The sequence below is a fragment of the Erinaceus europaeus genome, chromosome 7 (genome assembly GCF_950295315.1).
Source record: "Erinaceus europaeus chromosome 7, mEriEur2.1, whole genome shotgun sequence".
Taxonomy (NCBI): Eukaryota; Metazoa; Chordata; class Mammalia; order Eulipotyphla; family Erinaceidae; genus Erinaceus; species Erinaceus europaeus.
In genome coordinates, this window is record NC_080168.1 from 71,461,245 (window position 1) to 71,605,423 (window position 144,179).

Here is a 144,179-nt window from a genome sequence, read left to right on the forward strand (position 1 = left end):
GTTCAGGGAGGGGGTGCACCTGGCTATGTGCACTTACCACCAAGCACAAGGGCAGGGGTACAAGCCCAATGCCCCCCAACTGCAGAGGGTCCACTTCACGAGCAGTGAAGCAGGTCTGCAGCTATCTTTCTCTCCCTCTATCTCTCCGTCCTCTCTCTATTTCTCTGTCCTATCAATAAAAGCAAAATATGACTGCCAGGAATGGTGGATTTGTAGTGCTGGCACCAAGCTCCAGCAATAACCCCAGCGGCAACAAAATAATAAATAAGTTCTTGGTCCTGAGTTATAAGACCTCATATTTTGGGTACTGCTTTTCTGAAATATGATATACAAATACTGTCTCCTTAGGAAGTCTGCTGTCCTTTCACATTCTATGTTAGTACCCTTTGAAGTGTAAGTTTTCAGCTTAGGTGATGTGTAACTTACTCATTTTTCCTTTACATGCTTTGGACTTTTGGTGTCATGTACGCTTAACCCACTGCGCTACCCCGGACCCCTATTCTCATTTTTCTTTGTCTTTATTAAAGAAAGCAGAAGCAGCAGCAGCCACAGTCTAATGCAAGAGCAGGGAGAGTGAGACCCATATTTGTCCCTGAGATTTACGGTTTAGCCCTTACAGTTTGGTCTGAGTTAATTTCTCTTTCCCTTTTGAAGATGAAAGGTAGTACGATGAGAGCCAATGCCAGTCAAAAAACAAGCCCGGGAGTAGGGTGGTAGCGCAGCGGGTTAAGCGCACATGGTGAAAAGCACAAGGATCGGCTTAAGGATCCGGGTTCAAACCCTCGGTTTCCCACCTGTAAAGGAGTCGCTTCACAAACAGTGAAGCAGGTCTGCAGGTGTCTATCTTTCTCTCCCCCTCTGTCTTCCCCTCCTCTCTCCATCTCTCTCCTATCCAACAACGACGACATCAATAACAACAATGATAACTACAACAATAAAACAACAAAGGCAACAAAAGGGAATAAATAAATAAAGCTTTTTTAAAAAAAATAAAAACACCCCCAAGAGGTGTTAAAAGTCATCGGTAGGGGGTTGGGTGTTAGGGCAGCGGGTTGAGCGCACGTGGCGCAGAGCACAAGGACCAGCGTAAGGATCCCGGTTCGAGCCTCCGGCTCCCCACGTGCAGGGCAGTTGCTTCACGGGTGGTGAAGCAGGTCTGCAGGTGTCTATCTTTCTCTCCTCCTCTCTGTTCTATCCAACACGAACGACATCATCAACAACAATAGTAACAACAAGGGCAAGAAAAGGGGAAAAAAATGGCTTCCAGGAGCAGTGGATTCATCGAACCCCCCAATAACCCTGGAGGCAAAAAAAAAAGTCATCTGTATAAAGAGGTTGGGCAGTAGCGCAGCCGGTTAAGCGCACGTGGCACAAAGCGCACGTGGCGCAAAGCGCACGTGGCGCAAAGCGCACGGATCCCGGTTCTAGCCCCAGACTCCCAACCCGCAGGGCGTCCCTTCACAGGCGGTGAAGCAAGTATGTAGGTGTCTTTCTCTCCCCCTCTCCATTTCTCTCTGTCCTATCTAATAAAGACATCAATAACCACAACAAAACAACAACAATAACGATAAAGCAACAAGGGCAACAAAAGGGAAAAAAATATAGCCCCCCAAAGCGGTGGATTCGTGGTGCAGGCATTGAACCCCAGTAATAACTTTGGAGGGAAAAGTCATCGGTACAAAATGTACAAGATGGGGTCCCGTGGTGGCACACTCGGTGCAACACACACATTACCATGTGCAAGGACCCGGGTTCAAGCCTCTGGTCCCCACCTGCAGAGGGGGGAAGCTTCATGACCAGCGAAGCGTCTCTCTTCTATCTCCCATGACCGTCTCAACTTCTCTTTCAAAAATATTTCGAAGGGGAAAAAAATTGGGAGAGTCGTCACCACACTCCCAAGTGTGCACCTCCAGCAAGTCCCCAAGTTCACGGGGTCCTGCTGGTCTGGGGACGACACTCAGAAATACACGACCCCGCTAAACAAGAACTTCCAGCTTACAAACCTTAGTTAAATGTGTTTATATTCACGACCGACACGAGAGCGACTTGGAAAGTTTAGAGACTCTTCCTGTTGGCTTGCAAGCCTGTGGCATGGAAAACCTCGGGGGGACACCGCCTCCGTACAAAGGTGGAAAAGCGCTTCCAACGACGTGCACGTCTCGAGGCTCCCAGGCAGAGGCTCCTCCCCAGGAGAGAACACTGGAGGCGCCGGCTGGCCGGGGTCGGGGCCGGGCCGCAGGGCGGGAAGTCCGGGCTGCTCGTCTGCGGAGGGTGCCAGAAACTTACTTTAGCTCCAACAAAGGACCCGCGGCCTAGCTCCCAGGCGCAGCGCAAAGCGACGCCAATGCGTCACCATGGAAACCGTGCGCCACGCCCAGATAGGGAGGGCCGGCGGACCGAGGCCTAGCAGAGCGCGGCGTGGCCCAGCCTGGGGGGGGTAGTCTCGGCCAGGGCGCTGGTCCTACCTCGGTGCGACAGGAGCGGGGCGAGCGCGAGTCCAGCCCGTATCCGCAACCGGGAAGCGGTCCACCGCAGCCAGCAGCCCGCAATCCGCAGCGAGCCGCGTTGTAGCCACACGCGGGACCCAAGGGAACCGCTTCCACAGATCCCCGCGTCGGGGACTGGGCCTGCGCGGGGCGGGGCCTGTGCAGGACGTACTTGTACGAGGCGGGGCTTGCGTGGGGCGGGGCCTGAGTGGGGCGGGGCGTGCGGACGAGGGGAGGGGAGGGGCGCTGTGTTTGGAGGATGGAACCTGGTCGGCTGCCTGAGGGGCGGAGCCAGACGCACTGGGAAGAGCGTGTGGCGGCCGGAGCCTAGGGTGCATGTGTATGGCCTCCCGGGGCAGGGAGTACTGGGCGGGGCCTGATTGGGCCGGGCTTTCGGGGGAGAGAGGGATTGGTTCGTGAACTCCAGGTGGAGAGCGGCGGACTTATTCCAGAGCGCCGTTAAGAGGGGTGGAGCAGGATGCAGTGAGCGTGGAGGGACCTGAAACGCTTGCATGAGGTGCGGGGGTGGGGCAAGTCACTTCAGACTGGTCCTGGAGAGCCGGCCGGGGGAGGGACTAGCTGTTGTGGGCGTGGCGTGGCTTGTAGGGCTCTGGGGCGGGGCTAGTGTCCGGGGGCGGGGCGTGCACTCAGGGCACAGGGGCGGCCTGCGGCTGGCAGGTGGAGCAATCAGGGCGGGGCTCCTGGGGGCCACCCCTGCCTGGAGAGAGAGGGACTAAACCAGGCTCTGGTAAGGCCGACGGAGTCAGCGGAAGCTGAGATGCTAGGTGACAGGAGGTGTCAGTGTTGCTCAGAGGTCTGCACCGCCCCTGACCCCCGCAGTTGGGGCCTCCCCCATGTCCCCTCCGGTCCAGTCGGAGGTCCAGTGCACAGAGGCCTCGGTGTCTGCTGGACCAGAGAGGCCAAGAAGCAGACTGTCCCCAGCTCATTGTAAGCCTCGTAAATGAGCAAATATTAAGTGCATGGTCACTTGGCATTACTATAATCTGTTTTAATTCCAAAGACACCTGGGGCAAAGGGGAGGCAGTCCAAAGACTGTGATGGGGAAGGTTGGACTTCCAACTAGGAGTTCCATCCCCGGGACTGCATATGCCAGAGTGATACTTTGGTTCTCTCTGTCTCGTTAGTAAATAAAACCTTTCTTTTAAGTCAACAATGACTATTGAGTTTTAAACTTTAGTAGCATATTGGGAGCCAGTGCTCTAAGAACCTCTTCTTTCTTGTATTTTTTTCCCATTAATGGGGATTGCATTAAATTTGTATATGGTTCTGGGTAGTATATTCATTTTAATGATGTTAATTCTTCCAATCCATGAACATGGAATATCTTTCCACTTCTTTGTGTCTTCTTCTATTTCATTGAATAGTGAGTCATAATTTTCAGTATACAAGTATTTTGCTAGGTTTCTTCCTAGATATTTTATTGTTTTTGTTGCTATAGTAAAAGGAACTGATTTCTTGATTTCTTCTTCTGCTACCTTACTGTTTGCATAAAGGAATACCATTGACTTTTGTATGTTAATTGTGTAGCCTAACACCTTACTGTACTGCCTGATAATTTGCAAGAGCTTCCTGCTGGATTCTTTATGTTTTTCAACATAGGCTATCATATTGACTTCTTCCCTTCCAATCTGTATCCCTTTAATTCTTTGCTCCTGCCTGATTACTACGGCAAGAACTTCCAACACTGTTGAATAGTAATGGTGATAGTGGGCAGTCCTGTCTAGTACCTGATCTGAGGAGGAATGCTTCCAGTTTTTCACTATTGAGTATGATGTTGGCTATAAGTTTGTTATATATGGACTACACTATCTTGAGAAATTTTCCATTTCTTCCCATTCTTTGTAGTGTTTTGATCACAAAGGGATGTTGGATTTTGTCAAAGGCTTTCTCTGCATCTATTGATATGACCATGTGATTTTTGGTCTTGCTTTTTTTTTTTAATATTTATTTTATTTATTTTTTCCCTTTTGTTGCCCTTGTTGTTTTATTGTTGTAGTTATTATTGTTGTTGTCGTTGTTGGATAGGACAGAGAGAAATGGAGAGAGGAGGGGAAGACAGAGAAGGGGAGAGAAAGATAGACACCTGCAGACCTGCTTCACCGCCTGTGAAGCGACTCCCCTGCAGGTGGGGAGCCGGGGTTCGAACCGGGATCCTTATGCCGGTCCTTGTGCTTTGCGCCACCTGCGCTTAACCCGCTGCGCTACAGCCCGACTCCCCTCTTGCTTTTTTTTTTTAACATTGCTTCTTTTTTAAAAAAAATTATTTCTTTATTGGGGAATTAATGTTTTACATTCAACAGTAAATACAATAGTTTGTACATGCATAACATTCCCCAGTTTCCCATTTAACAATACAACCCCCACTATGTCATTTATCATCCTTCATGGACCTGTATTCTCCCCACCCACCCACCCCAGAGTCTTTTACTTTGGTGCGATATGCCAATTACATTTCAGGTTCTACTTGTTGGTCTTGCTTTTATTGATATGGTGGATTGACCCTTTTCTTTCATACTTAATATTGTGATGGTTGACATGCTCTCTGGGTCAGTCTATGGTGCTACTGTTAAATCATTTACATTGAGACCCCTGCCTCCAAATTGCGATGTTAACTTCATGCCACAATGATGTGCCATTCTTAGAATGTGGCATTCCCAGAACTGCAGCGGATGCAACCAGGCAAGCAGGAGTGGCATTAGCAGCAGCACTAGTTAGGTCATCTACTTGAAGGCCCTGTCACTACCAACCTGCCTAGTATAACTTCTCCCTTCCTGCCCCGCTATATCTGTGCTTCCATTTGTATGGCTGCATGCAGTTCTCACTTGTACCTGCAGGTGGTGGTGCCATGGCCTTAACTGGCTGAATAGTCAAGATCTTTCCAATTAAATTGCAGACCCAGGCCTCGGGTCTGCTGGTCCACTCTGCAGATTTTCAGATTAAATCCCCCACTTCCACGTCAGCGCTGTGAACTAATTCTTCAAAATAAATTTCCTATTTCTTTTTTATTTTAAAAATATTTTATTTTGGGAGTTGGGCGGTAGCACAGCAGGTTAAGTGCACATGGTGCAAAGCGCAAGGACGGGGTAAGGATCCCGGTTGGAGCCCGGGGCTCCCCACCTGCAGGGGAGTCGCTTCACAAGCGGTGAAGCAGGTCTGCAGGTGTCTATCTTTCTCTCCTCCTCTCTGTCTTCCCCTCCTCTCTCCATTTCTCTCTGTCCTAGCCAACAACATCAATAATAACTACAACAATAAAACAACAAGGACAACAAAAAGGAATAAATATAAATTTTTAAAAATTTTAATATTTTATTTTATTTTAATAACACACACATACACGAACACTGCTCAGCTGTGCCTTATGGTGTTACTGGGGATTGAACTTGGGACTTTGGATCCTTAGGCATGAGAGGTTTCTTTTTTGGGGGGGTTGAGGGAAGAAACCACAAACCAAAGTTTCTTTCAGTTTTTGAATATGAACCCTTTTGGGTCTTGTTTCTAGATAGAACATGACTATTTTTCAAGGATGTTTATATAGGAGACAGCTTTGTGTATATACATATATATATGTATATGTATGTGTATATATTATACATGTGTATATAATATATATATGTGTGTGTGTGTGTGTGTATACTGTGTTTTAACAGTATTTTACAGAATTCTAGACTGACAAAGCAGTTCACTTGGCTGGTATACTGCTTTGCTATGTGCATGGCCCAAGTTTGAGCCTGGCCTTCACTGCATTTGAGGAAGCTTTGTGCTGTGGTGTCTTGCACTCTCTTTGCTTCTTTCAAAAAAAAAGGAGGAAAGAAAGAAAGAAAAATGCACATATTTCAATGTGCAAAAAAGAAAGAAAGAAAAGAAAAAATGTCTAAGATTTCTAGGGTAGAATTCCTCACCCACACATGCTATGTATAAGTCCCATACCCCCTACCAAAGTTCTGTGTGCCTCCCTTCCCCCTCCACCCCCCACCGTGACCACCAGAATTCTCACCAAGCCCAAGAGGAAGTTTGGTTACCACTTTTTTTCTTTGTAAGTTCATTTGTTTGTTTTTTATTACACATCTGAGGAACACCATCTAGTCATTGTTTTCCACCTCTTATTTCCTTTAGCACCATTCCCATCCCTTTATCTCATCTTTTTTGATTGCAGAATAGTATTCCATAGAGTGTATATCCTATAATTTCTTTATCCAGTCACTTTTCACTGGACATTTAGGCTGTTCCCCCTCTTTGGTGATTGTGAATAATGCAGCCATGAACACAGGGATGCATAGATTCTACTGAATGAATGTTTCTGTGTCCTTTGGATAGATGCCTGGTAGTGGGGTATACATTTGTTTAAGGGCTTCCCATACTGTTTTACTTCAGGGCTTTCTGCATATGTGGCTTAATATTATTTTTAATTTTTTTTTTTTTACCAGACCACTGCTCAGTTCTGACTTATGGTGGTGCGGGCGATTGAACCTGGGACTTTGGAGCCTCAGGCATGAGAGTGTATTTGCATAACCATTATGCTATATACCCTCCGAAAGTTATTTTTTTTTTTTTAAATATCACTTATCCCCTTTTGTTGCCTTTATTGTTTTCTGAAAGTTATTTCTGTAACACAGCGGTTATCTAGACTCTCAGGTTATCCCAGGGTCACACCTTGTGCAAGAAAAAGAGTGAGTAGACGTGACTTTGTGTGTGTGTGTGTGTGTGTGTATATATATATATATATATATATATATATATACTTTTTTTTTGCCTCCAGGGTTTTTGCTGGAGCTTGGTTCCTGCACCACGAATCCACTGCTCCTGGAGGCCTTTCCCCCCCTTTTGTTGCCCTTATTTTTAAAAAAAATTTTATATTTTATTTATTCCCTTTTGTTGCCCTTGTTTTATTGTTGTAGTTATTATTGTTGTTATGGATGTTGTCATTGTTGGATAGGGCCGAGAGAAATGGAGAGAGGAGGGGAAGACAGAGGGGGAGAGAAAGATAGACACCTGCAGACCTGCTTCACCACCCGTGAAGCAACTCCCCAGCAGGTGGGGAGTGGGGGGCTTGAACCGTGATCCTTAGGCAGATCCTTGTGCTTTGCGCAATCTGCGCTTAACCCGCTGTGCTGCTGCCCAACTCCCGCTTGTTTTTTTAAATCATTGTGTGGTTATTAGCATTGTTGTCATTGCTGTTGTTGTTGGATAGGACACAGAGAAATGGAGAGAGGAGGGGACAACAGAAATGGGGGAGAGAAAGATAGACACCTGCAGATCTTCACTGCTTGTGAAGCTACCCCCCCTGCAGGTAGGGAGTCCGGGGCTCAACCTGGATCCTCATACCAGTTCTTGTGCTTGGCGTCACGTGTGCTTAACCCTCTGCACTACCGCCCGACCCCCAGCTTAGTATATTCTACAACAGAGCCATCTAAATGACACTCATACTCAGTAATATGGATCTTTCACCCACAGACTTGTCTGGAACACCAAGAAAACCTGTGGAGGCTCTCTGGGACTCTGCAGGACATGCAGGTTAATCAGAGTAGCACCTTCTGTGCTCAGCCTTACAAAGTTCCATGCCTTCCAGTTACACATTAATTCAAGCCTGCACAGATGGGTATTGGACTATGAAAAGTCATAAGCAAAGGGTTCCATGTCCATTCGCACTCCAATGTCCTCAGTCCCTAAGGGTGTGAAATTAATGTGTAATGTTCAAGGTGTTTCAAGGTCCCCACACTGGCATGTGAAAGGTGGCATACCCAGCACACGAAGCAATTTTTTTCATCCAAGGAATTCTAATCTATAACTAAGGAACACTTACTAAAGTCCAAAGATTCAGTTAGTTATTGTTTGACCAAAAGAAATTAATCAGGATAATGACTAAGTATACTTATGACTATTTTTCAAAAGATTTATTTCTTTAAAAAGAGAGATAAAGAGGACTTTGCCCTCAACTTGGATCAACAACAGTAGAGAATGTTCCATCCTCCTTTCGGAGGATGGACAACATACTCTATGCTACACCTGAGGAAGATGGGTCCTGAGATTGGGACAGCTTGGAATGTTCCTACTCATGACCACAGAATGTGAGCTCAGATCTATAGAGATGCAGAGGTCACATAGGCTCCTAAGCTGAATATGGGCCCCAGACCAAGTCAAATCGATAGGGTTTACAGTCAACAATACTTATAGCCCTTCCCCATATTAGGGAGCTACTCTCTTCCCTGATCCAGCTTTCTGGTCTTTCTGCCAGCCATGACATCACCTCCCCAGGAAATAACTTGTCCACCGGCATATCAGATTTCAGGCTCAGGATAAAAAAAAAAAAAAAAAAAAAAAAAAAAAACCAAAAACTAGTATAGCTACTGGCCCTTTGAAATATAACTAAAATATGCCTACTAGCTATCTACAAAATGGAGGGCCCCCCAACACTTCATCTGCACTATTCCAGTGTTTAGGTCCATGATTGTTCAACAATCTGTTTGGCTTTGTATGTTAACTCTCTTTTCAGCCAGGTTCCAGCTGCTAGCAGGATGCCGACCAGACTTCCCTGGACAGACAACCCCATCAGTGTGTCCTGTAGTTTGTCTTCCTCAGAGTCCCACCCTACAGAAGAAAGAGAGAGACAGGCTGGGAGTGTGGATCGACCTGTCAATGCTCATGTTCAGCAGGGAAGCAATTACAGAAGCCAGACCTTCCACCTTCTGCTCCCCACAATGACCTTGGGTCCATACTCCTACAGAGATAAAGAATAGGAAAGCTATCAGGGGAGGGGAGGGGAGGGGATATGAAAATCTGGTGGTGGAGATTGTGTGGAGTTGTACCCCTCTTATCCTATGGTTTTGTTAATGTCTCCTTTTTTAAATAAATAAAAAAGTAAAAAAAGAGAGATTAAAGAGAAGCAGAACATTGCTCTAACACACGGGATGCTGAGGAGCAAACTCAGAACCACATTAGACTAGTGCCTTATCCATTGTGCCACCTCCTAGGCTACTCTCATGACTTTTAAAGGCTGAAAAAAGCCAGTTGTTGGTCTCCTAATGGTAACATAACCCAACTCCAATGTGCATACAACATTAATGTGATGAAGAACTTTCCAGAAAAACCACAAAGGAAGTCTTCGCCACTAAATCAGCCCTATGATGATAAAAGGATTTATAGACAAGCAACACGTGGAATGATTCTGTTCAGGGAAAAAAAGCAGGGGACAACAGATAAAGACAGACAAAGACAAACCTTTGGAAGACAGATCAGGAGGGTCTGGGGAGTTGATAGGCCTTGGGAAGGAGAGGCCAGTAGACTTGGGTAGAGTGTATCTGGTGGGTATATGTGCTCATGTCTTTTGCACTTGGAATATTTATAATCTTATAAGCCAGGTCCACCTTAAAAGTGATCACATGGGGAATAGGTGGTAGCACATTGAGTTAATTGCACATGGCATGAAGCACAAAGACTAGCATTAAGGATCCCTGTTCAAGCCAAGTTCATTTGTTTGTTTTTTATTACAGATCTGAGGAACACCATCTAGTCATTGTCTTCCGCCTCCTTATTTATTTCCTTTAGCACCATTCTCATCCCTTTATCCTAACTGATACAATCTCATCTTTTTGATTGCAGAGTAGTATTCCATGGAGTGCGTATGTTTTACAGAGCCAGATATTTCTTTTGTGGTAGTCCAACCCACACTTAAATCTTACTTGATATAAATAATACATCTCTAATATTGTGCTACATTGAAGAGGTATCATGTTTTCTTCCCACGACTTCCAAAAGACTGTTATTTAGGCTGAGGAGACAACATAGTGATTAGGCAGAAAGCTTGTCATACCCAAGGCACCAAAACCACGTTCAGTCTCCAGCACCATCAGAAGTCAGAGCAGTGCAGGTCAGGCTCAGGGTCCATGAAGTTGACTGCTTTATAGTAGAGCAGTACATTTGCATTCATGGTTCATGAGGCCCAGGGAAGCTTGAGTTGCAATATTAACAATTCACATTAGTGTCCAGGAGGGTCAAAGAGGCAAATCCCAGCACGTTCTCTTATTAACCTTTTTCAATACATATTGCACCATTTCTGCTTGTCTTTCAGTGTTTCTGAATCATTATTGTCTGGTAGAACTTTCTAGCATGGTACAAATGTTTTTATCTGTACTATTTGACATACTGGTCACTGGTTGGTCACATGTGGCCATAACACATGAAATATGACTAATTGTGGCCTAGGAAGTGGCGCAGTGGATAAAGCATTGGGCTCTTTAAGCATGACATCTTGAGTTTGATCTCTGGCATCACATCAGCTGGAGTAATGCTCTGCTTCTCTCTTCTCTCCCCCCTCCCTCTCTCTCCCCCTCTCTCTATATATGCATATATATGCATATACATATATTTAAGTTATTATTGGAGAAGGAGAGAGCAAAGGGAACCAGAGCATCACTCTGTCACATGTGATGCCAGAGACAGAACTTGGGACCTGGGGGCCAGGCAGTGGCACACCTAGTTAAGTGCACACATAGCATGCAAGGACCTGAGTTCAAGCCCCTAGTCCCCACCTGCAGGGGGAAAGCTTCACAAGTGGTGAAGAGATTCTGCAGGCATCTCTCTCTTTCCCTTTCTCTGTCTCCCTCCCTTATCAATTTCTCTCTGTCTCAAATAAGTAAATAAATAAATAAAAGTTTCAAAAAGATTTAACAAAATAAAATAAAAATTCCTTAAAAAAAAACAACTGGGGTGGTCCGGGAGGTGGCGCAGTGGATAAAGCATTGGACTCTGAAGCAGCAGGTCCTAGTTCAATCCCCGGTGGCACATGTACCAGAGTGACGTCTGGTTCTCTCTCTCTCTCTCTCTCTCTCTCTCTCTCTCCTGTCTTTCTCAGTAATGAATAAATAAAATCTTTAAAAAAAAAAAAAAACTGGGGACCTCATGCTTGAGAGTCCCAGACCTTTAAAAAAAAGAAACAGGGCTGATGTAGCCTGAGGAAGTCTATTTTTATTTTATTTTTAGCCAATTCTAATGTGCATTAAATGGCTCAGTTCTAGATGGTGGAGACAGCAATGAACAAAGTGAAGAAAGACTGTTGGCCTCGAGGGCTTAGTGTCCCAGAAGGACAAAGTGAACCAAGCAAACAGATGAGAAATAAATGTCACAACAGGGGAAGAGTCTATGTAGGAAACTAAGCAGGTTAAGGCTGAGCATGAAAGGGCCAGCAAGATAGCTCACTTGGCTAGCACACTGCTTTGCCATGTGGGTGACCCAGGTTCAAGTCGGCCCCAACTGCATTGGAGGAAGCTTTAATGCTATGGTCTCTTTCACTCTTTCTTTCTTTACCTCTTTATTTCACTTTCTGTCACAAAAAAATGAGAATGAAAGGGTTAAGAGGATAATTTTTTTTTTTTTTAATCAGCAGAAAGGAAAAGACTCTGGGAAGAGAAGATTTTGAAGTTTAAATAACCATGCGGATCATTACAGAATTCTAGATCTTATATCCTCTTCACCAAAAACCATGAGAATTTCCTCTCCTTAATGGCCACAAAATATATCCACAAAAACAGGAAATGACCGATGTTTGTGAGATTGTGGAGAAAAAAAGGACTGTGCTACACTGCTGGTGGGAACGCAAACTGGTGCAGCCAGCTTTGGGAAACTGTATGGAGAATTCCTAAGAAAGTAAAAAATGCAATTACTTTATATTCCAACAATACCACCCCTAGACTTTTATCCAAAGGACACTCAAATTAGTAATTCCAAGGGAAATATGCAGCCCTATGTTCATAGCTGCATTATTCACAATAGCCAAAGAGTGGGATCAGCCTAAATACCTATCAACAGATTACTGGCTAAAGAAATTATGGGATAGGTACTCCATGGAATAAAATGGCTTGGGAAAAATAATAATAAAGGGCCCCTTTCTCTGTCATCCCTCTCTGTTTGTCCCTGACTGCGTTTGGGGAAGACAAGGGGTGCCAGGCCTGGGATATTTAGCTGGGGCATGTCTCTGAGCCGAGCAGCTGTGCCTTGTGGGAGGTTTATCAGCCCTGAGCCTGGAGCGGGCTTGCAGTGTAAACTAGGCCAGAGCTGGTGTGGACGGAAGCAGAACCGAGCTGCCCGGGGCCGGGGTCGGTGCGACCTTCACTTGCACGTGTGATTTTGGGGTGCACGAGTGGATCTCACAGGATTTGAGCTCAGGGTCCCTGCCCTTTGGCTGTCCCGCGAGCCACTGGCGCCAGGGTGTCCGGGGGGTGGGGTGGGGTGGCGGGGCGGGGGCTCCGCCACTGGCGCCGCCCAATGTGGGTGCAGCTACTGCCCCGCCCCGGCCTCGGGCGCGCGCGGGCACAGTGGGCCATGGCGGCGGCGGGCGCTGTGTTGATCGTGGGCAGGTAAGCCGCCTCCGCGCAGGCTCCGGGATTGCACCCACCGTGCACTGAGCACTGCCAGGCGGGGTCAGGGGACCCCGGGAGTCTGGGCCCCCTCCACCCCCTACCTTAAAACTCTGGTATTTTTTTAAAGGATGACGATCACAGGAGTTTTAAGGTAGGGGGTGGAGGGGGCCCTTAAAACTCCTGTGATCGTCATCCTTTAAAAAATACCAGTGCCACGGCGCCCTGCCGCGCACGACATCCCCGCCCAGTGACTGTCCCCAGGCCAGCTTTCCTCCTTTTTCTTGAGAGAAACAGAGAGATGGGAGACACCCCATCACGGCTGCACCATCCATGGAGCTGCCTCTGGCAGCGCGGGGCTCCAACCTTGGGCAAAGCTTGCTGTGGACACTTAGATGCAAGATTGCGGGTTGGGGGGTGGTGCTGGTGGCTCTGTGTCCTCCACATCCAGTTTAAAAAATGGAGCTAGGGAAGATCAGATATAATAATTTTTTTCATACCAGAGTTATCTCGGGCTCAGGGCCTGCACAGCTCCCTGAAGCTGTTTTTGGTATTTGCCTAAACAAAGGGAGAAGGGAAGACACCACAGCACTTCTCCCCTGCCTTTCACTTGCTTATATGTGGGGCCTGGGGCCTGAACCCAGGTCCTTGCACAGGGTAGCCAGTGGGCTCTACTGGGCGATTCACTACTGGCCCCTTGGGGGGTGTGAATTGGTTTGTTAAAATCTGGCTGAGGTCTTGAGTTTCAGCAAAGCAGAGACCATCTGTATCCATTTCAGGAACTCATAGGAGGAGGGAGAAGGAAAGGCAGAGAGGAGAGAGAGAGAGAGAGAGAGTATAAATCTGTCTGAGAGGGAGAGGGAGAGGGAGAGGGAGAGGGAGAGGGAGAGAGTGAGAGTGTGTGTGTTAAAATCTGGCTGAGGGGGTCGCGCTTAGCACAGCGGGTTAAACGACATGGCGCAAAGTGCAAGCACCAGGGTAAGGATCCGGTTGGAGCCTCTGCAGCAGGGGAGCCCCTGCAGCAGGGGAGCCCCTGCAGCAGGGGAGCCGCTTCACAGGCAGTGAAGCAGGTTTGTAGGTATCTTATCTTTCTCTCCACCTCTCTGTCTTCCCCTCCTCTCTTCATTTCTCTCTGTCCTATCCAACAATGACGACATCAATAACACTAATAATGACAACAACGACAAAACAACAAGGGCAACAAAAGGAAAAAATAAAAAATAAATAAAAAAAATATGGCTGAGGTCTTGAGTTTCAGCAAAGCACAGTCCACCTGTATCCATTTTAGGAACTTAAGGGAGGTGTGTGTGTGTGTGTGTGTGTGTGTGTGTGTGTGTGTGTGTGTGTGTGCAGTGTGTGTATTACCAGAGCCCTGTTCAGCTGTGGCTGATGGTGGTGCTAGGGATTGAACCTCTGGCCTCAGAGCCTCAGATATGAAAGTCTTTTGTATCACCATTATGCTGTCTCCCCAGCCTTATTTTTTCTTTATAAATATTTTTATTTATTCATATATTGCATAGAAACAAAGAAATTGAGGGGGAGAGAGAAGAGAGACACCTGCAGCCCTGCTTCACCAGTCGTGAAGCTTTCCCCCTGCAGGTGGGGACCAGGGGCTTGAACCTGAGTCCTTGTGCACTGTAATGTGTGCACTTAGCCAGTGCACCACTACCTGGCCCCCCTATTTTTTCATTTTTTATAGACTACATGAAGCTGCTCCTTCCTTCCTTCCTTCCTTCCTTCCTTCCTTCCTTCCTTCCTTTGTTTTTTGTCATTGCTGGGGCTTCACTGCTCTAGACTGATATTTTCCAGATAGAAACACAGACATGTTTGGATATAAGTGAATGAATGGCATTATGCTGAAAAACAAATAAATAAAGCTTTTGCAGATTGTTTTTTAAAAAGAAAGAGATAAGGAGAGATACCACAAACTACCTCCACTGCCATAACATCTCCCATGTGGTGTTGGGGTTTGAATCAGAGCTGTGTGCATGGCAAAGCAGATGTGAGCTATGTGTCTTTGGCCCTATTTACCCAATTGTTAGGCCTTGGACTGGTTCTATAATGGGCATCTGGGTGGGGGACTTCTCTGCTGTTGTCACAACCATGGTGCCTCTGTTGCTTCTTTGTCTTGTTCCCCTTTTTTCTGGACACACCCCCTTATGACTGAGCTCAGGGATAGTCTTCTACTGCCCCTCTCCCCAAGCTTCTGCTTCTGGGGCCTTCTGGTAGAAACTATATTATACCCCCACTGGCCCTATAGCCACCACATATATCCTACCAGGCTGAATGTTGAGCGCTTCTAGTGGAGACTGCATTTCTTGGTAAGCTCTGTTACACTGTGAAGCTCTTAGCAAACATCTGGGCAGAGATGTTATTTTTCAATGAATGAATGCACCCAGGACGTCTTGCATGGTAAGGGGTGTGCTCTGCCAGGTGAGCCATCTCCCTGCTCTGTGAATGTTTATTGGTGAACACCAAACGATGCCTCCTGAGAACTAACTGAAGCTAGATGTGGCCACAGAAAGCCACACACTGTTGCCTTAGCTTTTACACATAAATACTTAACTTTTAATTTTTATTAGTGATTTATAAGATTATAAAATAATAGGGGCATATGGTCCAGGAGGTGGTGCAGTGGATAAAGCATCAGACTCTCAAGCATGAGGTTCTGAGTTCAATCCCCGGCAGCACATGTACCAGAGTGCTGTCTGGCTCTTTCTCTCTCCTCCTATGTTTCTCATTAATAAATAAATAAAATCTTTAAAAAAGTAATAGGGGTATAATTCCACACCACTCGCACCACCAAAGTTCTATGTCTCTCTAGTCCCCCCCCCCAGTAGTAACCACTTTGTTCTCCCAAGATCTTAGTTATAGGTTGGTTATATATATTTTTTCCCTTCTTCATATCATGTGTTTCAATTCTTTGTATTCCACTAGTGAATGAAACTATTCCATAGTTGTCCTTCCTTTTCCCTCTTCCCTCTCAGATAAGCAAAACAGAATGTGACTTCCTGAGGTGTTTTTCATATTCTCTTCCTGCTCAGTGATGTGGCAAAAACAAAAGTTTGTATAGTAAAAATAAAATCTTCTGTGGGCTTTTGGGATTTATGAAAACACGGCAAATTTACTAGGTACATAAAATACACTATAGGAAAATAGTCAAGAGAAAAAGGCTAGCTAGATATGTGGCAAGAGCATGAGTCCTTAAAGTTAGTTCACCAGTGTCCAACTACAACACTTTTGGGCCCCAGGAGTTTGTTGTATGCTCTTGACGTCAGCTATATGCTAATTACACATATACTTCATAATTCCTTTTGCTTACAGTCAATAAAATAGTGTATTCCCAACATCTCTCCACTTCTAGTATAAATATGTGTGAAGCCAGAGATCAAACTCAGAGCCTCATTCTTCAGAGTCCAACACTTTATCCATTGTGCCACCTCCCAGGTTGCATATGCAGTAGCCTTTTGAAGTGGCATTTTAGATTTATGAATTAAGAAACATTGAAGGCTGGTGAAATAACTTACCTGGATAGTGTGGTTCTTTGCCATGTGTGTGACCCAGGTTTAAGCCCAGCCCTTACCACATAGGAGTCTGTGGTGCTGTGGTTTTTTTTCCTGCCCTACTTACTATCTATCACCAGCCTGGAGTGGTGAAGCACAAGCAACAACATAGAAACATTAAGGGGAGGAGACATTAAGGTGGCAAAAGAAAGAAGGACCTAGAAGTCCACTCGACACTACAACAAAAATGGAAAAGATGTATGGAAAAACCATCATTAAAATGAATGTAGAGCTCAGATATACTAACAGGAAAGGCAAAAAGCCCAGGATCTAAATGGGGAAGACGGATATTCAAATCAAAGGTAAATCTGCTCCCTGCTTGCTCCCACACCCCTGACCAGGCCCCACAGCTGCAGCCATCCACCTTCTTGGACTCTTTGAGTTCTGTTGTCTCCTTGGCCCAGCCCAGCCCAGCCCAGCCCGGCTGCTGTCATTTTCCTAGCCAAGTTTGCTTTGCTGCCTTCCACTTGCAGGGAACCTCCAGATTTTTTGTACTTGACTAGTACAGAGGAACTTGTACAATTGGATTTAGGACTGTAGAAGTGGTTCCAGTTGCACATGAATGCTGGCTACCTTATCTGCCGATGCTACACTTGGCAATGACCTTTCTTAAATTACTGGATAGTGACCTTAACCCAGGAGATGATGAAGTTAAAGAGGGATCAGGATGCTTAAGGACAAACAGGCTGGACCATCAAGATGGAGTCCTGCAAGACTGGGTCATTGGTAACTAAGAGAGACCAAATTTTTGAGCCTTCTCAGTATCCATACATTCTTATACATGTTGCAAAACCTAAAGAACTCAAGAAGTTGTTTTGGGTTCAACTTCAAGAGAAAACCACATTTGCAGTCCCTAAAAGTGACTAGCTGGCAGCTGCAACATTGTTCAAATTGTATGATAGTGTACCAAGATAAGGATCTAGCTCTTCTAATCTCCCTTCACTTTTGAGCAGGTTCAATTTTAGATACAACTGAATTCCTGAGCAGTGGAGAAGTACAAGAAGTCATCTCTGAGCACAGAGATATACTGTGTAGAAGAAACATGGTAAGAGTGTTTTGGGTCTTACCTCTTTTTTGCTTGCAGCTGGCTTTCATTGTTTGAGTGGTAAAGCTAATATACAAGGCAAGAAGGTGTTGTAAATAAATGTTTAGTTTACTTTCGGTTCTACGCATACTTTTTTTTTTTTTTTTGGTACACCATTAAAGTGAAGCTCTAAAAGGAGAAAGAAATCAGTGATTGTGGAACTCAGTCTTCATAGCAAGGGGACCCTGAGGGTGGAGTCTTGGAGAAGCACTCCTTGGAGAAGCCCAGTGATTCTGAGTCCCTTTTCCCATCAGTTTATGTATATCTACAACATCAGACTTCTAGTTTGGTGGCAACTTAGCAATATAACTTCAGTAGATACTTGTGATTGAAGATCCTTATCATTGCCCATGTCTGTTCAAACACAGACTGCTGGCGGTACTCCACACAGCTAATCAAACATAATGGGGAGACAGAGGAAATCATCTGCAATGAAGGGTCAAGATAGCTTTAAGAAAACCCCAAATTCAATAGGCATATATAAACCACCTGATTAAGACTTCAAAGCTATAGTCCTAAGTGTGTCACCAAAAGGAAATCTATGGGAGAAAACATCAACAAAGATAGAGAAATGATGAGAGAAATTGTGAAACTATGAGAAATCAGAAATATATATATATGTATAACAGCTAAAATGTATAACAGTATATATACATATATACATATACATATGTATATATGTATATATATGTATAACAGCTAAAATGCACAGCAGAGCAGGGCTCAGGAGATAGCATAATGGTTGTGCAAAAACATTTCCTGCCTGAGGCACCAGAGGTTCCAGGTTCAATCCCCAGCACTACCTTAACCAGAACTGAGCAATGCTCTGGTTAAAAAAAAAAAAATATATATATATATATATATATATACACACACACAGTAGAGGAAAACAATTGCACTTATGCCAAAAGTGAAGAGCAGGAAGATAAGATAAAGGAACCCTTACTCCAAAAACAAACAACAACAGAAAAAACAAACAAAAAAACCTAATCATGAAACAGGCCAGCAAAAAGAAAAAAGCAAATGAAGATAATATATGAGTCACAGGACATCATCAAGAACAATAACAGTTGCATGATAAGGATACAAAAAAGAGAACTCATATTTGAAGAAATTTTAGCTGAGAATTTTCTAAGTTAAAGGACCTCCAGATCCAGGAGGCATTAAGAGCTCCAAGAAAAATGAATCTGAGCCTAAGCTCGCCACAAGACACATCATAATTAAAATGTCAAAGATCAAAGACAGAGCATTCTGAAGGCTGCATAGAGTCATCTATAAAGGAATCCTATAAGACTTATTAGCTGATTCCACCACAGAAACTCTAAAGGCTAGAAGGACTGCCAGGATATATTCTATTTTGAATGTAAAAGACCTCCACTCAAGAATACTTTATCTTGGTTATCAGTCAGATTTGAAGAACTGATGAAAAGCTTTCTAGATAAGCAACAGTTAAAGGAATTCATTACCACTAAAAGAGACCTACAAGAAATACTAACAGGACATAAATATAATGAAAATATAGAGTGTCCTCAACCATAGAGGACAAACAAAGCAAGGAAAAGAGAAAAATCAATGAAGACTGTGGATTCACATGGCAGAAGTGGGCTTGTCAGAGGGTAGGTACTAAGGTAAGGGTGGGTGGTTGGGGGCTAACTGCAAGGGAAGAGGCTGTTCTGGTGGACTTTAGTGGAGGGATATTGGTGCCTGGGTGAGGGTGGTGGTATGGTGATGTAATTTCAGGAGGTGGGAGATTGTACTTCTAAAACATTTCTAGGCTTATAAATCAAAGTTGCCTCAAGAAGAAAACTATGATCACAGTAAAAAAGAAAAAGAAACATTGGGATATAGTCAGAATGGGAAAGGCTCATTCTATGTTCCTCAGTCAGCTGGGGGTGCAGGGAAACTTATGATACCATTTGCCCCAAGGACAGAAAGCTAATTGTATTTGGGTCCATTGTGAAGTAGTGCTGGGACCAGAAGATGCCTGAAACCAAAGCAGTCAGCTTCCATTGTGGGACTGCACAGTGGAATCTTTCCTGCTCCATACCAGTGTCTTCTGTCCCCCTGCCATCCTGGTGACTGGTAGGCTTGTGAGTTCACTTTGGGAGGAATAAGAAAACTCAGTCTGGAGCTATAGATCTGCAAACTCACATTTATCAGGAAGCTGGATTGGGAGGGACGAGATACAGTTAGTTGGTGGAACAGTCTTGGATCTGAGCCACATGGGCCTGTATCTAAGTCTAGAGGTCTCTGAACTGTAGCAGGTTCTTCCTTTTATTCCTGCTGTGAATCTTATCAGTTGTCCCTTGGGAACAGGAAACCACAGCTGGACCTCACTGGTTTCACAGTTTTTACAAGATTCTACAAATATTTTTGATGTCTCTTTGCTTTACTTTGTGCTTGGAGAAATCTTCAACACAGGGTGTTTGCTGGGAGGTCATGAACTCTTCATAGTCTGGCTTGCTACTCCCCCTCCCCAGCTCAGGGGGGTGACTAGAGAGGGGCATGGGTCAATGGAGGTGAGGGTAGCTAAGGACCACATTCTGCCTTTGCTACAGGGCTCCTCTGAATGAATGAGGTGCCCCTCTCCCACCTACATCTGCCTAGCTACCTGCCTCTTTACTCTCCCTGTCCCCCCCACCCCAATCAGCACACACTTCCGGTCCTGGGAACATGATAACATTGCCATGCCAGTGCCTGTAACCAAGTCCACACTTCCCTGTTGAGTGTTCAGGAGAGATAATCTGATTGGATCAGCTTCCCCAGCCTAGAAGTAAACCCAGTGGTGATTGGCCCATGCCCAGGCATTCACTTGTACACTCAGTAGGCCTGTTCCTATGCTTGCTCTCCAGTAGGGCAATAGCAATTAGAGGTGTGGGAAGGTGATATAGCAAGATGGTTTTGTTAAACTGAGGAATGTGCAGGCTGATATTGGGAAAACTGCTCATGCAGAAACTGAAAGTAAAAAACTATAGATAGATGAGACTGTGGTTACTTCTCCCATACTTCTCTGGGCCCATTTCTTCCTCTATATTCTTTCTTGTTAGCAAGGAACTTTGCTCTGTGTGTATGTGTGTGTGTATGTGACAATCAGTGTGACATGCCATGTACTTGCCATATATGTAATTTTGAAGAACTACAATTACTACATAATTTTTAAGAACTATAACATGTATAAAATGAGAACTCTACCTTTGGTCAGTGTCCAGAATTTCAGTGGCTGCCCTCTGGACCTGCAGTCATCAATAAGCCTACTTCTTGCTGACAGCCTCAGGTGTTCTGCCTCTCTTTTCCTGTTAACAGTGGTTCAGGGTTGTTTGGTATTCCCCAGCACCACTGGTAAAAATACTGTTTTGTTTTTTTTTTAACTAGGAAATCAATGAAAATCCGATTTATTTATTTATTTTTCTCCTTAGAGTTGTACAACTAACATCACTATCGAGTTTAGAGTTAGAGTATCTTCATCATCTCAGGATTTCCCCCCCTCCCTTGCCTCCCTTCTTTCTTTCCTTTCCCACAAGGCTTATAACTGGGGCTCAGTACCTGCATTAGTCCACAATTCCCAGATGCCATTTTTCTTTCTTTTTTGATAGAGGGTGCGAGACAGAGAGGTGGGGGGCGGGAGGAGACAAAGGAGGAGGAAAAACACTGCAGCATTGCTCCACCACTCCTGAAGCTTACTTCCTGCAGGTGCTTCCATGTGGTGGTGTGAGGCTTGAGCCTAGGTCCTTGTGCATAGCAACATGTGTGCTCTACTGGGTGAGTCACCTGCCAGCCCCTTGTACAAGGTTTTTTGAAAGTTTACTTAGTTTTAGTTTTTATTGCCTCCAGGATTATTGTTGGGGCTCAGTGCCTGCACAACAATTCCAGGGCTCCTGGTGACCTTTTTTTTTTCTTTTCTATTTTTTTATTTGACAGGACAGAGAAATTGAGGATGGGAAGAAATATAGATAGATGCAGACCTGCTTCACCAATCGTGAAGCATACCCCCTATAGGTGGGAAGAGGGGGGCTGAATCCGGGTCCTTGCACATAGTGATATGTGTGCTTAACTGTGTGCTCCACTACCTAGTTCCCTGTACAAGGATTTTTATTGGTCATATACTTTCATTTGTTGGATATGTGCATCTAGGAGTAAAATTGGTGTATATATACAATACATTCATTAAAAAAAAAGGCTTTAGGGGCCGGGTGGTGGCACACCTTGTTGAGTGCACATATAACAGTGCACAAGGCCCCGGGTTCAAGCCCCCAGTCCCCATCTGCAGGGAGAAAGCTTTGCGAGTGGTGAAGCAGGTTTGCAGGTGTCTCTCTGTCTCTCTCCTCTCTATCTCCCCTTCTCCTTTCAATTTCTGGCTCTCTATCCAATAAGTAAAGATAATAAAACAATTTATAAAGAGGCTTTAGTTTTCAGTCTGACTGTGAAACTAGGAAGTTCTCTCACACTCCGTCATCTGTTTTCTTCTAGTATTAGCATCTTTAGTTAGTCTGCTGTGTTTATTGCAATGTGTGAAAGCCACTGCCGTTTACTCACACCCACATTTTGCTTAGATTCCTTGAATTTTGACCTTATGTTCAGGATCTTATTCAGGATATCAAATTGCGTGCCATTCCTCTTCTAACTTCTCTTTAATAAAATCAATCAATCTTTCTTTCTTCCTTTCACCTAAGTGACTTTGCCTGGGCTTCCACCTACACATTTTTACTAGTCCTAGTGTACTTTTTCTTCTCCCCACTCCCCACCTCCATCTCTTCCTCCATAGAGACAGACACACATACATAGAGTGGGGAAGAGCTGAGTGGCCGGGGTGGGGGCCAGAATGAGAGACACCCCACAGCACTGCTGCACTGCTCCACTGCTCATGAAGCCTCTACCCATTGCATGGTACTCCCATGGAGAGGCTGGGGCTCAAACCTAGGTCCTTGTCTTGCTCATGATTAAATGCGCTCTCTACTGGGCGAGCCATCTCTTACTCAGTTTGATTGCACTTTTCTTAACTAGAGTCCCTCTCAGTTTTACTGCAAAAAAGAAAAGGCACAAATTAAAAAAAAAAGTTTGATTAGCAGCCTGGGAGGTGGTGTACTAAATGAGGTCCCAAGTTTGATCCACAGTATTTTTTAAAAAGGTTTTATAATTATTTATTTTTCCCTTTTGTTGCCCTTTTTAAAAAAAATTGTTGTAGTTATTATTGTTGTTGTTGTCGTTGTTGTTGGATAGGATAAGAGAAATGGAGAGAGGAGGGGAAGACAGAGGGGGGGGGAGAGAAAGATAGACACCTGCAGACCTACTTCACCTCCTGTGAAGCGACTCCCCTGCAGGTGGGGAGCCGGGGACTCGAACCGGGATCCCTATGCTGGTCCTTGCACTTCACACCCCATGCGCTTAACTTGCTGCTCTACCTCCCAACTCCCCACAGCATCTTTTTATTATTATTATTTTTTATGAGATAGGTACAGAAAGAAAGAGAGAGAAAATGAATCAGAAACAGATAAGAGCACCACTCAGCTCTGGTTTATAGTGATGTTGGGGACTGAACCTAGGACCTCAGAGTCTCAGGCATAAAAGTCTATGCGTAACCATTATACTCTTCCCCCCCCCCAACATCTTATGTACCAGAGTGATGCTCTGGATCTTATCCTCTTTCTCATAAATAAATAAATCTTCAAACAATGTTTGATCATTTGGTCACAACCCCCTGCCACCTTCCTGCTGTGATTTCTGTGTCAGTTTCTAAGTCCTGCTGATACTCTGTGCTGGGTAGTTATACTGGCCCTCGAGTTGTGGACTCAGGCTCCTGCATGGAAATAGTTCCCAGCCTGTGCACTTTTCAAAGTTTAAGCACTTCATCCTGGGGCAGGGATAACCTGAGGTTGAATTGCCATGTTAATTGGACACCTGTCTTCTTCACTTCCTGCAGCGGCCTCATCGGGCGAAGTTGGGCCATGCTGTTTGCCAGTGGTGGCTTCCAGGTGAAGCTCTATGATGTGGAGCCCCAGCAGATAGCCAACGCCCTGGAGAGCATCAGGTGAGTGGGCCGGCACATGTGGGAAGTGAGCGCTCTCTGCTCCCAGCAATGCTCACCTGTCATTTCCTTAGGCTACACGTCGTGTCTGGACTTCTTTCATTTTTTTCTTTATTGGTGGCACCAGTGCCTTATGCTGGCACAATTCTACTGTTCCTGGACAGACCTTTTTTTATTAATTTTTAAAATTCAGATTCACACACACACACACACACACACACACACACACACACACACACACACACGGACTCTGCTCCACCACTCCACTGTCCATGGGGTTTCCCACGGTGCCATCTGCCCATGGTGCTCTCATGTGGTGCTATGGCTCAAAATTGGTCCTTGCTTATAGTAAGATGTGTGTCACCCTAGGTAAATTCTCTCTTGCTCTTGTGACTTCATTCTTAAATTCTATTTTAAAATTATTTTTTATTGATTTAATAATGACTGACAAGACCATAGGATAATAGGGGTTCAATTCTACACAATTCCCACCACCAGAGCTCTGTATCCCATCCTCTCCCTTGAAACTTTCCTATTCTTTATCACTCTGGGAGAGTGGACCCAGGATCATTGTAGGGTACAGAAGGTGGAAGGTCTGGCTTCTGTAATTGCTTCCCTGATAAACATGGGCATTGGCAGGTGGATCCATACTCCCAGCTGTCTCTCTTTTTCCCTGGTGGGGCAGGGATCTGGAGGGGTGGGGACACATTGGTGGGATCATCTGCCCAGAGAAGTCAGGTTGACGTCATGGAAGCATCTGCAACTTGGTGGCTGAAAAAGCATTAAGATATAAAACAGAACAGATTGTTAAATAATCAGGAACCTAAGGGCAAGAATATAGCAGATGAGACTTGGGGTCTCCATTTTGGAAAAAGCTAGGAAGTCTATTTTAGGTATAGTCTAAGGGGCCATAAGTTTATTAATTTTTGCCTGAGCCTTACAGCCATGCAGGTGGACTAAATGTATTGTCTGGGGAAATGGTGTCAGAGTTGGAAATAGGACTAGAAAGCTGGATCAGGGAAGAGAGTAGCTCCCAATATGGGAAAAGTATATAAATATCATTAACTGTAAACCCCATGGATTTGATCTGGGGCCCATATTCATTGCAAGAGCTTGTGTAACCTCTGCATCCCTGTAGGTCTGAGCTTGCATTCTGTGGTCATGCCTAGGAACATTCTAGGCTGCACTAATTTCAGGACCCATCTTTCTTGAGTGGTAGAGTATGTTGGTCCAACCTCCCTTCAGAGAATGGGGCTGTCTCTGCCATTATTAATCCTCATAGGGGACAAGGTCCTGTAGGGGCCCCCAAAGGGGTCCACTATGTTGTTCCTGATGCAGATGACCAATGACAGTGGGGATAGGGATCTGTCTAGGCTCATCATGTCTTTGTGGGAATCCCAGGATTCCCTGACTAGGGCCCCAGGTGATGGGGTAGCCTGGTAGTAACCAAAAGAGCCATCATTAAAGTATGCCAGTCTCTTGCCCTTAGACAGCTTTTGCAGTCCGTACTTTGTCTGACAAGGTTATCCAAGGTTAGTGATTGAGGGAAATGAAATAGGAAGTAGGTGAGGAGGTTATCTAGGTCTAAGTAGAATTTTTTTGATTAGGTATTTTATGGCTATGTATTTTTTGGTCTTTCCACTTGCTTGCTGCATTTATTGACTCACTGCAAAATATTGTACACTTTTTGCTTTAAGGTATATATGTTCCCCTAACTTATGGATACATGTGCACATATGCCCTATCTCATGGGCCCTGGTATATATCTAGGTTCTGAGGCTTTGTTAGGAATTGCTCCATCCGAAAAGGAATTAAGGAGTCCTATGAACTAGGAAAGGTCTCACCAGAGTAATAAAGCTGGAGGGTTGACATTCCACACCTGGCATCTCTGGACACAAGCCGAAGTGAAACATGTCGAGGTGGTACTAGTTATATTGATTAGGTTGGGATCAGCAGATGTAGTATCAATTGGTATGTATCCAGAGAAGCATGCAGGAAAGTGAGCCTCACTCTAGAGCTTCCAGGACTGGGAGAAATGTGGGTTTTATAGAGAATGGGGTAGGATTCTGCTCTTAGGGTTTAAGAACACAATACATTGTTATTATTATAACCAAGATATTTGGAAATTTAATTTAATTTAATTTGAAAATCCCATTGTTAGGATTTGCTGTATTATATGAGACTTCACCATCATTTATGTCCTTTAATGCTATTTACATATAGCTTATATAGTGACATAACCAGTTGATTCTGTTCTCCCTGGTCTAAGATTATAGGTGATTAAATATTTCATAGAAAAAGTCATTATTAGAAATGAATTCACAATTTGAGCCCACTGTTAAAATTCAGTCAGTTTACCAATTTGAAGTCTTCAGTGCTTAGACTGAAGGAAAATATACTCAGAACTGTGATCTGTGCATCAAAAAGTTTGAGACATTCAATCCATTTTTTCCCTCTCATAAGTTAATAGAAGTGTATATTAGCACCATTCCCGCCACCCCCTCCCTGTCCCCACTCCTACAGTAAAGCTAAAATCTACCCTCACCCTCCACCCAGAGATTTTTACTTTGGTGCCTTACTCCAAACTCAGTCAGATTCTGCTTTGAGTTTTCCTTTCTCTTCTTCCTCAACTTCTGTTTATGAGTGAGATCATCCCATACTTGTCTTTGTCTTTCTGACTTAGCTCACTTAACATAATTCCTTCTAGCTCCATCCAAGATAGGTCAAAGAAGTTGGATTCATGCTTCTTAATAGCTGAGTAGTATTCCATTGTGTAAATATACCACAGCTTTCGTGGTCTGGGAGGTGGCGCAGTGGAGAAAGCATTGGATTCTCAAATGTGAGGTCCTGAGTTCAATCTCCAGCAGCACATGTACCAGACTGATGTCTGGTTCTTTCTTTCTCTCCTCCTACTTTCTAATTAATAAATAAAATATTAAAAAAAAACTTTAAATGTGGGGGTCAGGCGGTGGCTCAGTGGGTTAAGCACATGTGGCGCAAAGCGCAAGGACCAGCGTAAGGATCCCAGTTCGAGCCCCCAGCTCCCCACCTGCAGGGGGTCGCTTCACAGGCAGTGAAGCAGGTCTGCAGGTGTCTGTCTTTCTCTCCCCATCTCTGTCTTCCCCTCCTCTCTCCATTTCTGTCTGTCCTATCCAACAATGAACAACATCAGCAATGGTAATAATAATAATAACCACAACGAGGCTACAACAACAAGGGCAACAAAAGGGGGAAAAATGGCCTCCAGGAGCGGTGGATTCATGGTACAGGAACCGAGCCCAGCAATAACCCTGGAGGAAAAAAAAATCTTTAAATGCACCACAGCTTTCTTAGCCATTCATCTGTTGTTGGACACCTGGTTTGCTTCCAGGCTTTAGCTATTGTGAATTCTGTTGCTATGAATATAGGTGTACACATATCTTTTTGTCTGGGTGTTATGTAGTCCTTAGGATATATCCCTAGAAGAGAAATTACTGGGTCATATGGGAGGTCTGCTTCTAGCCTTCTGAGGGTTCTCCAGACTTCTCTCCACAGAGGTTGGACCAATTTACATTCTCATCGACAGTGTACAGGAGGGTTTCTTTGTCCCTACAACCTCTCCAGCATTTGTTGCTGCTGTCCTTTTTGATGTATGCCATTCTCACAGGGGTGAGGTGGTATTTCAATGTTGTCTTTATTTGCATTTCTCTGACAATTAGTGACCTGGAGCAATTTTTCATATGTTTGTTGGCCTTTCAGATCTCTTCTATGATGAACTCTGTTCATATCCTCTCCCCATTTTTGGATGGGATCATTTGTTTTTTTTTGTTGCTGAGCTCTTTATATATTTTGGTTATTAGCCTCTTGTCTGATGTAAAGATCTCTCATTCTGTGAGGGGTCTCTTTGTTTGGGTGATGGTTTCTTTTGCCGTGCAGAAGCTCTTCAATTTGATGTAGTTTCACTGATATATATATATATATATATATATATATATATATATATATTTTTTTTTTTTTTTGCCTCCAGGGTTATTGCTGGGACTTGGTACCTGCACTATGAATCCACTGCTCCTGGAGGCTATTTTTTTCCCCTTTTGTAGCCCTTGTTGATTGATTTGTTTTTGATTTAGTCTTCCTTGCAGCTGGGTTTGTATTATCAAAGATGACCTTAAGATTTAGATGAGAAAGTGTCCACTAATGTTTTCCTCTAAGTATTTGATAGTTCCTGGTCTAACATCCAGGTCCTTGATACATTTGGAGTTGCCTTCTGTTTCTGGTAAGATAAGGTCATTCAGTTTCATTTTTCTGCACGTTTCAACCCAGTTTTCCCAGCACCATTTATTGAAGAGAGTCTCCTTCATTCATTTAATAATTTAGGCCCCTTTATAAAAAAAATAGATATCCATAGGTATGTGTGTGTGTGATCTCTTACTTTTATTTTAAATTAATCAATTTTTATTAGTGATTTAATAATGATTAATAAGATTATAAGATAACAAGGGTATAATCCATACAGTTCCCACCACCAGAGTTCTGTGTCCCATCCTCTTCATTGGAAGCTTCCCTATTCTTTATCCCTCTGGCAGTATGAACCAAAATTCTTTGTGGGGTGCATAAGGTGGAAGGTCTGGTTTCTGTAATTGCTTCTCTGCTGGACAGGGGCATTGGCAGGTGGATCCATACCCCAGACTGTTTTTTAAAAATTTTTATTTATAAAATGGAAACACTGAGAAGACCATAGGATAGAGGGGTACAGTTCCACACAGGTCCCACCACCAGAGCTTCATATCCCATCCCCTCCCCTGATAGCTTTCCTATTCTTTAACCCTCTGGGAGTATGGACCCTGGATCATTATGGGGTGCAGAAGGTGGAAGCTGGACCTCTTACTTTTTAATCCGATGCTCTAGACACTTGACTGTCTCCCAGGATGCTCCAACACATTTTATTTATTTGTGTTTTACTTAACTTTTAAATTAATGATTTAATAGTGGTTCACAAGATTGCAAGATTACAGGGTAATCACCACATTTACCACGAAAGTTGGTGTCCCACTTCTCAACAATAACAATAATAGTTCTCCCAAAGTCTTAGAGACAGTTTGGCTACTGTGTGTGTGTGTGTGTGTGTGTGTGTGTGTGTGTGTGTGTGTATGTGTGTGTGTGTGTGTGTAAGTTAATGTGTATCAGTTCTCTAGATTGCATATATGAGTGAAACCATCCAGTAGTTGTCTGTCACCTCATCCATTTTGTTCCAAAGGACACAATATTGTAAGTTAGAGCCATTTCCCTCAAATGACCCATGCATGCCTGTACAAGTGTTTTCATTTTCCTAAATAAAGTATGTGATCATGACAAATCAGGCATTTTGGGTAGACACCTGTGTCTCATCATTGCCTTACAATAATACCATCCTTTTTTTTTTCTTTCAAATGCAGAGTAGTATTCCATGGAGTATAGATATCCCATAATGTCATTTTATTTATTTATTTCCTTTTTTTGCCCTTGTTGTTTTGTTGTTGTAGTTATTGATGTCATTGTTGTTGGATAGGACAGAGAGAAACGGAGAGAGGAGGGGAAGACAGAGAGGGGGAGAGAAAGATAGACACTTGCAGACCTGCTTCACCACTTGTGAAGCAACCCGCCTGCAGGTGGGGAGCCGGGGGCTCGAACCAGGATTCTTACACGCAGTCCTTGTGCTTTGCGCCACATGCACTTAACCTGCTATACTACTGCCTGGCTCCCTCCCATAATGTCTTTAGCTAGTCATCAGTTGATGTTCCATAACCTTTTAAAAAGACCTCAATGGTGGCCAGGTGGTGGCACACCTGGTTGAGCGCACATAGTACTAAGCGAAAGGACCCGGGTCCAAGCCCCAGTTTCCACCTGCAGGGGGAAGCTTCATGAGTGGTGGAGCAGGGCTGCAGGTGTCTCTCTGTCTTTCTCCCTCTCTTTCTCCCCCTTCCTCTCAATTTCTGGCTGTCTCTACCCAATAAATAAATAAATATAATGATTAAAAAATTAAAAGACCTCAATGTGTAGAATTAGGTAGCATAAGGAATTTAATGTTCAATTTAATGGTAAACGAAGTAGGGTGCAACAGGAAGTAACTTATTGATAATGAAAAGTCACGATGCATAATACAACTGTGAAGAAGTTTAAGGACCTTGTGGTATCCTAAAAAAATAAATTTGCCTTTTATCCCTGTACTAACTTCTACATTTAAGTAAGGATAGTGCAGGTCCCATCTTGTAAGTGACATTTGATAGCAGTTGCCCCCCCCCCATCCTCAGGTGATGAGTCTGTTTTTGCAGCAGGACTCAGATTTTTATTAATTTTCTCAAATTGCATTGGTGGTGGGCAGCTTGGAAATGAGAAACCAGTAGCGGAGAGGAAGAGCAGGGTCTGGTGAGGAGGAGACCCAGGGAAGCTCTCAAGAGTCAGCTGCCAGCCAGCTCTGCTTCAATGCAAACTTCTAGGGAAGGCCACATGGGAAATACTGTAGGCTTTTCAGGTCATTTGGTCTGTGGAAACCACTCAACAGCAATCTTCAGTAAACAAAAGGACATGACTGAGTGCCAGTAAAACAGCACAGATCAACATTGAACTTCAGAGTTCCTGAGGTTTTCACACATCACACAACACTATTCTTCTGACCCTCTCAAACATTTGAAAATTAAAAAAAAAAAATTATCCTCATCTCATGGGCTCTAGAAAAATGGGTGGAAAGGTAGATTTGGCTTTGCTTTTCTGACCTCTTCCCTGCAATTTTCTCTTTTTAATAAAAGTCGCCTTTTATTATGGAAGGTTAATTTCAACTCTGTTGTAAACAAGAGAAAACTTCAGACTCCCAGATGAAAAGCTCCTTGTTCTATTTCTTGCTATGTTGCAGCAGACTGGACTGCCCAGGTTACTCAGGACAAACAGTGAGACTAAGAGACACTTGGGAGAAGAATAAGGAGTTTATTTATGCTAGTGGGTCCAGATTGGGATCACTCCCTTAAAACCTGAACCCCAGACAAGGCTAGAAGCAGGCTTTTATCTGTGGTTAGCAGAGAGGGGCTGGCTGCTTATAGGGTATGGCTGGCAGGCAGGAGCTGCTTGTGGGTAGCTGCAGGTAGTTGTACAGAAGTAGAATTTAGTTGTTAGGAAGGACACTTTCAAGCTCTGCAGGTTGCTTACCTGTTACCCCCCACCCCTTAACCCCAGTTTATTGGCCCTGCACCGGCTGGGTTCTGACTTCTCTGTGCTTGCTGCCTCAGGTGTACCTGCATCTAAGTCCTTATCTTTCAGCCGTTTCATCAGGGTTTGAGAGAGACCTCTAAAGCAACAATGCCTTTATGTTTTATTCCTGGTAGGCCTTGGGGCCTTGTACCTGCAATGACAGGGTTATGCAGCCTCCCTGGGTCAATATTTCTCATTCTTTACTTTAGAGATAGGGGCAGGGGGTAGAAAGGAGAGATACCACAACAACTGGTCCATCATCCATGGGGTTCCCATGTGCATTATGGGGGTGAACTTTCTCTTCACTCCTCAGTATGGTGATATGTACCGTGTCTGATTTGCTTAAAGTTTTAGATATCAATTTATAAGATTTTTGAACTAGGAAGACCATAATAGTTTAGAACTACTAGCAGCAAAGGTACCAAATTTTTTTGTATCTAAGACTTGAGGAAACCTTCCCTTTGGCATCAGCTTTTACATTTTTATTTATTTATTTTTTATCATTTTATTGGTGGAATAATGATTTACAGAACAATTAAAATTACCATTTTTTTAAATAACTCACACACATTTAAGCTCAGTTAACACAAACCTGCCAAACTAGTTATCCTCCTCTAGCAGGAAGTGAGAGGTTTTAGGGTATCTTATGACTGACTACCTCTTTCTTCTCTAATTATTGTTTGCAAAAATCAGCTGAGTCTTACTATGTCGCCTTCCTGGGTTATAGTACATTGAGGGTCTTGTGACATAAGTCAAGCCACCACTTCCCTTTCTTAAGCTGTAAGATGCCCAAGTGTGGTATCCCTGGACAGAGAATCCATGTTAAGAAGACTAAGCCCAAAACTGGTTTTGTAATTTTTATTGATTGATTGATTGATTGATTGATTGATTGATTTTAGACAGAGACAGAAGGGAGGGAGGGAGAGGGGAGAGAGAGCAAGGGGGGAGGGGAGAGAGAAAGAGAGAGAGAGAGAGAGAGCAAGCACAGTCCTAAAGTGTCCTTCAATGAATTGGGAGTAGGGCCTGTACCTGGCTCACATACATGGAAAGGCAGCACACTATCCAAGTGAGCTATTTCACCAGCCTAGTTTTTTTTTTTTTTTTTTTTTTTTTTTTTGCCTCTAGGGTTATCGCTGGGGCTTGGTGCCTGCACTATGAATCCACTGCTCCTGGAGACCATTTTCCCCATTTTGTTGCCCTTATTGTTGCACTTGTTGTAGTTGTTATTGTTTTCATAGCTGTTGTTGTTGTTAGATAGGACAGAGTGAAATCTAGAGAGAAGGGCAAGACAGAGAGAGGGAGAGAAAGACAGACACCTGCAGACCTGCTTCACTTCTTACAAAGTGACTCCCAGCAGGTGGGGAGCTGGGGGCTCCAACCCGCATCCTTACGTTAGCCCTTAAGCTTTCCACCATGTGCGCTTAACCCGCTGTGCTACTGCCCAGCTCCCCACCAGCCCAGTTTTTGTCATTTATTTTTATTTGTGATTAATAGTGGGTCACAATATTGTAAGATTACAATGTCTAGTTCCACACTGTACCTACCACTAAGATTCTGTGTCCTTACCCTCCAACTTCCCAAAGATAACACATAGCCACCAGAGTTCTCACAGAGTATTAGAAACAGTTTCTTTCTTTTTCTCTCTTAAGTTCATGAGTATTAGTTACCTGGATTCGACATATGGGTGAAACCCTCCAGTAGTTATCTTACTTATTTCACTAAGTATAACCACCATCAGTTCCATTCTTTTGTCCTAAACGACACAGTATCTTCTTTTTGATTATAGGTAGTAGTCCATGGAGTATGTATCCCATAACTTCTTTAGCCAGTCATCTGTTGATGGGCCCCCACACTCTGGCTATTGTGAATAATGCAGCTCTGAACACAGGGATGCACATGTGCCTTAGAATTAGTGATTTTGTGTTTTTTGCATAGATGCTTAAGAGTCGTATTGTTGAATTATAAGGCAATCTCATTTCTGTTTGTTTAAGGACTGTCTTTACGGTCTTGTAACGGGGCTGAGCCAGCTTGCATTCCCACAAGCAGTGTAGCAGAGCCTCATTTTCTCCACAACCTCACCAACACCTGCCATTTCCTGATTTGATGTCATAGGATATTCTCACAGGTGTGAGATGGAATCTCCGTAAAGTTTTAATTTGCATTTCTCTAATGCTGAGTTGAGGTAGGACATTTCTTCTTATGTCTGTGGCCATTTGTATCTTTATAAAATGTCTATTTAGTTCCTTTACCTAATTTTTAAAATGTTTATTTTTTATATTTATTTATTTTCCCTTTTTGTTGTCCTTGTTGCTTTTTTATTGTTGTTGTAGTTACTATTGTTGTTGTTATTGATTCGTTGTTCTTGGATAAGACAGAGAGAAATGGAGAGAGGCGGGGAAGACAGAGGAGGAGAGAAAGATAGACACTTGCAGACCTGCTTCACCGCTTGAGAAACGACTCCCCTGCAGGTGGGGAGCCTGGGGCTCGAACCGGGATCCTTATGCCAGTCCTTGCGCTTTGCGCCACGTGTGCTTAACTCGCTGTGCTACCACCTGACTCCCTACTTTTTGTTATTTTTATTTTTATTATTTTATTATTATTATTTTTTACACCTGAAGATCTGCTTCACCACCTGTGAAGGACCCCCCTGCAGGTGGGGAGCCGGGGGCTCGAACTGGAATCCTTACGCAGGTCTTTGTGCTTTGTGCCAAACCCGCTGTGCCACTGTCTGGCTCCCCTATTTTTTTTTTAATAGTCTTTTTTTAAAAAAATAATTAAAAAAATATTAACAAACTAATTAATAGAGAACCAGACATCACTCTGGTGCAATTGCTGTTGGGCTTGAACTCAGGACCTCATGTTCGAAAGTCCAGTGCTTTATGCAGCAGGTTGCCTCTGGGACCACTACCTACTTTTTTTTTTTTTTTTAATAAAAAGGAAACATTGACAAAGCCATAGGATAAGAGGGGTACAGCTTCGCACAATTCCCACCACCAGACCTCCATATACCATCCCCTCCCCTGATAGCTTTCCTACTCTTTAACCCCCTGGGAGTATTGGACCCAAGATCATTGTGGGATGCAGAAGGTTGAAGGTTTGGCTTCTGTAATTGCTTTCCCGCTGAACATGGGCATTGACAAGTCGATCCATACTCCCAGCCTGTCTCGCTCTTTCCCTAGTGGGGAAGATCTCTGGGGAAGCGGAGCTCCAAGGCACATTGGTGGGGTTGTCTGTCCAGGGAAGTCTGGTCGGCATCCTGCTAGCAGCTGGAACCTGGTGGCTGAAAAGAGAGTTAATGCATAAAGCCAAACAAATTGTTGAACAGTCGTGAACCTAAACACTGGAATAGTGCAGATGAAGTGTTGGGGGTGGTTCTCCATTTTGTAGATAGCTAGTAGGCATATTTTAGTTATATTTCAAAGGGCCTGTAGCTATACTAGTTTTTTTTTTCCCCTCTGAGCCTGAAATCTGCTTTGCAGGTGAATCCTAATTATTGTCTGGGGAGATGATGTCATGGCTGGCAGAAGGACCAGAAAGCTGGATCAGGGAAGAGAGTAGCTCCCTAATATGGGGAAGGGCTACAAATATTATGGTAAACCCCATCAATTTGATGTGATCTGGGGCCCATAATTAGCTTAGGAGCCTGTGTGACCTCTACATCCCTCTAGATCTGAGCTAACATTCTGTGGTCATGAGTAGGAACATTCCATGCTGCCCCAGTATCAACCCATCTTCCTCAGGTGTAGCATAGAGTATATTGTCCATCCTCCCTTTGGAGGATGGAACATTCTCTACCATTGTTGATCCAGGTTGAGGACAGGGTCCTATGGGGGCCTACAAAAGGGGTCTATTTTGTTGTTCCTGATAGAAATGACCGGTAATAATGGAGAGAGGGATTTATTTGAGTTCTAGGCCCATCAAGTCTGTTTGGGAATATCAGAACTCCCTGATTAGGGCCCCAGCTGGTGGAATGGCCTGATAGTGACTCAAGAGTCATCACTGAAGTATGCCGGTCTCTTTCCTTTATTCAGCTTTTGCAGTCCTTGCTTTGATAAGGTTAGCTTTGGAGTGAGTGAGAGAACTGTAATAGGAAGTAGGTGAGGAGGGTATCTAAGTCAAAGTGGACACTATTTCATTATGAACTTGATACTGATTTACTACAGACTATTGTGTATTTTTGCTTTCAGGTATATATTTTGCCCTAATTTATGGATACATGTGAACATATGCTCTATCTTACGGGACCTGACCTATATCTAGGTTTTGAGACTTTGTTAGAAAGTGAACCTCCTGGAATGGAATTAGAGAATACCATGAAAGGAAAGGTCTCACCCAAGTGATGAGGGTGAAGGGTTGGCAATCCATGCCTGATGTCTCTGTACACAGTCTGAGGTGAAGCATGCTGAGATGGTACTCATTGCATTGATTAGGTTGGAATCGGCGGATGCAATATCATTTGGCCTGACTTGAGAGAAGCATGCAGGGAAGTGAGCCTCACCCCAGAGGTTCCAGGATTGGGAGAAACATATAGGCTCTATAGAGAAAGTGGGAGATTCCTGTTGTCTTAGGGTTTAAGAAGACAAAATATAGCTATTGCAATAAGTACATTGTTTGGCAATTGGGTTAACTTTGAAAAATCCCCTTGTTAGGATTTGCTGTATCATACACACCATCACCATATTTTATGTCCTTTGACGTTATTTGCATATAGCTATTCCACCGGTTGCTTTTGTTCTCCCTGGACTAAACTTTTAAGAGAGTCAACCTATCAATGACTCAACCTATGTATTAAAAAGACTCAGTCTGTGCTTTAAAAAGTTTGAGACATTCAATCAATTTTCCCCTCTAATATTAATTAAATAATGATTTAAATGACTACTAATTGATAGGAGTGTACATAAAAACCATTCCCACCACCTAAAGACTATGTCCCATCTCCCTGGCTCCCTTCTCCACCCCATGAAGTTGAACATCCACCCTCACCCTCCACCCAGGGTTTTTACTTTGGTGCCCTACTAACCTACTTTGTTTTATTTGGTTATTATTTATCTCTTTTGTTGAACTCTACCAATTCTTTATAGATGTTTGATATAAGTCATTTGTCAAATGTGTGATGTGGAAATATCTCCTTCCATTTACTGGGTTGCCTTGTGTTATTTGCTTTTGATGTGCAGAAGCTTTTTAGTTTGATGTAGTCCCATGTACTTTTGTTTTCATTTTCCATGCCCCATTTTTATTTGATTTTGGTGTATGGTGTTAAGTGTCAATCTGTATTCATTTTTCTACCTGTGGCTGTCCAACTTCCCCAGTACCATTTGTTGAAAAGAACTTCTTTATCCTATTGAATCATTTTGGCCTCTTTGTCATATATTAGGTGGTATATGTATGGGTTCATTTCTGGTCTCTTGACTTTTTAAAAAATATTTATTTATTTTCCTTTTTGTTGCCCATGTTGTCTTTATCATCGTTGTAATTATTATTGTTGTTATTGATGTTGTCATTGTTTGATAGGCCAGAGAGAAATGGAGAGGGGAGGGGAAGACAAGGAGGGGGAGAGAAAGATAGACACCTGCAGACCTGCTTCACCACTTGTAAAGCGAGTCCCCTGCAGGTGGGGAGCCGGGCACTCAAACCGGGATCCTTATGCAGGTCCTTGCACTTTGCACCACCTGCGCTTAACCTGCTCCACCACTGCCTGACCCCCGGGGCTCTTGACTTTTTTCCATTTGTCTGTTTTTATTCCAGTACCATGCTGTTTTAATCACTATTTCTTTGTAGTATAAAGGAAAGTTGGGGAGTGTGATACCTTAATATTCTTCTTTTTATTCTTAGACGTGCATTGGCTATTCATAGTTTTATTTTTTTTTTTTTTGATTTTTTGTGACTCCACATAAATTTTTGGACCAATTGTCCAATTTCCTTGAAAATGTCATTGGGATCTTGATAGGGACTACATTGAATCTGTAGATTGCTTTTGGTAGAATGGCCATTTTTTAACAATATATATTCTTCTGATCCAGGAACAAGGAATGCTCTTCCCTTTCTGTGTGTTATCTCTATTTTAGCAATGTCCTATAATTTTCATTGTCAAGGTTCTTTGCCTCCTTCATGAATTTCACCTCAAACTATTTTATCTTTTTGGGTTTGACTGTAAATGTGGCTGAGTCTTTTATTTCTCTTTCCTCTGACTCTTCATTTGTATACAGAAATGCCACGGATTTATGTGTATTGATTTTGTATCCTGCTACTTTGTTGAATTTATTGATTATTTCTAGAAGCTGTTGGTGTAGTCTTTGGGGTTCTCTAGGTATAATGTCATATCATCAGCAAATAGTGATCATTTGATGGCTTTCTTTACAGTATACAGTACACCTACCTTTAACACCTCTTTTTTTTTTTTTTTGGTCTGATTGCAGTGGTGGGGACTTAGAGAACTATGTTGAATAGCAGTGGAGATAGTGAACGTCCTTGTCTGGCTCCAGATTCCAGGGGAAAACTTTCAGTTTCTCCCCATCGAGCTGTGGGTTTTTCTGTGTGAGTAATCATCACCTGCCAAGAGACTTCAGGAGGTGCTGAGCCACCGCAGCAGCTAGCACGGCTGGTGAATGCCTTGCTATCAGGTGCCACATGAAAAAGTGACGTTTGAGCACAAGCTTTGTGGATAAGAGTCCCAGGTGAGGGGCTTGGGAGGGTGTCTGTTTGTGGGGGGGGGGGATGAAAGCAGCTGGGTTTCTATACCATGGCAGCACAGACAGCAAACATTAGTAATAGTTATGTTTCCCTCACCTGAGAATACAGGTAATTTAGATGTAATTGTCAGAAAAATGTTGAGGACATTCAGGGGGGATCTTTGCATTTTGTTAAAGGACAGTGACAAAGACTTCATTTAATGCAGAGCCGCTTACCCTATTCCAAGGAATCCCATCTCTTGGGTTGAATTGTAGTCCTTAAAAGTGAGGGCAGTTGGGGGTCAGGCAGGAGTGTAGTGGATTAATCACACATGTCATGAAGCACAAGGACTAGTGTAGGGACCCCGGTTTGAGCCCCCGGCTCCCCACCTGCAGGGGAGTCGCTTCATAGGCGGTGAAGCAGATCTGCAGGTGTCTGTCTTTCTCTCCCCCTCTCTGTCTTCCCCTCCTCTCTCCTTTTCTCTCTGTCCTGTCCAACAACAATGACATCTATAACAACAACAACAATAAAAATAATAACCATAACAACGATAAAACAACAAGGGCAACAATAGGGGGAGGAAATGGCTTCCAGGAGCAGTGGATTCATGGTGCAGGCACCGAGCCCCAGCAATAACCCTGGAAGGAAAAAAAAAGTGGGGACATCCTGGGAGGTTGTGCAATAGATAAGGTGTTGGACTCTCAAGCTTGAGGTCCTGAGTTCAATCCCTGTCACTACATGTGCCAGACTGATGCTCTGGTTTTCTTTCTTTCTCTTATACCCATTCACTTAGTAAATAAATACATCTTAGAGAAGAAAAAGCAAAAAGGAAAGGAAAGGAAAGGAAAGGAAAAAGGAGCAGTGCATAGGTGTTACTATGTGCAAGGATCTTGCCCCTGCCCCATCTCCACCTGTGGAGGGGGTGGGAGTTGGGGGGAAGAAGCTTCACAAGTGGTGAAGCAGTTGTCTGTCTTTCTGTCCCTTTGTGTCCCCCTTCCTTACCAATTTCTCTCAGTCCTATTAAATAAATAAAGTTTAAAAAAGGATTTGTTTAAAAATTAAAAAGATAAGGGCCTGGAGAGATTGCATAATGATTCTGTAAGTCTTTCCTGCCTGAGGCTTTGAGATCCCAGGTTCAATCCCCAGCACCATCAGAAGCCAGAGCTGAGCAGTGCTCTGTGCTCCTTCCTTCCTTCCTTCCTTCCTTCCTTCCTTCCTTCCTTCCTTCCTTCCTTCCTTCTTTCCTTCCTCCCTCCCTTTCTTTCTCTTTGTCTCTTTCTTTCTTTATCTCTCTATCAGGATGATCTCACTCATAGACAGAAGTTGAAAAACAAGATCAGAAGGGAAAACACTAAGCAGAACTTGGACTGGAGCTGTTGTATTGCACCAAAGTAAAAGACTCTGGGGTAGGGGGTAAGGTTCAAGTCTTGGAATATGATGGCAGAGGAGGGCTTAGTGGAGGTTGTATTGTTATGTGGAAATGTTATGCATGTGCAAACTATTGTATTATCTGTCAACTGTAAACCACTAACCTCCCAATAAAGAAATAAAAAAAAAAGAAGCTAGAAAAAAATTAATAAAAAAAAACAGAAAAGATAGGCAGTGGAGGGGTTGATGAGGAGACTCAACTGGCCTCATAAAGGCACAGTGTGGTGATACAGAAATCTACACCTGGGGCGCTGGGATCCACCAGCCCCTCATTCGTGAGTATTGATCTGTTCACAGGTCTGTCTGGTGCTGGCTGTCACCCTGACTATTCAACTGGTTGCTTCATCTTGCTAATCGATTTCCCTCTCCACACAGGGCTGAACTTGGCTTTGTCTGAGTTTGTTGGTTAGACATTTGAGAGGCCTGGAAGGCTGCCCCAGGTGTGAATTCAGTACAGGGGTGGGGGTGAGGGGCAACTGGCAGTCACCTTGCTAGGTTTCTGACAGCAACTGGCTGGAAACCAAATTGTCCTTTCCTGAACTACGTTCCTATCAGCTTAGGTGAAGGTAACAGTGCCGAAGCTGAATCAAACCCTCTGCTCTGGGCTGTGTCTCTGTCACTCTGAACCCCCAGTTATGGGCATTCTGGAGAGAAGACAGGGCAGTGATTGGCCCAAGCCCATCCTCAGTGACAAGTGGACAATCTTGCTTCTGTGGTGTATTTCAATGGTATATTTTTCCATCTGGGAAGTGGCACAGTGGATAAAGCATTAGACTCTCAAACATGGAGTCCCAGGTTTGATCCCCAAAAGTGTATGTGCCAGAGTGATGCTCTGATATTCTCCCCCTCCTTCTACTTCTCCTGTAAATAAATAAAATCTTGAAAAAATATATGAACCAAGCTGAGTGCACACATTACCATGTGGGAGGACCTGGGTTCCAGCCCTGTACCCTACCTGTAAGGGGGATGCTTCATGAGTGGTGAAGCAGGTCCGCAGGGGTCTTTCTTTCTCTTTCCCTCTCTATCTCTTCCTTTGCTCTCAATTTCTCTCTGTCCTATCAAATAAAACAGAAAAAACAAAGCCAAAAATGGCTGCTAGGAGTTCTGGATTAATAGTGCTGACACCGAGCCCTAGTGATAACCGTGGTTGGGGGGGGGGAAGAAAAAAATATATATGTATATTTCACTAGGAGGTGTTGACCTAAATAATTATTATTATTTCTTGTCACCTCGGTAAGTCACTGGACTTGCTGCTTGTGTGGCTCCACTGATCCTGGTGGCCATTTTTTTCTTTCTTTCTGTTAGAGGCTATGAGAGATAAATAGAGAGGGAGAGACAGAGATAGAGATAAATAGATAGATGATAGATAGAGTGAGAGGAACGATATCTGGAGCACTGCTTCACTGCTTGGGGGCTTAAACCCAGGGCCTAGTACATGGTAGTGTGTGTGCTCTACTGAGTGAACCAGGAACCTGTGCCCCGGTGACTACATTTTAAAAGATTTGTTTATTTTACATAAGATAAAGTTGCATATGAAAGAGTGAGAGAGGTAGTGCAGGAGGGAGGGAAGCCAGAGCCCCTCTCTGGGACATACGGTGCCGGCAATTGGACCAGAAGCTTGAGGCTTGCAAGTCCAGTGTTCTATCAGTTGAGCTTTCCCCTTGACCATTATATAATGGTTATTTTATCAGCATAGTGGTTTTACTTGGAGATAGCAAGATGGCAGCGTAGAACAAGTGACATATATGGTACAGCATGGCAGAAGCTAAAGGCAAGCTGTATATGTCAAGGAGAGGAAGACACTGCACAGAGAACTGCTATTTGGTGGAAGGAACACTGGCAGAAAGGGAGCCTTCAGACTGGCCAAAGGCTGCTATGGACTGAATTTCTGGGTCTATAATAGACACTGAGTAGAGGCTGGGGAGATAGCATAGTGATCGGCAAAAGACTTCCATGACGGAGGCTCCGAAGTCCTAGGCACAAGCCCTGGCACTACCATAAGTCAGAGCTGTGCGGTGTTCTGGTAAATAAATAAAATAAAATAAAATAAAGGTAAATAAATAGATAAAAGATGGACCCTGAGTGGTAAGGTCCAAGAGCTCCCCCTGCTGGCCCCCCAACGCTATTGTGAATGAGGTTGCTTTTATTAAGTTGTACAGGTATCCTTCCTTCCTTTCCTTTAAAAAAAATTATATTCTTACTTATTCATTTTTTATAGAGACAGAAACTGAGAGGGAGGGAGGGATATGGAAAAAGAGAAACACTGTAGGGCTGGATAGTGGTGCTGCTGCTTGAGTGCACACACAGCAGTTCCGAAGGACCTAGCTTCAAGCCCCTGGTCCTTACCTGCAGTAGGAAAGCTTCACAAGTGGTGAAGCAGCGGCACAGGTGATTCTCTTTCTCCCTCTCTGTCTCCCGTTCCTTCGCAATTTCTCTGAGAAACACTTGCAACACAGTGCAGACTGGGGCTTTGAACCCAGGCCCTTACACATGTGTTTGCTCTACTGGACGCACCCCCACCCGGCCCCCATTCTCTCCAGTCTTGAACTTTTATGTAAGTCCCTGGGTTCATTCCCCAACAAAACAAAACAAACAGCAACAAAACACCCCCTAAAGAAAGAAAAAGAATCAAGTTAAAACATTTAAATTCTAGTTAAAGTAAATGAAAACAGTGTCTTTTTCATTTTAACATTTTATTTATTTATTTATTTATTTTGGATACAGACAGAAGTTGAGGGAGAAAGAGGAAATAGGGAGGGAGGGAAAGAAGGAGAGAGTGTGTTGTAGCACTGTTTCACAATTCATGAAGCTCCCCCCCCCCCCGCAAGTGGGAACTGGGTTTTATTTTCCCTTTTGTTGCCCTTTTTTATTGTTGTAGTTATTATTATTGTTGTTACTGATTCATTGTTAGATAGGACAGAGAGAAATGGAGAGAGGAGGGGAAGACAGAGAGGGGGAGAGAAAGACACGGACAGACCTGCTTCACCGCCTGTGAAGCGACTCCCCTGCAGGTGGGGAGCCAGGGGCTTGAACCTTGTGCTTCATGCTACCTGCCCTTAACCAGCTGTGCTATCCTGAACTGGGGGTTTCAACCATTGAAATGCATTGTAATGTGTGCGCTCAATTGGGTCACCACTTGGCCCCTCCCCTCCCCTCCCCTCCCCTCCCCTCCCCTCCCCTCCCCTCCCCTCCCCTCCCCTCCCCTCCCCTCTCCTCTCCTCTCCTCTCTTTTCTTCTTTCTCCCTTTCAGGCTCTTACTGTTTATTTGGGGAAAAGGAGTTCTCCAGGAGCAGTGGATTCATGCAGATGTGAAGTCCAAGCGAACATTCTAGCAGAAAGAAAAAGCAAAGTAAAGAAAAACAAAAGTAAAGAAAAAGTCTTGTCCTCAGTGACTTGTCTCCTCTTTCCAGAAATGGAGATTTTGTCTGAAGGCAGATGATTGAGTGCTGGTGCTAGCCTGCCCTCTAGAGGTGGAGCTGGTGCAGTGCAGCTGTAACCCCTGTGCACCTTGAGACTGGTGTGGTGGGATGGGAGAGGGTGCTGCTGGGGCTTGGTGGGTGGCGGATGGGCGGACTTGTGAACTTGAGAACACCAGACACTCTCCTTAGACCTCTGGTCCTCCAGAATGGCTCCCCTTGGGGCTTCTGGACATGGCTGATAGACGGTGAGAGACAGAGATAGAGAAGGAGAAAGACACAACAGTGCCCCAAGGCATGTGAAGTTTCCGCTCTGCTGGCGCCCCCATGTAGTGGCCGGGGCCTCAAGCTCGCATCCGGGTGTCCCATGGTGTGTGTTCTACCAGGTGACTCACCTACCCGCCCCCTTTCTAGATTTTAAAATTGCTTAACAAGAATTAGTGTGAAAAGAAACTCATTCGAGACTAGAAACTGGGGTACTGTATTAGATTTTGTTTCCTATTCTTCTATGACAGTAAATAAATAGTATGTCTATATATTTGTTTATTTATTTATTTAATCCCCTCCAGAACCCTGCTCAGCTGACTTTGGGTGGTGCCAGAGATTGAATCTGGGACCTCTGGTGCCTCAGCCAGCAAATAGGTTTGAATGGAAGTGATATTTTGTTAGGTAGTATCACACAGTTCTTTTTAAATGTTTTTTATTTATATAAAAGTATTTTTTTGGGAGTTGGGCGGTAGCGCAGCGGGTTAAGCGCAGGTGGTGTGAAGTGCAAGGACCGGTGTAAGAATCCCGGTTCGAGCCGCTGGCTCCCACCTGCAGGGGAGTCACTTCACAAGTGGTGAAGCAGGTCTGCAGGTGTCTATCTTTCTCAACCCCTCTCTGTCTTCCCCTCTTCTCTCCATTTCTCTCTGTCCTATCAAACAACGATGACATCAATAATAACTACAACAATAAAACAAGGGCAACAAAAAGGGAATAAATAAATATTAACAAAACTTAAAAAGGTTTTTTTCTTATTTATTTTGAATAGAGATAGAAATTGAGAGGGAAGGGGAAGTTAGGGGGGAGAGAAAGAAGGAGGGAGAGAGGGAGTCGGGCTGTAGCTCAGCGGGTTAAGCGCAGATGGCACAAAGCACAAGGACTGGCTTAAGGATCCCGGTTCACACCCCCGGCTCCCCACCTGCAGGGGAGTCGCTTCACAGGCGGTGAAGCAGGTCCGCAGGTGTCTATCTTTCTCTCCCCTTCTCTGTCTCCCCCTCCTCTCTCCATTTCTCTCTCTGTCCTATCCAACATCGACGACATCGATAACTACAACAATAAAACAACAAGGGCAACAAAAGGGAATAAATAAATAAATATTTAAAAAAATTTAAAAAAAGGAGAGAAATTGTGTTGATTAGTCCTATAAATCAGTGCACTAAATGAGATTATTTTTCTTTTTATTGTCATTTCTTCTTTCCTTCATTCTTTGCTTTTCCTTCTTTCCTCTTTCTTTCCTTCTTTTGCCTCTCTCTCCCTCTTTTGCCTCCAGGGTTATTGCTGGGGCAAGTGCCTGCACTACTAATCCACTGTTCTGGTGGCCATTTTCCCCCATTGTTATTGTTGCTGTTATTGTTGTTGTTGGATAGGACAGAGAGAAATTGAGAAAGGAGGGGGAGACAGAGATGGGAGAGAAAGACACCTGCAGAGCTGCTTCACCTTCTGTGAAGTGACTACCCTGCAGGTGGGGAGCCAGGGGGCTGTAATCAGGATCCTTACGCCAGTCCTTGCGCTTCACACCACCTGTGCTTAACCCGCTCTGCTACCACCCGACTCCCAAAATCTTGATTAATTTATTTGATGAAAGTGGGGGAGAGAGACAGCACAGCTTTGTTCCATGCAGTGCTGGGAATTGAACCCAGGTCCTCATGTGTGCAAGCCCAGTCCTCCTCACTGAACCACCTTTCTGGACCCTGAGACCTTTTCTTCTTTGGTATCTCTGAGGTGAAGAGAGACTTTTAAAAAATTTCTTTATTTGGGAGTTAATGTTTTACGTTCAACAGTAAATACAATAGTTTGTACATGCATAACATTCCCCAGTTTCCCATATAACAATACAACCCCCACTAGGTCCTCTGTCATCCTTCTTGGACCTGTATTCTCCCCACCCACCCAGCCCAGAGTCTTTTACTGAGGAGAGACTTTGTTTCTGCCTGAGTGGTTGTGGACTTATTTTCTTTGTTAAAGATAATAGGGAAATCTGTTTGTAATGTAGCACCTCTTTGCATTAAAAAACTTTCTTTTTAGCAGTAGGAGCAGCCAGAAAATTTGCTCTTTGTTTGTAGCTAAGACAAAATATAAAGTTTTTTTTTTTCCTCCTCCAGGGTTATTGCTGGGCTCGGTGCCTGCACCATGAATCCACCGCTCCTGTAGGCCATTTTTTCCCCCTTTTGTTGCCCTTGTAGCTTCGTTGTGGTTATTATTATTGCCCTTGTTGACACAATTCGTTGTTGGATAGGGCAGAGAGAAATGGAGAGAGGAGGGGAAGACAGAGAAGGGGAGAGAAAGATAGACACCTGCAGACCTGCTTCACCACCTGTGAAGCGACTCCCCTGCAGGTGGGGAGCCGGGGCTCGAACCGGGATCCTTACGCCGGTCCCTGCGCTTTGCGCCACATGCGCTTAATCCACTGCGCCACTGACCGACCCCCAAAATGTAAAGTTTTAAGAGAGAGATAAATGAGCCTCACTCGGTAACATGGATGTGTTATCATGCACATGGATCTGGATTTAAGTCCCTGATCTTCATCTGCAGGAGGGAAACTTCATAAGCTATGGAGCAGGGCTGCAGGTGACTCCCGCCCCCCTTTCTCCTTTTATTTTCCTGTCTTTTACCCTCTTAACAAAAATAATGACAGCTGGAAGCAGTGAAACTGTGCAGGCACTGAACCCCAGCCATAATCCCAGTGGCCAAAACAGAAACAAAAAAGCAAATAAAACCCAAGCAGCTACAATTAGTATAGATAACAGCACAAAGCCCAGCCAGCCCTGTTTGTGACAGCCTTGTTTGTGACAGGCCTCCTTCCCCCTCCCCCCAAGGGCTGGCTGGGGGCAAGAGAGAAGAACCACTGCATTCCATGGCTTGGCTTTTCACTTCTGAATAATTTTCTGCTGTGTGTATGCATGTAGCATGTGATACAGTGACCATGGGGCTGCAGGCCCCTCCTGCAAGTGGGACTAACATGCTACAGTGACCATGGGGCTGCAGGCCTCTGGAGTCCCTGCTTCCTGTTTCGGGGGGAATCTGTATACCTAGTAGTGGAAGTCCTGGCTGGGGCGATAGTGCTGTTTTCCAGGCTGTGAGGAGCTGCCATACCTTTGGCTGCACCATTTGCCTTCCCCACTTCCCCACCCCCAACACACACATCTTCACGGGGTTCTGCCCTATGTGGAGGGCCTGCGGTGTGGTTTCCATGCCCAACTCTTGCATCAACGCCCACTTTTGTGTTTGAACTTGAGTGTGTGCTGATGGCCGCTCCCTTTTCCAGGAAGGAGTTGAAGCTGCTGGAGCAGGCGGGCTCTCTGAAGGGCTCCCTGGGCGCCCAGGAGCAGCTCGCCCTTATCCGCGGCTGCACGGACATTCGAGAAGCAGTAGAGGGCGCCATGCACATTCAGGTGAGTCCAGGCTGGGCCGGGCTGAGTAGATGCAACCCACAGGCTGGAATGGCCACTTCTCTCCTCTGTCTTCCCCTCCCCGTCTTCCCCCTCTTTTCTTTTCCTTTTGCCTTTCTTTTTTTTTGTCCTTTTCTCTTTCCTTTTCTTCCCTTACCTCTACTCCTTCTCCTCCCTTCCCTTTCTTTTCCTAAGTACTGCTCAGCTCTGGCTTATGTTGGTATCAAAGATAGAGCCTGGGGAACTTGGAAGCTCACATATGGAAGTCCGTTTGCAGGCTGGGGAGATAGTATAATGGTTATATAAATAATTTTTTAAAAAAGTTAATTTACTAATTTATTTATTGGATAGAGACAGAAAAGAATAAGAGGGGAGGGAGAAATAAAAGAAAGACACCTGCAGACCTGCTTCATCACTTGCAAGGCTTCCCCTCTGCAGGTAAGGACTGGAGGCTTGAACCCAGGTCCATATGTGTGGTAACATGAGTGTTCTACTAGTTGTACCACTGCCTGGCCAATGCAAATGATTTTGGTGCCTGAGACTCTAAGGTCCCAGGTCCAACCCCCAGCCCTGCTACTACCCAGAGCTGAGGAGCACTGTGGTGAGGAAGAAAAGCACAATAGCTGAGCTAGCTCCTATGTGTTCTGTGAAAGAAAATGCTCCTTACTTCTCCTTGAATGCCTGTGATCATATCATCTCCCAGAAGTGTTAGGCTTTTGAGATAGTTCCCCTGGTGGAGTGTCTACTTTGCTGTGTGTGAGGCCCTGGATTGGAGCCCCAGCACCCCCGTGGCAGCACCACGATGGCGCAGGGGAAGTTCTGTGGGTGATAGAGTGGCGCTGCTGGGGTCTCTCTCTCTCTCTTTCTCTCAAAAAATAAATAAATAGGGGGCTGTGTGGTGGCGCAGCAGGTTAAGCGCACATGGCACGAAGCATAAGGACCCGCTTAAGGATCCCGGTTCATGCCCCCAGCTCCCTACCTGCAGGGCCGTTGCTTCACGGGCAGTGAAGCAGGTCTGCAGGTGCCCATCTTTCTCTCCCCCCCCTTTGTCTTCCCCTCCTCTCTCCATTTCTCTCTGTCCTATCCAACAACAAAGACAGTAATAACAACAACAACAACAATGATAAATAACAAGGGCAACAAAAGGGAAAAAATAACTTCCAGGGGCAGTGGGTTCGTATTGCAGGCACTGAGGTCCAGTTATAACCCTGGAGGCAAAATAAAATAAAATTAAAAAATAAAAATTAAAAATAAATTAAAAATTAAAAATAAATTAAAATTAAAAATAAATTAAAATAAATTAAAAAATAAATAAAAGAGTTAAAATCTGGGCTAGGGAGAATTTGTTCCCTACTGTTGCCCCAACAGTTGTGAAGAGAAACAGCTGGTGTCTGTATCTCATCTTCCCACAGAAGGAGACATCTGGTCCTAGCTTCCATATGCAACTGAGGAAAAATGTAAAGGTATCATCTTTCAGGTCTGTGACACTTATGTCCCCGTAGTGTCACTTAAACAGAGACAGGGCTGCCTTCTCACTCAGCTACTACAGGTCACTCACTTGCCCTCCCTGTAGGTTTGGGGTCAAATTCCTGTTGGTCACCTGCGGCAGCTCTGAGATTCAGGTCAGAGACAGGAAATGTCGGTTCTCTGTCTTCCTGGCTTGGAAATTTCACTGGTTCTCTCATTCAGTGTGTGTTATAGGATTCCATGCCTATTCTCTCTCTCTCTCTCTCTCTTTTTCCTTCTCTTCATCCTTCTCTCTCTCTTTCCTCTCTCTCTGAAAGTCATATGAGACTGAAGTTTTAAAAGGAACCTGTTTCAGCTTTTTCTAGCATACTTGACACTGCTGTGAGAAGGAAAAATTTACATAAATATTTTGTTTAAATATTTTATTTATTTATGAGCAAGAGAGGGAGGGAGGGAGGGAGAGAGATGGGGAAATACAAAACATCATTCTGGCAACATGCAATGCCAGGGGATTGAACTCTGGACCTCATGCTAAGAGTTTGACCTATTATCTACTGCATTACTTCCTGGGCCACTGAAACCAATTTTTTTCCCAAAGATTTATTTGTTTATGAACATAAGACTTTCTTTCTCAGATACGGGAGGCAGAGAGAGTGAAATACCAGAGCACTGAAGCTTCCTCCAATAGGGTGGGGGCTGGGCTTGAACCTGGGTTGTGTATGTGGCAAAGCTGTGTACTCTCCCAAGTGAGCTATTTTGCTGGCCCTGAAGAAATGTTTTGGTGTTGTTGTTTTACCAGACCACTGCTAAGCTTTGCCTTCTGGTGGTGTTGGGTTTAAATCTTCAACTTTTGGTACCTCCGGCACAACCAGAATGTTACCTTTCCAGTCTTATTTCTTTCTTTAGAGAGAAAAAAAAAGAAAAGAAAAGGTGGGGGTGGGTGTTAGTTCACCAGTTAAGCATACATATTACCATGTGCAAGGGCCTGGGGTTCAAGCCCCTGGCTCCCACATGTAGGCGGAAAGCTTCACAGTCTATGGTATAGTGCTGTGGGTGTCTCTCTTTTTCCCTGTTTCCCCTTGCCCTCTCAAATTCTCCCTCTGTATCCAAAAATTAAATTAGAAAATTAAAAAAAGGAGGAAGAGAGAGAGAAATATGGACAGATAGGAGAGACATCACACACTGCTAAACCACGCATGGAGCTCCTATGTGGTGCTGGGGCTAGAACCCAGGACCTCGCACATAGCAGATGTATATTCTATTGGATGAGCTTTACCCAAGCTCAAAAATATAATATTGTAATATAATATAATATAATATAATATAATATAATATAATATAATATAATATAATATAATATAATAAGTAAAAAATGTCACGATGTATTTTTGCATAGAAAAATAGGTTATCTCCCCAGGTAGATGGCCTTTTTGCCAATATGTCCCAAAATCTCACCTCTTCAGAGCTCTACCCCACTAGTGGAAGACAGAAACAGGCTGGGGGTACGGATTGACTTACCAACTCCCGTGCTCAGTGGAGAAGCAATTACAGAAGTCAGGAATCCTACCTTCAGCACCCTATTTTGGTCCCAATGTTAGGGGAAGATGTCCAGAGGGCTCTGAACTCCAATTCCACCAGGACCCAAAGTGCTCGTCACCAGGAATCTTGTTTTTATATCATCACTGAAAGGGAAGTGAGTCTGGAAAACACCAGAGAAAGTCAGGCACTGTTTCACCAATCTGAGATAGAAGAGGAAAAAGTATATTTGAAAGTAGTAATAGGTATAGGTATGACTTACAAAGGAAGTGAATGTAGGACCACAGAAGTGAGTAAAAATGGATATGTGTGTGTGTGTGTGTGTGTGTGTGTGTGTGTGTAACTCTCTCCCTGGAAGATCTTTGTGCCACCCCAGCCATGGAGAGCGTGCATAGCATGGGGTTAGAGTCTCTTCATGCTCAGTGGGAAATGCAAATGCGTGCAAGAAGAGAACCTGAACTTCTAGAACTTGGTACAATTTGGAAATGTAATCCTGCCTGGCAAGAAAATCTGCTGTGCTGGGGAAAAATTGGTTTATTCTGAAAAGCTGCTCTCCAGTCTGACTCTTAAAGAGCATTAAGGCCTATTAGTGAGATTAGTAGAGTTTTTATCTCATTTCCGGTGCTGTACTCTGGTAGGAGCCATGAGCTTGTAAAGTTAGAAAGTTTGAATGGAGTTTCATTCCTCTGTTTTTAAAGATTTATTTATTTTTAGACAGTTTTCTGAAGAAGAGATATACATGTCCCACAGATACATGAAGAAATGGTCCACTTCACTTATCATTAGAGAAATGCAAATTAAAACTACATGGAGATACTATCTCATACCTGAGAGAATAGCTTTACGTCAACAAAACAGGAAATGAAAAGTGTTGGAGATGTTGTGGAGAGAATGGGACTCTGCTACACTGCTGGTGGGAATGTGAACTGGTACAGCTCCTTTAGAAGACGGTATGGAGGAAGTTGGGCGGTAGCACAGTGGGTTAAGCGCAGGTGGCACAAAGCGCAAGGGTCAGCTTAAGGATCCTGGTTTGAGCCCCTGGCTCCCCACCTTCAGGGGAGTTGCTTCGCAGGCGGTGAAGTAGGTCTGCAGGTGTCCGTCTTTCTCTCCCCCTCTCTGTCTTCCCCTCCTCTCTCCATTTCTCTCTGTCCTATCTAACAATGATGACATCAATAACAACAACAAGGGCAACAAAAGGGAAAATAAATAAATATAAAAAAAAGAAGACTGGAGATTCCTTAAATAAAAATGGAATAAAATTACGATCCAGCGATACCACTCTTAGGGATTTATCCAAAGAACATGAAACACTAATTTAAAGGAACATATGCAGCACTCTGTTCTTAGCCGCATTACTTATTTTTATTTATTTATGTATTTATTTATTTATTCTCTTTCATTGTTGTTTTATTGTTGTAGTTATTGACGCTGTTGTTATTGGATAGGATAAAGAGAAATATAGAGAGAAGGGAAGACAGGGAGGGGGAGAGAAAGACACCTGCAGACCTGCTTCACCACCTGTGAAGCGACTCCCCTACAGGTGCAAGGATCATGGTTCGAGCCCCCTGTCTCCCCACCTGTGGGAAGTGGGGTAAGGGGGTGGGGAGGGGTCAGCAAAGAAAGTCTGCACTATCTCCCCTCCTCTCTCAATTTGTCTCTGTCCTGTCAAATAAAATGGGAAAAATGGTTGCCAGGAGCAGTGGATTTGTAGTTCCAGCAGTGAGCACCCAGTAGAAACCCCAGAGGCAAAAAAAAGAGAATTAAAATAATATTTAGGGAGTCAGGTGGTAATGCAGCGGGTTAAACGCATGTGGCGCGAAGCACATGGACCAGCGTAAAGATCCCAGTTGAAGCCCCTGGCTCCCCACCTGCAAGGGAGTTGCTTCACAGGCGGTGAAACAGGTCTGCAGTTGTCTTTCTCTCCCCCCTCTCTCTTCCCCTCCTCTCTCCATTTCTCTCTGTCCTATCAAATGATGACAACATCAGTAACAACAACAATAAAACAACAAGGGCAACAAAAAATAAATATTTTTTAAAAATAATATTTATTAGTAGTCACTTAATCATTCAAAATGGGATTCCTTTATAGGTTTTTTAAATTATATTTATTTAATTAATACAGAGAGTCATAAAATGAGAGGGAAGGGGTTGATAGAGATGCAGAGAGACAGAGACATCTGCACATCTGCAGCACTGCTTAAACATTTGCAAAGATTTCCACCTGCAGATAGGAACCGTGGGCTTGAACCCAGGTCCTTGCACATTGTAACATGTGTGCTCAACCAAGTGTACCACTACCACCCAGCCCCCCAAATGGGATTCTTTTATAAGAGAAGTAGTGGGGAGCCAGTGGCTCGAACCGGGGTCCTTAGGCTGGTCCTTGCGCTTTGCGCCAACTGTGCTTAACCTGCTGCGCTACCGCCCGACTCGCAGCTGCATTACTTATAATAGTCAGAGTAGAAGCAGCCTAAATACCCACTGACAGATGATTGGTTAAAGGAGTTACGGGATAGTATACTCAATGGAATATTGCTCTGCAATAAAAAAGATGATATTGTGTTCTTTGGGACAAAATGAATGGAACTGGAGGTGATTACTGAAATAAGTAAAGAGATGAAAGACAACTACTGCATGGTTTTACTCTTATGTGGAATTTAGAGGACTAATATACATGGACTTGGAAAAGAAAGAAAGAAAGCCAGTCAGCCAGAGAGTGAGAGCGAGAGTGAGAGATTGAGAAACAGAAGCAAACAAACTGTGAGACCTATGGTAGATATCTCTGGGAGGTAAGAGGATGGAGATATAGAACTTTGGTGGTAGTTGTGGTGTGGAATTAAACACTGTAATCTTACAATCCTATAACCCACTATTAGTTACAAGTGAAAATTGAGAAAAGATTTATTAATAATTCTGTGTAATCATTAAGACACACAGAGAGAACCAGAGCATCACTCTGGTATATGAGATGCTGGGGATGAAACTCAGGACCTCATGCTTGAGAGGTTAGCACTGTGCCACCTCCTGGACTGCAAATGAGTCTTTCTTATAAACATTTAAAAAGATTAATTTAGGGAGTCGAGCAGTAGCGCAGTGGGTTAAGCACAGGTGGTGCAAAGTGCAAGGACCGGCACAAGGATCCCTGTTCGAGCCCCTGGCTCCCCACCTGCAGGGGAGTTGCTTTACAAGTGGTGAAGCAGGTGTGTAGGTGTCTATCTTTTTCTCCCCTCTCTGTCTTCCCCTCCTCTCTCCATTTCTCTCTGTCCTATCTAATAACGACAACATCAATAATGATAACTACAACAATAAAACAAGGGCAACAAAAATAAGTATTTTTTAAAAAGATTTATTTATATACTAGAGAGGGAGAGAGAAAAGCAGAGCATCGCTCTCGAACATGAGATGCCGGGGATGAAACTTAGGACCGCATGCTTGAGAGGACAGTGCTTTATCCACTGAATGGAGTTTTCACACACAAAAAAACCATGCCACTAGCTGACCTCCAGAAGTGAAAATGGTAGAATCCACACAGAAAACCAGAATCTGTTTTAATCAGTGTGAATACAGTGACTCCTCTTGTTGTTTTTGGGTCTTCTACTGGCTCAGAGGACCACTTTCTACTCCTTCACTTTAAGCCTCTGCCTGCCATTAGGACTTAAGTGAGTCTTATAAGCATGTACCCATGCTGTCTTTTTTTTTTTAATTTTATCTACGAAAAGGAAACACTGCAGGGGCCAGGTGGTGGCACACCTGGTTGAGCGTAGATGTTACAGTGCACAAGGGCCCAGGTTCGAGTCCTCGGTCCCCACCTGCAGGGGGAAAACTTCACAAGTGGTGAGGCAGTGCTGCAGGTGTCTCTCTGTCTCTCTTCCTGTCTATCATCGCCTTCCCTCTCAATTTCTGGCTGTGTATCCAATAAATAAATAAATAAATATTAAAAAAAAGTTTTTAAAAAAGTTTTTTTAAAAAAGGAAACACTGCAAAAAACCATAGGATAAGAGGGGTACAACTCCACACAATTCCCACCACGAGAACTCTGTATCTCATCCCCTCCCCTGATACCTTTCCCATTCTTTAACCCTCTGGGGTATCCCCAAGGCCATTGTGGGATGCAGAAGGTGGAAGGTCTGGCTTCTGTAATTGCTTCCCTGCTGAACATGGGCATTGACAGGTTGATCCATACTCCCAGCCTGTCTCTCTCTTTCCCTAGTGGGGTGGGGCTCTGGGGAAGCAGAGCTCCAGGACACACTGGTGGGGTTGTCTGTTCAGAGGTGTCTGTTCGGCATCATGCTAGCATCTGGAACCTGGTGGCTGAAAAGAGAGTTAACATACAAAGCCAAACAAATTGTTGACTAATCATGAACCTAAAGGCTGGAGTAGTACAGATGAAGAGTTGGCGGTGTGTGTGTGTGTGTGTGTGTGTGTGTTCATTTTATAGATAGCTAGCAGGCATATTTTAGTTATATTTCAAAGGGCCTGTGGCTATACTAGTTTTTTTTTTCCCCTGAGCATGAAATCTGATATGCAGGTGGATCCAAGTTATTGTCTGGGGAGATGATCTCATGGCTGGCAGAAGGACCAGAAAGCTGGATCAGGGAAGAGAGTAGCTCCCTCATATGGGAAAGGGGTATAAATATTACTATAAACACCATCAATTTTATGTGATCTGGGGCCCATGATTATCTTAGGAACCTGTGTGACCTCTACATCCCTCTAGAACTGAGCTCACATTCTGTGGTCATGAGTAGGAACATTCCAAGCTGCCCCATTATCGACCCATCCTCAGGTGTAGCATAGAGTATGTTGTCCATCCTCCTTTTGGAGGATGGAACATTCTCTACCGTTGTTGATTCAAGCTGAGGTCAAGGTCCTATGGGGGCCCACAAAGGGGTCTATTTTGTTGTTCCTGCTAGAGATGACCAGTAACAATATAGAGAAGGATTTATTCAAGGTCTAGGCCCATCATGTCATGTCTCAGGACTCCCAGACTAGGGCCCCAGTTGATAGGGTGGCCTGATAGTGACTAAAGAGTCATCGTTAAAGTATGCCTGTGGGAGTCAGGCGGTAGCGCAGCGGGTTAAGCGGCGCACCTGGCACAAAGCGCAAGGACCCACGTAGGGACACCTTGTTCGAGCCCCCGTCTCCCCACCTGCAGGGGAGTTGCTTCACAGGCAGTGAAGCAGGTCTGCAGGTGTTTATCTTTCTCTCCCCTTCTCTGTCTTCCCCTTCTTTCTTCATTTCTCTCTGTCCTATCTAACAATGACGACATCAAGAGCAACAACAATAATAATAACTACAACAGCAATAAAAACAACAAGGGCAAAAAAGGGAAAATAAATATAAAATTAAAAAAAAAGTATGCCTGTCTCTTGCCCTTATTCAACTTTTGTAGTCTTTGCTTTGATAAGCCTTGCTGTCTTTTTAAATAATTTCTTTTTCCACCTGGGTTATCACTGGGCTTGATGCATGCATGATTCCACTACTCCCAGCCTTTTTTTGTTGTTGTTGTTGAGGTGAGAGAGGGGGAGGTAAAGAGAGACAATATGGAGAGGCTCCTGCAGCATTCCTTCACTGCTCATTAAGCTCCCCCCAGCAGGTGGGGACTGGAAGCTTGAACCCTGATCCTTGCACATGGTGATGTGTGAGCTCTACCTTGTGAGCCACAGCCCAGCTCCAGTTTTGCTGTCTTAACACATATGGTTTCTCAGTGCCTTTTGATTATTGAGTCGAGTCCAGTTATATTAAGGGTGACTATTGGTATATGTGGATTTGCTACTGCCATTATATAAGTTTTTTTCTTTTTTTTTTTATTTAAGAAAGGAAACATTAACAAAACTATAGGATAGGAGGGGTACAACTCCACACAATTCCCACCACCTGATCTCTATATCCCATCCCCTCCCCAATAGCTTTCCCATTCTCTATCCCTCTGGGAGTATGGACCCAGGGTCATTGTGGGTTGCAGAAGGTGGAAGGTCTGACTTCTGTAATTGCTTCCCTGCTGAACATGGGCGTTGACAGGTCGATCCATACTCCCAGTCTGCCTCTCTCTTTTCCTAGTGGGGTGGGTCTCTGGGGAAGCGGGGCTCCAGGACACATTGGTGGGGTTGTCTGTCCAGGGAAGTCTGGTCGGCATCATGCTAGCATCTGGAACCTGGTGGCTGAAAAGAGAGTTAACATACAAAGCCAAACAAATTGTTGAACAATCATGGACCTGAAGGCTGGAATAGTGCAGATGAAGTCTGCAGATGAAGTCACTGCAGACTGTTGTGTACTTCTGCTTTCAGGTATATATCTTTCCCTGGTTTATGGACACATGTGAACATATGCTCTATCTCAGGTGGCCTGGTCTATATCTAGGTTTGGGGACTTTATTGGGGAGTGGACCACCTGGAATGGAATTAGAGAATACTATGAAAGGTCTCATCCGAGTGATGAAGCTGAAGGGTTGTTGTTCCACACCTGAAGTCTCTGGACACAGTCTGAAGTGAAGCATGCTGGGGTGGCACTCGTTGTGTTGATTAGGTTGTGATCCGCGGATGCAATATTATTTGATATGAATTGAGAAGCTTGCAGGAAAGTGGGCCCCACCCTAAGGTTCCAGGACTGGGGGAAATATAGGCTCATAGTGGAAATGTGAGGTTCTTGCTGTGTTGGTATGCTTCTAATTCTGCTTCTAAAACCCCTTCTGCTTCATTGGTTTAATCCCCCTGCTTAACACTATATTCTATTTACGTAACCACTGTTAACTAAGCACCACCCTGCCTGCAGGGCATTGGTTTAATCCCCACTGGTTTACGATGTCTTTTTGCTCCATCTCCTCTCGTAGTCACCCTGATTTCCACCAGTCTCTTTTCGGTCCACCCTCTCTACGTCACATCCTGTTTCCACCCTACTTGGCGAGTATATATATAAAGACAGGATTGTGATTAGAGATAGCTTAGATTGTGCTGCGTTCCACATGAATAAAGACTGAACTGCGTACCACTCAGCCATGAGTCTCTAGTCGTCTCTGTCTCCTGCCCGTGAAGCTCAGCCCAACACTGCTGTCTTAGGGTTCAAGAAGACAGTAGATATTGTTATTTGGTAATTGGGTTAACTTTGAAAAGTCCCTTTGTTAGGGTTTGCTGTATAGTACCCAGTATCTTGTATATAGCTGTGCCACCGGTTGCTTCTTTCTACTTGGTCTAGATTTTTGAGAGAGTCAACATATCAAGGACTCAGTCTATGTATTAAGAAGACTCAGTCTGTGTTTTAAAAAGTTCGAGACATAGGATCAATTTTTCCCCTCTCATATGAATTAAACAGTGGTTTATATGACTATACTTTAATAGGAGTGTACATAAACACCATTCCCACCACCATAAGATTGTGTCCCATTCCCCCCCCCCCCCGCCCTGCCCCTCGCTACCCTGGGAAGCCGAATGTCCACCCTCCCCCTTACCACAGGGTTTTTATTTTGGTGCCCTACTCTCACATTTTTTTTAATTTTAATTTTTCAATTTTTAAAAATTAATTAATTAATTTAAGAAAGGAGACATTAACAAGATCATAGGATGGGGAGGTACAACTCCACACAATTCCCACCACCCAATCTCCATATCCCATCCCCTCCACAATAGCTTTCCCATTCTCTGTCCCTCTGGGAGCATGGACCCAGGGTCATTGTGGGTTGCAGAAGGTGGGAGGTCTGGCTTCTGTAATTGCTTCCCTGCTGAACATGGGCATTGACTGGTCGGTCCATACTCCCAGTCTGCCTCTCTCTTTCCCTAGTAGGGTGAGTCTCTGGGGAAGTGGAGCTCCAGGACGCATTGGTGGGGTCTTCAGTCCAGGGAAGCCTGGCTGGCATCCTGATGGCATCTGGAACCTGGTGGTTGAAAAGAGAGTTAACATACAAAGCCAAACAAATTGTTGAAGAATCATGGACTCAAAAGTTGGAATAGTAGAGATGAAGTGTTGGGGGGTACTCACTGCAAACTCTAGTGTACTACTGCTTTGCCCTAGTTTATGGATACGTGTGAACATATGCTCTGTCTCCTGGAACCTGGTCTATATCTAGGTTTTGGGACTTTGTTAGGAAGTGAACCACCTGGGATGGAATTAGAGAATACTATGAAAGGAAAGGTTTCACCCGAGTGATGAAGCTGAAGGGTTGTCGTTCCACACCTGAAGTCTCTGGACACAGTCTGAAGTGAAGCATGCTGGGGTGGCACTTGTTGTGTTGATTAGGTTGCAATCAGCAGATGCAATATTATTTGATAAGAATTGGGAGAAGCATACGGGAAAGTGGGCCCTACCCTAGGGTCTTAGGACTGGGGGAAGTTTAGGCTCTATAGTGGAAATGTGAGGTTCCTGCTGTTTTAGGGTTCAAGAAGACAATGGATAGTTACTGTTATCATCACATTATTTGGTAATTGGGTTAGCTTTGAAAAGTCCCTTTGTTAGACATACAATCAATTTTCCCCCTCTCATATTAATTAAATAGTGATTTATATGACTACAATTTAATAGGTGTATACATAAACACCATTCCCATCACCAAAAGATTGTGTCCCATCCCACCCACCCACCCCACCCCCACCCCCACCCCCACCCCCCGCCGGCCCAGGAAGCCACATGTTTTTATTTTGGTGCCCTACTTTCAATTTAGTCAGATCCTGCCTTTAGTTTCCCTTTCTGATCTTCTTTCTCAACTTCTGTTGATGAGTGGGATCATCCCATACTCATCTTTATCTTTCTGTGCCACCACTCAGCCCTGTCCATAATTTTTCCTCATGTATTTGAACTGTGGATTCTTTCAATATGTCAAACTGACTTCCCAAGCACTAATGTTCAACTATGAAAGGATTATTTTGCTAATAATTAAATAGCATACATGTAAACGATTTCCCAACCTATAGAAAATACATTGTTAAGAGGCTGGCAAAATAGCTCGCTTGGATAATGTGCTGCTTTGCCATGTGTGTAACCCAGGTTGGAGCCTGGGTTTATTGGAGGGAGCTTTGGTGTTGTGGTCTCTTCTCTCTCTCTCTTTATCTGAAACAGTCAGTATGGAGTGCTGAATCCCTAGTGACAGCAAAAGAAAAAGAAAAGAAAATACATAATGAGTAGATAGTATAAAAGGATGTGAAGAAAATAGAGCTCCTGTCTGGTTCTGTGCAGAAATCAAGCCACAAGGCATCAGACCACACAGAGTCCATGTGAGTGAGTACTAAGCCTGTACTGAGACTTACTGAGAATTAACGCTGTAAATAAACTTAGCCCTTCATGGTGTCCATCCCTGGGAACTAGAAGGTGAAGGAAAAGGGTTCCATTTTCCACTCTGCACATGTTTCATGACTCTAATATTTTCCCACCAAACCTGAGTGCTTTTGAAATTCTTAGAACAACACTGAACTGTTTGGATGACTGCTTTCCCTGTTTTATATGTAAACAGCATGTTCCAGTTTGTAAGAATAAAGATAACAGTGCACAGGGTCCTGCTTCAGCCCAGAATGCAGAGAGCAGTGGAGAATGTTGCTCCCAGCTGAGACGGAGGGGCACAAGAATCCCAAGTCAGCAGCAAAATCATGGCTTTTCTTGACCTCCATGGAGCCAGAGAACTAAGCTCTAAGGAGAGACTAAGGATGGGTTGGTCAAAGGAAAAGTTGCCGGCTCAGAAACCAGACCAGAGGCCAAGGGAAATAGTTCGCTTGGGAGAGTGCACATGCTGCCGTGTGCCAGGCCCTGCGTTGGAGCCCCAGCACCACATGGGTGCACCATGGCTGGCACCAAGGGAAGCTCCATGGATAGTGCAGTAGTGCTGTGGTGTCTCTCCCTCTTTCTCCTTTTGTCTTTCTGTGTTTTTTTTTTTTCCCTCCCCCTTTCCTTATGCTGGTCCTTGTGCGTTGTGCCACCTGCATTTACCTGCTGCGCTACTGCCTGACTCCCCATCTCCTCCTTTCCACTTTCACCCCTCAGCATATAAATGAAAAGGTTTGGGACTACTTGGTGGATCTGAGGCCACAGTGTGTCCCAAGAAGGCACCATGAAGGACCAGGATGGGGTGGGATTTTCTTTCTTTCTTTCTTTCTTTCTTTCTTTCTTTCTTTCTTTCTTTCTCTCTCTCTCTCTCTCTCTCTCTCTCTCTCTCTTTCTTTCTTTCTTTCTTTTTAATTTTTAAAAAATTACTGCCATTTGGAAACGTTTGCCTCATGTAGGTCCAGCCTTAATGTTTATCTGACATCCTAGTGATAGCAGACCCTGCACAAAGTGGATATCAGAGTTAATACTGTGAGGAGATAAAAGTGAATAGTTTTACCAAAGATAATGAAATACCACATAATGTCTGTATTTTACCATTGGTTTGAGTGCATCCTTAGAAAACTGAATGTAATAAAAAAACAAGGACTTTTTTTTTCTTGGAAATTGTATGCTCTCTAGCAACTTTGTGTGAATTTTTTTTATACAAACACTGTTTTATGAGTTATATAAAATGTTGTAAAAGTAGAAAAAAATTATCTTTATTTGTTTATTGCATAGAGACAGCCAGAAATTGAGATGAAAGGGGATATAGAGAGGGAGAGAGACAGAGAGACACCTCCAGCCCAGATTCACCACTTGTGAAGCTTTTCCCCGTAGGTGGGGATCGGAGGTTCGAACCTGGGTCCTTGAGCACTGTAACATGTGCGTGCAACCAGGTGTGCCACCACTTGGCCCTTGGGGTGGGCTTTTCAACCCAATCTTCATCCAAGAGGCTACTGGTGACCCATCTGGTGAGTGACTCAGCCAGGTGCGCCACCACCTGGCCCCAGTGACTCTTAATTCCCAGGTCATGTAATCTGTGCCCTTTCCTTCTAGAGTGCCTTAACACCAGCTGTCCTTTTAAAAAGTGTTAATCTCTCTCTCTCTCTCTATATATATATATCTATATATCTATATCTATCTTACCTGTCTATGTATCTCTTTTTAAATTTTTTTTATTTATTTAAAAAAGGAGACATTAACAAAACTGTAGGATAAGAGAGGTACAACTCCACACAGTCCCCACCACCAGATCTCCATATTCCACCCCCTCCCCTGATAACTTTCTTATTCTTTATTCCTCTGGGAGTATGGACCCATGGTCACTGTGGGATGCAGAAGGTGGAAGGTCTGGCTTCTGTAATTGCTTCCCTGCTGAACATGGGCACAGACAGACAGACAGACAGACAGACAGGGAGACATGCCTACAACACTTGTGAAGCTCTCCTTCCCACTGTAGGTGGGGACTGGATACTTGAGCACTGTCATGTGTGTGCTCAACCAGATAGGCCCACCACCTGGCCCTCCCACCACTGATCACTTTTTATTAAGGAATCTTCTTATTGAGCTACAAGATTTAACACTCTTAGAACTTTAAAAAGAGAGTCTGGTTTTCCAGTTGTGTGTAGACTAAGAGTAATTTTAATTTATGTTGACTACATAACAAAATACCTTCTTAATTTTGACATAATACAACACAGTTCTTTTGGAAGTAAACAGTGACTGTGTTTCATTAAAAAAATGTTAATGAGGAACACTAGCCATGTGTGACTATTAGAATGGGGCAAACCAGCCTAATGTGATGCCCCCTATCTGTTTACATTTCTCCATGTGAGCCTCCAATTTTCTTTCATTGGTTGTTTCTATAGTTATGGTGGTTATACGTCTTTATGATTATTACAGTTTCGCATCCTGCTTGTGTTAATCCATGCCATACATATCTAGAGTTATATATTTATTTATTTTATTGCCACTGGCTCGGTGCCAGCACTACAAATCCACCGCTCCTGGCTGCCATTTATTCCATTTTTTTTTTTTTTGCCTTTCTAATTATTACTACTTAGGACAGAGGACAGGGAGATAGAGAGAAAGAGAGAAAGATAGGCACCTGCAAATTTGCTTCATCATTCATGAAGTGGACCCCCTGCCCGTGGAGAGCCAGGGCTCGAACCTGAATCTTTGCTCTTGGTAATATGTGCACTTAACTCGGTGTGCCACTGTCCAGCCCCGGTGTACTAGAGTCTTCAGTTTTTCCTGTGATGTTTAAAAATCTCTTGTGTGGGGCAGGGGTAGATAGTGTAATGGTTATGCAAAAAGACTCTCAAGCCTGAGGCTTTGAGGTCTCGGGTTTAATTCCCCGCACCACCATAAACCAGAGAATCTCATGTGTAGTTCAGTGAGTAGAACACAGGGTTTATTTCTGTGACTTGCTCCCATTAACATAGTTTTCCAGCTACTACTACTTATTTTTGTATGTTTTCATCTTTTAAATTTCATATCAGGGGGCTGGGTGGTAGCAAAACTGGTTGAGTGCACGTTACAATGTGCAAGGACCCAGGTTCAAGCCCCTGGTCCCCACCTGCATGGGGAAAGCTTCATGAGTGGTGAAGCAGTGTTGCAGGTATCTCTCTGTCTCCCTCTGTCACCCCCTTCCTTCTCGATTTCTGGCTATCTCTATCCAGTAAATAAATAAAGATGATAAAAATAATTAAAAAAATAAATTCCATATCAGAATGAAAAGTGGTTTGTACATTCTGTGACAACATTGTAAGATTCATCCAAATGTTTATCAGAGTGGTAAATTATTATTTTTGATTAATTACAATATTAGTTGTTGTCTTTTCATATGTGTTTGTACTGCTGCCTTATATTTCCCCTTGAAGGATTCCTTTATTTCTTATAAGGCAATGAAGTCCCTCACTTTTGTTTATTTGGCAAAGTCTTTATTTCTCTGTCATTCTGAACTTTAGTTCCGCCAGACAGAATATTCTTTGTTGGCAGTTTTTTTTTTCCCCTCTCAGTAGTATAAATATATCAGCGCTCTGCTTTTGGGCCTATATTTCTTTTTCTTTGGAAAAATATGAAATATGCTGATAATCCTTTAGTAGCTTCTTATATATGATGAGCAATTTTTTCTCTTGCTGCTTTTAGGATTTTTTTTTTAATTCTTGAATTTTCCTCCCTTAGATTTGTGGAGGTTTTCAACTATTATTTTTTTTCCACATAATCTTTTTTGCTTTATTTTCTTACCATTGGTTTTCTGGGACTTCTATAAACGTGTATTGGTCTACTTGACGGTCTCCCATAATTCCTTTATTCTTTCTTTACTTTTCTTTGTTCTTTTATCATTTACTTTCATTTGGTAATTTCAGATGACTTGTCTTCAGGCTTGCTGATTCTTTTTTGTTGATGATAACCTCGGTTGAGTCTGTCAATTCAGTTGTTTTGGGGTTCTTTAGCTCCAGAAGTTGTTTCTATCTCTCTGTTGAAACTTATCACCTATTTTATTTTAAATATTTTATTTATGTGAAATGATAGGAGAGAGAGAAAGAAACCAGAGATCTCTCTGATACATGTGCTGCCAGGGATTAAACTCAGGGCCTCATGCTTGAGAGTCCAATGCTTTATCCACTGCACCACCTCCCAGACCACAAAACTTCTCATTTTATACATGCACTGCTTTTCTGAAATTTGCTTTTTAATCTGTGTTTTCTTGTAGCACACTGAACTTCTTGCAATGATTATTCTTGAATTCTTTGTGGAGAAATTTGTGTTCCTTTGATTTACCTGAAAAATACCTGCTATTTTTTTTCAGGTGTATTGTTATTTTCTATTGTGATTTGGACTTTTGGACAAAACAGCCACTTCTCTCAGTCTCTATGAGCTGACTTTGTGCAAGGACAACTTTCCCTAGCCAACCTGACTGGAGATCTGGAGGCCTTCTCTGGGGATGTGTCTTTTCTAGGCTTGGTCATGTAGCATCCCAATTTTATTTCAGATAGAGACAGAGAAAGGGAGAGATACCGTAATTCCAGAACTTCCCCCAGTCCAACAACACTACCATGTGGCGCTAGGGCTTGGATTTGGATTGCACACATGGCGAGGCACATGTCCTACCTGATGAGTTACGTACTGATTCTGAACTCACTTTTATTTATGGTTGTCTCAGGTATGCCTGCTCCTCATCAGTGCTCTGGGTCAGGTAAGACAGAAGCTAGTCCCTGAAAAACTGGACTGTTGGTTGTGCATTCCCCCTTCTCTTTCCTTTCCAAGGGATGGTTTATCTGTGTCCTCCTGATTGTGTGCAGTTCTGTTTGGGGGAAGAACTGTCACAGATGCTTCTTCTTGATTTTGTGCTTGCTTGGGCTACCGTGACCTCTTGACCAATTTCTGTGTTCTAGGAAAGGCTTTTTGGGTCACTTATTTTTGTTCTCATCTCTGTGGGCAAATGAGGACTGGGACATCTTTCTGATGCCACCCTGTAAGGATTTTTTTTTTTTAATTTTTAAATTTTATTAATTTATTCCCTTTTGTTGCCCTTGTTGTTTTATTGTTGTAGTTATTATTGATGTCATTGTTGTTGGATAGGACAGAGAGAAATGGAGAGAGGAGGGGAAGACAGAGAGGGGGAGAGAAAGACAGACACCTGCAGACCTGCTTCACCGCCTGTGAAGTGACCTGCCTGCAGGTGGGGAGCCGGGGGCTCGAACCGGGATCCTGATGCCGGTCCTTGAGCTTAGCGCCACCTGCGCATAACCCACTGTGCTACAGCCCGACTCCCCCTGTAAGGATTTTTATAACAAAAGAACTAGATCTGGATAGTAAAGGGCCTCTCTTTCTAGGGCTCTAAGTGAATCCATTGTTTGTGCCACTCTTCCGTGTTCTTGCTTTCTCTGCACATGCACTTGGGCTGGTAGATTCCACTGATCTCAATCAGATGTCAAGTGGAAAAAATCAGAAGCAATTTTTTTAAAGCAATTTTAAAATTTGTGATTAGCAGTGGTCTACAGGTTTCTAAGATCACAAGGTGCAGTTCCACACAGCCCTCACCACTGCAGCCCTTCTGTGCCCCCACCCTCCCAACCATAACCACCAGAGTTCTCAAAGTCTTAGGGATAGTTTGTTGACTTGATTTTTTTTTCTGCAGGTTCATGTGTATCATTTTTCTAGCTTCTACATCTGATGAAACCATTGGGTAGTTGTCTTTCACCTCTTGTTTTGCTAAGTATAACCACCCCAGATCCATCCGTAATGGTCTTGTTTTTTTTTCTCCCCCCCCCCCAAGGTGGTCCCAGGGAATAGATCCAGGACTTGGTGCCTAAGTGATACCACTGAGTGACTTCCCAGTTCTTAGAGACAGAGTGAAAGGAGACACCAAAGCATTGATCCACCATCCATGGGTCATTCCTGGTGGTGTCTGTGGTGCTCTCATGTGGTACTGGAGTGGGAAGGCCTGCACTCTCCAGCGGAGCTGCCTCTCTAGTCCCAAAAACCTGTTTATGTCATGAGAGAGATAGAGTGAGACAGATTAACCATAGCCCCACTTTATCTGGCACTGAAGTGCTGGGGCTCAAACCCAGGGCCTTACACATGGAAGTTCCCCACTTTCCCCATGGGGACTCCCTGTCTGATGGAAAGCAATGATCACATCGTCACTTTTAGTACATGGCTGCTCCAGCCCAGCCCTAGCTTCCGTGTTATGGTTGGTATCTCTCTCTTTCCTTCTCTATCTAAAATAAAAAATTAAAGCATAGTAAGCCTATTACAGATAGAATGTGGTTGATTACCCCTGTGTATCATGACTCCGTATCTTTAGTTACCCTTTTAAGGGAAACTCCATTAAAAATGGAATTACTGAGGGTCTAAGAGGTGGCTTACTACTAGTGTGCACTGATTCCCATGTGGGTAGACTTGGATTTAAGACTCAGTTGCCCCATGGGAGCACCTGCAGGGGCTAAGCTTCCTGAGCAGTGCCAGGCCGTGGTATCTGTCCTTGTTCTGTCTCCTTCTCTACTAACTCCCTAAAAAGAATAAAATGGCCACTGGGAGTTGTGGAGTCATGCAGGCACAGGGCGACAATGATAACTCTGGTGACAAAAAAAGAAAGAAGAGTAAAACCTTTGTGGTCCGGGAGGCGGTGCAGTGGATAAAGCATTAGACTTTCAAGCGTAAGGTCCTGAGTTCAACCCCCAGCAGCACATGCACGAGAGTGATGTCTGGTTCTTTTTCTCTCTCCTCCTTTCTCATTGATAAAGAATATATATAAGAGTAAAACCTTTTGAAAACACATTGCTAAGTGGCTCTGTATATTACTTGTCAACTTCTACTTTTTTTTTTTCCTAAAGGATTATGCTGGTGCTTGGTGCCTGCATCACAAATCCAATGCTCCTGGTGGCCATCCCCCCCCCCTGTTGCTGTTGTTATTGTTGTTGTTGTTGTTGTTGCTATTGTTGTTGGATAGGACAAAGAGAAATTGAGAAAGGAGGGGAAGAAAGATAGACAACTGCAGATCTGATTCACTGATTGTGAAGTGACCTCCCTGCAGGTGGGAAGCCAGGAGCTCAACTGGGATTCTTGTGCCATTCCTAGCGCTTCACACTATGTGCGCTTAACCTGGTGAGCTACCACCTGCCCCCCTACTTGTCAGCTTCTTAATATCATCCTATTAAGAGAGAGGCTTAGGTACCTAGATTTGCCCACTTGGAGACAGAAACTTAATTGTCACTCATGCTTTAGAAGTCTGATCAATGCCTGAATTAATTACTACACTTTAGATGTTTTCTGTTTTTAATTTTATTAGTGATTTAATATTAATTTACAAAATTATGAGATAACAGGAGTATAATTCCACACCATTACCACCACCAGAGTTCTGTGTCCCCATCCCCTCCACTGGAAACTGCAGTAGTTCTCCCAAGATCACAGATATGGGTTGACTATTATTTCTATAACTACCTGTAATATGTGCCTGTTATTTTCTATGGTCCTGCTTTCTCTTCCTTTCTAGGTCACACCATACCTATTACTACTTCTGACTATATTTCCTTTTTCCCTCTTCTCTCTCTGGGTCTTGATGGAATTGGAGATCAGAGCCCTCTGGTAATCTTCCCCTAACATTTCTCCCCACCCCCCACCCCATGCATCCTCTTTTTACTTTTGCTAGTGGGTAGTTTTTCAAGGCCTTGAGATTGCAGGTGCAGTGCAGAGTGGAACACCTGTCCTACTTTTTTTTTTAAAGATTTAAAAAAATATTTATTTATTCCCTTTTGTTGCCCTTGTTTTTTTTTATTGTTGTTGTTATTGATGTCATTGTTATTGGATAGGACAGAGAGAAATAGAGAGAGGAGGGGAATTCAGAGAGGGGGAGAGAAAGATAGACACCTTCTTCACTGCTTGTGAAGCAACCTCCCTGCAGGTGGGGAGCCGGGGGCTTGAACTGGGATCCTTATGCCGGTCCTTGCGCTTTGTGCCACCTGCGTTTAACCTGCTGCACTACTGCCCGACTCCCTGTCCTACCTTTTAAAGAAGCTAATAGGGGCTGGTGAAGCAGCTCACTTGGATAGTGCATTGCTTTGCCATGTGCATGACCCAGGTTCAAGCCTGGCCCCCTACCTCATTGAAGGAAGCTTCAGTGCTATGGTCTGTCCATCTGTCTGCCTGTCTGTCTCTCTTCTTTCCTCTCTCCCTTCCCCTTTCTCTCCCTCCCTGCCTCTCTCTAACGACAAAAAATAAAATAAAGAAGCTCATTATAAAGGGCACAAGGGACTGGAATGGGAATGAAAATAAGGAGCCCCTCCCTGGGACGAGTCCTGAGGACCCCAGGTGGAGGGAGGGCTGAGGCTGTGGGCCTTGTTTGTTTGCTCTTCTGAGCGACCTCGGGTTCCTGGCACAGGGCTCTGCTCTGCTGGGAGCTGCTGGTTCTGCTGACTTGCATTTGAAAGTCAATCTTCAGTGGAGCAGTGGGTGCCCAGGAAGCATCCAAAGGCTCTTTCACACTGGGGCCAGAATGGGGACAGCAGGGACCCACAGACTCTCTTGGGGTTATCACTGGATTTTCCCTCTGTCACACAGGCCTGTCCTGCGGGCCCTTCATGTTTCCTTGCTCTGCTTAGAAGCTGGATAATGAGGGTCAGGCAGTAGTGCAGCGGGTTAAGCGTACATGGCACAAAGCACAAGGACCAGCATAAGGATCCTGGTTTGAGCCCCTGGCTCCCCACCTGCAGAGGAGTCGCTTTACAAGTGGTGAAGCAAGTCTGTAAGGTGTCTATCTTTCTCCCCCCCCTCTGTCTCCTCTCCTCTCTCTATTTCTCTCTGTCCTATCTAACAACAACAATAATAACCACAACAATGATAAAACAATAAAAGCAACAAAAGGGAAAAAATAGCCTCCAAGAGCAGTGGATTCGTGATGCAGGCACAGAGCCCCAGCAATAACCCTGGAGGCAAAAAAAAAAAAAAAAAGAAGTTGGACAAATTCAGATCTCAGAAGGAGGGAGGCGGGTGTAGGACTGTCTCCTGTCTCCTGTTCCCTGTCCAGAGGTTCTTGGCTGTTTCCTGTGACTTAACAGCATCAGAAACCCTTCAGAGAGGAAGAGGGGTGGGTCCATGGCTGATGGCAGAGGGCTCAGCTGGGGTCGACCAGAAGTTCCAAGCTGTTCACTCCCACCCCCCACTCCAAACAGGGAACTTGTGTCCTCTCTGGGAAACACACACTGAACCCCAAAGTCAGAGCCCCTTTCCCTTGACTGGGAGGAAGGAGTTTGGGGAAAGCTGAGGCAAAAGCTTAATCAGTGAGGGCTATCGCCTGTGCAGGACCTGGGTGTGGGTGGGTGGGGTGGTGGTGGTCCCCAGTTTCTGGGAGTAGGAGCACTTTATTCCTTCCCAGGCTTCCCTCTGGTCCACTCCCCTCAAGCTCTCTTTTGAAACCCTTGGTGTAGGGGGAGTGTTACTAACAACAGCCAGCAGTTCAAGGGTCATGCATGTCCTCACCTGTAGGTTGAGCTGGCTTCCAGCAAATCCTGGCTGTGTTTCCAGTGTAACTCATTCCTAGCTGTGGGCTAGGCTACCTCAGAGAGCACTGGGGGCGGTAGGGGGGGGGGGAGCAGGCAGGCACCAGGAGGTTGCAGCCAGCCAGAGCCAGTGTTGAACTTGCGCTGTGCCAAGTGAGAACTGCTCCACTGCAAGGCCTGAGCACTGCCAGGAGAGTCAGGCCTCCAGTGACACTGCCTGCTGTGCTGTGCAGGATGTGGGGGTGGTTTGGAGGCAGTTCAGAGCTGTGTACTTCAACTGCTATCTGACTGCAGACTCTTCTACTGCTTGTCTGCTTTCCCCTTTCCCCAGAAGTCAGAGATCCCCTTCCTTTGAGGTGAAGAGCTGGGAACTCATGCACCATATGTTGATAGTGGGTGAGAGATAGAGTCAGAGAGGAGAGACACATTAAGTGCAATATCACCATGCACAAGGACCTGGGTTCTGGCCCATGCTCCCTACTTGCAGGAGTAATGCTTCGTGAGTGGTGAAGCAGGTCTGTAGTTGTCTGTTTTTCTCTTCTCCTCTGTCTCCATCCCCTCTCAATTTCTTTCCGTTCTGACAAATAAAAAAGGAAAAAATGGCCACCAGGAGCAGTGGCAAAAAAAAAAAAAAAAAAGTTGGCCCAGAGCAGTAAAGCTCTGTGAGGACCACAGATACAAAACAAAACAAAATAAGACAAAACAAACAAACAAAAAAACCCATTATTTTTACATAGTATCTTGTTTATTTTCCCAGCTGTACATATGATGATTTCCTCCTTGCCCCCCAAATGTAAAGGAAAGAAGTTTTGAAGTTGTGTGTTTAAATGCAACCACTCTAGGGCAAGGGGAAACAACAGAGCTGTTTACATAGCCAACTCTCATACTTGCGGCTTCGAGGTCCCAGGTTCAATCCCCAGCAGCACCATAAGCCAGAACTGAACAGTGCTTTGGTTAAAATGAAATGAATAACCAAATACCTTAAAAATGATAAATAAATGCTGTCATTCCACATACCCATCTTTTTTTTCTTTCTTTCTTTCTTTTTTTTTTTTTTTTTTTGTTAAGAAATTTTTTGTGGTTTTATTGTATCCTGAGGCATTGAAACATCTGAACAAATCAATATCTGGGTGGTGAGGCAGCTGCTTTCTCCTTCACTTTTTTGGGTTACTAGAGCAACTTGTCAGTAGATTAAAAAAAAAAAGACAACCTTTTGCATTACTTAAGTCTTTCCAAGGTATGCGCTGGTACAACACAAACTTCTCCTGTCAGATGCAACTAGTCTAGCATCCAAACATCATGCACAACACCTCAGTGGCAGCAGTGCACTGCACCCACTCCCACCATGGCTCTGCTTATTTGTGTATGATATTTGGAGCATTTGGAGGAGTGTGAATATTATCAGGAACTGGAGGGAGGAGGAAACAGCATGAGTGCCTGCCTGATAAGCCAGCCGAAGTTGTGCAGGGCAAGCCTGAACGTATCATTGGTGCAAACCCAAGCATCGTTGATGTTCTTTAATAGGAACATCTGGTGGAACCCCATGATGGGATCTTCATCAGCCTTCAGCTAGCCGACAACCATGCTGATTATGCAGCTATCTGGCGTGGGTTGGTGATCCTGCACAGTGATGCTGTGTTGGATTTTCTGGAACAGAAGGCTCGACAACTTTTCCGCAATGGCAGCTTTTCCCTGAATTGCTGTCCTTCCCATGTAAGGCATGATGCGTCAATATAAATTGCGCCTAGTTGGGTCCTGTCATTATCAAATAACTGGTAGTAATGTTGAATGAAGCTGCATCCAATCTGCTCCCAAATTGGCTTGTCTCCCATTCTGGAGTGTCACCCAGCCTTGTTGAGACCCGAGGGGCAGGCTCTGTGGTGGTGACGGCGGCGGTGGCAACCCAGCGTGGTCTGCTGCGCCCATCTTTTCTGTCTCCAGAGAGAGAGAGAGAGTGAAGTCCTGGATCTCTGGGTCTTGCTCCCTGCCTGGGAGCTGTGCCCCTCAGAAGCAGGTATACCCACCCACGTGCCTCCCCTCTAGCCCTCATGAGCCTGGCCCAGGCCTGGGGTAACCTCCCTGCTGTTCTCACTCCTTCCTGGCTTCAGAGGGCCTCCTGGGACAGGTGTCCACAGGCTGCTGGTCACTGCTGATCTTAGAGACAATGGGCCCAGTGTCTTTCCATTCCTGGAATGGATATTTAAGAGAAAAGACCCTGCTGTGTAGGAAAGTAAGACTCTGGACCTTGCACATGTGCTATTCAGCTGCCCCCTTGGGCCTTTTTTTTTTTTTTTCATTAAAAAAATTAGAGACAGAGAAAGAGGAAGAAGCATCATAGCACTGCTTCAGCATCTGTGAGACTTTCCCAGGAACTGCAGAGCTCGAATGTGGTGCCAGGGTTTAAGCTGAAGGGGGTAGAGGCTTGTGTATGGCAGGGAAAACATACTCTACCAGGTGAGATATATTGGGTCCTGAATTCAGTCTTTAGTATCTGTGATGAGAGATGTGCAGGGTGCCTGCCCTTAGGTCCATTCTGCCTTTTGTGTCACTCTCCCCAACCCCCCATGTGTCTCTCTCTTTTTTTCCTCTGTGCAGTGTGGGGTAAGAATCTAGTCCTCATCCCACACAACACTGCTGAGTGGTCACCCTGTTATAATATCCCTCCCTCCCTCCCTCCTTCCTTTCTTTTCTTTCTTTCTTCCTCTCCTTTACTTTATTATTATTTTTAGCCAGATCACTGTTTTTAAAAATATTTTATTAATATTTAGTAATGATTAACAAGTTTGTAAGATAACAGGGGTAGAATTCCACACAGTTCCCACCACCAGAGTTCTGTGTCTCATCCCTCTATTGGAAACTTCCCTATTCTTTATGTGTCTCTGGAAGTTTGGACCAAAATTCTTTATGGGGTACAGAAGGTGGAAGGTCTGGCTTTTGTAATTGATTTTCCTCTGGACATGGACATTGATAGGTCTATCCATACGCCTAGCCTCTTTCCATCTTTCCCTAGTAGGTCAGGGCTCTGGAGAGGAGATTCTGGGACACACTGGTGAGGTCATCTGCCCAAGGAGGTCAGGATAGCATCATGGTAGCATTTGCAACTTAGTGGCTGAAAGGCAGTAAGGTATAAAATGAATTGTTCAGTAAACAGGAACCCAGAGGTAGAAATAGAATATGGGTCTTCATGTGGGAAGAAGCTATGAAATCTATTTTAGGTATGTTCTAAGGGGCTGATGACTTTAGTAATTTTTGCCTAAGCCTGATAACTAACATGCAGGTGGACTAAAAGTATGGTCTGGGAGATGGTGTCAGAGTTGGAAATAGTGCTAGAGAGCTGGAGAAGGGCAGAAAGTAGCTTTGTATAATCACTATGCTGTCTCCCCAGTTCCTCTTCCTTCCTTCCTTCCTTGGAGAGAGAGAGAGAGGCACCACAGCACTAATCCACCATCCATGGAGCTCCACAAAGTGCCATCTATGATATTCCCATGTGGCACCAGGATTTGAACCCAAGGCTCTGTGCATAGTGAACCATGTGTCCCCTTAGGTGCTCTGGTCTCCACTTTCTGCCACCTTCTTCATTGCCCTGTGGCCTCAGTCCATGGCCTCAGTGGTAAGAGTGGCCCTTCCTGTCCTGGTGGACCAGGTCTCTCGCCTTGCTGGTATGGGCTAAGCTGTACCAGCCTGACCTGCTATAGGAACAGGGAATGGCTTGGCCAAGATCAGGTCAACTCTCTGGGGCCTGTGTTCCATTTCCTGAGGAGGCCTGAGTACTGTCCTGCTTGACTGAGGGGCCAGGAGGGCAGTGGCCATCTTGACATTGGCCGGGAATGGACTGGGCACAGGCTGGCCCTTATCACCATCCCTCACTTTCTGCCACAGACTTGCACTTCCATAGGCTTCCTGGTCTTGTTAAGCTCTTGCTAGAGGCCTGGGTGTATGGCACTGGTTGTTTTGTCTGCAGATCCACCCGCTCTCAGATTACAGTTAATCTGTGCTTTCCAAGGCCTGTTGAGCCTGTATTTGAATTACCCAAATTACACGAAGCAAAATCATCTCCAGTTCCACCCATTTTTGTCTCAAAGGATACAATATCGTCTTGTGATATTTAATTTCAGAGTAGGATTCCACAGAGTGTACAGCCCATAACTTCATTAGCCAGTAATCTATTGATGGGCATTTAGGCTACTTCCACTCTTTGGCTATTGTGAGTAAAGGAGCTATGAACATAGGGTTGCATGTGTCCCTTTAAATTATTGTTTTCATGTCCTTTAGATAAGTGCTTAAGCATGATATTGCTGGATCATAACGTAAGTTCCGTTTTTATTTGTTTAATACTGTTTTCCACAGGGGCTGCACTGTTTTAATTTCTATTTCCTCAATAATTACTTGAGAGTTGAGTATTTGAGTTTCTTTACCTCTTCCCTCCTTATCCTGTTGTAAAGTTTGCTTCTTTATTTAATTTGTATTGCCTCCAGGGTTATTGCTGGAGTTTGTTGCCTGCACCTGAATCTACTGCTCCTGGTGGCCATTTTTTTTTTCTTTTTATTTGATACACAGAAATTGGGAGGGGAGGTGGGGATTGAGAGGGAGAGAGGGAGGGAAACACTTGCAGGTAGGGACTGGGGGCTTGAACCCTTGAGTACTGTGGTTTGTGTTCAACTGGGTGCACCACCACCCAGCCCCCATTTGACTTTTTAAACACAGTTCTTTATCTCTCTAGAACTGATTCATGCCAATCATTTTTAGAATTTGGGTGCAGAATATTTTGTTTTTGTATTTAATTTAGAGGGGCCAAGCAGTGGTGTACCTGGTAGAGCACACATATTCCCATGCACAAGGACCTGGGTTCAAACTCCTATTCCGCACCACTGGGAGGCAGGGCGGGGTGGGGCGGGGGAGCTTCATGAGTGGTGGAGCAGTGCTGCAGGTGTCTCTCCTTCTCTGCCTCTCACCACTATAAATAAAAGACAGTAAATTTTTTTATTAATGTTCTACATTCGACAGTAAATCTAATAGTTTGTATATGCATAACATTTCTCAGTTCTCCACATAACAGTATAACCCCCAGTAGGTCCTCAAAAAAACAATAAATTTTAGGAAGTTAAGATCAATAGATTAATGAAAAATAAAAACAAAAATGGATGTGGCCTGCCTTGCTTGGCTCAGGTATCCTTTGGGAAGCCAGCTGACACAGATTGACCACTGCTGAGAACCCTGATCATTTCCCTTCCGTTGTGTGCTCCCAAAGCCCCATCAAAGCCCCTCCCTGCGGCAGCATCTGATGCGCATCTGGAAGGTTGCCCCTGAGAAGGTGTGCCATCACTTCTGTAGGTTCATGCCAGGTGCTCAAGGACAAGGATGCACAGGATAATCCTACTGAGTGGGGTGGCTATGGCTGCACCCTCCTGGAAACCAGAGTCACAGTGAGGGGGTCAGGCTCTCTCCTCTCCCTCCTCAGCTCTGGGGGTGGGGTGGGAGATGGGCACCTTGGGCCCAACTCCAGCCCTGGAAGGACCTTCTGTGTCAGTTCTGTGCTCCTCCCCACGGCATGGACAGCTTAGTGTTTATTTCTCTGGCATTCAAGGACAAGGAGGGCGGGGGCCCAACCCAGCTCCCCTCCCCCAGCCTCTCCCCAGTGCCAGGACAATGGGAGTGGGGAGCAGTGTGCAGGTTCCCGGGGCTCTTGGGCAGCCTTCTGCTGGCACCCTGGCTCTGACTGCTATGGACTGTGTTGCTCTGGCCTCACCAGGTCACTCCTGGGTGTGTTTTAGGAAATGATTTAGGGAATGAGTGCCGGCAGGACTTAGCATGCAAGCACCCCCTTCAGCTGTGTGGCTGGTGCCCAACTTCGAGTGTCTGTCAGGGAGCACCCCAGACATCAACCTGTCCCTCAGCCCATATGCCTGTTTGGCTTGTCTTTTCTGAACACAAGAGTAGATCAGACACAAGCAAGATGTTGTAATTCTTTTTTTGTTTTCAATGCACTTGGCGAGAGAGAGAGAGAGAGAAGAGAGAGAGAGAGAGAGAGAGAGAGAGAAGAGAGAGAGCTAACAGTACTGAAGCTTCCTTCAGTGCAGTAGGGGTTTGGCTTGACCCGGTTTGTGTGTATGGCAAAGCAGCACACTATCCAGGTGAGCTATTCTATAGGCCCTTTAACTTTATTTTTTGGTAGAGTCAGAGAGATAATAATACATGTTGTTGTGCACGGGCCGTGGAGAAGAGAGAGGGGGGGTCCAGAGCGAAGAGGAAACACAAATCTTTATTTGCGATGGCACCTCAGAGTTGGGTGCTAGAGAGGCAGGTTGGGCCACGTGGAGGTAGCGAAAATGGCCGCCTCACGCAGTAACCTTTCCTGCGTCTGAACACTGGAGTGAAGCACTGGCAAGAGAGCGAGGTGCGGAAGAAGAAGGGCTTTTATAGGAGTAGCTTTCGCGAGAATGGGAAGGGGGAGGAGTAACCATAGCACTCCAGGATAGGATAATAACTCTTGTGAGAATGGGAGAGGGGAGGAGTAACCAAAGCACTCCAAATATCGCGGGGATATAGACAATGCCCTGAGGGCACAACATGGCTGAACAGGCACTCCGAGAATTTCCCAACTCTCGGGGGAACTAGCAGTAGCCTGAGGGGACTACATGGCAGATGTGACTGCATCGGCACAATTTCCCAGCAAATACAGACAGAGACAGAGACAGAGGGAGAGAGATGGCACAGCTCTGAAGCTTCCTCCTGTGCAGTGAGGGCTGGGCTTGAACCTGGGTTGTACACATGGCAAAGCAGTGCACTATCCAGCTGAACTATTCCCCAGGCCTTCTCACTTTTTCCTTCAGTGAATGGATTCCCATCAAGGTACTTTCTAATCAAAAAAGCACTGAAAAAGCACAACGAGATACGCTGGCTGTCTTGGTAAAAGACAATTTTTTTTTTTGGCCCTGAAGGAACACTTTGATATTCTTGAAAGTTACAGGGACTGGATGCTAACTCACTTGCTAGGGTGTAGGACTTGCCAAAGTGCACGACCCAGGTTCAAGCCCTGGTACCACATGGAAGGTACTATGGCAGCAGGGAAAGCTCTGGTGCTGTGCTGCCTCTCTTTCTCTTCTTTGTCTTCCTTCCCTATGCATACTGGAGCTAAAAGGGATGAAGAAGTCAGTCCAGTAACAGTGAAATCACACTTGCTTGAGACTCCAGTGGCCCCTCTCCCCCCATCATAAAAACCAACGAGTGAAAGAAATTGATAAGTGCTCCTAACTATGAAATGGAGCCTCAAGCAAAGTGAGGAGTCCTCACTAGATGAAAGCACTCACTGTGAGTCAGATCCAAAGGACCAAGTCAGACCACAGCTGGCATGTTGGAAGATGTATTTACTCTCAGGCAAATATGCAAAGAGCTGCTGCCAGTCACAGAGTTGCAGGACACTGCCCCAAGGCCACAGGTGCGGGCCCAGAGCTGCCTCTGCCTGTCAGTCTTCGTACTGGGAAGCAGGGTGTGTTCTTTGGACTTGCAGGGCAGTCCTGAGCTGGAAACACTCTCGTCCCTTGAGTTCCAGCAGCTTGACAAATCCTCAGGGGAAACAGGTTTCTCACACATAACATGCGGAGGGAGAAATTGGTGAGCTTCCTGGGGATTAAATGGGAAGATATGTGAAGTGATTCTGCCACACACCAGGGTCTGTTCGAAGTAGTCAGTAAATGCTGACTACTTCACTTTTTTTTCTTCACCAGGGTTTTAAAAAAAAGGATTATTTCTTTATTCGATAGACGCAGAGAGAAAATGAGAGGGAAGGGGCATATAAAGAGGGAGAGTTAAGCGCATGTGGTGCAAAGCACAAGGACCGGCATAAGGATCCTGGTTCAAGCCCCTGGCTCCCCACCTGCAGGGAAAGTCGCTTCACAGGGGTGAAGCAGGTGTCTATCTTTCTCTCCCCCTCTCTGTCTTCCCCTCCTCTCTCGATTTCTCTCTGTCCTATCCAATATCAACGACATCGTCAACAACAATAACAACAACAAAACAACAAGGGCAACAAAAGGGAAAATAAGTAATAAAAATATAAAAAAATAAAGAGGGAGAGAGAGAGAGAGAGAGAGAGAGAGAGAGAGATATCTGAAGTGTTTCTCTACTACTTTTGAAGCTTTCCCCCTGCAGGTGAGGACTGGGAACTTGAACCTGGGTCCTTGTGCACTGTGATGTGTGCACTTAACTGGATGCACCACCACCTGTTTGTGCCCTGCCATCAGAGTTATTGCTGGGATTCCATGCTTGGCTTTTTGCATAGCCATCATGCTATGTCTCCCAGCCTCAATTTATTTCTTTGTCATAGAGGGTGAGAGACAGAGACAGAGAGATGTCATCACAGCACTGTTACACTGCTTGTAAAGCTTACCCCCTCCTGCAGGTAGGGACCGGGGGCTTGACACCAGGTCCTTTCACATCGAGATGTGTGTGCTCTACCAGGTGAGCTACTGCCTGGTCCCTTTGATGTCCTTTTTAATTTAAATTTAATCTAGACAATTGTGGTTGCAGTTATGATGATGAAACCTTGGACAGATGTTTCCTACAAACATTAGGGAAGAGACAGCTCATGTCTGCTGCTTCCGGAAGGCGTGAACTCAGCAGCTTCCTCCCATGGAGTCAGCAGCATGAAGTGGCTTGCCAGGCCCCACCCCGACTCACCTCACGGTGAAAGATGAGGGTTCAGTGGCTCTGGGGAGTAGGCCCAGTGAGCACCGCCTACTCAGCTATTCCCTTAAATGCCAGCTGGGCAGTGGCTTCTGCTGGCATGTCGTGGCACCCAGAGCTGAGAAGGCAATCAAGAATGCTTTCCTCATGGCAGATCAGGGAGAATACTGCTGTCTCATTCAGAAGCCTGGCTGGGTTCCAGTACTTTCCTTCAGGCATTGCTGTAGCCCTTCACCCTTTTGAATTGGGCCATAACTTTCACTGTCTGAGGACTCACCCTGCAGGGTGGTCACTGGGCACTGAGGTGCCTGTGCTTCTCTTGCATTATCATGTGCCCACTGTCTTCCAGCCAGGAGCTTGGGGGCCACCTCCTGTTCCCCTCCTGACCACTAGTGTTGGATTCCCCATAGCCAACTTCTGATCCTGCCTCTTAGACGAATTCTGGGTCAGTGTTTGCCTTTGGATTTCTTTTGGTGTTTTGGATTCTAGGGTTGGGAAGACAGCAGAGTGGTTCTGCAAAGGACTCTCCTGCTTGAGGCTCTGAGGTCCCAGGCTTATTGCCCAGCACCACCATCAGCTAAAGCTGAGCAGTGCTCTGGTTTAAAAAAATCAAATGAATTTAGAGTCTTTCTAAATAATGATTCTGATCAGTACTCCCATTTAAGACCTTTCTATATTCTCTGCTTCTCTGCTCTCAGCTCTCAGGAACGTCTGTAGGGTTGTTTCTCACTCCAGAACCATTTATGTCATCTTGCTGTGGGACAACGCACACTCTGTTGTGGTAGTTTGTCTATTAGTTTGAGTCTCTGCTCAGGTTTGAGCTTCTTGAGGGCAGGACCCAGCCAGTCTGATGTCTACAGTGTTGTCATTCACTTCAGTTCTGGGTGCAAAGAAATTGTGGTAGTTGGTACCACCATTTAAAAAATAAAGTTGAATAAAGCTCTCTGGTTGAGCTATTATGTTACAATGCACAAGGATCTGGATCCAAGTCCCCAGCCCCTACCTGCAGAGGGAAAGTTTTGCAAGTGGTGAAGCAGTGTTGCAGGTGTCTCTCTCTCTCTATCTCCCCCTTAACTTTCGATTTTTCTCTGTATCTATCAGATAAATAAATTAAAAAATATATATTTTAAAGTTTATTCTGGGCCAGGAGGTGATTTATGCAGTGGAGTGTGTGCCCTGGATTCAAATCTTAGTATGATGTGTAGTATGGGGTCACTTCTTTCTCAGCACCATGGAGAGCTCTATAGATGGTATAGTAGTGCTATATTTTCTCTCTCTCTCTCTCTTTCTCTCTCTCTCTCCCTCCCTTTCTAACTCCCTCCCTGTCAACTCAGTCACTACCTCTCTAACAAATAAAGAATGAAAAAATTGGGCAGGCAGGGGGGCACCTCAGTGCTAGTATCACATGTGTGTGAGGCCTAGGATTCATTCCCTGGTGCCACATCATTAAAGAGACCGCCTACATTCTCTATATAAAATACACACCAATTTTGAGACTATTAAATAAGTAAACTTTTTTTTATCACTAGTGTTTCCCTGGTGCTTCATGCCTGCACAATTTTTTTGCTCCTATTTAATTTTTTATTAATAAAATGGAAAGATTGACAAGACCATAGGATAAGAGGGATTCAGTTCCAGACAGCTCCCACCACCAGAACTCTGTATCCCATCCCCTCCTTTGAAAGCTTTCCTATTCTTTATCCTTCTTGGAGTATGGACCCAGGCTCACTGTGGGGTATAGAAGGTGGAAGGTCTGCCTTCTGTAATTGCTTCCCTGTTAAACATGGGTGTTGATAGGTTGTTCCATACTCCCAGCCCATCTCTCTCTCTCTCTCTCTAGTGGGGCAGGCCTCTGGGGAGATGGGGCTCCAGGGCACATTGGTGGGGTCATCTGCCCAGGGTAGTCCAGTTGGCATCATGGCAGCATCTGGAACCTGGTGGCAGAATAATGAAGCTGGCTCCATCAGTTTTATAGGAGTTCTTGTTGGCGCATACACCCTCTTTCTTAACTTAAAAAAATCTGGTAGCTGGTAGAGTGCACTCATGGTCATGCTTGGATACCGAGGTTTGAGTCATAAGCCACCACATGGAAACACCTGCAGGGCGGTAACTTTATGAGTGATGGCACAGATAAGGGGTCTCTCTCCTCTCTTTCTTGGTCTCTCAGCCTCTCACCCTCTATCTAGAGAAAAGGAGAAAATGGCCACCAGGAGTGATGGAGCTGTGCAAGCACTGAGTCTCAGAAATAACCCTGGTGGCAAAAAGCAAAACAAAACAAAACAAAAAAAACAAATAAAAACCTGGGTGGCATGAATTTGCCCAGCCACTTGTCTCTTTAGGGTTGTTTCTCTTTTAAAAAAACACAACTTCCAGGACCTGCGGAAGGATCCCAGTGTGAGCCCCCAGCTCCCCACTTGCAGGGGAGTCACGTCACAAGCGGTGAAGCAGGTCTGTAGGTGTCTGTCTTTCTCTCCCCTTCTCCGTCTTCTCCTCCTCTCTCCATTTCTCTCTCTCCTATCTAACAAAAATAACCATAATAATAAAACAACAAGGGAAACAAAAGAGAATAAATAAATAAATAAATTTAAAAAACACACAACTTCCCCACCTGCAGGGGAGTTGCTTCACAGGCAGTGAAGCAGGTCTGCAGGTATCTCTTTCTCTCCCCCTCTGTCTTCCCCTCCTCTCTCCATTTCTCTCTGTCCTATCCAACAACGAGATCAATATCAACAACAATAACTACAACAATAAAAAACAAGGGCAACATAAGGGAATGAATAAATAAATATAAAAAAACAAACACAGCTGTTGTGGTACTAGCTGGGGGAAACTGGTGAGCTGAGTAGGCCAAAGATTGGGCTTCAGTACACAGGCACACAAACGACCAGTGTCACAAACCAATGCCTGTAGTAGTTATCTTTCTATTTTTTTCTCCATTAAAATAAAGTTTTTTTTTTAAAGTTATCAATTTCATGAGAGAGATACATACATGCAGAGGGACCAGAGCACTGCTCAGCTCTGGTTTATGGTGGTGCTGGGGACTGAACTTTGGACCTTAGATCCTCAGGTATGAAAGTCATTTTAACCATTATACTATCTCCCTGGCACTGTGGCTGTCTTTCTAAATGTGCCTTTTGAAAATGGGAAGTAAATCCAGGGATTCTGGCCTGAGCTCTCTGTGGTGCTTGCTGGGCTAGCTTCTCAAGCGGGAGGCAGACAACCAGGGACTCATGGCTGAGCTGGGAACGCAGTTCAATCTTTATTGAGCGGGAATGCAGTGCAATCTATCTAAACTATTCATTAGAAAATCCTGTCCTTTATATCTCCTGAGGCGGAAGTGTCAGGTCAGAAGAGGAAGTACATAGGATAGGGGGTGGGGAGAAGGAAAAAGAGCATGTGCTCTGAAGTATCATGTTTGCATCTAACCAGTGGGGGATTAAACCAATGCCCTGTAGGCAGGGCAGGTCTCAGGTAAAGCAGTGATTATGTAAATAGACCACAGCATTAAGCAATGCAAGCGAACCTAATGTGATGATCAAAACAGAAGGGGTCTTAGAAGCAGAATTAGAAGCAGACCAACAGTGGTAATGGTACATATAGGACCATGCTCACAGCCCTGCTCCTCTTGACTGGTGCTGCCTAGGACCCTCAGATCTTTTGTGTGGGACAGCTCATATTTAAGGCCCTCGGGGTAGCCAGGCTTGTTCCCTGGTGCCTGAAAAAGAGCCACTGCTTGGTGGCTTTCTGAATGTTTCCTAGGCCACAGGGTTATGTGTGAGCTGCCTGAAGGGGCTGCAGTAGATAAGGTGTTGGACTCATAAGCATGAGGTCCTGGGTTCAATTCCTAGTCTCGCATATGCCATAGTGATGCTCTGCTTCTCTCTGGTGCTACCTCTTTCTCTCCCATTAATAAGTAGATAAATCTTAGGAAAAAATATATTTTGCCTCCAGGGTTATTGCTGGGGCCCAGTGCCTATACTATAATCTGCTGCTCCTGGAGGCCATTTTTCCCATTTTGTTGCCCTTGTTGTTGTCATTACTGTTATTGTTGCCATTGCTGTTGTTGCTTTTGGATTAGACAGAGAGAAATTGAGAGATGAGGGGAAGATAGAGAGAGAAGATAGACACCCGCAGACCTACTTCACCGCTTGTGAAGTGACCCCGCTGCAAGTGGAAGCTGGGGGGCTCGAACCGGGATTCTTTTTTTTTGTGTGTGTGTGTTTGTGTGTCTCAAGTTTATTGTACAAACAAACAGCACAGAAGGACACCAGCCACACTGTCCTCACACTGCCCTCTGTGCATCTTTGGGGCCTGGGCGCCTTTGGCAGCTGGAGCTGGAGCTGGGGCTGGGGCTGGAGCTGGAGCTGGAGCTGGAGCTGGAGCTGGAGCTGGAGTAGCCGGAATGGCTGGAGCTGCGGTTGGAGCCTGGGCCTTGCCTTGGCCTTGGCCTGAGCCTGAGCCTGCGCCTGAGCCTGAGCCTGAGCCTGAGCCTGAGCCTGAGCCTTGTCTTTTCACCTGAAACCCCTGGCCATGTAGGCGCAAACATGTTTCTCAAGCCTGGGGCGGGCGATGAAGGCCAGTTGCTTGAGCTTGCGGCTGCTGCCCTTTGGGATGTTGGTCTTGGCCTGCTTGGGCTTTGCCAGGGCCTTCACAACCTCGACCTATGTGCTCATGGCTTTGGTATTAGTGGCCTGCATCTTCTTCAGACCCTTCTTATTGTATTTCTTGGCAAATTGCATGTTCCTCAGGAACTTGGGGTCCACCCCTTCAGAGATTCGTATCTTTGCAATCAAGGTTTCTTGATGCCATTTCTGTGCCATTTCTGGGACTGGTTGTGCATGGTGTGGTTCTTGGACTTGGCCATGTCTGCACTGAAGGCTACAGCCTGCTCCAAGCTCTGGAACCGGAAGTCAAACCGGGTTTCTTATACCAGTAAAGCATACGACAGCAGCACTTAAAACTTTTATTTTATTTTACCTTTTTTTGCCACCAGGGTTATTGCTGAGACTTGATGCCTATGATTCCACTGCTCCAGGTGGTCATTTTTTCTTTTTGTTATAGAGAAATTAAGAAGGGAAGTGAAACAGAGAGAAGGAGAGGTACCTGCAGCACTGCTTCACCACATGTGAAGCTTCCCACTGCAGGTGGGGACTGGGACCTTGAATCTGGCTTCTTGTGCATGGCGATATGTGCTTTTTACTGGATGAGCAATGTTCTGGCCTTTGTGTTTATAAATTCTTTCACTTTGGGATGCAAATGGTATGACTAATTTTTTTCATGGAGAGAGTATCACGGTACAGATTGATATTGGCTTGGTGGTACTATTCCCTTTGAAAACACGATACTATTTTCTCAGAGTGAACGAGAGAGTCTAAAACTATAGCAATGAAAGTTCCTACAATGCAGTGGGGGCTCAAAGCTGGGTCACACACATGGCAAAGCAGTGCACTATTCAGGTGAGGAAATTCACTGGCCCAGTTGAACCCAATTCTAAACTAATGATTTGAATGTTTCAAGATTTATTTATTTATTTATTTATGTATGTGAGAGAGAGTAGCAGAGAATCCCTCTGGCATATAGGTTTCAGGTTCGAGTCTCCAACCACCTGTAGTGGGGAAGCTTCACAGGTGGTGGAGCCAGGCTGAGATGTCTTTCTCTGTTTTTCTCTCTCCTTTACCTCTTGCTTTTTCTGTTCCTATCTGTGACTGAAAGGAAAAGGGAAGAAGAGAGAGTGCATATGTGTGCGCCTGGAGCTATGCCAAACCCTTTGAGGTCCCAGTGTAACAAGAAAGCAAAACAGAAACACAATGGTGTGTGTCCTTGTAACTGTGTCTTGGACTGTGTGTGTTTGTGTGAGGTGTGGATTTGGCTGTGAGTGAGGGTCTAGTCCTCCGTCCCCCTGGAGTATCCAGCTCGTGAGTTGTTGTGATTGAGCAGGCTTTCTGTCACTGTCACCATTGCCCCCAAATAAGACACTAAAACTTATAAGTGATTGACTTAAAAAAAATCAGTGAGCATTTGATCCCTGGCACCACAAGCCAGAGCTGAGCAGTTCTCTGGTTTAAAAGAAATCAGCAAGGGTGAAAAGTTAGGGGTACTTGACTAGTCGGGGGGTACATTAAGACTGGCGGGGCGAGAGGGAAGTATGTGTGAGGTCTGGTGTGTCTGGTCTGTGGGATAATTTGGCCTGGCTCTGCCAAGGTGACTGCAGGTGGCTTGAAATTCAAGAATTCTTCTCTCTTCAGGATGGTTCCCCATGCAGGCACTATCTTCCCATGTGCTGGCAGTGGATTTGAACCCCAACCTGACAGCACGGTGACACGAAGCCCCAGTGAATAGTGATCAGACTCCTCTTTTCCACTAGGGTATTCAGCTCCTCTATAAAGAGCAAAGATGTAAACTTAAGGCTTGGCATGGATGGGTCATTGCAGCTCTGCCCCCCCTTTCCACCTTTGAACACAGATTCCTATGAAAAAAAGCAGCAATGGAGGCAGGAGAGACAGCATAATAGTTCTACAAAAGACTCTCATGCCTGAGGCTCCTAGGCCCCAGGTTCAATCCCCAGTACCACCCTAAATCAGAACTAAGCAGTGCTTTCTCTGTTCTGTCACTCTCTGTATCTTTCTCTGTACCACTCATTAAAGAACAAATAATTAAAACATTAAGAAACAAAAACAGCAGGAGTCGGGCGGTAGCGCAGTGGGTTAAGCGCACATGGCGCAAAGTGAAAGGACTGGCATAAGGATCCCGTTTCGAGCCCCCGGCTCCCCACCTGCAGGGGAGTTGCTTCACAGGCAGTGAAGCAGGTCTGCAGGTGTCTGTCTTTCTCTCCTGCTCTCTGTCTTCCCCTCTTCTCTACATTTCTCTCTGTCCTATCCAACAATGACGACATCAGTAACAACAATAACTACAACAATAAAACAACAAGGGCAACAAAAGGGAATAAATAAATACTTTAAAATAAAAAAATGAAAGAAACAAAAACAGCAGCAGTGGCAGCAAAGCTTCCATAGACACACCGACCCTGAGCCCCTTCCATCAGCTCTGAGGTTTGGGTTTCTGTGTGCTCAAGTTCAAGTTTCCCTGCCTCCCGGATAATCAGCCGATCTGCAGAAAGGCTAGAGTTCCAGGAGTCAGCCGGCCGGCAGGTGCACAAGGAGGCCATTCAGGGGGATGCCTGTGTTCCCTCCAACACCACCTGCAGCCTTTTCTGGGCCTCTGGCTTGGTGCCTGGCTCCACTTAAACTCAACCCTGCTTGCTCACCTGCAGACAGAGCTGGGCCAGGGACACTCCGTGCACTGATGGGGCCGGCAGGTCCTCTAACTCACTCCCGTCCTGATAAGGCAGCTCGTACAAAGGGCTTCACAGTTCTTAAGTGACTCTCTCTCAGAGCAGTGCAGACATGGCTCTTTGTTTTCAATCAACCTTCCAAAACCCTGTGTATATTCACTATTATTAATTTTTTATAAAAATAAAAGCTGGTTCAAGTCCAGCCCCCACTGTGTTAGAAGTAGCTTCAGTGCTGTGGTTTCTCTCTCTGCCTCTCTCTCTAAAACAAACAAATAAAGGGGCCAGTTGGTGTTGCACCAACATCACATACTCAGGGACCCAGGTTCAAGTCCCCGGCCCCACCTACTGGCAGAAGGAAGCTTCACAGACAGTGGAGCAGGCTGCAGGTGTCTCTCTCTCTCTCTCTCTCTCTCTCTCTCTCTCTCTCTCTCCCTTGCTTTGCTCCCTCCCTCCATGAGTGATCTCTGGAGTGACCTGCCTGATGGCACAAGGAGGGGGGCTTTGCTGGCCTTTTCAGCAGTTTCTCCATCACCACTGAGCTGAGGTGGCTCAGCGTCCTCCCCCTGACACCCTCTCCTTCGATCTTCCACCCACCCTGACTCACTCCCTGGGTGAGGGTACACCCCTGAGCCCTGGGGAGGTGGCTCACTCTGACTGTGCTAGTGGCTCTCTTTTCAGCCTGGTTATCAGCAGCATTCAGTCCTCATCTCCTTTCCTTTCCTGTGCCCTCACCTCCCCAGTCTCAGTCCTTTTAGAGTTTTCGACACAAAGCTCTCTTTCAAAAGGGTTTATAGTAAGAAGTGGGTTTCCCAGAAACCTTTGGAGTATTCATGGATGGAGCATGTTTATGCATTTTGGAGGATAAGATTTCCCTTTGGGGTCCAGTGGTGTCCCCCCCAGTTGAGCACATGTTACCATGTTTGAGGACCTTTGTTCAAGCCCCCAGCCCTCACCTGCAGTGGGGAAGCTTTACAGATAGTGGAGCAGGACTGCAGGTCTCTCTCCTCTTCCTCTATTTTTCTATTGCAGGGGAAAAAAAAAAGAAAAAAGGGAAGGCCATCAGGGTTGGTGGAATTGTGCAGGTAGTGCACAACTCCACCAGTGATAACCCTGGTGGAACAGAAAAGAGAAAAGAAAAGAGAAACGAAGGGTCAAGTGGGGGAACACCCAGCTGAGTGCACACATGTGACCATACACAAGGATCCATGTTCAAGCCCTTGGTCCCCACCTGTAGGGAGGAAGCTTCACGAGCAGTGAAACAGTGCAGCGGGTGTCTGTCTCCCCCTACTTTCTCTCCCCATTCCCTCTCAATTTCTCTCTGGTCTGTGAAATAAGAGAGTAAAAATAAAAGAAAGAAAAATAACGGGAGAGGTGAGAGACATTGGGCAGCTGTCTGCCAGGCCAGGTATGGGGATGGAAGCAGTAAAGTGTAGGCATGTGTTTTTCAGGAGTGCGTCCCTGAGAACCTGGAGCTGAAGCAGAAGCTGTTTGCCCAGCTGGATGGGTTGGTGGATGACAGCGTGGTGCTCAGCAGCTCCAGCTCCTGCCTGCTGCCCTCTAAGCTGTTCACTGGGCTGGCCCACGTGCAGCAGTGTCTCGTGGCGCACCCGGTAAGTGTCCCCTGAATCCCACCCCCTCCACGGAGCTCCCCCTGCTGGTTGGCAGCAAGGCTCTGCAGCCACCAAGCTGTCATTTCCACCTGCCCTTTTGCTGTGTCACCTCCATTGCCCATGCAAACTTGTGACCCACTGGCATCTAGTCTGTTTTCAGAATTGCACCAAACCAGTTTTTATTGTACTGACTAAATTTGGCTACCAGCATTGGCACTGGGGCTAGGGGCCTCACAGCTCCTCTGCCCTTAGTGGGTCATTTATTTTTCCTTGAGACAGAGAGATAGAGAGGGAAAGAGCAAGAGAGACACCTACAGAATTTCTCCACAACTTGGAAACTCTCAAACCCGGACTACCAAGTGAGCCACCTGTCTGCACCCATTTGATTTTTTTAATCTTAATTTATTTATTGGGTAGAGACAGCCAGAAATTGAGAGGGAAGGGGGTGATAGAGAGGGAGAGAAACAGAGAGACACCTGCAACACTGCTTCACCACTCATGAAACTTTCCCCCTGTAGGAGAGGACCGGGGCTCAAACCTGGATCCTTGCACACTGTGATATGTGCACTCAACTTGGTGCGCCACCACCTGGCCCTTCCCATTTGATTTTTTAAAAAATTTTATTTATTTAATGATAGACAGACACACAGAGACTAGAGTAGCACTTCTATATATGGGCTGCTGGACATCAAACTGAAACCTCACACATACACATCCTGTGCTCTGCCCACTGAACCACCTCCATATCAGACATTCTAGAACAACTATTTATTTATTTATGTATGTATTTAGTATTTCCACCAGAGCACTGCTCACCTCTAGCTGACTGTGGTGTGGGAGACTGAACCTGGGATTGGAGAGCCTCAGGCATGAGAGTCTATTTGTGTAACCATTATGCCATCTCTCCCACCCCACCCATTTTTTAAAGGGTTTCTTTGTCAATAAGAGAGACCATCCACTCTGGCAATGCAATGCCAGGGATCAATCTTGGGACTTTATGCTTAAGAGTCTAATGCCTTATCCACGTCTACCTCCCAGGACCATCCAAAAATCTTTCACCTCAGAGTTCCTTGGCTCATGTATGTGCAACTGGTGCACAGAAATCTAGAATGACCAATACTCGTAGCCTTTCCCACTCATGCCCTCCTGACTAACTAAGGAGAGAGACTACTCAGTGAATGATTCCACCACCAAGTAGCACTGCATTCAGAAGAATGTCTACACAATGGCCTAGGAGGTGGTACAATGGAGAAAACCTTGGAGCCTCTAGCAAGAGGTCCTGAGCATGATCCACACCATCACATGTTCATGTGATGCTCTGGTTCTCTCTTTCTCCTTTCTTTTTTTCTCATAAAGAAATAAGTATTTCTTAGTTTTAACTGAAATGTTAAAATGTATATATGGAGTAGGACTTTGTAGATGAGTTGAATGGACCGTGTTTGCTGAGCACAGTTCAGAGGTGGGTGGGTTTGTTAAAATGCAGATTCCAGGTGCCCTCACAAGATTCTGGCTCAATAGGTTTGACATTACAGCTCTTTTTTCCCACACCCTTCCCTTCCACCCACCAGGGTGATTACTGTTATTAGCATTAATCATTTTGACAATTAACTCATTGGGGCTTCACTGCTCTAGGATGACTTTTTCAGATAGAAAGAGACGGAGGTAAAGAGTGAAACCATAGCACAAGGCTTTCTTCAATACGTCACACACATGGTAAAACAGTGCGCTATCCAGGTGAGCTGTTTTGCTAGCCCTCACATCATGGTAATAAATGGAGCAGACTCACTGGGAGAGTAGTGTGAGGTGTGTTAGATAGTGTGTTCTAAGTTGGCATGCTAACTAGTCTATTCTCTGTCTATATGTAGAATATATCTCTATCTCTGTCTCTATCTCACCTCTATATCTATCAAGATTCGAGTCCAGGTGTGAGGACCAAGTCAGAGAGCAGACTGCAGGAGCCCTTGGAGGGCCCTGTGGTGCTGATGTAACTGTGACTTGGGGCACCCAGGGTGGGGTGCTGACTCAACTCAGGGTACAGGGAATGGCAGGCTAGCCTGCTGGAGCTGAGCCACAGGGAGCACACACCCAGGTTCAGAGAGAGTCCTGAAGTAGCCCTGAGGCAGGGGACTTAGCATGAGAGTGAGTCTTTAGTCCCCAGGCCAGGGTGAGCCTGCACTGTATCTGAGGCCAACCGTCTTTGTCCAGCACTGACTGGAGCTGATAGCTTTGCTGAAATCCACTTTGGGGAGTAGCAGGAGGTGTTGGAGGGTGGGCAAGCATGGACTCTGGAGAATTAAGAGTTTCTCTGAAAGCCTGGGCCTGCCGGGGCTCTGGGCAGAGACATCCTCCTGGAGAGTCATGTGGGCTCTTCACGGAAATGGACAGGGTTGTAGGGTGGGAGGGCAGAGTTCCCAGTGGGTGAGTCCTGGAGTTGAAAGCAGGGGCCGTTCTGAGCATGAGCCATTTAAAGGGGAGGTGAGCTGTCCTTTGTTGAGGAGAGGGAGGGCTGGCTCAGTGTCCATAGCCTTGCTCTGGTTTTCCTCAGACTCAAGTCTGATGGGAAGTGAGGAGAACAATGATACAGTCTGGTAACTCCTAGGACACAGGAGAGGGGTCAGGTGGTGACTTACCTGGTAGAGCCTAATAGGAGTCTTAGAAATATGACTATCTACTAAATGGGTATTGTTGCCTGACTGCTTGCAGTTTCTAGCCAGTTATTTTTCTGCCTAGGTGGGGAAAAAAAAACCCAAAAACCAAAAAACCAACTGTCATTGTTCAGAAGAGATCTTCAAGTTTTTTGATAAGCCTTTCATTATGTGGCACTGGGTATTGAACCCAGGGCTGAGCACCTGAACAGTGCTACCAAATGGCCTGTATGGATTTTGTTTTTCCACTCTATTTCCTTGAAAGAGACAGACATACAAAGAGAGAGAGAAAGAGAGAGAGATAGAGAGATACCACAGCCCTGCTCCACTATCCATGGGGCCTCCCTTGGTGCTGTCCATGTTGCTGAGAGAAGAGAGAGAGATACTACAACACTCTTCTCCCATCAAGTCCACTGGTGCCATCTGTGGTGCTCCGGTGTGGACCCAGGGCCTATAAAGCACAGGAAGATGTGTGCTCTACTGGTTGAACTGTCTCATTCTTTTGACCATGTCCTCTCCATTATAAACTACCCAATGGGTGTGACCACACCTAACTCTCTCTATAGCCACACCCAGCTCTGTGACTTCACTGGAAAATGCCTGTTAAACAATGGCATTCCTTTCCCTCCTGCCCTGTCAGTCCTGCCCCCTTGATTTGCTGACTCAAAGATATAGAGTACAGGGCCATCCAGTCCAGACCTGGTCTTAAAACTTAACTTCTCATTACTTTTATGCATTTGTATGCTAATGAAGTTCTGAGGCATGAACTCAGGGTCTCATACATGTTACGTTCAGTATCTACTAGGCAGTCTCCCTGGCCCAGTATCTCCATAGTTTTTATTTAAGGGTGGGGCTGGCCAGCAGGTGGCTCACCCAGTAGTGTGCACACATTACTGTGTGTGAATACTGGGTTTGAGACTCAGCCTACCACATGGAAATGTCTGCAGAGGGGATGCTTCTTGAGAAGTGGAACAGTGCTGTGGTCTCTCTCCTTCTCCTTCCCTCTCTCTGTCTCCCTCTCTGTTTCTCTCTGCCTTTTACCCTCTATCTAGAGGAAAGAAAAGGAAAGAAAAGTCACTGGGAGTGGTGGAGTCATGTAGGTATTGAGCCCCAGCAATAGCTCTGGTGGGAAGTAAAATAAAATAAGAGAAAGGAAGAGGGAAGAGAGACCACAGACAAGAGACACCACAGCCCTGCTCTACCATCCATAGAGCTCCCCCCCTGGTGCTGGCCATGGTGCTGAGAGAGGAAAGATACCACAGCACTGCTCCACCATCCATGGAGTCCCATCCATACCCCAGTACAGTCCATGGTGCTGACATGTGGTATCGGGCTCCAACCCAGGTTCTTTTTTTTTTTTAATTTTTTAATTTTATTTATTCCCTTTTGTTGCCCTTGTTGTTTTATTGTTGTAGTTATTATTGTTGTTGTCATCGTTGTTGGATAGGACAGAGAGAAATGGAGAGAGGAGGGGAAGACAGAGAGGAGGAGAGAAAGACAGACACCTGCAGACCTGCTTCACCGCCTGTGAAGTGACTCCCCTGCAGGTGGGGAGCCGGGGCTCGAACAGGGATCCTTATGCTGGTCCTTGTGTTTTGCGCCACCTGCGCTTAACTCGCTGTGCTACAGCCCGACTTCCTCCAACCCAGGTTCTAATAGGTGGCCAGGCACATGCTCCACTGAGGAGCCACCTCCTGTACCTACAATATTTTAAGTCAAAAGCAATGCAACTTAGATAAGTTAATCTAAGGTGTAGGATGACTCTGAAGAACCCAGCCAGAGCTCCAGGCTGTGGCAGAGGCAGAGGCTAGGCTGCCTCTCCTTCTGTCTCTTGTGCTCATACAGTTCTCAATGCCAAGAAAACACTCAATCTAGTACCCTCACTTTCCAGTGAAATGTAAGTCACCTGCACCAGGTATGCCCCTTGTTCTTTCTTATTTTATTAACGAATTGACTAATGAGAGACGGAGAGAGCGAGAAACAGAATGTCACTCTGACACATGCCATGCTCATTAAACTTGAGACCCCATTCTTGAGAGTCCAGCTTCTTTCCCTTTTCTGAGGATGTCAGTTTAACTGGACGCTTTGTGGACAAGGGAGGTAGTTCAATGGTAGCGCACACACTTTGAGTGTGTGAGTTCCTGAGTTCAACCCCTGGCTCTGTATAACTGGAAGAAAGACAGAAACATGGAGAATGTCATAAACACCCCCCCTCAACACATGAGAGTAAAATGGATTTTTTTTTTGTTTTTTTAATGACTACTTAGTCAATGTGAGCTTTTATTAGTTTTTGTTTCTTTTTGCTCCTATTTCTTCATTTTTGTCATCAGTGGGGCCAACTCCCTCCACCCTGATAATTAGAAAGAGAGAGGCAGAGATATGAGACAGAGAGACACCACAGCACTAAAGCTTCCTTCAGTACTGAGGGGCTGGGCTCAAATTTGGGTCAACTGAAAGACAAGGCAGGTGCACTGCTTAAGTGAACATTTTTATTTTTGCCACCAGGGTTACAGCTAGGGCTCAGTGCCTGCATGACTCCAATATTCCCAGTGGCCACTTTTTTCTCCCCTTTCTTCAAGATAAAGGGTAAGAGACGGGCAAAGGTCAGGGCAGGGGAGAGAAGGAAGGACACTGCAGCACCACTCCACACCTCATGAGCTTCCCCTCTGCACGAAAGAGGTGTGGACAGTGACCTCTCCCACTTCCTGTCACTAGGTCCTGAAAGGACCCTTCTCCAGGTGAAAGCCCTGCCCTCTCCCCCGCCCCTGTGAGGTGGGACTGCACAATGTGGGGGTGGGGGCTCCCTTTCCTCCAGACCTGCTTTACCAGTGTTCACAATTTTCTGCTCCTCAGGTGAACCCGCCCTACTATGTGCCCTTGGTGGAGCTGGTCCCACACCCCGAGACAGCCCCTGCCACGGTGGACCGGACCCACGCACTGATGAGGCAGATTGGACAGTCTCCTGTCAGGATGCTGAGGGAGGTGGATGGCTTCGCTTTGAACCGCCTGCAGTATGCGGTCATTGCCGAGGCCTGGCGCCTGGTGCAGGTGTGTGGGGGCTTGGGGTGGGGGGCATCTCCCCAGCCCCAGAGGCTCAGGAGGGAGTGACTAATGTCACATGGGCCTATATTTGCTCCCAAAAGGTCTTGTTATCAGGCCCTGGTGAAGGCCTGCCTGGCATCCTCTGTCACGCCCTCCCCTGCCTCTCACCTTCATCTCTGTGGGAGAGGAGGACACTGGTCTCCCAGAGCCTTGAGGATCCCCCCTTCCCTGCCAGAATGTTCCAGGAGAGAAGAAGTCCTGTTCGGAATGAAATTGTGTCCTCTAAAGGGACCCAACTCCTTTCTTTTTTCTTCATTTAAAAATATGATATTTTGTTTTATTTTCACCAGAAAGAGATATGGAGAGTGACCAGAGCATTGCTCAACTCTGGCTCATGGAGGTGCTCGGGATAGAACCTGGGACCTCAGAGCCTCAAGCAGCAGTATCTTTTTTTGCAGAATTGTTATGCTGTTTCCCCCAGCCTTCCTTTTCATCATTTTCATAAAGGAATAGTGATTTACAAGACAGTTGTTGCCACAAGGGTAAAATTTCTCATCCCTTCATGAGAGGTGTGTGCAGAAGACTTCCACCACCAACCCAAGTCCTTCTCCACCATCATGCCCTGGGTGCTCAATGCTTGCTCACTATAACCCCCTCACCCCAAGAGTCCTTGGCCTTGATTCAACAGACTCCACCCAGTCTGTACTTCACCCAGTGTTTTCCCTTTCTGTCCTTGTTTCTTAAGTTCCTTGTATGAGTGAGATCATCCCATATTCATCCTTCTTCTAGCTCATCTTATTCAACATGATTCTTCCAAGCTCCATCCAAGATGAAGTGAAGGAAATGACTTTATCAGGTGTTACAGCTGCATATTATTCATTGTATAAACATGCCATCACTCTCTTAGCTACTGATCTGTTGCTTCCAAGCTTGGGCTGTGAGAAATTATGCTGCTTTGGACATAGGTGAACAGATTTCTCTTTGGATAGGTGTATTTGCTTCCTTTGGGTAAATTCCTAGGAGAGGAATTGCTGGTTCATAGCATAGGTCCATTTTCTAGCATTTTGAGAAATCTCCAGATTGTTTTCCACAGGGGTGGGACCAATTTACATTCCCACCAGCAGTGCAGGAGTGTTCCCCCCCCCCACCCCTCCACAACTTTGGCAACACTTGTTTCTGTCATTTTCCATTTTCTTCCTGTTTCAAGAGCTTGAGGAAGAAGTGGTGAATGAGTTAACCCTGAAATGTATTACTATTGTACTTGTTTTACATGTAAATTCGAAATCACTTCTTATTAAAAGACTAGATTTTTAAAAATTTATTTAAGAAGCTTTGTAACATTATGTAAATTTCAGGTACATATTGTTGAAAACCAGCATGGACATCTCTTGCAATCACTAAACCATTGACCTTATTGTAGTCTGCAGCTGTATTTCTGTTTTCTCTAGTCCATCTTTTTATTTGCTTGAAATACAATAGCTTATAATGTTTTTCTTGCTCCCCTGGATCCATCTTGCTAAGATTAATGCCACCTAGTCACCACTCATGCTCTGCAAATGTCAGGATTTCATCTGTTTCACAGCTGTCTAGTATTCTGTTGTGTGTGGATAACATCTCTATCCAGTTGTCAGCTGAAGATCACTTAGGCTGTTGCCAGTTTGGGGCTGTTGTGAATAATTTTGGAATCACCAAGGCATCATATGCACCTCTTTGAGTAAGTGGCTTTATATTTTGGGAGTACATGCCCAGAAGTGGGATTTCTGGATGCTATGGAATGTCCGTTTTAATTTCTAGACAAGTCTCTATACCACTTTTCATAATGGTGGCATTCGTTTCCCTTCCTCCCAACAGGATGTGAGGGTCCCCTCCCTTTCTGCCATCCTCCCAGAACTGATGTTTCCTGTCTTGGAATGACAGACTTTCTCACAGGTCTTTCTAAGGCACTGTCTCAGGGTTGGCTGGGTTTGCATTTCCTCGTGAGAATAGAGTGTGGACCTCCTTCATGCACACCGAGGGGTGTCCATTTAAGTCTTCTGCCCACTTTCCTGTCATATGACCTGTGGATTATCATAAAACTATTCATAAATACTTTAACATTTATTATTGGATAAAGACAGAGAGAAATTGAGAATGGAAGGGGAGATAGAGAGGGACAGAGACAGAGAGACACCTACAGCCTTGCTTTACCACTCATGAAGCTTTCCCCCTGCAGATGAAGACCAGGGGCTTAAACCTGGGTCCTTGTGCACTGTAATGTGAGTGCTTAACAAAGTGTGCTACTGCCTGGCCCCTGCTTTTTTTCCTTTTAAATTTTTATTTATTTAAATTTTTTTTTTTTTGCCTCCAGGGTTATTGCTGGGGCCCGGTGCCTGCACCATGAATCCACTGCTCTTGGAGGCCAGTTTTTTCCTTTTGTTGCCCTTTTTAAAATTGTTATTATGGTTATTATTATTGCTGTCATCAATGTCATTGTTGTTGGATAGGACAGAGAGCAATGGAGAGAGGAGGGGAAGACAGAGGGGGAGAGAAGGATAGACACCTGCAGACCTGCTTCACTGCTTGTGAAGCGACCTCCCTGCAGGTGAGGATCCAGGGGCTTGAACCAGGATCCTTCTGCTGGTCCTTGCGCTTTGCGCCATGTGTGCTTAACCTGCCGTGCTACTGCCCAACCCCTGTCGCTGTCGGCCCGCAACAACGACACGGACACCAGAGACTTCTTCCTCAATTCCCTTTATTTCCTTCTTATGGCCACCTTAAGTACCTTTCACTGTTACATAGTCAACCAATGGGCATTAAGCAAGCATACAGCATTCATAGATCATGCAGCCTTCTACCAATCATAAAACAGTTCACATGTACAGCACGCAGTCTGTGAAGTTGGATCGTCCAACTTCCGCAAAGTTGTTTACCACTTTACTGGTTTAGCCACCACGTGGCCGGCGCCATCTTAGGGGCGTGATGTGCAGTGTCATTATGGCTCCCGACAGCTCCCCCGTTTATATATAATAAAATGAGCAGGGGACCATGCCTGTCTTAGGTTGTCCCAGACTGTTCGTACCCTTACCCGTCTTCAGCGGCCGGGCAGCTTGGCACGCCGCCTGTCTTAGGTTGGTATAGGAACCCCAGGGAACTTACCCGTCTTTGGCTACTGGTCCAGCATGCTTAGCCAGATTTGAGGGGTCTCTCCACCTTGGATAGCCAACATGGCCTGGACCATAATTTATCGTTCGACTCGAGCCTGTGCTCTGAGATGACACAGACAGTAAAGGCCCAGGATGTTGGCATCCACAAGCGCTGTCTCAAGGACCCCTACTCCAACTGATTCTTTTAGGTGGGAGACTGCCGAGAGCACATAAGCGGCAAACTCTTTTGCCATGGCAATCTGCACTTTGGTGGTATTAATGGAGAAAATTTGGCATCTCATGGTCTTGGTCAGCATGTCAAACTCAGCAGACCAGGTGCCATTGAGCATCAGGGATAATCGCCTGGAGTGATTAGCTGCCAGACTGTTATTGACCCATGCCGTACTGGTGACACACACTCCAGGCATGCTCCGCACACAATGAGCAGCCAGCATACCCTCTATTTGCTCAACTGACTCTTGGAGAAGGTCTATCCTTTGGTTCACAATTATGATACCTGCTCTGAGGTGTTGAACAACAGCTAGATTGGTTTGTAAGGCCTCGGCCGTGGATGCGGTGAGATTATTTAGAGCTTCTGCAGTAGGTATGCTGGTAGCTAGGGAAATGCCTGCCGCTGTGGCGGCGGTGGCAGACACGGCAATGGCAGCAACAATTGCCGCTGTAATGCCAAAATCTCGCCTGGGGCGGAGCAAAATCTCTATCTCTCCTTCCTCTATCTTAGTGGGTACAGGGAGATAAGTGGGTACCCTGGCCACTACAGCTGTGCCCATACCGTTCCAACATTGTGTCAGGTTACATCTCCCTGACTTACAAGGCAGCCGAGTGGTATTAACCGAAGCATGAACAATGAACATGAACGGGAGCTGTACACATACAGGTGTAGGGGGGAAGTTCAATGTAGCATTGCATTCAGAAGGAGAAACATTAGTTTCAAACGTCTCTCCGGGAGTATAAGAATAGGTGCAGTTTTTCCACATAGCCCCCCACACAAAGGAGAAAGGGGAAATGTCCGAGCAACCCCTGCCCGAGGTGCAGAACAGCCACACTTGCCAAGGGTTGACTGGGGCACCCTGCGTGGGGTTGCCAAAGGAGTGCTTATATCCTCCAAAAGAGCTGTTGCTAAAGGTCGGGAATCTGCAAGGTGGAGTTGCACACCCCACGAGGGCAGACCCGCGGGACAGTGGCAGAAGTCATTGTGACTGCCCAGGGGCGCCCGGAGCTATTGGAGAAATGTCCCAGGGTCTGATTCAAAAGCGTCACGCAGGGTCCGACAGAGTCTGCCGAGACCCCGAGGGCTTGAAAGCAGACAGTCCCTTGGAGTAGAAAGTCCGTGGTATTGAAGTATCCTGTGGCCGGGTCGAAAGGCACTGTAGGAAGTCCTGTGGAGGCATTTGTGGACAGGAAGGCTGGCAGGATTTTGGACTCATTGGTCACTGGCAGGGGGAATGGCCACACGCGGGCCGGACTCCACAGGTCATCACCATCATGATAAGCAGGGCACGCAGGGGAGTCATCTTTATGCGTCACAGCACGGGTCAGCCTTTCCGGGATCCACACAGGCGTCTGCTGATTCTGTGGAAAAACACAGACAGAGCCTCGCACCCATCTGAGAACTGGGTCCGGGCCGGCCCAGTGGCCGGTTAAAGGATCTTTCCACATGACCATTTCTTTAGGGCCAGAGTCGGCGGTGGAGTGCCGATCTGCTGCTGACTTCCCGTGCTCATCCAGGGATAGAAAATTAAGAGTAGGGAGTCGGGCTGTAGCGCAGTGGGTTAAGCGCAGGTGGCACAAAGCACAAGGACCAGCATAAGGATCCCGGTTCGAACCCCGGCTCCCCACCTGCAGGGGAGTCGCTTCACAGGCGGTGAAGCAGGTCTGCAGGTGTCTATCTTTCTCTCCTTCTCTCTGTCTTCCCTTCCTCTCTCCATTTCTCTCTGTCCTATCCAACAACGACAACAACAATAATAACTACAATAAAAAAACAAGGGCAACAAAAGGGAATAAATAAATAAAATAAATATTTAAAAAAATTAAGAGTAAAGAGAGCAATATGCAGCTTCTCTTTGGGGGAGCGAAACGTCTCCCCTATACCCCCCTTTTGTTTATATAAGCAATTTTTTAAGGTGAGATGAGCACATTCAATGACTCCTTGTCCTCTATCTTTCTGAAAACTTCTCCAAGGTGCTCCCATTGCGGGACGGTAAGAAGTCCCTCTTCCAGGAACCATGGAGCGACCTCTTCTACTGTGGACATGAAAGTCCTAATGGTCCCCATCTTAACAGGTGTCCCATTACTCTTCAGTAATTTCTTAATAGTTCCCTCCATGCGCTGGCTTGACTGAAAGCCTCCCATGGCGACTCCCTGCTTCAAAGCAGCTTAACCTGTGATCACAATCCTGCACTTCTCGCAGGTCCCTAGTCTGTTTGACTAGCTTTCGGTTTACTCATGGACCGTTTTGAGATTTCCAGGTTTCGGCACCACTTGTCGCTGTCGGCCCGCAACAACGACACGGACACCAGAGACTTCTTCCTCAATTCCCTTTATTTCCTTCTTATGGCCACCTTAAGTACCTTTCACTGTTACATAGTCAGCCAATGGGCATTAAGCAAGCATACAGCAGTCATAGATCATGCAGCCTTCTACCAGTCATAAAACAGTTCACGTGTACAGCACGCAGTCTGTGAAGTTGGATCGTCCAACTTCCGCAAAGTTGTTTACCACTTTACTGGTTTAGCCACCACGTGGCCGGCGCCATCTTAGGGGCGTGATGTGCAGTGTCATTATGGCTCCCAACAGACCCCCTCTTTTTTAATTTTTTATTGCCAGTAGGGTTATCTCAGGGCTTGATACTGGCATTAAAAATCCACCACTCCCAGTGAGCATTTTCCCCTTTTTAAAAAAATTTTATGTGATAGAAATTGAGGGGGTGGCAGGCAGTAGTACATATGGTTAAACAAACACATTATCGTGTGAAAGGACCCAGGTTCAAGCTTCTGGTCCCCACTTAACCAGAGGATGGGGAACTTAGTGAGTGGTGAAGCAGATCTGCAGGTTTCTCTTTCTCCACCCCCTGCCTCTCTCCCTCTCCCTCTCTCTTTCTCTGCCTTTCCACCATCTCTCAAATTCTCTCTGTCCTATCAAATGAAGCTGAAAGAAAAAAAAAAAAAAGGCTGCTGAGGCAGTGGATTTGTTGTGCCCACACCAAGCCCCAGCAATAACTCTGGTGGCAATTTTTTTAAAAAGGAAAAAAATGCAGAGGGAAAGGGTAGATACAGAGTGAGAAAAAAGAGAGAGACACCTGCAGACCTGTTTAACTTCTTGTGAAACTTCCCTCCTACAGGTGGGGAGTAAGGCCTTGAACCTGGGTCTTTGTGCATGGTAACATGTGCTCAACCAGGTGTGCCACTGCCTGGCCTTTCATTGAGCTTTATGAGTTGTTTGAGCCTTTTTTTTTTTTTTTTGCCTCCAGTGTTATTGCTGGGCTTAGTGCCTGCATTACAAATCCACTGCTCCTGGAGGCCATTTTCCCCATTTTTGTTGTGCTTGTCATTATTACTGTTATTGCTGTTGTTGTTGTTGGATAGGCAGAGAGAAATTGAGAGAAGAGGTGAAGAGGGGGAGAGAAAGATGACACCTGCAGACTTGCTTCATTTGTGAAGTGACCCCCCCCCTCGCCCTGCAGGTGGGGAGCTGGAGGCTTGAACCAGGATCCTTACGCTGGTCTTTGTGCTTCACACCATGTGAGCTTGACCTGCTGCATTACCACCTGGACCCCTGTTTGTACCTTTTTAAATCCTTAACCCTTGTGCCTTCTCCCACCCAGTAGGATTTTCCTGTGGTTTGGATCACATTGTCTTTCTTGGTGTGGAAGCTTTGCCCTTTGATGGAGCTCTACTTGTTTGTTTTTGCTCCTACATCCTGCACCTCTGAGATCAATGCCCCAAACTCCTCTCTAAGGTATAGGCGTGTGGCCTGTACACAGTCTTCTATGCATCTCATGCTCTCCGCTATCAGATCTCCATGGGACGCCTGTAGTGGATGGTGTGAGGCAGTGGTCTGGAGTCATTTTTAGGTGGATGTCTGTCCAGTTTTCCATCTCCATTCCCTGCAAAGACTGCCTCCATGTACCCCAATCTAGCTGGCCTGGGATGTCCCAGGAGTGAACAGACAGATCCTGGCCTTGCCTCCTTGGCTCAGGCACTACAACTGTTCTGGAAGCTGTTCGGGCCATGGCTGTGGTGGATGTGCCCTCCTCCTCTGGAGCTGGCTAGGTCACACCCAGACAGGTGCCATATCTATCTATCTATCTATCTATCTATCTATCTATCTATCTATCTATCTATCTATCTATCTATCATCTATCCATCATCTATCTATTTATATCTGAAAAAGTCAACCCCAAGCAATTAAGCCCTGGTGATGACAAACACACACACACACACACACACACACACACACACACACACACACACACACAATTTTTTTAAAAAAAGAAATTAAAGAAAGAGCAAAGAAATAAGGTTACATAATGTTCAGAACCCAAAGGAACTGCCTTTAATGAGTTTTGAGGACAATTCAAACCCAAAAAGATAAAATAGTTTGAGGTGAAATTCATGAAGGAGGCAAAGAACTTTGACAATGAAAATTATAGGACATTGCTAAAATAGAGATAACACACAGAAAGGGAAGAGCATTCCTTACTCCTGGATCAGAAGAATAAATATTGTTAAAAAATGGCCATTCTACCAAAAGCAATCTACAGATTCAATGTAGTCCCTATCAAGATCCCAATGACATTTTCAAGGAAATTGGACAACTGGTCCAAAAATTTATGTGGAGTCATAAAAAAAAAAAAACTATGAATAGCCAACGCACATCTAAGAATAAAAAGAAAAATATTGAGGTATCACACCCCCCAACTTCCCTTTATACTACAAAGCAATAGTGATTAAAACAGCATGGTACTGGAAAAAAAATGGACAAATAGAAAAAAGTCAAGAGCCCCGGGGGTCAGGCAGTAGTGGAGCAGGTTAAGCGCAGGTGGTGCAAAGCACAAGGACCTGCATAAGGATCCCAGTTCGAGGCCCTGGCTCCCCACCTGCAGGGGCGTCCTTTCACAGGTGGTGAACCAGATCTGTAGGTGTCTATCTTTCTCTCTCCCACTCTGTCTTCCCCTCCTCTCTCCCTTTCTCTCTGTTCTATCCAACAACAATAATAACTACAACAATAAAACAACAAGGCCAACAAAAGGGAATAAATAAATTTAAAATAAAAAAGTTTCAAAAAAATAGAAAGAAAGAAAAAAAGAAAAGAAAGAAAGAAAGATGAGCTGGGTGGGTGGGAAATGCATGTGTACTTGTCCACTACTGTTGACACATTCAAAAAAACAGTGGCATATCTCTAAGTTGACAAGCATATCATTAAAAAAAAAAAGGTGAAAAAGACTGACTCTACACATCAGTGTGAGCCTGCCCTCAGCTGCCTCTCGTGGTCTGGGGTGAACTGGAGCACCCTGAGCTCAAGAGCACATCGGCTGGCTCCAAGCTCATGAATCAGAGGCCACTCACAGGGGCAAGGCAGTGGGGTGTAAGCATGCTCAGCCCTGCCCAGCTCGGGGTGAGGTTTTAGAGACTTCTAGATCTTTCTAACTGTGGGTCTGGGGGTCAGGCTCAGGCATACAGGCACACCCCCTCCATCAAATGTTCAGAGCCCCAGAGCTCAGAGCCAGGGCATGTCCTGGAGTCCTGGGGGTTGGGTTACCAAAGAAGGTGCTGCCTTTAAGCAGTGAAGGTGGGCTCGAACCAGGATCCTTCCGCTGGTTCTTGTGCTTCACGCCACGTGTGCTTAACTCGCTGCACTACCGTCCAAATCCCTTTTCCTTTCTCTTTCTCCCTTCCTTCCTTCCTTCCTTCCTTCCTTCCTTCCTTCCTTTCTTTCTTTCTCTCTCTCCCTTTCTTTCTTTCTTTCTTTCTTTCTTTCTTTCTTTCTTTCTTTCTTTCTTCCTTTCTTCTTGTCTTTCTTTCTTTCTCATTCTTTCTTTTTACAACAGAGAAATCAAGAAGGGGGAGATAGAGATGAGAGACAGACAGAGAGAGAGAAAATGAGAGAGAGGAGAGACACTTGCAGACCTGGTTCACCACTTGTGAAACATCCCCCTGCAGGTGGAGACAAAGGACTTGAACCTAGGTCCTTGTACCTGGTAATGTTATAGGGGTGTGCTACCTCCCAGCCCCCTCCCCAATTTTTCAGCAAGTGTAAAGGAAGTGAAATGGGACTTGAAGTCTATATTCTGCTCTTTTCATAAACATTTATTTTATTGATAGGGCAGAAAGAAATTGAAAGTGGAAGGGAAGACAGGGTGGATGAGAAGGAGTGAGAGAGAAAGAGAGAGAGGGGAGGGAAGGACCTGCATCACTGTTTTACTGCTCATTAAGTTTCCCCCTGAAGGTAGGGAGTAAGGATTTGAACTTGGGTCCTTGCACATGATAATGTGTGTGCTCTATAAGATGTTCCATCACCAGATGCCTTAAAAAAAAGATGTATTAATGGAGGAATAGAGAAGCAGAGCATCACTCTGACAGTGCGGTGCCAGGGGCTGACCTCATCCTAGAGAGTCTAATGCTTGATCCACTATTGTGACCCTCCTCCTCTGCAAGCTCTGCAAGCTCTGGCTTGTGGTGGGGTTGGGGGTTGAACCTGGGCCCTTGGCATGTCAGACAGGGAATTCTATTGTGGGACCACCGTGCTCTCTCCCAAGTGCTCATGAGCATGGCAAAGGAGTTGAGCAACCTATTAGTTCTGTCACCAAGCAAGTTAGTGTCAGGAATCTGTACTGGGTGCTGGAAAGTGCTTACTGGGCTGTGTCATGTCCTGGGGTTGTGAGCACTCAGCCAGGCCCAGGGCTGCAGGCGTCTGTTTGGGGAGGTGTGTGTGGCCCCTGGGTCTGAGCAGGGTTTTGAGCTTCTACAACTTTACCAGTGCATTTTATTTTATTTTATTTTATTTTATTTTATTTTGCTGCCAGGGTATTGCTGAGGTTTAGTGCCTGCACAACAAATCCACAGCTCCTAGAGGCCTTTTTTTTCTTTTTTCCCCTTTCCTTTCTTTTCTTTCTTTTTTATTATTTGATGGGACAAAGATGAAACTGAGATGAAAAGGGAATAGAGAGAGTCAGAGAGACACCTGCACCACTTGTGAAGTTTCCCTTTGCAGTTGGGGAGTGGGGGCTCAAACCCTGGTCCTTACGCATGGTAGCATGTGTGCCACCACCTGGCCCCCATCCATAAAGTTTTAAACTGTGCCTGCCACTGATGTCACCTGCCAGTCACTCGGTGGTCAGGCTTCAGGGCTCCAGGCAGGCAGCTTCCAGACAAGAGAAAGCATGTTCAAAGCTTGGCTTCAGGCATGGCAGGCGAGGCTGTTTCAGAAGCTTCTTTCTAGGTGGCAGCTGTTGGAAACGCTAGGAGCTGCCTCGGGCAGGTCTGGATCTTGGCCAACGGGGAATGAAGCTGAAGTCTGAGGGAAACAGGAGCACAGAAGCTGATGAGGTCTGTGAGCGGGAAGGGAAACAGGAGCACAGAAGCTGATGAGGTCTGTGAGCGGGAAGGGAAACAGGAGCACAGAAGCTGATGAGGTCTGTGAGCGGGAAGAGTCTTGTTTCTACCTGGTCATAGGAAAGGGTGTGTGTGGCTCTGAGAACCAGCTCCTGCCAGACTGCCACACCCTCCTCTTCGATCTCTCCTTTAAAGCTCAGTTTCACATTTAAACTTCAAAGGGGGAGGGGGCCACAGGCAGTGGTGCACCTGGTAGAGTGCACATGTTACCATGTGTAAGGACCTGAGTTTGAGCCCTTGATCCACAGCAGGGGGGAAGTTTCATGAGCAGTGAGGCAGATCTACAGTTCTCGCTCTCCCTCTATTCTTCTCTATTTCCCCCTCCCCTCTCAATTTCTCCGCATCTCTATCAAGTTAAATAAATAAAAGTAAACTTTGAAGTGTTGATTACAGATATGTGAAGTGGCCAGTGGGAGAGAGCTTAGGGGATGAAACAGGACTTCTGTGATTGAGGCTTCAAGTTCAGACCCTAGTACATCATGTGCCAGAATAGTAGTGCTCTACCTTCTCTCCTCTTTAAAAAAAAGTTTTAGGGGAGATAGCTACAGTGATTATGCAAAAGAAGTCTCCTTCTTGATGAACCAAAATCTCTCAGGTTCAATCCCTAGCACCATCATCAGCCAGAGCAGTGTTCTGGAGAAAAAAAACAAAACAAAACCCATATGGTTTGTGTTTCTTACTAGTAATTTAACAGTGGTTTGCAAAAGTATACATATTCAAGTGTGTGTGTGTGTGTGTGTGTGTGTGTGTGTGTGTGTGTGTGTGTGTGTGTAACTCACCACAGCCACCACCAGAGGTCCTGTGTTCCCCTCCCTCAAAATTTTTACAAAGGCTAAGGCAGCTTGGTCACTGTTTTTCTTCCTTTTTTTTTTTTGTTGTTATTTTTAAAATTTAATAATGATTGACAAGATTGTAGGATAAAAGGGGTATAATTCCATACAGTTCTCACCACCAGAGCCCTGCATCCTATCCCCTCCATTGGAAGCTTTCCTATTTTTTATCTCTCTGAGAGTAGGGACCCAGGATCATTATGGGGTACAGAAGGTGGAAGGTCTGGCTTCTGTAATTGCTTCTCTGTTGGACATGGGCATTGACAGGTTGATCCATACCCCCAGCCTGTTTCTGTCTTTCCCTAGTGGGGCGAGGCTCTGGGGAGGTCGGGTTCCAGGACACATTGGTGAGGTCATCTGCTCAGGGAAGTCAGGTTGGCGTCATGGTAACAACTGCAACTTGGTGGCTGAAAAGCATTAAGATAAAAAGCAGAACAAAGGGAGCTGGGTGGTAGCGCAGCGGGTTAAGTGCACATGGCGCAAAGCACAAGGACTGGCCTAAGGATCCTGGTTTGAGCCCCCAGCTCCCCACCTGCAGGGAAGTTGCTTCACAGTTGGTGAAGCAGGTCTGCAGGTGTCTATCTTTCTCTCCCCCTTTCTGTCTTTCTCTCCTCTCCCCATTTCTCTCTGTCCTATCCAACAACAATGACATCAATAACAACAACAATAATAACTACAACAATAAAATAACAGGGCAACAAGAGGAAATAAATAAATATTTTTTAAAAACCTTTTTAAAAAAAGCAGAACTAATTGTTTAAAAATCAGGAAACTTGGAGCTCCGCTTCCCCAGAGCCCTTCCCCACTAGGGAAAGAGAGAGACAGGCTGGGAGTATGGATTGACCAGTCAACGCCCATGTTCAGCGGGGAAGCAACTACAGAAGCCAGACCTTCAACCTTCTGCATCCCAAAATGACCTTGGGTCCATACTCCCAGAGGGTTAAAGAATAGGAAAGCTATTAGGGGAGGGGATGGGATACAGAGTTCTGGTGGTGGGAATTGTGTGAAGTTGTACCCCTCTTATCCTATCGTTTAGTCAATGTTTCCTTTTTATAAATAAAAAAATTTAAAAATAAAACAAACAAACAAATAAATAAATAAATAAAAACCAGGAACCTAAAGGTAAGAATATAGCCGATAAGATTTGGGGTCTTCATTTTGAAAAAATCTAGGAAGTCTATTTTAGGTATATTCCAAAGGGTCCATGACTTTACTAATTTTTGCCTGAGCCAGACAGCTAATATGTAGGTGGGCTAAATGTATTGTCTGGGGAGATGGTGTCAGAGTTGGATAAAGGACTAGAAAGCTGGATCAGGGCAGAGAGAAGCTCCCAAATATGGGGAAAGTTATATAAATACTGTAGACCCCATCGATCTGAGCTGGGGCCCGTGTCTATTCATATTCAGTACAGGAACTTGTGTAATCTCTAAATCCCTGTAGATCTGAGCTTGTATTCCATGATCATAGGTAGGAACGTTCTAGGCTGCACTTATTTCAGGACCAGTCTTCCTTATGTGATAGAGTATGTTGACCCAGCCTCCCTTCAGAGAGTGGGGCAATCCCTATCATTACTTTCTACATTGAGGGCAAGGTTCTGTAGAAGCCCACAAGAGGGTTGCAAATTCCTTAGCAAGTTATAGATTCTACATATGAGTGAAGCCATTCAGTGGTTGTATTTTGCCTCTTTACTTATTTCACTGAGTATCATCAACTCCAGTTCCATCCATTTTGTCCCAAAGGATGCAACATCAGCTTTTTTGATTGCAGCATGATATTCCATGGAGTATGTGTCTCAGAACTTCTTAATACAGTCATCTGTGGGTGTGTATTCAGGCTGCTTCTACTCCTTGGTGTTGTGACTTGTTCATGTCTCATTTTAAAGACTCTTCCAAGGGTAAAATATCACCTTATCTCCCCTAGGTCAATCCACTTTTGTTCTTCTGGTGTTCTTGTCTCATCTCCATAACAAATTTCATCTTGAGGTTTTTCTTCATTTTTAAAAAATTATTTATTTATTCCCTTTTGTTGCCCTTGTTGTTTTATTATTGAAGTAATTGTTGTTGTTATTGATGTCATTGTTGTTGGATAGGACAGAGAGAAATGGAGAGAGGAGGGGAAGACAGAGAGGGGGAGAGAAAGATAGACACCTGCAGACTTGCTTCACCGCTTGTGAAACAACTCCCCTGCAGGTGGGGAGCCGGGGGCTCAAACAGGGAACCTTACGCCGGTCCTTGAGCTTTGTGCCACCTGCTCTTAACCCGCTGCGCTACTGCCCGACTCCCTTTTCTTCGCTTTTAATGATATCATGAGATTTCATCTGGTTGATCTTATTTTGTTTAGTTATATGTTTACTTATTTATTTGCCGTCAGGGTTATCGCCGTGACTCTGTGCCTTCCACTGTTACCATCAGCACTTTAAAAAATTCTTTTTAGGTAGAGACTTAGAGACAGGAGAGACAATGCAGCACTGCTCTACCACTTGTGACACGTATCCCCTGTAGGTGCACCGAGGGAGTGACTAGTGACAAAGTACATGATCACGTGTGCATCTTAACATATACACTCCAACGGATAATCCACCTCACAGCCCCAATCTTCTTTTTAAAAAGTATTTATTTAGTTCACTGCCCTGAAGGAAGTTTCGGTGCTATGCTAGCAGTCTTTTCCTCTGTCTCTCTATCTCTGTCTCTCTCCATCTCTCTGAAAAAGTTTGCCTGGAGTAGTGACAACCAAAAACAAAAAGAAAGCAAAAACATAAATATATTGGACTGTGGGAAAAGTCATGATGTCTTTTTTCTTTTTACAAAATTTATCTTTATTTATTTATTGGGTAGAGACAACCAGAAATCAAGAGGGAAGGGAGTGATAGAGAGACAGAGAGACAGAGAGATACCTGCAGCACTGCTTCACCACTTGCAAAGCTTTCCCTTTAAGGGTGGGGAGCGGGGGCTTGAACCTGGGTTCTTGTGCATGGCATCATGTATGCTCAACCAGGTGTGCTACCCCCGACCCCTCATGATATATTTTTGTGATGCAAGAATGCATAGTGACTTTTCCAACAACAGTAATATATATTTGCTTACTTTTATAAACTTAGAACGAGAGGTGAGAGCACTGCTCAGCTCTGGCATGTGGATGGCAGTGCTAGGAACTGAAACTTCCTTCAATGTGGTGGGAGCTGGGCTTGAATTTGGGTTGCACATGTGGCAGAACAGTGCACCCTCCAGGAGTGCTATCCCTGTGCCCACATAGTGCTCCTGATGCCTAGTCTGGGCAGGCTTCTCATGGAAGAATGCCTGGGTGGGTGAGGTGGATGGAGGAATAATAGGTTTTTAAAAAAATATGTATTTATTCATTTTCCCTTTTGTTGCCCTTGTTGTTTTTATTGTTGTAGTTATTATTGTTCATATCTATGTCGTCGTTGTTGGATAGGATAGAGAGAAATGTAGAAAGGAGGGGAAGACAGAGAGGGGGAGAGAAAGACACCTGCAGATCTGCTTCACCGCCTGTGAAGCGACTCCCCTGCAGGTGGGGAGCCAGGGGCTTGAACCAGGATCCTTATGCCAGTTCCTGTGCTTCACATCATGTGTGCTTAACCCACTGTGCTACCGCCTGACCCCCGGAATTCCAGTTTTAAGGCCTGCTGAAAGGTTCCAGGTTCCCTTCCCAGAGCCATTTCCCTTCTGTCTGCCCTGCTGTGTGCGGGCCTGTCCTGCAGCCTGGCCAGTCTGGTCCCGCTGCCTCCCCTGGGCCTGGGTTGCATTGCTGAGCATGAGTCAGCATCCTGGTGCAGGAAGTCTGTGGAGCTACCCCCAGTGCTCCCAGTATTAGCAGGCGGCATCTTGTAGGAATGCAGGTCCAGCTGCTCCCTGGAGGTGGTGTGGACGTGCTGGGGCGCATGGCAGGCCAGGGCATTGTCCTCCTGATGTGGAGGTTAAAGCTTGCTACAGATCCAGCAAACAGATTGGGGGGATGAGCTCAAGTGTTCTCTAGTGTTTCAGAAGAAAAGCCCTAGCTAAACCCAGTGGTTCTTTTTCTCAAAAGTATTTTCCCAGGGGTTGGGCGGTAGCGAAGCAGGTTAGGCGCATATGGTGCAAAGCGCAAGGACCAGCGTAAGGATCCCAGTTCGAGCCCCTGGCTCCCCACCTGCAGGGGGGTCACTTCACAAGTCGTGAAGCAGGTCTGCAGGTGTCTATCTTTCTCTTCCCCTCTCTGTCTTCTTCTCTCTCCATTTCTCTCTGTCCTATCCAACAACAATGACATAAATAACAATAATAACAACCGGAAGAGCAACAAGGGCAACAAAAATGGGGGAAAAAACAGCCTCCAGGACCAGTGGATTCGCAGTGCCGGCACCGAGCCCCAGCAATAACCCTGTAGGCAAAATAAATAAATAAGTATTTCCTTCCTTCCTTCCTTCCTTCCTTCCTTCCTTCCTTCCTTCCTTCCTTCTATCCGTCCTTTATTTTTTTTCTTTTTGGCAGAGACAGAGAGAAGTGGAAAGGGTCAGAGGTTGAGAGACAGAGAGATACCTTAAGCACTGCTCCACCATTCATGGAACTTTACTCCTGCATGTGGGGACCACAGGCTTGAACCTGTATCCTTGACTTTGGTAATATTTGTGCTCAATCAGGTTTGCCACCGCCCAGCTTCATGTCTAGTGGTTCCTAACTTAGATTTCAGAGCCTATAGATATACTCTCTTCTGAGCCAGTTGCAAGAACCAAGGGCTTGGCTCTTTCTAATGGAGAGAGAGAGGGAGAGGGAGAGGGACGGAGGGAGGGAGGGAGATAGCGTGCAAATTGGGGCCAGTGGTGATGCACCCAGTGGAGTGCACATACCACCAAGGACCCAGGTTCAAGTCCTAGGTCCCTACCTGCAGTGGGGAAGCATCATGAACGGTGGAACAGTGCTGCAGGTGTAGCTCTTGCTCTCCCCCCTCTCTCTCATCCTCTTAAAAATAAAAACCCCACTAGGAGTGGTGGAGTTGTGCAGGCACAGAGCCATAGTGATAACACTGGTGTCAAGAAAAAGAGCATCTGGCTGCCTCACTTGATCCTGGAATGATTTCTCCCCAGCGACTATGGCTGTTCTTGCCCCAAGGGGAGTCCTGGGGGGGGTCCCTCCTGTGGAGCTTCTGCCTGAGGCTCTGGGAAGGCAGTCCTCCTTCCTCACCTGATACCCACTAATGTGCCTCCATGGCTGGGAACTGAGACGGTGTGAGGTGACAGCCTGGTGACTTGCTGTTGGGGGCTCTGTTCCCAGGGCTGAGGCTGAAGGCAGTTTAGAAGCAGCCTCCCGCAGGAGAAAAAAGTGCCAAGTCAATATGGGAGGTGGGGTGTGGAGGACAAGTGAACCAGAACGGAAGCAGGTGGGCAGCTGGGAAGCAGTGAGCAGGAGCCATGCTGGAAAAGGCTTGGTGGGCAGAGCACAGGATCTGTGTGGCTGAGGCACTGGCTGCCATCTCAGCCACTGAAAATGCTGGGGTGGGACTCAGGTTCTCTCTCTCTCTCTGAATAAATAAGCAAATAAATCTGAAGCAAAAATTCAAAAAGAGCCAGAGCCATCATAGTAGCTCACCTGGACAGCTCAGCCAAGTGCAACCCAGATTCCAGTCCAGCCACTAGCATATTCTTGCTCTGGTTTAAAAATAGGGAGGGAGGGTAAAAGGAAGGGAGGGAGGGAAGGAGGAAGGGAGGGAGGGAGGGAGAGAGAGAGAGAGAGAGAGAGAGAAAGAGAAAGAGACCATGAAACCCTCACCCCCCATCCCTATGCTCCCAGGAACCTGGTGAGGAGAGTGGGGAGGGCCAGCTGCCCTGGGCTTCCAAGCTCTGGTTTCTAGAAGGTTCTGGGCACTTTCAGCCCAAATCTGCCCATCCCCCCTTTGTTGTCAGAGGTAAAAGGAAGGAGCTGAGGGCAGCACTGAGGGCAGGGCCATGCTCATCCCTCCTCACTGTGTCCCTATGACCTTGAGGTAGCATTAGGATGGTGCCAGGGGGTCAGGGCAGTACCCTTCTGTTACAGGATGCACACCCCAAAGAATGGGCTCCTTTTCCAGGAGGGCCAAGGAAAGGCAGAGGCCAGCTCTGTGCACACAGCGTCAACACAGGTGGACAGGTGGCAAATCCTCAGAGTAAAGAAAGGGTTGTACTCCTGGGGAGGGGGGGAGGAGCAGGGAATAAAGTGGGGGGGAGAAAGGCGGAAGGGGGGGGAGGAGAATAGGAAGATCGACCAGTGGGAGGGGTGTGTGTGTGTCCCTGTCTCACACAGGCCCAAACTAGATGCAAAGTGCTTCTTTTTTTGGGGGGTGGGAGTGGGAGGAAGGGGCTTCCTAGCAGTACTTCAGTGAGCCCAGTGACCTTGAGGGGGACTGTGTGCTGGTTCCTGACTCCTTCCCACCCCCAGCCTCCCACACCCCAACCCCCCACCACTGGGAGTGACTACCCCCCACCCTTGCTTCAGGTGACATGGGGGTAAGGACCCCATTCATTCTTTCTCTTGGGTTCTGCGAGGAGTGGGAGTACCAGCAGGGGGAGCTGTAGCCTCTGCTTCTGAACAGGAGACCTCAGGGCCCAGGGCAGCCCTGTGGCCCCAGGGGTGAGGTCGGGGGCAGGGCTGTGACTCCAGGAACCTGGGCTGCTTAGGCCACCTAGACAACGAGGCTCCCTGTTGAGCCCTCCTGTCCTCCCAGATGCTCTGTGTGTGAGACACCCCCTGGGGATGGTGCCCTCAGAGGGAAGCCCTCACTCATATGTGAGGGGCTGACATCCTAGTACTGCTGACCAGGGCACCTTGAAACCAAATGCTGGGCGACTGCCCTCTGGCTCTGCAGTTTCCAGAAGCTTCTTAGGCCCTACCTTTGCAAACAGGTGCCCGCCCAGCTTTGAGCTGTGTCAGCCAGGAATAGCAGGTTCCACAGAGTCATTAACCACTGGGCAAGGCTAGGCTTTCAGGAGGGGGGCCCTGACTGCTCCCAGGCCAGAACAAGGATATGCAGAGGCCCTTGGCTCCCCAAGCTCCACAGCCGCATCACAGGCAGGTCCACAGCTGGTCCCTGGGGGTGGTAGAAGGGAGCTGGCTTCCAGCTTGGGGCAGGGGGTGGGGGATGTCACTTCACAGAACCTTCTCCTGGGAATTCCTTATCATATGTTATTTCTGCTTGCCAGAGCCCTGTAAGTCCTATTACTTTAGAGAGAATTTGAGGATCCCAATCTCAAGGAATTAGGGGCCAGGTGGTGGTGTACCTAGTTGAGCACATATGTTACAATGCACAAGGATCCAAGTTTGAGCTCCTGATCCCCACTTGTAGGGGGAAAGCTTTGCAAGTGGTGAAGCAGGTGTCTTTCTATTTCTTTTCCTTTCTATCACCCCCTTGCCTCTCAATTTCTGGCTTTCTCTATATAATAAATATCTTAAAAAATAAAGAAATGAATGCCTCAATCTCTATTTTGAAAAGTTGATTACTATTTTAAAAAGAGAAGAAGACATTAGGTTATGGTGATAGCCATGGAAAGTTCTTTCTTTTAAAATTTTTATTTATAAAGTAGAAAGATTGACAAAACCATAGGATAAAGGGGGTACAGCTCCAGATAATTCCTACCACCAGAACTCTGAATCCCATCTCCTTCCCTGATAGCTTTCTTATTCTTTAACCCTTTGGGAGTATGGAGCCAGTGGGACGCAGAAGGTGGCAGGTCTGGTTTCTGTAATTGCTCCCTGCTGAACATGGGCATTGGCAGGTCGATCCATACTCCCAGCCTGTCTCTCTCTTTCCCTAGTCAGGCAGGGCTCTGGGGAGGCAGGGCTCCAGGACACATTGGTGGGGTTGTCTGTCCAGGTAGCATCTGGTACCTGGTGGCTGAAAAAGAGTTAAGATATAAAACAGAACAAATTGTTGACTAATCATGAACCTAAAGGTGAGAATATTGCAGATGAAGATTGGTGGTCTCCACTTTGGAAAAAGCTAGTAGGTCTATTTTACGTATATTCCAAGGGGCTAGTAGGTCTATTTTACGTATATTCCAAGTAGGGCCTATGAGTTTACTAGTTCTTCACAGGGCTATTTGCTCTCCCAGTGACTTTACTATTTTTTGCTTGAGCCTGACGGCTAACATGCAGATGGACCCAAGGTGTTGTCTGGGAGGATGGTCATAACTGGAAAAAGGACTAGAAAGCTGGATCAGGGAAGAGAGTAGCTCCCAAATATGGGGAAAGTATATAAATATTCTTAACTGTAAACCCCAATGGATTTAATCTAGGCCCTTATTCAGCACAGGAGCTTATGTAACCTCTGCATCCCTGTAGGTTTGAGCTCTTATTCTGTGGTCATGGCTAGGAACATTTCAGACTGCACTATTTCAGGACCCATTTTCCTCGAGTGGTAGAGTATGTTGCCCAACTTCCCTTTGGAAAATGGAACATTTCCTACCATTGTTGATCAACATTGAGGGCAAGGTCCTATAGGGGCCCACAAAGGGGTCCACTATGTTTTTGCTGATGAAGATGACCAATGACAGTGGGGACAGGGATCTGTTAGAGGTCTAGGTCCATCATGTCTTTGTGGAAATCCCAGGACTCCCTGACTGGGGCCCCGGGTGATGGGGTGGCCTGGTAGTAAGCAAAAGCCATCATTAAAGTATGCCAGTCTCTTGCCCATATCTGGCTTTTGTAGTCCTTACTTTGTCTGACAAGGTTAGCTTTGGAGTGATTGAGGGATGTGTAATAGTTAGGTGACAGTATCTAGGTCTAAGTAGAAACTATTTAATTAGGTACTTTAAGGTGTCTTTTTTAGGTCTTTCTACTTGCTTGTTTCACTTATTGAATCACTGCTAACTATTGTACACTTTTTGTTTTAAGATATATATTTTCCCCTAACTTATGGATACATGTGTACATATGACCTATCTCATGGGTCCTGGTCTATATCTAGGTTCTGAGGCTTTGTTAGGAAGTGCACCAGCTGAAATGGAATTAAGGAGTCTGATGAGCTAGGAAAGGTCTCACCAGAGTAATAAAGATGGAGGGTTAACATCCTGTTGCTTTATGTCTCTGGGCACAGTCCAAAGTAAAGTTACTGAGGTGGTACTGGTAGCATTGCTTAGGCTGGCATCAGCAGATGCAGTATCAGTTGGTATGAACTGAGAGAAGCACGCAGGAAAGTGAGCCCCACTTGAGAGGTTCTAGGACTGGGAGAAATATGAGTTTTATAGAGAATGGAGTAGGCTGCTGCTGTCTTAGGGTTTAAGAAGGCAAAAAAAAATAGATAGTTATTGCTATAACCAAATTAATTGGAAATTGGGTTAACTTTGAAAATCCCATTGTTAGGATTTGCTGTATCATACAAGGCCTAACTATTATTTATGTGCTTTAATGCTATTTACATATAGTTCTATCTTATAAAGTAACACCACCCATTGCTTCTGGTCTCCCTGGTATAAGATTTTAGGTGATTTACTATTTCAAAGAATAGTCATTATTAGAAATGTATTAAAAATTGGAGGCCACTGTTAAAATTCAATCTGATTACCAATTTGAAGTCTTAAGTGCTTAGATTGAAGGAACATATATTCAGAACTTTAAATCACTTTTCACAAATGATTTAACAATGTCTTACAACATTATAAGACTTCAGAGGTATAATGCTACACTCGTAGATCCCCAGTGTGAGTCACCACACCCTCCACCATAGTTCTCCAACCTCCTGTCCCAACCCATTCCCTTAACCATCATAGTTCTCATAATATCCAAGAGACAGTTTGGTCAGTGTTGTTTTTACATCTTCATGGGTTTCAGTTCTCTCAATTCCATATGGTCAAAACCATCTGGTAGTTGTCTTCACAAACTCTTATTTCATTTATCACAGTCGCCTCCAGTTCTACCCATTTGCTTTCAGCTTATCTTTCGGATTGCAGAGTAGTGTTCCATTGAGTATATAGGCCATGACTTCTTTATCCAGTCATCTGTCAAGAGTGCTCAATGCCTCCCCCTTTGCTTCATTAAGGAAGGTGTTGTATCTCCAGAGGACCTTGACCTTGTTATGTCAGATGGCTTGGGCATGCGCTATGCTTTCATTGGACCCTTGGAAACCATGCACCTCAATGCAGAAGGTAAGAGCCACTACCCCAGCCCTGGTGCCCTGTACTGGGTGCTGTTTTCCTTGGTTTGGTGGATAGCAAGAGTAGTCCTCCTAAATATTGTATCAGAGGAGTTTTTCTGTCCTGGGGACAGTGGAGGCCAGTGAAATAGCTCACCCAGATAGTGTGTTGCATTACCCAGCACATGACCTGGGTTCACATCAGGCCCCCACCATATTGAAGGGAGCTTTGATGTCACTCAGAAGCCAGGGCTGGTCATCTCATCACTCGAGAAGTGGACCCACATGGGACTCACCAGCAGGGCTCATGCAGTGAGGGGTATTGCACTGGGAGATAGTGGGGGAGGTGCAGTGAGGGGTGAATAGTTAGCTGATTGTCATATGGCGTGAGAGAAGATCAAGCTGGTGGCTCTGGAGGTGGTGCAGTGACAACACTCAGGACTTGCAGACATGAGGTGCCAAATTGATTTCCAGCACCTCAAATACCCAGAGTGATGCTCTTGTCTCCCTCATTAACAAATATATATATTTCCAAGAAAAGAAGAAGAAGAAGAAGGAAGAAGGTAAGGCTGGATTTTCTTAAGAAGATGATAGAAATATTTACAGAGTCCAGAGAAGAAAAATAGGACTAGGGAGACCAGATGATGGTGCACATGTTACCATTTGCAAGGACCTAGGCTTAAGCCCCCATCTCCTATCTGCAGGAGAGATGCTTCGTGAATGATGGAACAGTGCTGCAGGTGTTCGTTCCTCTGTCTTTTTCCCTATCCCCTCTGTCCCTCTCAATCTCTCTGTCCTATTAAATGATTAAAAAAGAAAGAGAGAGAGAAAGAAAGAAAGAAAGATATTGCTGAGATGGGGGTGGGGGCAGGCAGTGGTGCATCTGGTTAAGTGCACATAGTACAAAACCCAAGGGCCTGTGCAAGGACCCAGGTTCGAGTCCCCAGCTCCCCACCTGCAGGGAGGAAGCTTTGCAAGTGGCGAAGCAGGTCTGCAGGTGTCCCTGTTTCTCTCTCCTTCTCTATCTCTCCCTCCTCTTTCAATTTCTCTCTGTCCTATTGAGTAAGATGAAAGAAAAATGGCTGCCAGGAACAGTGGATTCATAGTGCTGACACTGACTCCCAGCGGTAACCCTGGAGGCAAAAATAAAAGGGCTGGAGGCATAACTGTTTGAACCTTTGCTGAGGTAACACCTACCTATGTGGGAACAACTTCTGCTGTGGTTTCCTGTGGGAAGGGGAGGCAGGAAAGGAGCCAAGGTGTGATTTCAGCCTGGCCATACCCGGGAAACAACTGACTTATACCCGGGAAACAACTGACTTATACCCGGGAAACAACTCCAGAGGATTTGGGGGGGAATAAGGTATGAGCTGGGGGCTGATGATGGGAGCAGGGGAGAGGGGGACGCACGCACACACACACACACACACACACACACACACACACACACACACACACACACACACACCTCTGAAGCTTCCTGCAAAGCACTGTGGGCCAGGCTCAAACCTGGGTCATAACTCCTGGCAAAGCAGTGCACTGTCCAGGTGAACTATTTTGCCAACCTTCTATGTTGTTTGAACAATTACGTTATAATCTTGTCATATGTGGGAAGTAAAAAAGGAACATTGTATTCAGCTTCCTGGTCTGCCTCCAACAGAACCATTGAGAAATGGGAGCCTCCCTAGGACAAGGGGAGCAGAGTAGTGTCTGTTAGTCTGTGTCTTTGTGACAGTGGATCCAAGGTGAAAGATTTGGAAATGGCAGGTAGAGGAGACTGGGTTCAGAGTGAGGCCGGAGGAACATTCTGGAAACTGGAGCTGGTGCCAGGGAAAGGGGGACACAGGACACTCAGTGGTGTGGGCAGAGGTGAAACTAGCTGACTTCTAGGAGTCTGTGTGACCTGGATGTTATAATCCCGTGATGTTTGAATCATAAGACAGTCAGTCAGTTTGCACCACAGTAATTAATGGTCAATCATTTCTTTGAATAACCCAGAACAAGAGTATTTTACAATTATTCTTATGCACCTTGGGGCCCGGTGAGTGGGGCATTTGAGGTGCAAATACAGCTCAACCATTGATGGAATCTTGCTTCAAACTCAACTTTTGGGGTCTGACAGGTTGTTCACTCTATAGAGTGCTAACCCTGGTGGCAAGAACAAACAAATAAGCAGACAAATACCTGGACTTTTCCTGAGAGGGCTGAAAGAAGTGGCAAATTCTTCTATCAATATAGTTTGTTTCTACAGCAAATGTAAAGAAAGAGACCTTTGTGTAAAGTTGAACCTAAGATTGAACCAGAAACCCTGGAGCCTCAGGCATGAAAGTCTTTTGCATACCAATTGTGTGACTTCCCCCCCCCCACTCCCAAATGTGAGCAAGGGGGTAAGAGGTAAAGTCAGAGTTTTATCCTTCAGTTCTTTGTGTTCAAGAACTCTTATTGCTACAGTTTATATCTGTTACCAAATGACCTGCATTATCTACTGGATGGTTCCACTCACATATACAGTATAAAGAATTAGAACACATGTGTAAACTTGTAAAAGAAAATAAAATAAAGAGGGGGGTCAGGTGATGGCACACTGGGTTAAGACGACATAGTATGAAGCTCAAGTATACTGGTTTAAGCCCCTGGCTTCCCACCTGTAGAGGGCTAGCTTCACAAGCAATAAAACATGTCTGCAGGTGTCTATCTTTCTCTCTCCCTCCCCATTCCCTCTCAGATTCTCTCTGTTCTATCCAATAAAAAGTAAATAAATTTTAAAAAAGAAAAAATGGACTCCCAGAGCAATGGATTCCTAGTGTAGGCTCAAAACCCCAGCAATAATCCTGGAGGCAAAGAAAGAAAAAGGAAAGGAAAAAAAGAAAGAAAGAAATAAAAAAGAAAGTAGATGAACTATCTCTAAGACTTTGTGAGAATTATGGTGGTTATCCTTGGGGGAGAGGGGTATGGAACCAAGCTGGAAGGTACTGTGTGGAACCATACCAAAAAAAGTGAAATCAGAGTCTTTAAGCATCATAGAAGAAAGTCTCAGATTAACTTCAAATATCTTTCAACTAGATCCTTCAGAAAAAGGAGCACATGAGAGCATTTAACTATGCAGAGAACCTGCTTGGGATGCCCTTCCCTCCCTCCCTCCCTCCTTCCCTTCCTTCTTTCTTTCCTTTCTTTTTTCCTTGAGAAAATGATTTAGGTATCATGAGGAGTTGATAGGGAGAGAAATGAAGACAGCTATGACTCTGCAGAGGCCAATGAAACTGGACCTGGAGAATCCAGCATGGGGCAGACAGGAAGGAGACCCCTAGCAATTTCTCTAACAAAGCAAGTATGATAAGAAGTTCTAATTGACAGGCTGTGATAAGGGCCCGTGGACTGTGCTTTCAACATCAGAGCATTCCAGAGAATCAATCAAGACGGGAGCTAGGAGAATTCCTGTGTACTGAGGTGCTTTACAGAAAGCCTTCTTCTCAGGTTCAGACTGGCTGTTAGTCTTCAAAGGTAGTTTATCTAGAGTGGTAGAAAATATTTTAGGATTTTTTTTCCCCACCAGGGTTGTTGCTGGGGTTAATTGTCTGCATGGCTCCACCACTCCCAGTGGCTTTATTATTTTTTTAAAAGTTATTTGACAAGGAGGGAGAGAGGTAGAGAGAAGAGACACCTGCAGTTCTGCTCTACCATTGTGAAATTGTTCCTCTGCAGGTGGGGACTGGGGGCTTGAATCTGAGTTCTTGTAGATGGCCATGTGTGCACTATAAACAAGATGAGCCACTATTGGGCTTCTAGGATCAGTGTTTTAATACAATAAAATAATAGAAAGAAAATAACCTAAAATGCAGGACATCAACATGTTTCCTGCACCTTTAGGCTACTGTAAAAAAAAGAACTGGTACCCAGAAGTAGCTTGTGCTACTGTGTCCCTCCCTGTGAGGCTCTGAGTTCCAGGCCCAGTTCAGCATGACGACACTATGGACAGCACCCAGGGAGCTTCATAGATGGTGGAGCAGTGCTGGGGTAATCTCTCTTCTCTCAGCACCACTTGGCCCCTTAAATGTCCTGTTTTAAAGTGATGAATTTTGACAAAGTGTGTCAGAAGGAAAGAGCACCAGAGAGTCCCCAGGAGGCTCAGGTGACTCCACAGGGATAGTGAGATGTGGCTGCTTTCTCAGGACAGGTGACAAGTGACGTAATGTGAGGGTGACAAATGACGTCTTATCCCTGTGGGCAGGAGCTGGGGTTTCCTGTTTCTGTGGGGTGGGTGTACTTGCAGGCTCTTTGCCCTCCCATCTCCTTAGCTCATGCATTCTCAGTTTATTTGACTTAGTTCCCTACGAAGGAATAAAAGAGATTCATTATGCGGCCAGGCCAGGTGGTGGTATACCCAGGAGAACACACATATTACCATGTGTGAGGGACCTGGATTCAGTTCCCTGGTCCCCACCTGAAGGTATCTCTCCATCACCCCATTTCTTTCTCTCTCCCTGTCTCTCACGATCAAAAGGAAAGAAAAAGAATTAGAGAGAGAGAGAAGAAAAAGAGAGAGAGAAAGAAATACAGAAAAGAAAAGAGAAAAGGTGGTCTGGGAGGTGGCACAGCACTGGACTCTCAAGCTGGTCCTGAGTTCAATCCCCGACAGTACATGTACCAGAGTAATGTCTGGTTGTCTCTCTCTCCTCCTCTCTTTCTCATTAATAAATAAATAGAATCTTTTTTAGAAAAAAGAAGAGAAAAGAAAAGGAAGACCACCACTGGGAGCAATGAAGTTGTATAGGCACCAAGCTCCACTGGTCACCTTGGTGGCAAATAAAAAGATATTTGTGTCTAGCTTTTATCATCTCCAGTTTTGAGTAAACAGGTAAAATGACGCAAAGCTTCAAGTTCTAAAAGGAAATCAGTGCCGAGGTGGTTTTCTCTACAGAGTCAGTCATCTGAGATAACTGACGGGTGTTGGTGTCCCTAGGAACCTTCCAGAATCGAGTATTAAGTCACCTTTTGGGTAAAGGAACTTGTTCACTGAAAGCAGAGACTATCCACCCCTTAGTCGCAGGTTTTAAATATTAGAAAAGCTGGTGTAACTGATTTTTCTCCATCCTTCTAAAGGATTTGCCTTTCAAGAGCAAATGATATCTAGTCTGAACACCACCAAAAGATGAAAAGTATTTGAGGCAAATGGCACTGGAATAAGCAATCTAGTGGACTGAGGCTAAAACTCAAAGAAGCTTTTTTTTTTTGACATATCTGTTAGTGATCATTTGATTTATTTCATTTTATTTTATTGCCACCAGTTACCACTGGACACCACTCCCTACAGCCATTTATTTCCCTCCTTTAGACAGAGAATGAGAGACAGAAGGGTAGGAAGAGAGAGAGAGAGAGAGAGAGAGAGGAGAGACTCCACAGCACCACTCTCCTGCTCATGAAGCTTCCCTCTACAGGTGTTCCCATATGGTGGCTCAGAGCTCAAACTCCAGTTTTGGCACTTGGTCATGTGTTCACTCTACCAGGTGGACTGTGGACCCCCCAGGTGGCCACAGGCCTCGCCATGTGACAGGAACTGAGGGTCAAGTGTCGTGGACTTGGGGCCAGGGTCATAGCCAGGCTGTCCTCTGTGCATTCTTGGTAGCTGATGACGGTCCTGTCTCAGGTTCCTGTGCTTCTGCTCCTCACAGAGTCCCCTCACAGAGATTGGGACGCAGCCTTTCCCAGCACCAGATCCCTGAGCTGGCTCTTTGCTGACCACAGGCCCACAGGGGATGGCAGGTGCAGACTGAGTTCAGCTTGGTTCAAAGGCCTTTGCATAGTTGTCGGAGGTACTGGGGGCTGAGTCCACAGACTCAGGCGGAAGTGAGTGGCCACTCTCAGATGAGAGGGTTGAGGGCTGGCACCTGAGCTCCTAGAAGTTTCCCTCGCAGAGAATCACATCTTCTGTTCCAGAACCTGCTGTTTCTAGACCCCCTCCCCCAGTCCAGTGGAGCAAGAGTGCATAGATTCAAGGGGCACAGGGCAGTGCTTTGATGGAACTATGATGTCTTTGCTTTTTGTTCCTCTTCCTCTTCTTCCCTCCACTTTCTCTATCCTCCTCCCTCCTGCTCTTTCATTCTCCCCCTCTTTTTCCTCTTCATCCACCCTCCTCCTCCTCCTTCTGCCTCCTCTTCTCCTCCTTATTTTTCTTCTCTTCTGCCTGTTCTTCCTCCTCCTCTTGCTCTTCCTTTTTTTTCTTTTCTTCCTCCTCTTCATAGTCTGCCTCTTACTCTTCTTCTCTGCCTTCTTCCTCTCCCTTTTCTTTTTCTTCTGCATATTTCTATATTTATTGGTTAGGGAGAGAACCAGAGCCTCATTCTGGCACATATCGTGCTGGGTATTGAACTCAGGACCTCATGCTTGAGAGTCCAACACTTCAGCCACTGCACCTCTTCTCAGGCCACTACACCTCTGATTGGAAGAATGCATTCAAGCCATTCACACAAGAACCCTTTAGGTACATAGTTGAAGGAGGCATTTATTGTGACAGTAGGCCTCACTATGATACTACCCAAGCAATGCAGAGTCGGGGTGGGATCTCCTGAGGAGACAGAGGAAGCCTGCAGACCTGGAGTGTACCTCCCCCCTTGGAGCTCTGTTCTCTGGGCGGAAGCTTGAACAGTGTCCCTGGGTATAGGCCTGTTGACCTGTGCCCACTGTCCTGAAGTCCTCAGTCTCCACCATCCTTCACTCCTGTGGTGGGGGTGAGGGGACCTGATATTTCTTAGTCTGAATGTTTCCACATTCCTGCTGCCACTGTGTCATGTCTATGTGTTTCCAGGTATGCTCAGTTACTGCGACAGATATGGTGAAGGCATGAAACGAGTCCTGGGGACCTTTGGGTCCATTCCAGAATTTTCTGGGGTCACCGTGGAGAAAGTCCACCAGGTAGGTTGCCTTGTCTAGTGGTGCCTGTGCTGGCCCCTCAGAGAGTAGCCCCATCCCACCCCGAACCTGCAGTAGAGCCTATGACTTCCACTGGCTTCTCAGCCCTGCTTTTGCTCATGCCCACCCCCTACTCCCTTTCTCCCACTCATCACCAGTGCTGTCACTGTCCCCAGACTGGAAACTGGGTCTCTGTGGAGACACTGATCACTCTGCTGATGTGGGATTACTGAGCTCCTACAGATAGAGTGAAAGAGGCCATAGCACTGAAGCTTCCTTAGGTGTGGTGGGGGCCAGTAACATGGCAAAGCAGCAAACTGTCCTAGTGAGCTGTATCCTGTGGCCTCTGAAAGCCAGTGCCGGGCCTGACATTGTGAAGCTCCTAGTGAAACATTTCTTCCTGTCTCCCCCGCCACCACCCCACCTCAGGCCATGTGTGCCAAGGTCCCCGCCGACCCCCAGCACTTAGCTGCCCGCAGGAAGTGGCGGGACCAGTGTCTCATGCAACTCTCCAAGCTGAAGGGCCAGATGCCACCTCAGTAGAGCTTGGACACAACACCGTCTGGTGATCCTGCTGGAAGCAACAAATTGAATCAAGCAACAAATTGTAGCCTTCTGTCATGTAGGGCAGGCAGCCTGGGGGTTACAGGTGGGGGTCATGGACCCCCTCTGAGCATGTTCCCCTCAGTCAGGCAGGGGAAGAGGCCCCTCAGACCTGGTTTCAAGGGTGTGGATTTCCTGCCCCAAGTGAGAGAGAGAGCAGACATCAGTGGGGTGTCCCCTTTCTTTTCCCTTTTCTTGTCCTCTGATTCTCTCTGCTGACGGGGATCCACCAGTGATTGTGGTGTCAAGTGCCTTTGCTTTAATCGGTAGCTGAGTCCTCTTGCTATGGTCCCTGTTCCCTTTGGAAGACTCTCACCCTGCAGCTCTGAGGGTGTGGCCTCCACCCAGTTCCTGCTGATTCAGAATAAAAACACTTGTGATTGCATCAAAAGTGTCCTTGTGTCTTCTCTCTCAGCCAGCGTTTGTTTCTCAGGGTGAGAAGGCTTAGGATGCTTATGTTGACTGCGTCGTGAGCAAATGCTTTGACCATAAAAGTCGACCAATTTGGGCTGGGGAGATAGTACAACTGTTCTGCCAAACTCTTCCATGTCTGAGGCTCTGAGGTCCCAGGTTGAATCCTCTATATTACCATAAGCCAGAACCGAGCAGTGGTCTGGTCTCTCTTTCTATCTTGCTCTCTGTATGTCTCCCCCATAAAAAATTAAACATTAAGAAATATATAATTGACCAGTTTGGGCCAGGGAGAAAGTAATGGTTCTGCAAAAGGCTGTCGTCATACCTAAGGCTCCAAGTCCTTAGATTTAATCCCCAGCACCACCATAAGCTAGAGCTGAGCTCTAGTTTCTCTCTTTATAGTTTTCATGTTCTGGTCTCTCTCTCTCTGTATCTCTCTCATAAAAATTAAATATTTTTTAAAAAGTCAACCAGCTTTTGGAGGCATTTCACTTTTTCTTCTTCTAGCGTTTGCCCTTCTTCCGTAGCCAGTCAATAGCATCAGGTTGAGCCTGATGTAAAGTTTCGAGACCTCCTTTGAATCTGGAGAGGTGGCAGTCATTGACTATGTGGGTCATAGACTGTCTGTAGCCGCAGGGGCAGTTCACTTATCAAAGCAAATGTCCTCAAAGAAAGACAACTACTGGAAGGCTTCACTTATGTGTGGAATCTAGAGAACTGAAACACATGAACTTGCACAAGAAAGAAAGAAATGGAGAGAGAAAGGGAGAGAAGAAGAAAAGAAAGAGAGAGAGAAGGAATGAAGAAAGAAGATAAAAAGAAGCCTACCTGTCTTTAAGACACGGTGAGAACTCTAGTGGTTATTGTGTGTGTGTGGGGGAATCTGAGTGATAGATGTAGTGTGGAACTAAACCTTATCATCTTACAATCTTGGAAGTTATTATGAAATCATGAATAAAAAACATTACACACACAAAATGTTATCTACCAGTTTGGAGACTGAGAAGATCACTCAATATGAGAGCAGAAGATTTATCTGAGGCACCAGAGGTCCCCAGGTTCAATGCCTGTGCCCACATATGCCAGAGCTAAGTGGCGTTCTGGGTTCTCTCATATTAAAAACAAATAAATGAGGGGGCAGTGAAATATCTCACCTGGATAGTGAGATACTTTGCTATGTGTGCATGATCCAGGTTCAAACCCAGCCTCTATTATATCAAAGGAAGTTTCAATGCTTTCCCTCTTTTCTTTCAGTAAAATAAATAAATAAATAAATACATAAAATAAACATAAAAACAGGGTTGAGGAAATAGTGTGGTAATTTACACAACAGACTTTTATGCCTGAGGCTCTGAGGTCCCAGATTCAATCCCCAGCACCACCATAAGCCAGAGCAATACTCAGGTTTAAAAAGTTTCCAGTTTGGGGTAGTCAGGCAGTAGCACCGTGGGTTAAGCTCAGGTGGTGCAAAGCACAAGGACCGTGTAAGGATCCCGGTTCAAGCCCCTGGCTCCTCACCTGTAGGGGAGTCACTTCACAGGTGGTTGAGCAGGTCTGCAGGTATCTATCTTTCTCTCCCCCTCTCTTTCTTCCCCTCCTCTCTCCATTTCTCTCTGTCCTATCCAACAATAACGACAACAATAATAACTACAACAATAAAAAAACAACAAGGGCAACAAAAGGGAATAAATAGATATTTAAAAAAGACGTTTCCAGTTTGGACTAGTGTTTCCCATGCCTTGTGGCTTATGCACAGCTGTGGGCAACCCTGCAACTGTATGTGGTTCTCCCAGGTGTGTGGAGGACTGAAGGTCCCGTGTGGGGTCATAAAGACATCTGTCGAGCCTGGCACCCCACCATCCTCTTAGCCTGGGTTGTGCCCAGCTAGCTTGCTACATGCTCTGTGAACAGATAGTATCCCAAACCCCCCACCAGGGCTGTGTCTTCTCTGGGGTTCAAGGTGTAGGAGTCTAGCCCTGGTGCGCTTTAGAAGTCATGTGGGAATGGCCACGAATTCTCATCTTCTTTCCTTCTACGCTAGCTGGTGGCCCTTGGGGACATCACATCTGTGGCCCCTGCCTTGCAGAAGTTTGCTGGTCAGGCAGAAGCAGGACAGTGGCCCCAGGGTCACACACGGGAGATAGTGACCAGCAGGGTCTGTGTGGCACTGGGCCATGGAAGTAGGACACAATGCTGTGACATTACTCTGACATGGTGCTGTGACAAGCATTCAGGATCAAGCCTGGAACCTCACATGGGCAAGTTCTGAGCCCTAGACCTCCCTGTACTCTCCTGATATTGAAGGTATTCCTACCACCTGTCCAGAGTCCAGGGAAGAGCAGGTTGGAGTGGGGCTGCTGTGGTTCTCACGGCCTCCAGGGTTACATGGAGGTGCCTGCTGCACTATGGATCTACTCCTGTGACCTTTATATTTATTTATTTATTTATTTATTTATTTATTTATTTATTTATTTATTTATTTTGTATAGGACAGAGAAATTGAGAGGAGAAGGGGAGGTAGAGAGGGAGGGAGTGAGAAAGACAGACACTTCACCGCTTCACCACTTGTGAAGTGACCCTCCTGCAAATGAGGAGTCAGGGGTTCCAACCTGTATCTTTGTGTGGGTTCTTGCACTTTGTATACTACGGTGTTTAACCTGGTGTGCCACCGCCTGTGCCCACAGGATCCTTCAGATTCTACAAGGTGACAGTTGGGAATACTTTCTGTGTTATTCCTGTAAACAAAGAGGAAGACTGGGCCGTGTAGGCATGAATAGTAGGCCTCATTAGCACGTGGCAGGATGCAACCTCGAAAAGACTTGCAGGAGCTGAAGCTATTCAAGGAAGGGTCTGTTGGAAATACTTCTTGCTCTTTTTTTTTTTTTAATTTTTATTTATAAAAAGGAACACTGACAAAAGCCATAGGATAAGAGGGGTACAACTCCACACAATTCCTACCACCACATCTCTGTATTCCATCCCCTCCCCTGATAGCTTTCCTATTCTTTAACCCTCTGGGAGTATGGACCCAGGGTCATTGCTCTTTTACCCTCTAGGGCACTTTGCCCTGCTTTTGCTGTTCCTGCTGCTTCACTCTCCAGCTTGCCTCCCTTTTCTCCCTTCTCCTGGAACCCATGCTTTTTAGAAGCTGATGGCTGAAGAACACAGATGACTCAGGACTCACACCACATGGCTAGTTTCCTCTTTTACTATAGTTTTTAAAAACATAATGAATCTGCTGATTTTATAGCCCCCAAAGAACCTTTTAAATTATTGATATTATTATTATTATTTTTTTTACTATAGGTTACTGTTCACTCTCGCCCTGGTGGAGAGCTTGGCCCACCCAAGGAAAGGCCATTTTATTTGGTTAGCAGAAGAGTCTTTCTGTCCCATTTTCTCTGACCCTGGTTACTGCCAGAGAGATGAGGGAAAGAGAGAGAGAGAGAGATGGAAGGAGGGATACCTGTAGCACTGCTCCACCACTTATGACACTTCCTCTTTGCAAGTGAGGCCTGGGGACTTGAACCTGGGTCCTGGTGCATGGGAACATGTGTGCCATCACCCAGCCCCTAGAATGTGCTGCTTTAAGCAGAAGCCCCAGCCACTGCTAGCCATTGCTCTAAGCTGCCAGGAAGAGCCGTCTGAGATCTCTACAGAGACAGGTCTCCCTAGTTCATGGTTGGTCTCTGGATGATGCTGATATGAGACTCTCTCTGACTTTCAGTCCAGGGGAGCCTCTTGGCCGGGGTTCCAGGGGTCTGTCCTCTCCCTGCTTCCTGCTCTTCTGCTCCCACCTCCTCCTGTCATCCTCCTTCAGGGTGTTTCTTGTGTGACAGACCCTAGAGCTTCCCTCCATCTCTGTTTCGTGATTTTTCATAAGGAAGGGCAGTCCAACAGCCTTGAGGTCAGGATCTTTCTCTAGGACTCTCCACCTTGGTCTTTGTGCCTTATTTTTTATTTTTTGTTTTATTTATTTATTTGGTAAAGACAGCCAGAAGTCAAGAGGGAAGGGAGTGATAGAGAAGGAGACAGAGAGACACCTGCAACAATACTTCACCACTTGCAAAGCTTTCCCCCTGCAGGTGGGGACTGGAGGCTCGAACCTGGGTCCTTGTGCATTGTAACAAGTGCGCTCAACCAGGCGCACCACCACCTGGCCCCTAGTCTTTATGTCTTATTACACTTGCCACCAATGTCCTCCCCTCTCGACTCAGCAGCTTACCACTCTGGCAAGGGATTTATGTAGGCCAAGAGACAGCTCAGCCCAGAGTGCTTATCTTCCCAGGCATGAAGAAGAGGCTTGAGCCTCTGGCCGCCATGTAGAAGCACACTGCAAAAGGGAAGCTTCGAGAGCGGTAGAGCAATGCTGTAAGATTTCTCCTCTCAATCCCTTTTGGTCTTTTACTCTTTAGCTGAAATATTTAAAAAGTATATCTGTTGGGAGTCGGGCTGTAGTGCAGTGGGTTTAGCGCACGCAGCGCAAAGGGCAAGGACTGGCGTTACGATCCTGGTTCAAGCCCCCGGCTCCCCACCTGCAGGGGAGTCATTTCACAGGTGGTGAAGCAGGTCTGCAGGTGTCTATCTTTCTCTCCCACTCTCTGTCTTCCCCTCCTCTCTCCATTTCTCTCGGTCCTATCTAACAATGACAACATCAATAACAACAACAATACTAACTATAACAACAAAAAAAGAAAAGACAACAAAGGCAACAAACGGGAAAATAAATAAATATATTTTAAAAAGTATATCTGTCAGGAGCTGTAGAACTGTGCAAACAATTCAATATCAAAACAATGTCTTGATAGCAAACAAAACAAAACAAAAATAAATAAATGTATTTCCTTCTTCAACTTGGTGCTAGAAAAAAACAAGCTTGCCCTGCTGAGAAAACACTCTTGATACAGCTGGAGAGGTGACCTTTAGTAAAAACAGCTTTCCCTGGATACTGGCTGACCTTTGAAAATGGAACCCATGCTTCTTATGTAACCCTAGGAGTTGAGAAAATTTTGTGCCACACTGTAAACACACACACACACACACACACACACACACACACACACACACACACACACACACACACACACACGACACCTGAGCAGATCACTCCAAGGACTGGGACCTCTTTTATTCAATACTTGGTACAAGAGAAAAGTGCTCTTAGGCTACTTGGTGATTTTTCTCCAGTTGAGTAAAAGTTTTGCTAAGACTTTGGGAAGATGCACAACTCTTTCATGGAGTGACGTTGAATTTAATTTTTACTAATAACTGAAGATCTCATAATGCATGTAGCAGTGTGTGTGTGTGTGTGTGTGTGTGTGTGTGTGTGTGTGTGTGTGTTCCTTTATCCTCAACCTCAACAACTTCAGGAGTTTTGAGATCAACAGAATCACTTCTCTTTCTTTTTTGATTCATAATGGAGAAGGTGGCTTGTTTTTAACAGAGGTTGTTTGTCAGGTTCAAAAAGGACAATGTCTTGATAATTCTTGACATTTTCCTCCTTTCTCTCTGTGTCTCTCATTCTCCTTTCTCTCTTTATCTCACCAAACGCTGCTTAGTTCTGTCTTATGGTGGTGCTAGGGACTGAACCAGGGTCTTTTAGTGCTTCAGGCATGAAAGTTGTTTGCATAATCATGATGCTGTTTCCTCAGCTCTATTTATTTATTTATTTATTTATTTATTTATTTTTCACCAGAGCACTGCTCAGCTTTGACCTATGGTCGTGCTGGAGATTGAACCTGGGGTCTGAAAGCATCAAGCCTGATAATCTTTTTCATCACAACTATGTTACCTGCCCAGCCCCTAAATATTTTAACTTTTGTTAGAATTGCTTTTCCTGATATAATGCACTTGAAACCACATGCACATCTTACATTATCATTCTTTAAAAAATTATTATTATTATTATTTTACCAGAGCACTGTTCAGCTCTGGTTTATGGTGGTATGGGGGATTGAACCTGGGACTTTGTAGCCTCAGGCATGAGAGTCTGCTTGCATAACCATTATGTTATCTACCCTCCGCCCTAAAAATTATTTTTAAAATTTATTTTAATGAGAGAAATACAAAGAGGCAGACCAGAACACTGTTCAACTCTGGTTGATAGTGGTGCTGGGGACTGAACCAGAAACCTCAGAGCCTTGGGCATTAGAGTCTTTTGCATAATCACTATGCTGTCTCCCCAGTCCTGCTTGCAATTTTTTTCTAAGTATTTTATTTGATAGCATCAGAGAGAAATAGAGAGGGGGGAAATATAGAGAGGGAGGAAGAGAGACAGCTGCAGCACTGTTTTACCACTTGTGAAGTTTTCCCCCTACAGGAGGGAACCAGGGCTTGAACCTGGGTCTTTGTGCATGGTAACATACTGCTTGAAATTTTCTACAAGAAAGCATGGGTTTCTGCAAAACATTGAGGTAGAATCTCTTTATACCCCCTGTGCCTTGATAGATTCCAGTTTTTCCAGCTCCACAGGGGTCAGTGCCACCAGCCCGCTGGCTGCAGTTCCACAGGCAGCTTTGTTTTGTTAATTCTCAGTCTGTGAGAATTGAAACCTATGGCTTGGTGTGGAAGATGCCATCTCAGCTTGGGAAAATAACATCTGAGTGGGCCCAGCCACTGAACTCAATTTGCAGATAAACTTTCTCATCTCGCTCCAGATTACAGTGCATCCACACTCACCCTTTTATCAGATGATAAATTAGAGACTGCTGGAGTCCCAGGAAGCTTCAAAGTTCTAAAAATAATATCACTCATACAATGTGAGGTGTCAAAGTTCTGTTATCTACCATCAAATTCGCCTCTACCATTATCATTTCTCTCCTCAAGGTGGAGTGAACATTTTCGGTCAATGGAGCAGGTAGTAGAGCTGGGTCTAATCTCTGTTGTCCTGACCCCCCAGATCACAGCATCTGCCATTTTTTTGAGCACCTACTATGTACATTCCTGACCTGGACATGGTCATGTGGCTTTAGCAGGTATGCAATTTCCTCAATCCCAAGCTAATTTTTTATTCTTATTTATTTATTTAAGAAAGGAGACATTAACAAAATCATAGGATGGGGGGGGGGGATACAACTCCACACAATTCCCACCACCCAATCTCCATATCCCATCCCCTCCCCAATAGCTTTCCCATTCTCTATCCCTCTGGGAGCATGGACCCAGGGCCATTGTGGGTTGCAGAAGGTGGAAGGTCTGGCTTCTGTAATTGCTTCCCCGCTGAACATGGGCATTGACTGGTCGATCCATACTCCCAGTCTGCCTCTCTCTTTCCCTAGAAGGGTGAGTCTCTGGGGAAGCGGAGCTCCAGGACGCATTGGTGGCGTCTTCAGTCCAGGGAAGTCTAGCCGGCATCCTCATAGTATCTGGAACCTGGTGGCTGAAAAGAGAGTTAACATACAAAACCAAACAAATTGTTGAAGAATCATGGACCCAAAGGTTGGAATAGTGGAGATGAAGTGTTGGGGGGGTACTCACTGCAAACTCTAGTGTACTACTGCTTTCAGGTATATATTTGCCCTGGTTTATGGACACGTGAACATAGGCTCTATCTCCTGGAAACTGGTCTATATCTAGGTTTTGGGACTTTGTTAGGCAGTGAACCACCTGGGATGGAATTAGAGAATACTATGAAAGGAAAGGTCTCACCTGAGTGATGAAGTTGAAGAGTTGCCATTCCACACCTGAAGTCTCTGGACACAGTCTGAGGTGAAGCATGCTGGGGTGGCACTCGTTGCGTTGATTAGGTTGCAATTAGTGGATGCAATATTATTTGATAAGAATTGGGAGAAGCATACGGGAAAGTGGGCCCTACCCTAGGGTCCCAGGACTGGGAGAAATTTAGGCTCTATAGTGGAAATGTGAGGTTTCTGCTGTCTTAGGGTTCAAGAAGACAATGGATAGTTATTGTTATCATCACATTATTTGGTAATTGGGTTAACTTTGAAAAGTCCCTTTGTTAGACATACAATCAATTTTCCCCCTCTCATATTAATTAGTGATTTATATGACTACAGTTTAATAGGTGTGTACATAAACACTATATTTTTTAATTTTAGAGAGATGGAGACAGATTGGGAGAGAGAGAGAGGGAGAGAATGAGAGAGAGGGAGAGAGAGGAAGAGAGACCCCACTGTACCCATCCACCATGCATGAGGCTTCTCCCTGTGCACGGTGTGTGCTTCCATGTGATGCTGGAGCTTAAACCCAGGTCCTTGCACATGGGAAAGTGGGGCTCTACCTGGGGCACTGCTTTAGCAAAGCCCAGCGAATTGAGTGACTTTCAAGACTGGAGGAATCTGTCCTTTGACAGTCTGGAGGACAGGGGATGCAGATTAAGTGTCTCCAAGGCTACACTTATACCAAAGCTCTGGGGAGAAAGTTCCCTGTTTTCTTCCAGCTTCTGGGGGCTCCCAGCTTGTGGCCATCTTCTGCTTACAGCACCCCCTGCTAGTGTGTCTAGGTATCCCAGTCCCTGGTTTCCTCCACCTACCTTGCTGTTGCATCAGCACTTAGACTTCTGGTTGACCTGGGGATCCTAGGCTGATCCACCTACAAAGACCTTTCAGCAACAGGGTGACATTCGCAGGGTCTGGCACGTCCTTTGTGACAACAGCTGTGCCACCCACGCCAGAGATGACCTCAGCCTTGCCAGTGCAGTCCTTGTGTAGACATGGATTTGCTAGCTGTTAATACTCTGTAGTTTCCCTTCAGCATACCAGAGTACCTTCCTGTGGGGTGCTCCTTACCTGAGGGATGACTTGTCACAGACTAGGAGACCCTTGGTGTGTGTACTTGACACAGGTGGAGCTCCTTGGGGTGAGGGGTATCTCCTCTTCTGACCCACTGAGTACCCCCACCCAGGAACCCCTTTTGCAGGGCTTCCATCACGGCTGTTGGGAGGCTGAACATGGAAGTGGGAGGTTGAGGCTCTTCCAGGTAAGCTGGGGGATGGGGGTCTTATTAGAACTTTGGGTGCTTTTCATGGCGGGGGGGCAGGGGAGGAAGGCAGGGCTTCTCTGGGGGGCTGGGACAGGTCAAAGCTGGTAACAGACAGAAAGCCCCAGGCTAGTTATTCAGCCAGTGGCCTAGGGGTTAGCAGTGGTTATTGGCTGTATACAGATTGATGTCTGAGTCACCATTTTCCTCTCATGCTAGCCTCCATGTTTGTGATAGAAATAAATTGTTTAAGACAAAATTTTTATAAAAAGTAATTTTTAGATTTTAATCAAACTAAATGTTAACAAAAATCTGATAAAAACAAATTCTAGATATTTTTTTTCCACGTGTAGAAGTTTGAAAAGTATAAAGGAGTAACTCAGGAGGTGGTGAAGGTCCCAAGTTTGATCCTGAGTATGCCAGAGTGATACTTTATTTTTTTTTTATTCCTCTAATTAAAAATTTCTTTTTAAAATTGTTTAAATTATCTTTATTTTTTGAATAGAGGCAGTCAGAAATTGAGAGGAAGGGAGAGACAGAGAGGGAGAGAGACAGAAAGACCCCTGCAACCCTGCTTTTACCACTGCAACGCTTTCCTCCTGCAGATGGGGACCAGGGGCTCGAACCTGGGTCCTTGTGCATTGTAACATGCGCACTCGACCAGGTGCGCCACCACCTGGCCCCTGCTTAAATCTTCTCTCTAATTAAACATTTAGAATTTTTTGATTTATTTTTTAATGAGAGAGCTATCCAGAGAAAGACAGTGAGAGTGAGAGTAAGAGCGAGCAAGTGAGAGGGAGGCCAAGACCAGAGCACTGCTCAGCTCAGGCTTATGGTGGTGCTAGGGATTGAACCTGGGACCTCAGGTATGAGAGTATTTTGCAGAACCACTACACTGTCTCTTCAGCCCAAATCATTTTTAAAGGAAAAGTATAAATTAAAAAATAATCACTGTTAATAAATAAATAATATTTCTCTATCCCTCCCCCCCAATAAATAGCCAGAGTTTGTGGAATGCCTCTCTCGCGTGCTTGTATCCAGACTGTATACAGAGAGCATGCACTCTTCTTTTAGAAGGGGAAACGATGCTTTTTGTAGAAATGCTGAGGGCTGCAGGCTCTGTTTACATTGATGCTTCTTTTGTGGGTGACATTATCTCTGAGCATATTCTCTGACTTGTCCATTCACTACCATCCAATTACTTATAAGACAGGAACTGTCTCCTACACAGAGCTTCTCTGGTAAACTCAGACAAGTGCTTGAGAGGGGCCCTCATGGTCACACAGGAGCCCCCTCAGCCCTGTGTGAGGCCAAAAGGCCACCTTCTCCCCCCACCCCAACCCACCCCAGCCTGCCCCAGGTTTACTCTGTCTCTGCACCTGTGTACAGGGCTTGGTCTCAGGGCCTCTCAGTCTTCCTGTCATAGATCTTCAGCCGAACATGTTGCTCTTGAAGCTGACCGCCATCTTCTCACTAAGCTTAGAAAGACACCTCCTGCACTCGCACATAGCCACTTCCACCACAGGCGGAAGTGGGCTTGGTGCTTCTGGTAGCAAAGCTGTGGCCATCTTGTTTGCTCTCCTCTTCCTGGAGGCCCGGCCTGTGCTGCTGTTCACTGTATGCAGCTGACTGCGGTGTGCTTTGCCCAGTTCTTCACTGTGTCCAGATGCTGAGTTAGGGAAGCTGTTACTGAGCTAGAAGCAGTTCAGCTCATTTACTCTTAGTGATTGGGCTGAATCTCAGGATGTATTCTGTTCATTCTCTGGACTACTATGACTCCTTTCCTGTCTCTTTTGGCTTATTCAAGTAATATTTCAGTGCTTTGTTTCATATGCTTGTTTTTTCATTTGTTTTTCTTTTTGTATTTGGTCACCAAGGTCTTCTCTGGTACTCAGTGTCTACACAACTTCACTGCTCCTGGTGGCCATCTTTTTTCTTTCTTTTATATAGAGGGTGAGAGATAGAGAGATGGAGGGAGATACAGAAAAGGAGAGACATCACAGCACTACTCCATCACTCCTGAAGGTTTCCTTTTGCTAGTGCTCCTATGTGGTGGCCCAGGATTCAACCTTAGGCCCTTGTACATTGGTTTTATATATATATTTTTAAATTTATATTGGATAGAGACAGAGAGAAATGAAGAATGGAGGGGGAGATAAAGAGGGAGAGAGAGATAGAGAGACCTATAGCCTTGCTTCACTGCTCATGAAGCTCCCCCCCATGACAGGTGGGCACCAGGTTTTGAACCTGGGTCCTTGTACATTGTAACATGTGCACTCTACAGGGTATACAACCACCTGGCTCCTGGTTTTATAGTCTTAACCAAATTTAGAGCTAGCTCTTTGTTTAGCATATGTTGGTGTAGAGATTATCTGATCCACTGTCTATTTGTTACACTCTTTAATATCATGCCATTTACATCTGATGCAAAAATCTTATAATTCCATTCTGTTCAATTATCTCTGTATTTTACACACAGTGCACTTTTTTTTTTTTGCCACCAGGGTTAGCACTGGGCTCAGTGCTTGATGACTCCACCACTCCTGGAAACCACTTTTTTTCTTTTTTGATAGGGGATGAGAGATACAGAGAAGGAGAGACACCTGTAGTACTACTCCACTGCTCATAAGGCCTCCCCCCTGCAGTGGGGAGCAGAGGCTTGAACCCATGCCCTTTTGAATGGTGACACATGCTCTACTGATGCACCACCACCCAGCCCCCAGTACTCAGTTGACTGAGGCTCCAGTCTGCTCCTGACATGGATGAAGCCCATCTGCCCAGTGTGGATCGCCATGGTCAGAGGAGAGTCCCCTGCCCTGGAACCTGAGTCCTTCTGTGCCTGAGTCATGGCCATAGCCACCTGTGTGCTGTGTCTCACACCACCATAGATTTGCGTGCTCCAGTTTCCTCTTCATTGTCCCATTCCCAGAATTCCTGGCCACATTTGTTTACCTTCAAAGTGACTTGGGAGTCTAAGTGAAGTAGTAAGAGTTTAAAACAGCAGCAGCTCCTCCCTTTCTGGATTGACCACCATCTGGTTTCATGGTGACAGGGCAGGGAAAGGAGGGGACTGACTGGGTGGTGGGTAGGCTGGGTCTGCAGTGACTAAGGAAGAGCTGAGAACACAGACACTCTTGGTTTTCTTTTCTTTGCCTCCAGAGTTATCACTAGGGCTTGGTGCCTCCATGACTCCATCAGTCCTGGGGGCCATTTCTTTAAGAGAGAGAGAGAATGAAAGGGAGAGGGCCAGGCAGTGGTAAACTGGATTAAGCACACATAGTACAAAGTGAAGAGACTCACACAGGGATAAAGGTTCAAGCCCCTGCTCCCCACCTGCAGGGGGGACACTTGACAAGCAGTGAAGCAGGTCTGCAGGTGTCTCTCTGTTTCTCTCCCTCTCTATGTCCCTCTCTCCCTGTTAACTTCTCTGTCTTATCCAATAAAAAAGGAAAAAATAAATGAGAGATTGAGAGAGCGACCTGCTCCTCTGCTCTTGAATCTTCTCCCCTCCAGGGAGGGACCAGGGGCTTAAACCTGGGTCCTAGAGCATGGTAACGTGCACTGTACTGGGTGAGACACTTCCCGGCCCTACATTTCTTTTTTAAACATTTATTTATGTGGGGCCAGTAAGATAGCTCACTTGGATAGTGCCATGCTTTGTCAGGTTCAAGTCCAGCCCTCACTGTACTGGTGCTGTGGTATCTCTCCCCTTCTCCATCTCTCCCCCTCTCCCTGTTGTTCTATCTGAAAAAGTCATCCCAGAGCTGCGAAGCACTGGTGATGACAGACACACATACACAAGCATCTTGCTTATGACAGACTGATAATAGGCAATCACCAGTCTCTTGACTATAGATATATTACAATAGTCACACCACATACAATGTGAGTTGAGACTGAAATGCAAATCCAGGGATGAAATTCTTTTATCTAAAAAATTATCCCTTTCTGGTGAACTAGAATACAGACACTACACAGTGCTTTATGGAGAATTCATTACTATTTTAAAAGACTATTTATTAAACTGTATTCTCTACATAGGAGAGAGGCATTTGAGTTCTACATGAGAGATAGAGAGGGAAAGAAAGATAGTTACTCTAGCACATGTGATGCAAAGGGTCAAACTGAAAACCTGAAGCTCAGTGTTGTATATATACAGAAAGAGCAGAATACAGAGAGAGAAAGATATATATATGGAGAGAGAGAGAGAGAGAGAGAGAGAGAGAGAGGGAAAGAGAGGAGACCACTGCTCAGCTCTGACATATTGGCATATGGTGGAACAGGGGATTGAATTTAGGACCTTTAAGGCATGAGGCCCACAAGGCCTGTGCATAAATGCTGATCTGTCTCCTCACCCTGCATAGAACATTTCAAGTCATGCTTTTGAATTCTTTAAAGGCTCCATCTGGAGTCTTGAAAAATCAAATTAGTTGGATTTCAGACTTCTGGATGTGGAGCTGCAGAGCAGTGGCAGCTGTATTTCTTTCTTCTCCTTTTCTGGGTCAACTGGGAGTGCCAGGGGGCACAACCTGGGACCACAGCAGGACGGAACTGGAGCGACTTCAGGAACCCACCAGATCACTAGTGAGTGAAAACGCTTGTGGCTCATGGACAAGGAGGAGCCTAGGGTAAGATTGGGTGGCTGGTAACAGTCTGGCAGTTTATCAGTTGAGACACTACCTCCAGTCTGTTTCACCAACAAGGAGATAGCTGAAGGGAGGAGAGGACTCCCTTGAGACTCACCAAATGCAACTGTGAGTCTCCATTGCTACTGCCCTCAGAAACTGCAGCAGCAGGGGGGAGGCACTGTGCTGACACCAGGGGACAAAGAACTAACAAGGAAACTCAGGATAAGATCTACAGCTCTGTGGCCTAGCAGTGGGGCTGTGAGAGTCTCTTTGCATAACCACTGTGTTATCTCTATTCCACCCTGCCTTATCTCTTGGTCAGGATTCAGTGATTAAGCTAAGAAGCCTACTTATAGTTTAAAAGCCCTCAGGCTCCTAGAGCCTACAGGGAAGAAAAAGAACAAAAGAGGCTTTTAAACCACTGAGCTCCAACTCAGGGATTAAAATACTATTGAAACAACTGTCGATTTCCACAACTGTGAACCTTTAATTACCTTACTTAGACACAAGTCAATCCAGGCAACAGTGATCAATAATTTGAAAAGTACTGAGAGAGGGACCTCATAACATACTATATAGAATGGCTAAACCAACAAGAAGAAATATTGGAGAAATGAACTAGGACAAGAGTCTAGCTAAAAGCTCTCCAAAGGTTGAAACACAAAATAATGAGGACAACATCCAAACACTAGTTAAGGAAATAATCACAGGAGTGAGTAAAAAATTTGAAAGAATTGTCATCAGAAATGCAGAAATAACAAATGAGACCCTGGAAGAAAACATTAATTATCTCAAGGTTATTAGAGAGCTGAAAGCTGAAATAGCTAAGGACACAACTAGATGAACAAGCTAAAACAGTGTCAGAACAGGGTAACAAAATAGATGAACTCCAGAAAAGAGTAGAGGGTAGAGAGAATAGAATAAATGAGGCTGAAGACAGAATTAGCAAGATCAACAACAGAGACCTATGGGGTGACTTCAAAAGAAATAACATACGCAATATTGGCTTACCAGTGGAAGAAAGAGAAGGAGGGGAAGAAAGCATCCTTCAGGACATAATAGCTGAGAACTTCTCTAGTCTAGACAACATCAAAGACATAAAGGTTCAAGAAGCCCTCTAGAGGGTCCCAAACAGAATTAACCCAGACTTAAAGACAACAAGACACATCATATTTAGAATGGAAAGGAATATGGATAAAGAAAGGATCCTGAAGGCTGCAAGAGTAGAACAAACACTCACCTAAAGAGGAAAACCCATAAGATTAGCAGCATACTTCTCCACACAAACACTACAGGCCAGAAGAGAATGACAAGACATCTATCGAGTGCTCAATGAGAAAGGCTTTCAACCAAGACTACTGTATCCTGCTAGACTGTCATTCAGACTAGATGGAGGCATCAAAATCTTATCAGACAAGCAACAGTTGAAAGAATCAACTATCACCAAGCCTGCCCTGAAAGAAGTTCTGAAAGTTCTCCTATAAATAGTCAGACTACCATAAGTATGCCATCTATCAGAAAACTCTAAAACTCTTCAAGAATGGTGTTAAAATATCTTCAATCTTTGATATCAATAAATGTCAATGGCCTGAATTCACCTATTAAAGGGCATAGAGTAGGAAGATGGATCAGAAAATACAACCCAACTATATGCTGTCTACAGGAAACCCACCTAACTCAACAAGACAAACACAGACTCAAAGTGAAAGGATGGAAAGCTATCATAGGACCAATGGCCCACAAAAAAGGGCAGGAACAGCTATTCTCATATCTGACATGATAGACTTTAAGATAAATAAAATTTAAAAAGATAACATTGGATATTATTTAATGCTCAGAAGATCAATCAAGAGGACTTAACAATTAATAACATCTATGCACCCAATGAGAAGCCATCCAAATACATAAAAAATCTACTGAAAGAGCTACAGCAATATATTAAAAGCAAAACAGTCATAGTAGGAGGACTTCAACACCCTACTCTCTCAATTTGACAGATCATCCAGGCAGAAAATCAGTAAAGAAATGAGGAAGCTAAATGAGGAGATAGATAAATGAGAACTATTGGACATTTTTAGAGTCATTCACCCCAAGAAACTGGAATACACATTCTACTCAAGTTCACATGAGTCATTCTCTTGGATAGACCATATGGTAGGCCACAAAGACAGCATCAGCAAATTCAAGAGCATTGAAATCATCCCAAGCTACTTCTCACACCACAGTGGAATTAAACTTAACAATCAACAAAAGATTAGTAATAGTCCCAAAATGTGGAAGCTCAACAGTACGCTACTTAACAACTATTGGGTCAGATAGGAAATAATGGAAGAAATCAAAATGTTTCGAAAGTTCAATGAAAATGAAGACACAAGCTATCAAAATATTTGGGAAACAGCTAAGGCATACTGAGAGGGAAGTTAATAACCATACAAGCACACATAGGAAAAAGAAAAAGCTCAGATAAACAGCCTGATTACACATCTTAAAGACCTAGAAGAAGAAGAACAAAGGAACCCTAAAGAAACCAGAAGGACCGAAATAACTAAAGTTAGGGCAGAAATAAATAACATTGAAAATAAGAAAACCATTCAGAAAATGAATGGAAGTAAATGCTGGTTATTTGAAAGAGTGAACAAAATCAACAAACATTTAGCCAGACTCAAAAAACAAAAAAGGGAGGAGACCCAAATAAATCGGATACTAAATGAAAGAGGAGATATCACAACAGACACCACAGAAATTCAGCATATCATGCGAGACTCCTATGAACAACTATATGCCACCAAGCTAGAGAACCTGAAGAAGTGGACAATTTCCTAGATACCTATGAACTCCCAAAATTAGGTAAAGAGGAAGCAGATAATATGAACAGGTCCATCACAGCTAATGAAATTGAAACAGTTATCAAAAACCTTCCCAAAAATAAAAGTCCTGGACCAGATGGCTTTACAAATGAATTCTACAAAACCTTCAAAGAAGAACTAATACCTCTACTTTTAAAAGTCTTTCAGGAGATTGAAGACCCTGGAATACTCCCTTCCGGCTTCTATGAAGCCAGTATCACTCTGATACCAAAAGCAGATAGGGACACAACCAAAAAAGGAAACTGTAGACCAATATCTCTGATGAACATAAATGCGAAAATATTGAACAAATTTCTAGCCAGCCGGATAAAGCAGTATATTAAAAAGATTGTTCATCATGACCAAGTGGAGTTTATCCCAGGGATGCAAGTTTGGTTTAATATATGTAAATCAATCAACGTGATGCACCACATCAACAAAAGCAAGCCCAAAAACCACATAATCATATCAATAGATGCAGAGAAAGCCTTTGAACATTCCTTCATGATCAAAACACTACAAAAAATGGGAATAGATGGAAAATTCCTGAAGATAGTGGAGTCTATATATAGCAAACCTACAGCCAACATCATACTCAATGGTGAAAAACTGGAAGCATTTCCCCTCAGATCAGGTACTAGAAAGGGATACCTACTGTCACAATTACTATTCAACATAGTATTGGAAGGCCTTGCCATAGCAGTCAGGCAGGAGCAAGGAATTAAAGGCATATAGATTGGAAGAGAAGAAGTCAAACTCTCCCTATTTGAAGATGACATGATAGTATACATAGAAAAACCCAAGGAATCCAGCAAGCTTTTGGAAATTATCAGGCAATACAGTAAGGTGTCAGGCTACAAAATTAACATTCAAAAGTCAGTGACATTCTTCTATGCAAACACTAAGTTAGAAGAAGTTGAAATTCAGAAATCAATTCCTTTTACTATAACATCAAAAACAACAAAATATCTAGGAATATACCTAACCAAAGAAGTGAAAGACTTGTATACTGAAAATTATGAGTCACTACTCCAGGAGATTGAAAAAGACACAAAGAAGTGGAAAGATATTCCAGTTCATGGGTTGAAAGAATTAACATCGTCAAAATGAATATACTACCCAGAGCCATATACAGATTTAATGCTATCCCCATTAAGATCCCAACCACATCTTGTAGGAGGATAGAACAAATGCTACAAATGTTTATCTGGAACCTGAAAAGACCTAGAATTTCCAAAACAATCTTGAGAAGAAAGAACAGAACTGGAGACATCATACTCCCAGATCTTAAATTTTATTATAGGGCCATTGTAACTAAAACTGCTTGGTTCTGGAACATGAATAGACACACTGACCAGTGGAATAGAACTGAGAGCCCAGAGGTGAGCCCCCACACCTATGGACATCTAATCTTTGACAAAGGTGCCTAGACTATTAAATGGGGAAAGCAGAGTCTCTTCAACAAATGGTGTTGAAAAAAAAAATACTGGTTGAAACATGCAGAAGAATGAAACTGAACCACTCTGTTTCACCAAATACAAAAGCAAATTCCAAGTGGATCCAGGACTTGGATTGTTAGACCAGAAACTATCAGATACTTAGAGGAAAATATTGGCAGAACTCTTTTCTGCATAAATTTTAAAGACATCTTCAGTGAAATGCATCCAGTTACAAAGAAGACTAAGGCAAGCATAAACCTATGGGACTACATCAAATTAAAAAGCTTCTGCACAGCAAAAGTAACTACTACCCAAACCAAGAGACCCCTCACAGAATTGGAGAAGATCTTTACATGCCATACAACAGACAAGAGGCTAATAATCAAAATATATAAAGAACTTGCCAAACTCAACAACAGTAAAACAAATAACCCCATCTAAAAATGGGGAGAGGTCATGGACAAAATATTAACCACAGAAGAGATCCAAAAGGCTGAGAAACACATGAAAAAATGCTCCAAGTCTTTTATTGTCAGAAACTTGCAGATAAAGACAACAATGAGATACCACTTCACTCCTGTGAGAATGTCATACATGAGAAAAGATAGCAGCAACAAATGCTGGAGAGGTTGTGGAGTCAAAGGAACCCTCCTGCACTGCTAGTGGGATTATAAACTGGTCCAACCTCTGTGGAGAGCAGTCAGGAGAACTCTCAGAAGGCTAGAAATAGACCTATCCTATGATCCTGCAATTCCTCTCCTGGGGATATATCCTAAGGAACCCAACACATCCATCCAAAAAGATGTACACACATGTTCTTAGTAGCACAATTTGAAATAGCCAAAACCTGGAAGCAACCCAGGTGTCCAACAACAGATGAGTGGCTGAGCAAGATGTGGTATATATACACAATGGAATACTACTCAGCTATAAAAATCGGTGACTTCACTGTTTTCAGCTGATCTTGGATGGACCTTAAAAAATTCATGTTAAGTGAAATAAGTCAGAAACAGACGTATGAATATGGAATGATCTCACTCTCAGTCAGAAGCTCAAAAACAAGATCAGAAGAGAAAACACAAGTAGAACTGGAATTGGCATGTTGCACCAAAGTAAAAGACTCTGGGGTGGGTGGGTGGGGGGAAAATACAGGTCCAAAAAGGATGACAGTGGACCTAGTATGTATTGTTATATGGAAAAATACAGGTCCAAAAATGATGACAGTGGACCTAGTATGTATTGTTATATGGAAAAATACAGGTCCAAAAAGGATGACAGTGGACCTAGTATGTATTGTTATATGGAAAACTAGGAAATGTTATGCATGTACAAACTATTATATTTACTGTGGTATGTAAAACATTAATTCCCCAATTAAGAAATTAAAAAAAATAAAATTCAAGAAAGAAAGAAAGATAAATCAAATTAGCTTCTTGAATTCCAACCTAAGTTTCCCAAACAAGACAAACACAAGTCATTTCCAGTATTTGTGTGATGGTTACTGACTCTCAGGATGCATGTTTGCTGAAGAGGCAGAGTATTCCCTGAATGACCAGTTCTGCAGGAGTCTGGTCGTCATCAGGTGACTTTGTGGAAATGTCACCGATGTCCCATCAAGCACGTATGGTACATGTTCACACATGTGTCCACCTTCTGACCACTAAACTAATCAAGAATGTTTCCCCCTCACCCTCACTCTCTGTGCCCTTTCCACTAGATTCTCTGAGAACCCGGCCCAGGCAATGAGTCATATGGCTTCTGTCATTAGATGCTAATTCAGCTACCCCTTCTGGAATGTTCTTGAAAGTCATGTCTGCAAAAAACAAGTGTGAGCTCCTAGTGTCTGGCTCTTCTTGTTTTCCACCTAATGTTTTTGAGTCATCTGTGCCGTTGTGTGTGTAGTCTGGTTTTTTTTTTTTTAACTTTTAAAAAATATTTATTTATTCCCTTATTTTGCCCTTGTTGTTTTATTGTTGTTGTAGTTATTACTGTTCTTGTTATTGATGACATTGTTGTTGGATAGGACAGAGAGAAATGGAGAGAGGAGAGGAAGACAGAGAGAAAGATAGACACCTGCAGACCTGCTTCACTGTTTGTGAAGCGACTCTCCTGCAGGTGAGGAGCTGGGGGTTCGAACCGGGGTCCTTACGCCAGTCCTTGCACTTTGCGCCACCTGCGCTTAACCCACTGCATTACCGTCCGACGCCCAGTCTGGTCTTTTTATTGCTGAGCAGTGAATAAAGTTTCCATTGTTTACCTGGCATCAACAACAAGAAAGACGTCTTTTTTCTCCCTATATGTGGTGGCTTTTTTTTTAAACAAAGCTGGCATGAATATATGTGTGGTGTGCTTCTGGTAACAACCTGTGTTGTTTATATTTCTAGGAATGAAGTCCATTAGTCATGTGTAAGTCTGTGTTTACAAGTTGTTTTTCAGAGTGGTTGCACCAGCTTATATCCCTGCTGGGTATTATGAGTTTCAGCTGCTCCCTGGTTTTTGACTTGTAGCTGACTTTTTTGACTTGTAGTGGAGTGAAGAGGAAGGCACCTGATTGCGGGTTTTATTTGGATATATTTCTGGTGACGGGGCACACACACACATCTGTTTGTGTGCTTTTTTTTTACAGACTATGAAATTCCATTCAGGCCGTTCATTCTGTTTTTAATGGATTGTATATCATGGAGTTGTAGGCCTTTTGTATTTTGAATAGAAGCCCTTTGGAAGAGAATGTGCACTGCAAATATTATCTCCCACCATGTGGCCAATCTCAGCACTCTCTTAACTATTCTAAAATAGTTACTCCCCCCTCCATTCTTTCATACCACTTTATATTGGGTTTCATTTTCCCTGCTTGTTAATGCTGACAACTTCAGTCTCTCAAGGAAGTATTTCTCTTTCTAGAAAAAAAACCCCTACTCTTTAGGAAACCTTGGCCTACCCACTCCATCGCATTCCATCATTTGAAACCAGCCCACAGGACTTCATTTGTTTAGTGCTGGACTAGAGGGTCTGTGGCACATTCTGGGGGCCAGGGAGCACATCATCTTATGCACCTAGCAGCCCAAGACACACCTCTCTCTGCTCTTAGACTGGTGTCTTCTCTGTGGCTGTATTATAAGAAGCAGCACTGAGATGCATGGAAACCCATGTGGCATGGGGTCACTATTGGAGGCCAAAACAAACAAACAAACAAAAAACAAGGGTATAATGAAAGAGGAAAATGAAAGTGCCCTCCATCAGAAAGTTGGACTTTTCCCCATCATAACTTTCCCAATGGCCTGTGAGCCAGGGGAGGAGGAAACTGCCAGGTGATGTGACTGTGTCATAACTAAGAGTCCTTTCTAATAAGTAGACACCTATGATGGTCACCATAGGCCTTAAAGTCCCATAAGCCACCATTTTTCGTGTATATGTGTGTGCTTACTTCTTTTACTTAGTTGTTATTGTTTTAAAATTCATTTTTAATAAAGCCATTCTTTATTTGTGATTACAGGGTATGGCTCCACACTATATCCATCATCAAAGTTCTATGCCCTCCCTCCCAACAATAACCACCAGAGCTTTCACGAAGTCTTAGAGACAGTTTGTTCACCTCTGGTTCCTTCTCCTCCTTCTCTTTCTCCTTTTTTTTTTTTTTCCTGTGAGTTCATATATTTTAGTTTTCTAGATTCCACATCTGAGTGAAACCATCTGGTAGTGGTCTTTCACCTGTTCACTTATTTCAGTTATTATGCAGAATCACCTCCAGTTCCATCCATTTTGTCCTAAAGGACACAATATCAACTTTTTTGTCGCAGAGTATTATTCCGTGGAGTTTATGTATCCCATAACTTCAGTACTCAGTCATCTGTTGATGGACATTTAGGCTGTTTTCACAGCACACCTAAAACTGAACAACAAAAAGCAGAACAATTGAAAGGAGCCAGATCAGAATTGTTGTGCAGAAAGAATGGAAGATGGCTGAATCTGTGAAGTTCTGAAGGCTCTCAACTCCTGTAGAGTTTCTCTTGCTCAGATGCTCTTTCTGGTGGATTCTTTTTTTGACACAGTCTATTGTGATTGTTGTTGTTTGTGGAAATGCTGTCTTACAAGGTATTGTCACAGGGATAAGACTTCACATGTCCCCACAATAGGAAGCCCCACATCTGGCAATCTCTTTCCACCTCATAGTGCTGGGTTCCCAGGGAGAGGAGCGTTGTATCCCTTTCCTGCTTCTCCTCTCAGTGGAATAAGCTAGAAGGAGAAAGGCAAATACCTGATGATCTCATCCGACAGCGGGATTTCAGAAACAGAGCCAAGGGGAGGACCAGTTCCCACAGATCTAAGGACATAGGGACTTTCTTAAACCCACCAAACCTGTGTGACCTCAAAGGGCTGCTCCTTCTTCTTCTTCTTCTTTTTTTTCCCTTGGTTTGTTTGTTTTTGGTGGAGCTGGGAATTAACCCAGGGCCTCTGTCTGCTTCCCAGGCTGAGTTCCACATTCTCTACTAGAGATAGAAAGATAGAGATAGAGATAGAGATAGAGATAGAGATGGAGGGAGAGGGAGAGGGAGAGGGAGAGGGAGAGAGAGAGAGAGAGAGAGAGAGAGAGGGAGAAGAGTGAGAGAAGAAAGGGAGAATCAGAGAGAGAGAAGAGAGAGAAGACAAAACACAATACAACTCCACCATCCAGTGCCGTCCCTGTCATTGCCTGGAAGTGCTATAGTTCAACCCTAGGGCCCCTCCACTCAAGGTGAGGCACATGCTTCACCAGGTGAGCTATTGTCCAGCACCCAAAGAAGCACTCTTCTCACCCAAATACCAGAACAGAACACACCAGAAACCTCCCTATCCTTTCTCTAAAAGAATATCCTCTGCTGGTGTCTCTTCTGTGGATGGCCAACCAAAACTTGTGGGCAACCTCCTTCTGGAAACTATTTGTCTTTGGGTTTTAAGATTCAGAGCCACAGCTATGGGCTTATGCAACATTCTATTGCAACCAATACACTTGGAACCTGGGAAGTGGTAGCCACATGTGTGACAAATAGGAGTTTGTGTAGAGGTGCCAGGTGAGGGTGCACCCCTTAGATCACATGTGTTGCAATGTGCAAGGACTCTGACTCAAGCCCCCAGTTCCCACTTGCAGGGGGAAAGCTTCACAAGTGGTGAAGCAGAACTACAAATGTCACTTCTCTTTTTTTTTTTTTTTCCTCCAGGGTTATTGCTGGGCTCAGTGCCTGCACCATGAATCCACCTCTCCTGGAGGCCATTTATTCCCCTTTTTGTTACCTTTGTTGTTGTAGTTATTATTATTACCATTGTTGATGTTGTTTGTTGTTGGATAGGACAGAGAGGAATGGAGAGAGGAGGGGAAGACAGAGGGGGGAGAGAAAGATAAACACCTGCAGACCTGCTTTACCGCTTGTGAAGCGACTCCCTTCCAGGTGGGGAGCCGGGGCTTGAACAGGGATCCTTACTCCAATCCTTGCGCTTTGTGCCACATGTGCTTAACCCACTGTGCCACCGCCCGACCACCATCACTTCTCCTCTCCCTCTTTAGCTCACCTTTCCCTCTCAATTTATCACTGTCTCTATTCAGTAAATAAACTAATTAATAAAAAAGAAAATATTTAACTTTTTTACCATTAGCTTAAAATTTTTTATTATCATTATTTATTTATTAGATAGAGACAGCCAAAAATTGAGACAGAGGGGAGTGATAGAGATGGAGGGAGAGAGAGTGAGAGAGAGAGGGAGAGAGAGAAGAGAGAGACATCTGCAACACTGCTTCATCACTTGC

General features: G+C 45.1%; 1 protein-coding gene and 2 pseudogenes across 3 annotated transcripts; 1 reads left to right on the top strand and 2 right to left on the bottom strand.

Annotated features, from left to right (window-relative positions):
- The first annotated feature begins 12,595 nt into the window (after positions 1-12,595).
- CRYL1 (crystallin lambda 1) lies at positions 12,596-120,527 on the top strand. Of its 3 annotated transcripts, none has more exons than XM_016191000.2 (8): positions 12,596-12,618; positions 23,421-23,528; positions 45,768-45,894; positions 85,101-85,262; positions 90,761-90,955; positions 112,535-112,640; positions 119,430-119,536; positions 119,963-120,527. In XM_016191000.2, exons 2-8 carry the CDS (start codon positions 23,446-23,448, stop codon positions 120,074-120,076), a joined length of 894 nt encoding a protein of 297 aa, XP_016046486.1. In that variant the 5' UTR covers positions 12,596-12,618; positions 23,421-23,445; the 3' UTR covers positions 120,077-120,527. The 3 variants fall into 3 exon arrangements, with proteins under 3 accessions (XP_016046486.1, XP_016046484.2, XP_060050733.1); XM_016190998.2 differs by lacking the exon at positions 12,596-12,618 and adding an exon at positions 12,754-12,856; XM_060194750.1 differs by lacking the exons at positions 12,596-12,618; positions 119,430-119,536; positions 119,963-120,527 and adding exons at positions 12,754-12,856; positions 118,297-118,466.
- On the bottom strand, positions 68,751-69,585 carry LOC103119219 (nuclear transport factor 2-like; annotated as a pseudogene).
- LOC103119218 (large ribosomal subunit protein eL29-like) lies at positions 80,816-81,270 on the bottom strand (annotated as a pseudogene).
- Positions 120,528-144,179: the final 23,652 nt, after the last annotated feature.

What these genes read in the sequence shown, in the direction of transcription:
- CRYL1 (XM_016190998.2), top strand. Translation starts at nt 12,765, where the DNA reads ATGTGGGTGCAGCTACTGCCCCGCCCCGGCCTCGGGCGCGCGCGGGCA. An exon ending in AGGCCTGGCGCCTGGTGCAG is followed by an intron (nt 90,956 to 112,534) that starts GTGTGTGGGGGC and finishes TGCTTCATTAAG; the next exon opens with GAAGGTGTTGTATCTCCAGA. An exon ending in CCGTGGAGAAAGTCCACCAG is followed by an intron (nt 119,537 to 119,962) that starts GTAGGTTGCCTT and finishes ACCCCACCTCAG; the next exon opens with GCCATGTGTGCCAAGGTCCC.